General features: G+C 38.1%; 4 protein-coding genes and 4 long non-coding RNA genes across 8 annotated transcripts; 3 read left to right on the top strand and 5 right to left on the bottom strand.

Moving 5' to 3' along the window:
* Positions 1–82,819: 82,819 nt before the first annotated feature.
* Positions 82,820–93,009, bottom strand: LOC124297303 (leucine-rich repeat protein soc-2 homolog). The gene has a single exon (XM_046748205.1). The coding sequence runs from the start codon at positions 92,791–92,793 to the stop codon at positions 90,958–90,960; it is 1,836 nt and encodes a 611-aa protein (XP_046604161.1). The 5' UTR covers positions 92,794–93,009; the 3' UTR covers positions 82,820–90,957.
* Positions 93,010–94,691: 1,682 nt separating this feature from the next.
* Positions 94,692–96,629, bottom strand: LOC124297319 (uncharacterized). Its single transcript, XR_006906575.1, has 4 exons — positions 96,356–96,629; positions 96,103–96,214; positions 95,556–95,895; positions 94,692–95,478 (listed from the first exon to the last, which is right to left on the bottom strand). It is a non-coding gene; the product is annotated as an uncharacterized LOC124297319 (long non-coding RNA).
* A 3,086-nt stretch (positions 96,630–99,715) lies between these two features.
* On the top strand, positions 99,716–100,125 carry LOC124297326 (uncharacterized). Its single transcript, XR_006906576.1, has 2 exons — positions 99,716–99,845; positions 99,982–100,125. It is a non-coding gene; the product is annotated as an uncharacterized LOC124297326 (long non-coding RNA).
* Positions 100,126–104,239: 4,114 nt separating this feature from the next.
* LOC124310223 (uncharacterized protein K02A2.6-like) lies at positions 104,240–106,576 on the bottom strand. The gene has a single exon (XM_046774033.1). It carries the CDS (start codon positions 106,574–106,576, stop codon positions 104,240–104,242), a length of 2,337 nt encoding a protein of 778 aa, XP_046629989.1.
* Positions 106,577–107,089: 513 nt separating this feature from the next.
* On the bottom strand, positions 107,090–107,947 carry LOC124310222 (uncharacterized). Its single transcript, XM_046774032.1, has one exon. It carries the CDS (start codon positions 107,945–107,947, stop codon positions 107,090–107,092), a length of 858 nt encoding a protein of 285 aa, XP_046629988.1.
* A 566-nt stretch (positions 107,948–108,513) lies between these two features.
* LOC124297312 (THAP domain-containing protein 5-like) lies at positions 108,514–110,821 on the top strand. Its single transcript, XM_046748216.1, has 7 exons — positions 108,514–108,662; positions 108,841–108,922; positions 109,139–109,381; positions 109,449–109,624; positions 109,828–109,974; positions 110,067–110,228; positions 110,316–110,821. The coding sequence occupies exons 2-7, from the start codon at positions 108,861–108,863 to the stop codon at positions 110,714–110,716; spliced, it is 1,191 nt and encodes a 396-aa protein (XP_046604172.1). The 5' UTR covers positions 108,514–108,662; positions 108,841–108,860; the 3' UTR covers positions 110,717–110,821.
* A 2,406-nt stretch (positions 110,822–113,227) lies between these two features.
* On the bottom strand, positions 113,228–115,173 carry LOC124297316 (uncharacterized). Its single transcript, XR_006906574.1, has 5 exons — positions 115,152–115,173; positions 114,243–114,355; positions 113,853–114,065; positions 113,569–113,743; positions 113,228–113,507 (listed from the first exon to the last, which is right to left on the bottom strand). It is a non-coding gene; the product is annotated as an uncharacterized LOC124297316 (long non-coding RNA).
* Positions 114,052–114,922, top strand: LOC124297332 (uncharacterized). Its single transcript, XR_006906577.1, has 3 exons — positions 114,052–114,188; positions 114,296–114,357; positions 114,493–114,922. It is a non-coding gene; the product is annotated as an uncharacterized LOC124297332 (long non-coding RNA).
* Positions 115,174–144,179: the final 29,006 nt, after the last annotated feature.

The raw sequence follows: 144,179 nt of genomic DNA, 5'->3' as shown, positions 1-144,179 counted from the left end.
AAATTGAACGAAGTCGCTCGCCCGGAGACACTTCTGCCCTTGAAAAAGCTTTCGGACCTCGAAGTATACTTCGAATACCGAGTCGGTGGCGTTCGTCGGGTTAAAACGAAATTTGGTGATAAAATCGTTCTGGACTTGGAGGACTCTTTCACGATTTTTCTACCGAACCGACTGACCAAGGCCCTGCAAGAAAATGAAGATTTGTTCCAGAAGGTGACGACAGCCAGTAACGAGAGACGGTTACATCTACGCTATCTTGGCGTACAGTACGGTCAACTTGAATTCGTATACGTATAATCTGAGTATCACATTCAAATATTCAGTGTCCTGTGTGAGTCTTACGTTCAATAAACAAAAGAAAAAAAAAAAAAGATTGAAATTATGAATAGTTTTTCATTTATCGCCTAACCATCTTGTATACCTTTAATCCTACGTACGTTTTGTAACTTGTAATTGTATCTAGGATTTAGTCTTAAAATCTAAGAAAATGCTACTCCGACCACCACTAAGCAACGATGGAGGGTTTCGAGCTGCGTTTGCGTCTTGTAACTGTACTGTGAACTCTAGGATGAATTTTGGACGGGTTCAGTCAAGACCAGAGTGCAAGGTCGACCGACAGCTGCGGCAGTATATATTCGGAGCCAAGGATCTGCCGTGTTGGGTTACTATCGCTCTAGGAATGCAAAACATAATTCGGTTTGAGTACAGCTCGGTCAAGGATGGAGAGCAAGGTTGAATCTTACATAAGCTTCGTGTTGAAGAACATTCTCTCATAAGAGCTAAGGTGAAGGTGAAGGTGTAAAATTATTTCATAAATATTCTTTAAAAAACAGTTTTATTAAGTACAATTTTTAGAGTACGGTTGACAATTACTTCACAACGATAGTACAATAATTCTATTCAACAGTATCATAACCAGGGTGATACATTCGCCAGGAATGCGGGACCGTTCTTGTAGACGCTTCTGCGCAGTAACACGAATCGTACACCCTCGCCATCCGAACAGTATGATGATTTTGTAGCCAATTCTGAAGTATTAAAACGTTTTGTGCTACACAGATTGCGTTGGGTATTGTATGAACGTCGCATCTTAGAGACACAGCTGAAGTTTTTTGCAAGCTTTGAAGCGACGGACAGTCAAAGTCCAGCATATCGATGATTTGAACTTTCGGGACAATTTTGAGCAACCAATCTCGTTTTTCTTCTCCTTTTACGTACACGGTTTCAGCTTTGCTCAGCCTGTCTTCAATGGTCCACTCAACTTCCTCAAACGGTATGATTCCACAGCTCCAAGGTAAACCGTGAAAATCGCGTTCTAACCAAGAATTTTGGCTTTTGTATTTGACGTCCAAACAGTCCCATTCGTAAGGTGACTTGAAGAAACACATTAATGGAGATGCTTCCAAGTAGATTGAAATTATAGCCAATTCTTTCAATGTGAAGGTATTGTTGAAAGGTCTACGAGAGTCTTGTATGTCAACGATAAGCTCCATCTTTGAACTGTGCGAGATAGTGGAAACGGGTCAGCTTTTATACCAACTTTTTCACTCCACTACTGAGCGGGTTGTATTCGACAATACGATCGTGAACAATCAAGCAGTATGCCGATGTTTCAGCGGGAAAGTTGGCTTCAGCTTCAAATTCAAGACGGATGTCGACAGGTCCGTACTTCAAAGATTCGTTTTGTTTTGAACAGTCGATAACGATTAAGCGGACGTCTCGAAGAAATTCACTCTTTGCCAGCAACGGCTCGGGGTTCTTGTCGTAGTAGGTAGCTTGGAAGTTTGCGTACATCTCGTACAGGAGTGCGTACAGATTACGACTCATGTTGAGGTTCAGGTTACCGTACGGATAAGATTGAGAGTTTAAAAATAGCTTGACGTCCGTGATATTGCAATGATCGAAATGACTTGCGTTCTTGCCGGTCCTGTTCTTTCTACTTGTTTGGAAACCCAAAATGACGTACCGAGGTTTTTCAAGCTGAGTGGAAGTTTTCACAGTCCAAACGTGTTTCGATGTTGTGGGAAGTAAGGGATATTCGTACAATTCCCAACTGCGAAAGCTCATCGAAATAGGCGGATCTCTCTGAATGAAATTTAGTAGGTCAACTTTTTTCTGATCCGCGAGTTTCAAATACGGTACTAGCCATTCCACTGCATTGATCGTGATTTTGAATTCCTCCTCTTGAGTCTGCATGATTGCGTTGACGTCAGTTTTTGATCTCGTCAAAATTAACTCATGTTTAGCGTTGACAACGATCTTGCGGTAGTCTTCAGCGAAACCCAATATCATGCTGAGCGGTATCAGTACGTCAAAATTACCCTCGGCATCGGTTAATTTTTTCTTCTCTTCTACATCAAGCCATCCAGCGTTCTCCATCAGCCAAGTCTGACCAGGGTGCAGGGAAGCGTAACCCTTCATTAGACTTGTCAAGCCAACGTTCTTGCTTCTATCAACCTCAACTGCGTTAATTTCGTAGCGAATTTCTTCAAACAGATGACAAATCGCGTTGTTTACGAGCTGTGTGTTCACAGTAGCTGTACCATCAGGTTTAAGGAGTCGTCCATGGATATGTACCGAACTTTTGCTGGGTAATATGCATAAATCCTGATGCTGAACGGTGATTCGAATTTCATCGCTGTTGTTGAAAGTTGACGAGGCGTAAGGTTTGTGAGCGTGAATCTCGTAATGCGCAACGGATTCGTCAAAGACGACTGGTGTTTGAATGTTTAAGATTTCTTTCTCCATGGTACGTAGCAGATGATAAAAAAGCAAAATCGGATTTTTAGTTGTCGGAAATTCCTCTTCCAAAAGTGGTCAGTTTCAGACCCAGAGCTGTCAGGAACTCCACGTTTCGAGGTGTTGAAGGTTCGAGAATCGATCGATGACTGACTTGATCGGGGCATGCCGACTTACTGATATACCTACTCTTTGACAGTCTGTTATATACAATTCCCATCGTTTATTGCGACTTGATATGTAGTCTCACAGTAATAACTTCTCCACGAAAATTAACCAGGTCTCCGTCTTGATCCACTAACCGGAGCTGAACGTGATCTATGGTCCTGACGGTGATCGGAAGGTAAATGACGTGCGACGGTACTTCCACGATCTTATATCCTGGTGGGACAGTCGGGAAAAACTCGTGAATAGTGTCTACTTTGTGTCCATTGACGTAGGCGCCCGTTGTAATGCTACATTCGACTCGCAACGCGTTGACCTTGAGTATAGTGACAGGCACGTCTGATTCGTGAGTTTTATCAACCTCCAATACACGTGGTGTGAATCCCAAAAGTTGAGCAATGAAATCATTCGGCTCAAAGTTAATCGTGTGATTGCATGTGATTTCGCTGCGTAATGTATTATTGTTGGGTTTGATGGCGAGCCTGATATCTGTATTTCTTAGCACGTTTTGAAGATACTTCTCTATGTCCTCGATCTCGTAGCTGCCGATAGGTATGGTGATCACTTTATCAGCTACGTAAATTTTATTGTGACCAACATCAACGTTGAGAATCGAATTAAAGGTTATCAATTCTACCAAGCCAAGAGCATAACTTTTATCACGAGCAAGTTCGATCGGTGGGAAATATTGTGCCTCGATAATCGAAGAGGTTATCGAAATCGTTAACGTTAACGAATCATCCATGACTGCGAGTGGTAGACTGACTTTGATGAATCATGCACCATGTTTATATAGCTCACCACTTAGAAATTTCAGACACAAGTGTCCTCATTCAAATGTATCATAATCCTGGTACCTTTCATGATTGTATTTAACACTACCAACGCCGAGTTATTTCATGAGGTCAGAGGGTGGTTGAAGGTTGCCGAAACTGTCAAAGTAATCGATATTATTGTCGCGTTTCTTGTATGCAACCCAGTGTGTTCCCGGACCGGCTTTGTCGTCAAGGTTGATTATAGCTGATTCGGTTTTTCGTGGACCGTTTTCGGGCATTTCGTTTCGCGTGAAAACACCGCGCAAATGCGGAACCTTAATGATTTTTGCATATTTCAACAAGTCCCAATCAGTCAACGCTCGATGTGGTAGCATCGCATCTAGTTTTTTGAAAGATGGAGACCAAGACCTGTTTTGTACGGTTTCATATGAAGCCCTTTGCCCAACGCGACAGCCTTCATAGTTTTGTTGTGTCGTCCGCTCTCTCCCAGTTCTTGTCTAGCAGCACTTGCATCGTTTACAGCATTTGCTATACCTGCCGCACCACCGGCTTACGCGCCTGTAGCACTAAGGTAGTAGTCCGGTGTGACGACCGAAATTTAGACGTTTTTTCATGATTTTTTTTTAAAAAGTAAATAAAATGCTATCGTTTTAAAGTTTTTACATGTTTTTATTGGTGTTTTGAAGTATATAAAAAAATTTTTTTAAAGTTAATTTTACATTAATTTGTTTAAAATTTTTGACATCAATATGGAGTCCTCAAAGAAAAGATGAGTTGGTTCGGGGAAACACACAGCCTTCCAAAGTCATCTGAAATAAAAAATTCAAAGAGATTATTATTCTGTAGACTTCATTTTAGGTCCCGAACCTTAAATATACATAAAAATAAAAAAACAAAAACAAAATGGCGGACTTGTGAAAAAAGTTCTCAAAATCTAATTTTTTTTCTTCATAAATTGTTTAAATAAAATAGTTTATAATTAAAAAATTAAATGTTTTAAGGCTTCGGCATCTAGATATGTGTGTCTAGAATAACGGGTTAAATTTTTAGCTAAATCGGTTGAATAGTTTTGAGTCAGTGATTCCCCGAACTTTCAAAAACATGGTTTTGAGAAAAACGCTTTTAAAGTTTTGACAACAGATTTTTTTCAATAAAATTATACTTACATTAATCAGCTATGCCTGGTGCATAGAGCAGTCCTTCCGTTTCCTCAAAGTTGTTATTTTCAGCAGCTTTTAGAGCTCTACGTAAAGTTCTGGCTTCTTTGGAGTTGGCTTCTGCAGTTTTCTCTGCCCTCAAAATCCGTGCATTGTCAACATCGTCAGCGTAGTCTCTGGCTGTTTGTCCTAATGTAACGCCCATTGTCTCCATAATTTTGAGTACAGGTAGAGAACCCTCATTAAAGATGCAAGCGGCGGTATAGGTAGCAATTTCCAGAACGTTTTTCCCAGTAAAAGTATGCTTCGGAGCAAAATTCCATACACAGTGATCAAAACTTTCGTTGTTATTTTGCGTGTTCCCGCCCAAGCATCTTTTCAATAAATCGTCGGACGCCAAAGTCTCGTACACAGGTTTTATGAGATTTGTAACTTGTTCGTCAAACGTTACTGGGTGTTCATAAGTGCTCTCTTGATTTTCCGCTTTGAGCTGTTGATACTTGCACCAAGAATCTGAGCAGTAAGAGTGCTGAGAGTTTTCGTCTGTTGATGTCATGTGGTAGAATGTAGCCCACACGGCTTTCTTCATTTCTTCGAGAGAATGACAGTTTCTGGTGATTGCCAAACCGTAGTACATAGACATTTTTAACATAATCTTGTTAGTTAATTGCAACGGTTCAGGTTTTGGTGGCTCAGCGCTGGTCGACGAGTCTCTCTTTATCCTACGCTTTTTCGGAGCACTTTCCTCGGTACTCTTCACTTTTACGGCCATCTTCGTGTTCTTAGCTGCATCCAATTGTTTTTTCACTTTTGCGTACTCGGTAAGAGTTTTTTTTACACCTTGAAGTGCTCGGTACATTCTTTTCTTCACATGCAATACGCATTCTTGCTTCTCAACTTCTGGATCGCCACCGTAAAGTTTATCGTCTATCAAATTTTTATGGGTTTTACTGTCTCCATCTCCAATGTACCTCACATACTTAACATCATAACGCTGCAGAGAACGCTTGAACATTTCCGAAATCCCGTTGACCTCCATTTTACCACTACTGCCCTCGTGGTTTGCTGTGCATTCATCTTTGTGATCATCGTATAAACTCTCGGCTTCGATAGGATCTTTCGTTGCTAAATACTGGCATCCTTTACATATGCTTGACTTAACTGTGACGTCAACAATTTTATTAGAAAATTTTCCTATCAATGACACAATGCCCAAGAGAGGGGAAAAACCTCTCTTAGCCCACGAACCATCTCCTGAAACAGTCAAGTGATTTTCTGGGAAACCTTCTGCCACGTTCTTTGCGTTTTCTTCCTTTATTGCTTTTTTAAGCACAATATCAGCAACAGATTTGACAGCGACGCTTATTTGCTGTATCACTTGATAATAAAGAGACTTGTGAAAAATATTTAAATCCATCATCGAGCAAAAAAGATTAATTCCAGCGTGACCGATGCCAAGCAATCTCATTACATAAGTAAATCGTCGGTTAATTTCATACGCATTTTTTATCATTGGACACGAATCAATCAGATATTCTCGGCACGAACACTTCACACATAATTTAAATCCTAATCCTCTAGGTGAATTTTTCAAAAATTTAATATCACTGTTGCAAAGTTTACATTTTAACTGCGATTCTAACGCACCAAACACCAAAGCGAAACTGATTAAAACGTACTTGAAACTAGAGTCATGGTTTACTTCAAAGTCACTGTTATCTTTCAGTTTTTCTGCGCTTGTACTCACAAAATCAGTATCAGCTTCTGCAGTAAATTGATTACCCTTAAATGATCTCTTTCTTTCACCTTTATTCTGGTGCCAACTTCCACTAAAGCGCTTGTTTCCCATTTTAGAGCAGTGTGTATTCGTCGAGTGCAAAACGTTTACTGATGAACTGCTCAATAGTACAGATCGGTATATTGTACCAAATTCTTATATTTTGTCCATGTAAGTCGAAATTTTTGGCATTATACGTATACCTGGGTATACCTGGGTATACGTATTGTATACCGGACAATAAAAGAGGGGACGGTCAGAGCAGCTGCTGCTGGCGTGTCACACGCTTTCATACACACTACGGCGCGCTCTCTTATTTTAGCTCTAACTTTAAGAATAATTAAAATTTATGTCTGAAATTTTAATAGCATATTTTTAAGATGTTTTTCTTCCGAAAAATGTAAAAAAAAAAATCGATTTTTTGAACCCGTCACACCGGGCTACTACCCTAAGTCCAGCGAAAATAGGAATCAGAAACAGTAGAAAACCACCGACCTTCGAAGGTACTGGTAGGACGCGAGGTGTTCGCACGTTACATTTACCACCCGCTTTTTAACGGCGTTCTCAGCTCCCTTCAGCGCAGATTCGATAGCTACTTTTGCATCGTTGCTTGGAACCATAGAACGTTTTGCAGCATTTATAATTTTTCTCAAGGTCACATTTTTTTACTTTCGAATTCCCATTCCAAGTTTTGATTTTACTTTCATTGTATTAGCTATTGCCCAAGCGGCTGCCTTCTCACCCAAATTTGCGTTCTTTGCGAGAACCCGTTTCCAAGCTTTCTCAGCCAACAGCCTATCAGCCTCGTTTCTAACTTCAAGATTTTCACGATTCTGCAAGTAAGCAATGTCGTGATCCTTGCAAGCTGCGTCGAGAAGATTGATTCCCGGATCAACCCCGCGCGAGTCGCTTTGTTAATTTTGTACCAGGCCCACAGTACTGATAACCAGGTACATGCAATTCGACTGGAAGGCTGTTGATGATTTTATTCACCGGACCCTTGCCACGATGTTGCCGCCTGCTGCTTCGTTTGCCTCTATACGCGATCATGTTCGTGCGTTGACTGAAGAATAGTGCTTTAAAACGGGGTATTCATAGCAAATCCGATCAGTCATGTCCGAGATGCGGTTTGAGAAACAACCTACTAAGCTTCCCGTGATGAATTTTGACAAACTTTCGGAGCAAAATGTCAAAAGGCACAAACGGCACGGTGAATTACTCCCGAATAGTGTACGTGCAATATTCTGTGGACCGTCGAATTGTGGTAAAACTAATGCGTTGCTCACACTTCTAACCCATCCCAACGGACTCAGATTTGAAAATATCTACATCTACTCGAAATCTCTCAACCAACCTAAATACCAATTGTTGAAGCAATTGTTGGACCATGTTGAGAATACGGAGTATTTTACGTTTACCGAGCGTGAGCAAGTGATTACACCGGAAGAAGCACGGCCCAACTCAATAATCATATTTGCCGATGTAGCGTGCGAGAAGCAGGACAATATTAGAACCTACTTTTGCATGGGTAGACATCACGACGTTGACTGTTTCTATCTCTGTCAGGCGTACGCGCGTATTCCCAAACATCTCGTGCGCGACAACGTGAACTTACTCGTGTTATTCAAACAAGACGATATGAACCTGAGACACGTATACAACGACCATGTAAACACCGATATGTCTTACACAGAGTTTAAAAGTGTGTGCTCTGCATGCTGGAACGGTGAGTAGTACGGGTTTCTGGTGATCGACAAAGACAGTGAGCTCAACGAAGGACGATACAGGAGGGGATTCGATTCTTTTGTTAGCCTGGAAAAGGAATAAAATCTAACGTTTCCGAGCGAGAGACGCAGTAGCGTTGCAGGCTCAGTTGCGTCAACATGCGGAGCTCTGAAATTTCCAAGAAAAAAGATGTCCTACATCAGATCGCTCAAGCAAGTGCTGCGATCCGTCGAAAACACAGATTGCTCAAGTGGGGCAAGGAATCTACGACTCAGAAATTGAGTGACGTTTTCAAACCAGTAGTAACTCCGTTGCAAGAACTGGTGAATGTTACAAAAGATACCAAACCTGTCAGACAAGAGGTGGAAGAAATTAAAGAAGAAATGAAGCAGATGAAAAATGAAACGAAAAATGAAACTGTCACGGAAATGGACGATTCCTTTGCTTCGGCGGGGGATGAAACAATCGTAGAAACACCGGTCGAGAAAATCGAGGATGAGTATTTTGCACTGATGAGAGATGCGAAGACAAAAGGTGAATTGGACAACGTGTACGGTGTACGCAACCTCTCAAACGGACTAATGATTGGTGATTCGTCGATATCTTTTGAGAGTGACTACATTGGTATTGACGATACGCGTTACCCGAAAACGAAGGGTTTGCTGGAACTTTTGTTCAAAGAGAAGCCTGACGGTTCTTCTGTGAGCGCCGGAGATCGGGAAAATTTTAAAAACATAATCCTCGCAACGAACGCGCATAAAAAGTATTACTCATCCGTTGGAGCTGTTCGAAACGATAACAGTTACAAATTCAAAAATGTCATTGCCGAATTGATGGATTATTCCCCATCACCTCGCCGAAAGGGTAAAGGTCTACTTCCGCAAGCTATGATCACTCGACAAGGTGTTGAAACGGAATACATTTTATGGGATGATCCAAACGGGTTAGTGGAGCGTCTTCGTTTACTCCTGGCATCTCAGGCAGCAGGAAATCCGAGTCACAATAACGAAATAATCTCCATTATCGAAGAGCTACGCGAAGCAGGAATCATTTATTAAGCAGCTTCCATCATTTTTGCATTCATTACCGAGTTGAGCGTCGACGTGTTTGGACGGCGCGGCATCTGGATAAAAACACGGCCGCGAGCACTCGCGGTCCTCCGGGTGTCGGATTTCAAATAACAGCGGACGGGCATTACGATATACGGAACAAGAGACTGTGCAATGTCGCAGATCCCGCAGAGCCGAACAATACTGTTACTTTAAAAATCTTGGGACGAAAATTCAACGTGCTGCAAAAACAAATCGACAACCTCGATCAAAGGATGAAAGCTTAAGAGCTCACCACGGAGAAAGCCTTGGATACCTTCTACACAGACTTTAAAACAGGCAGAGACCTGTCGATTCGAAACGCTGATAACATTTCTCTATTGGACACCCAACTAAGAGCGTTGGAATATGAACGAGGAAAAGCAAACACTGGTGACGGAACCGCATAAGCCTGCACGCCGGAATTACCCTCGTCGACGTGTAGACGTGCGCGGCATCGACGCGAACTGGCAGGAGGATCTTGTTGATATGACGTCATACGCTGGACAAAACAAAGGCTACAAGTACTTGCTTACAGTCGTTGATATTTTTTCGAAGTATGCGTGGGCTCTACCGATAAAGAGCAAGTCTGGAGATGATGTTACGAAGGCAGTGTGTTGAATTAATAGCCAGTTTGGTTGTGCAAGTTTGTGTGAGGGATGGATTGGAGGACAATAAAATAGTCGGTTTTATTTTTCTTAAACAAGATGGCTGCTTAACACGCTTCTTTATTTTCTTTTTTAAGAGTACAGAGACTTGTTTACGTATAAGCGATCAGAGCGACACTAACACCTCGACCGTGTGCCTTCACGCAGACGCTTCGCTTCTCACGAACGGTTCCGATGTTGCACGAACGCTCATTCACATCAGCAAACTCTCGATGCTCGAAAAACATTCATACCAACACAATGGAATCTGTGCTTGTTCAAGGACGGGTGCCGAAAAATTTACACCTCGACAGAGGAACGGAATTTTACAACTCGGAATTTGAATCGCTTATGACACGTTACGGAATCAAACTTCACTCCACGTACAGTAATTTGAAGGCTTCGATCTGTGAATGTTACAATCGGACGCTGAAAGGTAAAATGTGGACAAGGTTCAGCATGCAAGGAAGCTACAAGTGGTTCGACATCTTATCTGATTTGGTTTCGGCTCACAACAACGTCAAATACCAAACCACAAGAATGAAACCGTCGGATGTCACCGTTGCAAACGAGAGGCTGTTATTAAGTCAGGCGTACGGAGGGCTTCGAGCGGTACCTACCGTATCGGCAAAGTTTAAATCCGGCGACAAAGTTTGGATCAGCAAATTCAAAAATGTCTTCGAGAAAGATTACACTCCCAAGTAGACGACTGAAATATTCACGATAAGTCGAGTGGAAAATACTCATCCTGTGACGTACAAGCTCAAAGACTACCGAGATCAACCCATCGCTGGTGGTTTCTACGAACAAGAGCTCTCCAAGGTTGAACATGCGGATATATATCTGGTGGAGAAGGTGCTCAAGAAGCGTGAAAGAAAAATATATGTCAAATGTTCAGGTTTTGACAATACTCACAACAATTGGATAAAGGAATCGGACATGTAACATTAAATAAATGAATTTTTGTGAAAACGTATGTGCCTCTTGATTTTATACCCGATACATAACAAGTATGCATCCCTATTTTTTAGACAATCGACAGACATATGTATCGTTGTACAATTTTCATACATCAGAGCGTTCTTACTCACTATCCCACATAATAATATTTTATACATCATGGTACAGTTATGAATTAAATCCTACATAAATTACGATACCTTAATTACAAAGCTAAGGTGCAGGCTTGTAGCCCCACGGAAGCGTGTCGGTTGTGTTTTGAAACTCGATCCGCTTGTCGTCATTCCAGCTCAGTGCTACTTTCTGCTGTTGAACAGTGTATACCTCGTGCTTTCGACTCAATATCAAATGCTGATCTGAGGACAAATGTTCACGTTTCAACGCACATTCCAAATAAGCGTTGAAAGTTATTTTTCTCAACGCTGATCCTCTGACACCTTTGGCACGTTTATTGTCTTTTTCATCTTCGAAGACTCGGAATGCGTACAATTTAGCTCGTAATCCCACAAATTCCAACATTATTTTCCCGTTATTTTCGTCTTTCATCAAGTCGAGAACTTTTTTGTTTGCTCGAAGCATTCTATAAACGTTGTCAAGCGGATAATCAGACGTGTCGAATTTATGCAAGTCCTCCTTCATATGTTCGTATATGTCGGGGACGGTAAAATTGTAAATCAAACTGTCGGTATCCGTATACATTATATTATAGTATTGGTGATCGGTCAATTAAGAAAATGTAATTTTTCTTTTGTTTGTTTTTTTGACAGTTTTTAAATAAATCGTTCTAAGGAGGGCCCATATCCGGGTCGAAACGTTAACTAAAATTACGTTTTCTTAATTGACCGATCACCAATACTATAATATATTACATACGAGGTCGAGAATTCTTATTCATCATATCTACAAATTGGATTACTTCAGAGAACTAAAATGGGTTTTATTCTAAACATCGAACGTATACATGGAAAAACTACAGCCGGTCACTTACGGCGCTGGATCAGGACAGCTGATAAATTGAATAGGATGAAGAACCATCGTATCTTTCTACTGCGCTGTAAGAATGAAAGAATAACACCCAAGCACCTAAAATTCTCTAATAATACCTTAGACAACATTTTTTTTAATTTGCCGAAATCAAGAACAAAAGCTATACAACTCGCAACTGAGTTCCAAATTTCTCTTTTGAAACTAGAAATCAATGATCTACACACACACATCATCAATTCCGAAAGAACTTTGATTTACCTCTCTGAAATAATTATTTTAAAACTTGGCAGTACTTTGGGAAACAAATTTTTTGAATCACAAAATCGGATGCTCAACAACAAATTTATTACCATAAAGAACAAGAATATCAAAAAATTCACAAACTTACTGGCTCAAAAAAAATCTTTGAACAAACAAAAAAAATCTTATTCAATTGGACAAACTACCAAAAAAAATTGGCTAATTAATCTAACTGATACCCCTATTCCAGAAAATGTCACGGAAATAGTACAATTAGGTCAAAATTTCGGTCGCACATATAACAAACGTGATCTTCCTGTCTTCAACCTTATTTCTAATTTTGAAGAAAAAATTATGAGTTTTCCAAATGAATCAAGAAATCAAGCCAGATCCGATTTTACCAATCGTGTACTTTGTTTCCCTAAGTACCCCAAAAACAACTTAAATAATTATGTCACCGATCAAAAAATCCGTGAGACCATGAATTTTAAAAAAAATAACCCGGAAATAATGTTTTTAAAAGCTGACAAAGGTAATACGTCCGTTGCTATGTACAAAGACATGTATAATGAAAAAATGAGACAACAGCTTTCTGACACCACTACGTATAGAGTTTCTAGATATGATTTCTGTAATTCCCTACAAAACAGGGTGAATAAGCTCAGCTTTAATTGGTTTACCTCTAAACTCATAACAAAAAATCTACATCGAAACATTTCTACGTACAATAGTGTCCCTCCACGCGCATATGGGCTTCCAAAAATCCACAAAGAAGATGTCCCTTTAAGGTTAATTGTCTCTTTTGTTAATAGCCCGACATATAACCTAGCCAAAACTATCAATTCATGGCTCACCACTAATATTAAACCTCCCATCTCGAGAGTTAAAGATAGTTTTTTATTAGTCGATAAAATTAAGACATTGATTATCCCGGACAATTACACGTTAATATCTTTAGATGTAATTTCTTTGTTTACGAATGTTCCTACAGTTCTCGCACTACGTGCAATAAACAATCGTTGGGCTACTCTAGAAAATAAAATCCCAATCCCTAGGATTGAACTAGAAAAAGCCTTAAAAATATGTTTTGACTCCGCAATTTTTAAATTTAATAACGAGACCTATGCACAACAATTTGGTTTACCTATGGGATCTCCCCTTTCCCCAATCTTGTCAGACCTCGTCATGGAAGACCTTGAAACCTCTTGCATAAACGATCTAGGTTTTAATTTGCCGTTCTACTTTCGATACGTGGATGATATTCTTACGGCCGTTCCAAATGAAAAAATACATCACATTCTTAATATTTTTAATGGGTATCATCCTAGAATACAATTCACTATCGAAACAGAAGAGAACAATACCATCAGTTTCTTAGACGTTTTGTTGATTCACAGCAATAATAATATAAAGACAGATTGGTTTCACAAAAAAACTTGGTCACAAAGATACTTGAATTTCAACTCTCACCATCCTTTGTCCTACAAAATAGGCACCATCATCAGCCTTGTTGATAGAGCTATAAAACTTGCTAGTACAGAGTTCCAAGAAAAAAACTTGGTGCTCATATACAATGTACTAAGATCTAATGATTACCCTCATGGCCTATTACAAAAACAAATTAATAAGAGACGCTCCTACATCAACAACATACTTGACCATAATATTGACTCTGCTCCTGTCGAAGATAACAATAGACCGGCTACTACATATATCCCGATTCCATATGTAGCCGGCCTATTCGAGTCACTCAATCGTTTATTCGATAAATATAATGTAAAGTTTGTTGGTAAAAATTCAAAAGACCTAAAACTTGTTTTTGATACCGGTAAGGATAAGATCCCCATAGGCAAACGTTCAAATGTAGTGTATAAAATACCTTGTAAGGACTGTAATCAAGTCTACATAGGTCAAACGGGTCGACATCTCAACACCAGAATTAGGGAACACCAACGTAATATACATGAGACAGATGAACGGCACACAGCTCTAACGAAACATAGGATTGATAAACAACACACTTTCAATTTTGACAACACAAACATCCTTTGTGAAGAACAAAATTATTACAGAAGATTGCTTTTAGAAATGTGCAACATTGTAGGTCATACCAATACGGTAAATCTCAGACAAGACGTTGAACATTTAAGCAATATTTACAAACCTCTAATTTCTGCCCACACAACAAATATTGTTTAACCTAAACTAATTTTTTTTATTTTTAAAAAAAAAAAAAAAAAAATTATTATTTAGTCTCCATTTACAGTTCAATCTACATAACCTTTCGTACCAAATATTCATTGTTTTTTCTGTATAATGTTTATAATATGTTCACCTTTACTCTGGATTATTGTGTTTTCCCCCATCAGTCGTTATTCACCTGTTGACCCAATTGGTTCAACCAACAATATTTCGTTAGACATGTAGAATTTAATTATAAAGAGCTTACCTCCACCTAATTGACACCTGTGAATTAATTTCATTGCTAATTGACCTTCTTCAATAAACTTTTAACACTATGACATATTGACTGTGAAAAAACATAGTTCTTTAATCTTTTTTTAATAAATGACTACCAACCTTTAACTCCTGCAAAAAAACAACTGGAAGAGTGACATTGTCTACCGTCACTAAAAAGAACACTGTTTCCGCCAATTGTAATTGTGAAATCGACTACATCTTATTACACTTACTTAACTCAAAAGGTAAATAACATCAAAAAACATCCTTATCACAATTATTCATAAGGTTCTTACTATCAACAATGTTTATTGTCTCTGAGAATGTTACATCTGCAATATTTGTGTCCGATTACTATTAGTACCATTGTTATTTTATTAAGTCCTATTTTCCTTTTGTTTGTTTTTTTGACAGTTTTTAAATAAATCGTTCTGAGGAGGGCCCATATCCGGGTCGAAACGTTAACTAAAATTACGTTTTCTTAATTGACCGATCACCAATACTATAATATATTACATACGAGGTCGAGAATTCTTATTCATCATCCGTATACATTAATTTTTCTCGGTTGCCAAATTTCTGCTTAATATAATTATAATGAAAATCATAGATGTACGTTTTAGACAGATCCAGGATGGAGGAACCTGCATACAATGGTTCACTCAACTTGACTTTCGTCTTACTCATTTCGACGATAATCATCTCTTTGTCGAAAACGGTGCAGCTGTGAAAATTAGGCTTGGCTATGGTAGCTTTAGCACCGTACCGTCCATCCCATTCGGTGATCAATCGAACATCTCTGTACTTTCGCACGTTTTCCATTGTTTTGCCAAAAACTGCGTTGTTCATCAGTTTGTAGAAATTTTTCTCGAATTCGTTGTGAGATTCTTTCCGCAAATCGGTATCCAAATCTATATATTTTTTGCGCCACGGGGTTTGCCCGAATTTGAGAACTCTGTGAATTTTGAGTAATTTCAAGCCTAATTGTAAGCATTGCTTCAAAACGCTGTGTGAACAACGTAGTTTTTTTTGGAAAATAGCGTCGGCGTCAATTTTGGGTGTTTATTGTTCGAAATCGGAGGTACATAGTGCTCCGGACACAATGGTAAATCTTTATGAGTTTCATGCAGTTTCGCAGGATATTCCAAATCTACCTCCAGCGTGTAACCAAACTCCGCATCGTCCGAGATAGTAAGAACGTCGCATTGTCTGAAGTCTGATACCCATTCGAAGGAACTGTATGGCAGAGCAAGGCTCATAGCAGCACCGTACAAATCATTAACGTCAAAGTACATAAGATAAGATTCTTCGACCTCAGGATCGAATTTCTCTCTCATATATCTGTTGTTGGCCTTTGCGTATCTGTTCGAACACTGTGTTACACCACCTCGAATACCCTTTTCGATAAACATAACCATGTCTATGTCGGTGAGAAGCTCGAGTTCGATGCCTGTACATTTTAACATTGCATCAAACGACAGACCGGGCGCTGTGTAGTAATGTAATGGATCCAGTTTGTACGTCGTCCAACAATTGTGTCGAAAATTTTGAAAAATGTCAGCCAATAAAAACACGTCTGTCTGTAAATACAAGTCCGAATACTTTCCCAAAGTTTGGACGTTAAAGGTTTGCCATACGTCGCACGCGTGTGCGTAATCGTCGTCTGATATATTCCAGTCATTCAATTTTGAATAAAACTGTTCTTTGGCTGGTAAATGTTTCTCCTCGAGCTCCTCCCAAATGTCTATGTATTCGTACGGGAAGACACCTTTCCTAGTCAATAACCGAAATTTGTTCAACCTTCTGCAGAATTTACGTGTTATTGTTTTTTGACCATCGTCCCGATACGATGATAATTTATCGAGGCTGCTAGGCATGAAACGGTACGAATCTATGGAACGGAACGTTACATCCGTTCCCTTAACGAATATAGTGAAGGAAATGTACTTTTCTTTGTTAACAGGTAATAGTTTAACAGTACCTTCGAATGACGTTGCCAGGGCTTTGATCAGAAAATGTGAATCGTAACCCGACAGATTGTGGAATACCACTGGGATAGTGTGCGAATTTTGGTAATTTAGATTACAGCTGCGGTCAGCAGCACCACGGTACTTTCCCGTGAAATGAAAGTGATCCCGATGTTTCACGTCTGTGGGTATAAACGGGTTTTCACAAATATGACAGACCGCCAATAAATCAAATTCGTTGATCTGATTGAAATTTAGCGGTTCCATCGGTACAACAGTCTTGTAGTATCCCTCTAACGAAAGTGCTAATTCCCTTAACTCATTCACAAACCATTGGATGCAAGTTTCTCCGCGATTAATTTTGAATTTTGACAGCGAATCGTCAAACGCACAATGTAGATAGTAAGCTATACTGTACGGAAGATGCTTCTGATAAATTGTTCTTGTACCCATCTTTTTGAGCGTAGGTTCCAGTAAACATTCTAGATCCGCGTAAATGCAGAATGGAACGGTTTCTTTGTGCTTGAAATTTTTGAATTTCAGTATCTTTTCCTCCTCTGTAGGTAGAATAACTTTGGTTTTGTTTGAATTCATGCAATCTACATTGTGTTTTGTCAAACATCTTTCAGATTGAAAGTGAGTCAAACATCTATCGCACAACCAAGTACGACCATTACGTTTAGAAATTTGAGAACTTGTTAATCGAGACAGATTTCGAATACAAGTGAAATGAAAGATTCCATTTTTTTCATAATTTTCCATGTCAACATCATCATCGTCATCGTCAGTGATTTCAGTTTCTATCGCTAAAAGATGAATTACAGGTTTGTCAGACTTGTTTCAGCTCAAATAAATGGTTACGATTTCACTGCGCTTTTGTTTTTCCGTACTATCTATACCATAAACGTTGATTAAAAGTTTGTTGAGTTTCTTAAATTTTCGAATCTGGTCTGAAGACATTGGAAAATGCAAACTTCCGTATTGTAGCACTAAGCTGAAATACGGATGTGAAGTAATTTTACTGGGATTGTTGTTGTCGGCTGGGAACAGAGCTGCGGTGACCGACCAAAGAAAGCAATACGAGTCACTGTTACGGATGTTGACGACAGCCTTCTTATCTTGAATATCTTTGGGTAGTGGTGTGTATGTGAAGACACCGCCTCGTAGTGGCACGTACTTGTTAATGTTGACGGTAAGATTTATAATTTCAAGTAACGACCAGCCTGAATCCTTTTCCTGGAAATCTTCCACCTTTTTCAACAAACGCCCCGTCGCGTTTTCGATGAACTATTCGTTGATATCCATTGTCTGGAGGATGATTTCATTTCTCGTATTAAAAAATTTGATCTCTTCCACCATGCAATCATCTTTTCTAACTTCAAATTTACAAGCCAGGATAACCTTGGCTGTCAAGCTCCCGTCTTTCTTCAAAGCGTTTTTTAGTCTCGTCACAGCTAGTACCTTAGCGTCTTCTAGAAATCTCTCCACATCTTGATGCTTAAAATTGACGATAGATTCAGTTTGAATTCTCCCCTCGAAAGCTGATTTTAAATCTTCCCAGTGAACTCGATCGCTTCTTCTTACTTTCCGCGTACCTCCACCCGTTTACTGAAAATGTATGAATTTTTCCGCAAGCGCTTTCAAGAGTCCGATCGTTGTGATAATTCTCGTCTCTTCTCCAATCGATGAAGCCTTTCGCAAAATTTTGTTCGGAAGCCGAATATTTTGACTTCCACATTTTATCCATTTCTGGATCTCTGCTGTTGATGATGATTTGTCCAAGATTTTGTACGCTGATTCCATAATATCGATCAATCTCAAACACTTCATGGATTCCATCTTGAGCTTTTTCCTCACGTATACTTGACAAGTTGAGACTTAATGATCGTTTGCATTGATGAGCGTTCTTTTTATAGGACAGCCGTACGTATGTTTGTGTATGCGCGCGCACCTTTTAGCATTCCCAGAGCGATAGTAACCCAACACCGCAGGTCCATGGCTCTGAATGTACCGCGGCTATCGGTCGACCTTGGATACCAAACCGACATCCGAGTAAGTGAAAAACAATTCTCAGAACTATTAATTTTGGAATGTCACGCGGTTGATAACGTGGAAAAGGAATGTGAAGTGGTTGATGTTACACATCAGCGACATCCGAGTGGATAAAAAACAATTCTTGGAACTATTAATTTTGGAATGTCACGTGGTTGATAACGTGGGAAAAGAATGTGGGGGTGGTTGATGTTACACATCAGCAGTCCTATCGTGGGAAAAAAATGCGGGACGGTAAAAAAGTTCTCGCTCCCGCCGCGCCCTCTACCGTTGGCAGGCGAGCACTGCAGACTTTGACCTTTGGTTGGTAAGATTGTCGGTAAAACAACGTCATTTCGACCCTCGACCGATAAGAATTGCCGGCAAAGCAGTACGATTCTTACCGTCGACCGATACAACTGTCGGTAAGGTTGCACATTTTTGACCTCAAGTCAGTGCGGCAGAGCACGTTTTATCTGACGAAAGTGGGGGTAACCTTCAAGGATTTGCGTCTGGGATGTGCGGAGCGGCTCGGTCGGTAAAGAAGGTATTTGTACTCACAACTCTCCTTGCTATACTACTGTTGGGGTTGTCGAATAAACGAGCCAGATTTTTTGTTTCTCTGTAAACAATTTGTTTCTCTGTAAATAAGAATTTTTTTGTTATGAACGATATTACTATTTAAAATATATATGCACGTGGCCAGTTACCTGTAAATAAGAGAAACGACAATTAAGGCCACTTATTCGTCTCTCTTTCACCGCTCTGTATGTTGTTCAACTCTTCTCTCTATCTGTCCCTCTCTATCTCTCCCTTTCTCTAACTCGACTCTGTTTACCTGTCCATTTCGTACTCGACGAGGCATCTAGCTGGTGTCATATAAGCGTGCGTGGAGACCATTAAGCGCGCTAAATTTAAAGAGAATATATTCTCTTTACATATACAGGGTGTCCCTAAATTGCCTTCCATGGACTAGCCAGCATGATACCTCGTCAAAATCCAACCGAGAATTTCTTTTCCGGAAGCTCGTCCGACGCATAGTTTTTGAATTATAAGCGATAGCGCTAGGCCAATCAGTGTACACCATTCCATCTAGATTTGCCGCCACGGAAATTGCTGTTTTGTTCGTCTGGATGAATTATTATTATTCGTTTACGAATTAAATATTGGCACATCCCCTCTCTAGCTGTAGTACCCCTTTTCGGGCGCTGACCTCGGTATTGTTACCGCGGCACACGCTGCCGGCCGCACATCCATGGGCGCACACTTGTGTGTGTAAACAGAAGCGCATCCTCAAGCATAAGGGGTACAGCAGCGAGAGAGGGGAGGTGCCGATATTTAATTCGTAAACGAATGATCATAATTCACCCAGACGAACAAAACAGCAATTTCCGTGGCGGCAAATCTGGATGAAATGGTGCACTCTAATTGGCCTAGCGCTATCGTTTATAATTCAAAAACTATGCGTCCGACGAGCTTCTGGAAAAGAAATTCTCGGTTGGATTTTAACGAGGTATTATGCTGGCTAGTCCGTGGGAGCCAATTTAGGGACACCCTGTATATTTATAGGATATATATATATGTATATATGTCAAGGATAATGAAACGAGCAACGAAGAGGATTATCACCGCCTTCTTCTATTCGGTCTCTAGAGAAACGACGGCAAAATCAATAACCGAACAAATATTGAACATTTTATCTCGTTATAAAAAAAGTTTTGTTAAATAAATAAAGTTCAGTTTCATCTTGTTAAATAAAGCGGTGGTTCAACATGCGTCCCATACGCAAAACTCAAAGTTCGCGAATGATATCTGGCCATTCTCCGACGTCAGAAGTAGGATACCGAAGGGACGCGGAACTATCCATTTCAGAATTACCGTCCGAGACTCCCCAACGCAATTCTAATACTTCGGAAGATCGTTGGCAAATTTTGTTTGCGAATCAAAATAAAAATATGATGAAAATAATTCGAACAATGCGAAGTCCAACTGCTGATTCTCATCATGAATTTACTTTTCCGCAATTAAATCCGGATGAGCAAAATATCAATGCACAAGCTTGGTGCTCGACAGCTAGATTGTGTATGCAAGAACAGGAACTTCAAGGGAGCAAGTTAGTAAATGCGTTGAGTAAAGCTATGAAAGGATCAGCTGCATCTTGGTTTCCTCAAATAAGCTTTAACGGAATGACTTGGGAACAATTTAAAAACATTTTTCTCGAGTGACATGAAATTATGGAAGCTCCCGCTCCCGCGGCGACGTTACCTTCGTTGTATTCTGGACAGCCAAATGGAGATGAAAATATCGCTGCATATTCAAGTAGAGTTTTAAGTGTTCTTATTTCACGACTACAACTGATGAATTCTGAAGAAATTGCTGTTTTGATTGTTCTTTCTCACGTGGCTCAGTTGGATCCACGTTTACAACGTTTGGCTCTTACTACGGAAATAAGTTCTCGAACGAAGTTACAACAAGAACTTATGGCAGTTGGTTGCCGAAAAAGAGCTTTTCCTTTTTCTCAAGCCAGATATTCACTGTGGAAAATTTGGACACAAAATATCGGAGTGTCGAAGTCGTTCATTGAGTACGATCCCGGACAACTTTGGAAATCTTTCAAAGAAAATGCCCTCCACCGCTGTGAAATCTTCTGTGACGTGCTTCAAATGTCGAGAAGGCGGACATGTTTCTACGAGCTGCAAGAAGTCTTCTGGGTCTGAACAAAATACCCTTGCTCAAGGTCAAATGGAGCGTCGCGTTAATTCGTGTTCTATTCAACCAACTTTTGGCGACTTAACACATTCCGGTGAAAAGTTTTCATTTTGTTTTGATACCGGTGCTGAATGCTCTCTGATTAAAGAAAGCATTGCTAAAAAATTTTCAAGAAAACGTCAGAACTTTGTAGTCATTCTTTGCGGTATCGGTCCTTCCAGTATTCAAAGAGTCACTCAAATTTTGGCACAAGTGACTATGAATAATCATTGCCTGGAAATTTTATTTCATGTGATTCATGATGATTTTCTTATAATTGAAATTCTTCTTGGAAGAGAAATATTAACTCTTGGTTACTCAATAAAAATGACAGTTGACAGTTTAGTTCTAAAAAGAATTCCGAGGATTAATGTTTGTGAAGTAGATTATCATTCATTTAATTTTGACGAAATAAAAACAGACGTTTCTGAACTTGACAAACGTCTCTTGGTTGATGTTTTAAACAAATTTCGTTCAACTTTCGTTAAAGGAACACCTAAATCTAGAGTAACAACCGGACAACTTGAAATTCGTTTGCTAGATCATAACCGAAGCGTGCAAAGACGACCTTATCGTCTTTCGACTGTTGAACGTCAAATAGTGCAATAAATCAAAGAATTACAAGAGGAGAATATCATCAGACCCAGTTGTTCTCCTTTTGCTAGTCCCATTATTTTAGTTAAAAAAAAGATGGATCTGATCTAATGTGTGTTGATTATCCGGAGCTTAACAATAATACGGTGGCTGATACATATCCGTTACCGCTTATTGCTGATCAGATAGATAGACTAGGAGGCGCTTATTATTTTACATCTCTTGATATGGCTAGCGGTTTTCACCAAATTCCTATTCACCCAGATTCTATTGAACGGACTGCTTTTGTTACTCCTGACGGGCAGTAGGAATATTTAGCAATGCCTTTTGGTTTGAAAAATGCACCTTCTGTTTTTCAGCGAGCAATTAACAAAGCTTTGGAAGACCTAGTGAATACGTCGATTATTTGTTATATGGATGATATTCTCATCCCGTCAGAAACAGTTATTGAGGGTATTCGAAAATTAGAAGTTGTTTTAGGGGCTTTGACTAAAACTGGATTTTCAGTCAATATGAAGAAATGTTCATTTTTAAAAACGAAAATAGAATTTCTTGGTTATCAAGTTTCGGCAGGAGAAATTCGACCAAATCCTCGCAAGGTTATCGCGTTAACTGCATTCCCGCCTCCTCAAACTGTTACTCAACTTAGACAATTTATTGGATTTGCCTCGTATTTTCGGCAATTCATAAAAGGGTTTTCTAAACTTGTTTGTCCTTTGTATAAACTTACTAATGGAAAGGGTACGATTGATTGGGAACCTGAATTTGAGGAAATTCGAACAAAAATTGTTTCTCACTTGACGAGTTCTCCTCTTTTAATGATTTTTGATCCAAATTTTACTACAGAATTACATACAGATGCTAGCTCAGTTGGTTACGGTGCAATTTTCATCCAAAAAGTTGGTGGAAAGGCCCATGTTGTAGCTTATTTTAGTAAAAGAACTACAGAAATAGAGTCGCGATATCATTCGTATGAATTCGAAACACTTGCTGTTGTGAATGCTATTAGACATTTTCGGCATTATTTACATGGAAGAAAATTTACAGTAGTTACAGATTCTAATTCTCTCAGGGCATCTCGTGCAAAACTTGACTTATCCCCAAGAGTTTATAGATGGTGGGCATTTTTACAGTCATTCGACTTTGATATTGTTTATCGAGAAGGAAAAAATCTGTCACATGCAGATTTCTTTTCTCGAAATCCTTTACCTGAGAATGACAAACTGAATGTTGAAACTGTTGAGCAAAAACGTATAAATTTTTCAAAAATTTCTCACGGTTGGTTACAAGCGGAGCAGCAGAAGGATGCCGAAATTCGTGATCTTATTTCTAAATTAGAAAACGATGAGCTTGACTCAAATGTTTCTAGCACATACGAACTTAAATCTGGAATTTTGTTCAGAAAAATACAGCGAAATAATGACACTCGTATTTTACCAATAATCCCTAAAGCTTTTCAGTGGTCTATAATAAATCATGTTCATGAATCGATTATTAATTTGGGATGGCATAAAACTTTAGAGAAGGCTTACCAACATTATTGGTTCTCTAATATGTCCAAATATGTCCGAAAATTTGTTGAAAATTGCATTACTTGCCAAATTTCCAAATCTACTTCTGGTAAAATTCAAGCTGAATTACATCCAATCCCAAAGAGTATTCCTTGGCATACTCTTCATATTGATGTTACTGGAAAACTTTGTGGCAAAAGTAATATTAAAGTTTTTGTGTTTATTGATGCCTTTACTAAGTTTGTTTTTCTTCACTATACTTTTTCTGTTGATGCTGTAAGTGCTATCAAAGCTTTAACATCAATCGTCACATTATTTCCACCACATATAAAGCACCGGTTCATGTGGTTGCTGATCACGGGAAATGTTTTGCAAACAAAAATTTTCGTGATTTTTGTGGTTCCCATTGCATTAATCTTCATTTAATTGCTACTGGTACTAGTCGAGGCAATGATCAAGTCGAACGTGTTATGAGCACACTTAAAAATATGCTCACTTCTGTTGAGGTTGATAATAATAGATCTTGGCAGGATTCTCTTGGAGATATTCAACTGGCACTGAATTGTTCCGTCAGTAGTGTGACTAAAGCTACTCCTCTTGAACCGGTGATCGGTCGCGTAGCCAGACCGTTGAATCTGTTACCGATTACTGATTGTGAAAAAGAAATTGGCTTATCGGAAATCAGAGAGTGAGCAGCCAATATGATTGAGATCAACTCGCAAATTGAAAAATCGCGATTTGTTGCCCGAAAGGCAAAATTTTAAAAAATTTTCTGTTGGGGATTATGTTTTAATTGAAAATCACGAAAGAAATCAAACAAAATTGAATTCAAAATTTAAAGGGCCATTTCGTGTTATTGAAGTGTTAGACGGAAATCGGTACATATTAAAATCTCTAAATTGTAATCGAACGTATAAATACGCTCATGACCGTCTCCGAGCAATGCCTGACTGTTCTGTACCTTCAGAATTGGATATTGATTTTGATAAATCTTCTGAAGAGTCATTGAGTATTCAAGGTATTAAGTTACAAATTTAATGTGTTATTTTTGGATTAATAGCCTATGACATCCTTGTTGGCGCACGTGTTATAAGAAATTCATCAGAATATTGGAGTAGGAAATGATTGTCATTCCCTTTGGTTTGAGCTTGATCCTAGTGCACACATTCATTACGCTTATTAGTTTCAAGTCAAAAAAAAAACCTTACTCATTTCGGTGAGCGGAGATGGCGCAATGTAACGGCTAATGGTGTGGTGCTGTCGCATGAGGCGACTGTGTGTGGAAATGTTGATGTATGGACGGCTTGGTGTTGTCATACAGTCACATATGTGAAGCCCAATTGATAATTGGCAATGTGTGTGGAAATTACATGTCTTTGGATAAAAATATAAGTCTCATGAGAGGAATGCAAGTCTTTTGGCAAGATTGTAGTTCTTACTCTTGTGGAAAGAAGATGATTTATATGAAATGGGGTTTTGTCGACGGTTTGTCACCGGACTTGTTATTTAGTACGGAATTTGTTAAAACTTATGGATTTGTTAAAGCACATCGTCTCTGATTTTGGAATGGTAATATGATCAGGTTGACCGAACGGTCTAAATATCTTTTAATTTTTTTATTACAGCACACGAGGACGTGTGATAGTCAGGATTAGCCGTGTCAAAGATAATGAAATGAGCAACGAAGAGGATTATCACCGCCTTCTTCTATTCGGTCTCTGGAGAAACGACGGCAAAATCAATAACCGAACAAATATTGAACATTTTATCTCGTTATAGAAAAAGTTTTGTTAAATAAGTAAAGTTCAGTTTCATCTTGTTAAATAAAACGGTGGTTCAACATGCGTCCCACACGCAAAACTCAAAGTTTGCGAGTGATATCTGGCCATTCTCCGACATATATATATATACGATATATCGCAGCGCATTACATGAACGTAAGCTCGCTTGCAAAATGACAGATGGTATGTTGTATGCAGGTGTCGGTGCAAGACCATTGCATACCAAGATGGCAACTGAATCTAGATCGATGTGGATCTTAAAGGCTATGGTATAAGCATGTGTGCTCTCTTATGGTAATTGCACATCGGTAGGTTACGGTACAGAGAGCGTACAACCATAATTATTGGCTGGCACGTAACATTGCGGTAGAACAATCAGACTGTTGATCGAGGTGAAGAAAAAAAAAGAAATAAAAAAAAATTGAATAAGTAGTCCAACAGGAAATAAAAGTCTTTGTTATTAGTTTTTGGCATGATTGGCTAAATAGTTTAATACACAAAATTCGCTTTTTTAATAAGTTTCGTAATGAAGAGCAGCATCTCTGCATTCTGTGGCAGCAAACGATTCCTATTTTTTGTGTAGATCCTCCCTGCTGCACTAGGAAGTCTTTCGGAATGAACGGAAGAAAGGGGAGCACTCAGATGCTCGCTGATGGCATTTTGAGTTTTGGAAATTCCTTGGCGTATAGTCTCCACCAAAGTAAGGGACTTTCTCATCTCAATAATAACGACTCAGCCACATATTTATCAATTTCTGTATTAATTGCTGTAACTTTCTTCGGATCCTATCGCTTGGTTGCTGCTCGAATTCAACATCCAACCTTTCGAAACTATTATTATCTATACAAATTTATAATTAAGTAAATTTGTCAGTGGGCGAGAAACGCGTCGTGATGAACGACGGCCGCCTCGAATTTCCGATAATTTATTATGGATGAAAAAAAAAAATTAACAAAACGGAGTACTAGTCGGCAATTCTTACAAGTCGAGCTAATTTGTTTATTGTTCTTTATTGCATAATACTATTGTATTTTCGGCAAAATCCGTGGAATAAAGTCCACTTATTGGCTACTTGGCGCTTCGTATGGCCTCTCTTGATGACTCTTAAGATGAGCGCAATAAAATTTTTGCTGCTGGATAGCCAAGAATTCGGCCGGTTACTCGATGCCCGGATATACAGCCGAGTATCCGGTATCCGGTAATGACCTAGAGCCGAATAAATTTACTATCCGGCACATCCCTAATATTAAGATGAGATTGATAAAATACTGTGAAAGGAGTGAAATATAAACAGCCTAATAATTATATATTAATAATAATTGTTTTCAAACAGTTAATATACAAATATGGTCATGAATACACTACATACGCTTCCTCGCGTCTGCTATTCTACCTTCACTACTCAACCGCTTTCACGAGCTCGTTCGTTTTCAGTTATGTTTGCAAGTACTTTTCATATACTTCACAGCATTTTAACGTAAAATGAGAATATACGTTTTGTAGTTGTACGTCTACTGTCAAAATCTGATAAGAAAATTGAAATTGGATCATTTTTGATGCAACCAGGTGATTATGGAAAAACTAATAATCCGAGAGCGCTTGGGTTGTGCACACATAAAGTACCTATCAATCACTACTATCTCGCAGAGCCTTCACCACAACTTAATAAATGGCGGCCTTGGGCATTTTTTAAAGAACCGTGGTTTTTCTGGTTTTCTCCATTAATAATAATCCAATCAAGTCGTTAGAGCGCTTATTTTCTTTGTCTCATGATTTTCTACGATTCACCTATTCGGAGTATCAAGATTGCTTTATTATAAAAGCTTACCGTATTTCATGTGATATCATCTGATTCTTCAGGATTTTTAAGTGATAAATTTGATTCCGAATAATTTAGGCTGACTTCATGCAAGTTTATATTGATTTGATTATGCGATGACTTTGAGGATGGTTTCTTCTCGTAATATTCTATGCTACGTTCTATGATATCATGTGATATAATCTTCTTGACACGGTTAACAATTATTGTTATCAATTGATATGATAACTGCTTGAGTAATTTTCTTTGACTTCGCATGATTTTATTCATCTGTAGTATGCTACGTTTTGATTTTAATTTGTGTGTTTCATAGTATTACAATTACGATGACTGCCATGGTAAGCTATACTATCATAGACTTTATTCAATTTTACGAAAGATTTTTCACATCAACTGAAAACCATTTCTCTTAAGGACGTTGCCTACTCCCGGCGGAACTGCTGCTTGCAGACGTTCACGCGATGCAAGTTTTCTCCGTCATTTATAAAGATATCGAACTTCTATTAGAAGAATTTTGAAGGCAAAGGAGCAATCTGTGTCGCGTATTTTCCGAATTTCAGTTTTTTTTTCAGAGTCGTAAAAAACAGCACTGAAAGTGAGCAAAGTTCTCGTTGTAATAATCAGGAACGAATTTTTTTTTCACAATTCTACAAAATACACGACACAGATAGATCCTTCACCTTTGATTTAGGATTAAGAGCAATAAAATCGAACTCAAGAGTTGCGAGAAAAGTTGCACGAGCTGAAGCATGAAACAGCGGATTTTCGCCGCGAAAAGCGATTGCTTGCTAGCGCCATCTCTTGCTTAAGCCGCCCGTCGTGCGAACTAACGGCCGTAGCAGCAGTCTGCATGTAACACGTGCAAACCCGTAATTAAACCCGCGAGCCGTGAGCGTTATTCGGTGCGTTCTTCGTGAATAAATATTAGTAAAGTATCTAAAACTCCTTGATAAGTGTTCCTCAGTCATTCGCTATGACTAGCAATAAGATAAGGAAAGTGTTACGGAAAAGTAAGAAAAAGGGCCAGGGTTGAAAAAAATTTGGCGGCTTATCAGCGGGAGTGGTTGAGGTTAATAGAATGGCATCAAGTTTGCCTACAGAGACTTGATTGTTTTCATTTTCAGACCGACTGACTAACATGCACATTTTATTAATTCAGAACACCGTATTTTCCTAACAATCTCTTCGAATTATTTTTTACCGTCCCTTTCTCAATGTGTGTTGTGTCAACCTATTCTTCCGAAAATCATTTTCCATCTTTCGTCCACTCACGATTACAAACTTACCGATGACTTTTCCCGCACACTGATCTACCTAACTGACTATTTGATTGTGATATTTGACATCTACTTGCCAAGGTCAATGCACAATACACTAATGAATTGAAAACCTGACGTGCTATCGAAGACATTATTGCAGCGTAAAGTTCTGCCTTTTGCCAGCAATGATAGACTCCAGACGTGCTCGACAACTTCCGATTCGCGACCCTCGTCATATAATTGAAGCTAGAAATTCTACGGTCAAATCAAAACACTCAACGACTGATGTTTCCACCCGTAAGAAAAAGAAAACGACAACCGACAGTACTAACGAGTAACTATACAGACGTTTTTACATATCTCCAAATTTTTCCTTTCATTTATAACTTTTTCACAATAATGTTACACACAGAAAACTGTTCTTGATTTAAGAATATTTCATTTCTTGGATCAAGAGTATGCTATTTTTTTAATAAAAATATCACATATTCTTGAATGAAGAATACTCAGCACTTGATTAAAGAATATTTTAATTCCTGATTCAAGGATTTTTTTCTTTGTGTGTAGGCCATTTTTTTATTTTTTGTCTTACAAATCAACCCTCGCATTTATATCCTGCTTGTTAAATTTTCATTTTTCAGTTACAGCCCATTCGAAATTTTGCACGGATACAACGTGTTTTCACATTATGTTTTCAAGTTCAGAAATGAATGAATTTCTGAATAATGACCTTTCATATTCGTTCACTGAATGTTTGCATCTTTCATTCCATAATATTCATTGAAACAGTTTATTTTGAGGAATCGTTTTATTTCTATAATAATTACTTGTTATACCAAAGAAACGTCATAACGGAAAGCGGAACGTATGGTATTCCACGCGATCGAATGTACATATTTTATTTATTGACGCGACATTACTTTTGATTATGTTCTGTACCATAGAATTTGCTGGTTTTTCAATACGCCTTTTCTATTAATTTCTAATATACTCCTGCATGTCTAACTCAATTTTTTTGATTTACTAATTTTCTTCTAAATATCTATCGATGTATGTAACACTTTTAATTTTTCCTGGCATGGTTAAGAGGTTGGGACGAGATAGGGTGGGTCTCTTCATCGCAGCGACCTCCACGTGGTGAGACCTAGGTCATTGATGGCAATGTATTTAGTAGAGATGCGCGACTCTAGATCGATCCACTCAAGAATCGAACTTTTGGGTCGAGAAAATAGATCTTTTGGATTGATACTTTACAAACCGATTTTTTCTAAAATCGATTTCAAGTCTACATGGATCGGATTAGGTTCTTAAATCTTCAATTAAAAAAAGTTTGAAAGTCTATTTTGGCGTTCTGTATTTTATGGATAATATAGGTTTGAGAATACAAAAGAATCGACCGATTTCTAGCGCTGAATAAATCTAATATCACAACCAATAAAAAAAGCTTCCCACCTAGTCGGCTGGATTTGTGGAATATGTATGTGAGAACTATTGCTGTGATAAACAAATACGACACAAAGCAAACTATTGTTAAATATCAAAGCTGTTGAATAAGTACTACGTTTCTGTGACACGACTTTGAATCTCCAATATAGCTACCGGTTTCCAGTTAAACTAAAAATTAAAAATAACGATCAATCTTCTGAAGATGAATCTTTTGTATCCGATTTTTTGGATGAATGGATTTTTCCAAAATCAATTCGAATCGATTCTGAGAATCGATCTTTTGCTTGATATAGTCCATCCTAGTATTTAGTCATGAATTAGCTAACTGCTGTTTCGGGTGATTTCTCATGTAATATTTTTCACTTTACAGCAACGAGTTATGCAATAGATCTCTTGAAAACTCGAAGATTATTCAATGATTTCTGTAACTTATTATTATTTGCATAAGCAATAAATATTTGAAATAATATGGATACGTGCTAACCTCTCCTTGGATAAACGTATCCTAATCTCATCAACCACGCGAAACTCATACGGGCTTCCAGTTATGTTCCTCGCACGTCAGAACTTCGGAACGTTCAGGTGCAAGCGGCCTGGTCCCAACGGAGTGCAAAGTGGAGGGCCATAGCACGCGAGGGGCATAGACTCAAGTCCCGCCCACTTTTCCCCTTGGCCGCCTGGCTTGAGTCGCGTGGGAAGCCAAAGTTCCCGCGCGAGCTTGGTAGGCAACGTCCTTAAGCACTGAAGACTGAAATTGGAAAAATATTCGTACGTCACAAAACATAAAAAAGGAATAGCGAACTCCAACGTGGACGCACTTTCCGGAAATCCACCTGTCGATTCTTTCCGAATTCTGCCCATTACCTCGAAACGGGCACAACCCGATATGGAATGCTCATCTACTGACGCCCACAAGTGCGCCAAAGTAGCTCACCAATACCCAACACGTGCTCGCAAACCAGATACGTTATCTTCGTCTACCGGTGTTCACAAATGCGCCAAAATAGCTCACCAACACACAACACGTGCTTGCGAACCAGATGCACTATCTCTTCGTCCACCGGTGCTCACAAAGGCATGAAACATATGGACCAGTACCCGACACGAGCGCGTGGGTCACACGAATCCACCAACCCTTCCCCACAGAGACGAAGCAAAACATTACAAGACACCTCCAATTCTGCTGTTACCTCCGACTCAAATGCCAGTATGACTGACAATAGTAGCGCAATGGAGCCACCGATACAACTTCGGTAAACTCCAGAGCCATAGTATTAAAAGACGTGTAAAACAGTTCAACACATTGAATCAGCCGACATCCGAAGCCACTACCAGCAAAGGACGATTACGCCCCTCGATTCACGGAATTCCTGATAGACCACAACCACCAACCATTAATGCATGTAAATTTATTCAAAAAATACGCGCCAATCTCCTCGACAGACAAGATAACCTAGCCCATTGCATCTCAGCAGACTGCAAAACATCACGAGGAGTCGCGGGACAAGTAATCAATAGGAAAATAATCACCCGAAATCCACTACAACAGCTAGATCCTGAAGTAACGAGCGTATTGACAATACCACATGGTAATCGACTGATTTACAATCCAGTAACCAAAAAGTACCACTACCAAAAACCAACTGAAGAAAAACTGTTCAACGACCTAGTAAACCTAAAGAACTGATTAGAGCAAGATAAAATCAAATCGCTCTCGATTACAAGACTAGGCTGCGGCTTAGGTAAGTTGGACTGGAATCTTGTCAATCGGATGATCCATTACATATTTGAAGACTCCGACATAACGATCATCACTTGTAACTATCAAAATCCGGCTTATGACTCGACATCTTCTGAATCGGAAGCAGCAGCATCAATACCCAGAATCCCTGCTTCTCCTCCGACTCGTCGGCCGACGCGTCGGACCGACTCTAGGTCGGCTCCAAGACATGCTCCCGTTTCTACTCCCGTGCGCTACCCAACTGATATCTCGGAGAGTGACTCCGTCACATGATCCGGAATCAGCTGTTGAAGACACGGATAGCGATGACTCCGTTGTACCTATGGCAACGCTACTACCTTGACGCTCGCAACGTTGCGACACTCCCGAAGAGCGAAATCCGGACCCCCCCATATTGACAATGATAACTTTTGTTGCTTAGATTACTTCGTACAAAATCAAAATGACATATTACCAACACTTAACGTAGCCGAAACTAATGACGGACTTCTCATGTTGTGCGACAATTACGCTTATTTCGTATCAGCTGATTGTCGTTGGGCAGAAGGACTAAAGAAACAGTTGATAGACGAAAATCTGATAAACATGGAATCCCTTGAAAACCAGAATCCAGAAAAATCTCATGTAATTCAAACCAAGTTGAAAAACAACAAACACATTTATACCCATGTAGTAAAATCACACCAATCAGACCCGAGCAGACTTGACAGTTTCTACACGTTAGTTAACTTGAGAATTATCTTGACCGGACTAGATATTCGATCCATATCTTTCCCTATGTCAGGACCAGGAGTAGATGATATTCTACGATCTATCTTCAAAAAACTCATTTATCACATTTGTGCTGATTCAGACATTCGAGTAACACTTTGTCGAAATACTACAATTATACCAGACGATCGATTACGCGAAGACATGATCAAGGAGTACCACGAGTCACTGATTTGTGGGCACCAAGGCGTTACAAATATTTTTGGCCAAATATGAAAAAGCAAATTCAAAATTTCATCAGATCTTGCGGCAGTTGCTAAAGAAAAATCTAGTCAGGATCAAAACGAGATTACCCATGTCAATCACTTACACGCCCACAGAGGCCTTTGACAAAGTAGCCCTAGATTTAGTTGGTCCACTCCCTATTACGAAATCGAATAACAGCTACCTTTTGACGGTCCAGTGCAATCGGACCAAGTTCTTAGACACCAATCCAATTCTTGATGCTACTGCAAAGACGATAGGGACAGCATTTGCTAAAGAATACATCACGCGCTATGGTTCTCCGCGAACTATACTCACTGACCTGGGACGAAACTTCATAAGTACCGCTTTCAAAAAAATATGCAGGCTCTTCAAGATCGAACAACTACGAACAACCGCCTATAGACCGCAATCAAACGGTTCATTAAAAAGAAGTCCCCTGTAATTACCGAATACATCAAACATTACACCAATGCAGGTAAAGATTGAGACAAATTCATACGTTTCGCTATTTTCTGCTATAATACAGCGAAACACGAGAATACGCGTTATTTACCTCACCAGCTAATCTTTGACTCGGAAGCTAAACTACCGACAAATGCGACACTAGGCAACACATCACGCATACATACGACACATTCCTGCTTGATCTAATAGCGAATCTCACAGACATCCGTAAACGCGCCGCGTCGAACCTGAACCAAGCAAAACAGAAAAGTAAAGAACACTATGACAGAACGATTAACCCACAACGGTTTAAAGTAGGCCCAGCGGTCTACCTATTGAACGAAACAAAATCAAAATTCCAAGATCACTATAAAGGCCCATATGTAATCAAGCGCATAATAGATGACGTTAACGCCGAAATATACCTCACGCTTAACAAAACTAAAATAGTCCATCTCAACAAACTCAAAATCGCACACTATAGTAAAATCTCACCAATTGCCGACGAGGTAAAGACTCGTGATGCTGTACCTTACACACCACCTTTAATTCCTTTAAACCAACCAGTACTTAAAACCTTGCGAAAACCGTATTACAAATAGGCAACTACCATATTTGCTACGAAGATCTGCTATTGCGCTACCAAAAACACATATATAAAATAAATATACACATGTAAGATGAGAGCTAATCGGCTGACCTATGCTTGTTTACACTACTGTATTAAAATAATTGCAATTATGATCCTATAACCTTAGTTTAGCCTAAAATATACCTCCACTTATAACCGATACGATTGTATGAATAGATCAGACTCTATATGTTCTATAAATCATAACCTCTTCAGAAAAAAAAAATTATAATAATACTTGCGACCTATCAAGTCAAAGAAAACATTGTAAATTAATATTAAGTATACTAACCCGCTTCCATGCGCATTAACCCTAGGCGGCTGACATTAAAAAATATTCCGTAACCATATTATTATAATTATATGCCTTACGCTCATACGCAATCGAGAACCTGAACCATACTATCCCAAATATAAACTTACTATTACCAACACTTTTCATCAAATATCCAAGTAATGTTGTTAAACACTTCGATTTATATTCAAACTACATTCACACTGCGACTACATACTTGTAAGCACGCACCCATTATTATATTCATATGTATCAATGACGAATTACTTGCCAATTACCTGTATTGTCATATTTCGAACTATGTTATTATAAACATATTTCCTTCATATTCACATATCAATAACCATGCAACTTTTATGTTGTATTCAGGGTCTCAACATATTATATTCAGATTATCGATACCGTATACTACATAGTCTAAGTAAAATTGTAAAACTAATTTTAAGCACATTTAAATTGAAATCATGTTTCACTTATGTTATATGACATCTTCACCTCCTTGCTTTCCATATTCAGGACCATATCTACCGCTATGCTCCCTCTGACGAGGCGGTTACTTTCGGCGTACCACGTCCCGTCTATTTTTTCTAGTCGCTAACTCTTCCACATTTCTTATATTAATACCATGGTCTCTGCCCTATCTTCTTACCTGTATCTAGCCTCACGCTACTCAGTATCGCCCTTACTCAGCTGATTCCATTGCCTTCCTTCAGCATTCTCACGCCTTTCCTGCATCCTTACGTTCTGTCTGTAAAGACACTCCTATTCTAACTATCAACAACGTCACATCTAGACCTCTTACATATCTTCGTACAGCACACTTCGTTCTTACCGCTATATCAGATTCTTCGCAATAAGTACATAATTAATATTTCAAACAAACCCTACGATATTCAACTCTCATACTGATTTCCGGTTGTCCTAGTACGTAAAAGTGAAGCCAAACCGGTTTATTTCTACCGCTCGGGAGTAAACCCCATTCACGGACGCAACACATTGAAAGAAATCGGAAAGTTAACATGGAATGGCTTGTATGCTATTAAAGAAATAAAAGTTAATTTTTAACGCAAAAGTACCAGAACAATTACATTTTATTTCAGCAATATTCTAATTTTATCTGCCTGTTGCGACGTATCATGCGAGACATACGAAAAAAATAAATTAGTTTTTCTGGTTGACTGGCCCGTAATAGCACATTCTCCACCGATCGAGAAAATGGTCGTCTGCCCGCCAGGTATGAAGTTGAGCACCAAGGCGAAGCCGAGGTGTTCTCAACTTCATACGAGGCAAACGACCGTTTTCCATACTATTTTTTACAACAGCGAAGCGAAACCAGCGAGTTTCCATCCGCAAACGAGGGTCGATGCAATCGGCTGGTTTCCATCCCCGTTTGCGGATGGTTTCGCTCCACTGTTGTAGAAAAAACATTAGAGGTCAATAAATTCAAATAGCTTGTCCCGACCACTCTCGCAGCTGTTTAAACTTGATCCTGAATTTCGGGCGGCCAGTCCAATAGATGCAGACATTATGTGCAGCCAAGCATCAATTTATATTATTCATTCCGACCTTGTAATTTTAGAATCATCACATAGTAGATGGCACAAAATTATAGAAATATGATATTGTTAGATTTATGAAACGAATACAATGACTGAGGGAAATCGGGATGTATTTTATTTTAATTAATCCGAACATGTCAGTTTAGCTCTAAGTCTATAGTCTAATTCTCTTTCTCTTTTTCCGGTCTGTTAATTTCTTCGCTATCCGTCGACCATCAAGTGTACATTATTGTACACCGATGAATACAAATCTCGACTTACTACGAGCTCTACAACATATTGAATTACAACAATAATCAGTTATTTGCTGTCACATAATTTCCGTATTCGGAGGAATATGCATTACATTACTCATTATAAGTACTGCAATAGTGGTAATCGTCGAAAAAATGATAAAAACATAAGGACTCCTTGCACCAGGAACAACGAATAATCGCAATATTATCGTATTCTGGAATTTCGCAATGTGAGTACCAAGTATCTCCGAAACCGAAGTCTACAGGATTTTCGAATCTTTCTGGCTTCACTTCTGTGTAACCACTTTTAAACCAACAATAGTTGAAAAGTTTGACACATCGTGGAGATAATAATTGATTGTGAATCAGGGATTGCAATTCAATAATGTTATTTCTTAGATGCCAATTTAGATCATAATTCATCAATAAAACTCTGTGAGACAAATGTCTAACAAAATTTTTCCACGCCCTAAAATCATAAACGTCAATGGGTTGAATCTTTCCGGTTCCTCCTATAGGGATAATTTTCAATGTAACGTCTCTATTCGGAGGTGTTACTTCACTTACAGCTGCAGGGCACTGGCCACTCCATGAATCAATCAATAGTACACTTTTTAACCAACGTTGCGGACAAAAACATTTTGCAACCAAGTTTTAAAATGTTCTGAAAATATAATAATATGACATTTACTACTGTACATACTACTTTTTCATTTCCATAACCAAATAATCAGGGAATTTATAACCCGCTTATACCTGAAGTAAGTTTACCGGACTTCGATACTTCTATGTACACATGATCTGGTCGAAACAATGGCTGTTGTACAATTGGACCGAACATACCACTTGGTTCTTTTAGGACCAAAAAAAGTGGCGACAGAACTATTCCTTCAGCTGATATAGTTGGCTGAATTGTGTAACTGTGTGTAGTAGAAGCAACTGACTGCACTAGACATTCCACGTTCTTTTCTCCTTCGACTACTAAAGTTCTTCCAGAATGCATCTCCAATTTAAAACCACTTTGATCTGAATTATACACATTCGATAAACCGCGTATTTTTATATTTTGCTTCCCACCTTGTAGAAATTGTTCAGCTTGTTCTCTTAAACTTTCAGCATTTTCAATCGTTTTTTTTGGTGATGAATTTTTTAATTTTCCTCGATACAATACTATGGACAATTTTGAATGAATTCACCCAATGTCCAGATGTTTTAAACCGAAAGTCTACATGGCCTATTTCTCTTTGGGTTATAGCGCCCACATTCGTAAATCATTATCGTGCATTGGTGATCCAGCATCTAAAGCGAATTTCAAGTTCCGCCATGTGTAGTCACAAATTCTAGCTATTTTTTCCTTGTATATTCCGCCCTTATTTGAATAGTGAGCCCAGCGACGTAATTGGCGAACAGATTTTATTTTTTTGAACTTCTGGCGGACACTTTCAATGTTCAAATTTTTTTTTTTCTTACCAGACCTCCAGTAACCAACTGCTCTTAACTTATATTGGTATGGCAAGTTTTCGTCATTGCTAGTGCATGCGTCTGGAGGCGAGTTTGGTTGATAAATTGCAGATGCTCATTCTTCATCCTCTACTATTTCCATTACAAATTTTTGTACGGTTCTGCAAAGTACAGGGAACTTTCTTCCTCCAGCTCAACGCCAATGTATTCTTTCATTGCATTTAACCATATAGTTTCAAAATGATTTTTTGACTGTATTTCCTCATTACTTATGGGTGTTTGAGCAATATTCATCACTTGAAATGTTGTCACAAGTAACTGTATAAAGTTGAAAGGATTCATCTTCGTCTTTGTTACGGAAAAGCATTAAGGTGCCGCTGACCTGGCATGTCCTATATATATTTCGTGACGTCAGAAGCGGGGAAATCGCCCGCACAAATCCTGATAAAACGGGGGTACGAATCTGACTGGGAAAATTTTCAAAACATAGCTTGAATAAAATTGTACGTCTGTATCTCAGTCACTACTATCGCAGATCACAGATAACGTCTAATAAAAATAATGATAAACTCAATAAAATCACGTCTCGTGAAACATGGCCGATCGGGCTAGCGACTTGTTGAATATTCACCGCTTGTACGATATCAGAATTTCTTTAACTTTTGCCAGGGAGATACCGACGTACAAAAACACACACGTAATCCGGGAAAACCTATAGCACCAGTCAGTTTTCCGTAAATATGGCACGATTTGTGCGGGCGATTTTCAGGTGATAGGAGCCCGTTCTGATGCACGAGAAGTCTGTAATTGAGTTCAACGTTGAACCTCCAGAAGCGCTGTAGTCGACCGAAGCGGTACCAGATGGTAACACCACATGGTAATACGTACACGTCCTATGTTTCTGCTAAAGCAACAATCTGCAGTGCCGACGAGAGCATAGGCTTTTAGGTGGATACGAAAAAATGTACAACTCACTCAGAATAACCGCTAGATTTTGAAATTCGTGCATATTATAAGGCATCGTTTGGAAATTGTAACATTAGTTCACAATCGCAGTAACTATTCGTAATTGCACGTAGCCCGACTGTATGTGGACGGGGCATTCCATGCGAAACCGACCAACCCGTGACCCCGACCAATTTCGATTCTATTGAAAAGTTTACACTTTCTTGTACCTGCCAAAAGCAGTCTTTCTGAAATATTTTAGACGTTTGTCTCAACCCATCCAAACACCTTAAATTGAGTCCGGTACAATCCTATAAGATTTCACAGAAATTTAGAACTCTCGAAGGAATCAACTTCTTCGGATTCGGAGTACTATCCCTCACACCCCACTGTCCCCACTATCCACGCGGCCGTCACCTCTGCGTTTCCTCGCGTACCGTCCACATCCACTTTTCGCGGCGAACGGAGCAAACGCGAGTGTTTTGGTAACTTGCCGTGTCACAAGTTCTAATCACGTGCAAATTTTCACGCGGCCAGTGTGTATACATATATTTGTTACAAACCACAATAATCTTGTGAGTGCAACAGTGGATAAGTTACGTCGCACGGCTGAACCGAAAAAAGGTTAAATTTGACGCGCCGATGAACGAATCGTTCGTTGTAATGGTAAGTGTTTTATACTGCAAATTTCTGTTATGCAATTATAGATATCATTTACAAGAATCCTGGCAAATCTGCACTTGCTATGCAGGGTGATTCGTAATTCACAGCAAACACTTGACAGGGCGAATCCTTGTCAAAATTGGAGTCGAAAGTTCCTAAGAAATTTTCGGGAAAACGCTTTTTTTCATTCAAAGAAATGAAAATTTAATTTTTTCGGAATACGGTTTCGATCAACCTTTTAATTTCTTGAGTCATCGTCAGAATTGATATCGAAATACCCCGGTTACTTTGTAAATAATTTGTACGAAAATTTTTTTTTCACAGCTGTCTCGGGGGGTCACTGGAAGTGTAAATTCAAAATGGCGACCAAATCATGTTTATGCGTATATTCGAAAAATGTTTTTTTTAGGTTAAAATGGTTTTTCTTGAATAACTCGACCGGTTTTGATTTTACAGAAAAACCGTAAAAACAAAAGTTGTATAAATTTTGATTCTCTACAAGTTTAGTTGCAACAGTTTTTCTTCTAGGATCAAGATTTTTGGAATTAAACCTGAAAAAAGCGACAAATTCGAAATATTTCCATTATCTCGTTTATTTTCAACTTAATGGCATAAATGAATGGAAACAAACTTGTTGAGAATCAAATTCTGAACAACTTCGGCTGCTATCTTTTTTTCCAAAAATCGATATTTTCGGAATTTAACCCGAAAAGGAACGATTCTCCGTCAACTCGGCCACTTTTTTTTCGACCATCTCAGATCTGCCCCATAGTTGGTTACATCAAAGTACTACTAAAAGGTACTCTGTGTGAATTTTTTCAGATTTTTCAATTCATTATTTGGGAAATTGCGGTTTTTTTTCGAATGAATATACACTACCGTTCAAAGTATGGAAACACTCGCCCCGGAGTGTTCTCACTGTACCCATGATGCTCATTGTATTTCTACGAAAATGTATACCGTTGAGGAGTAGGGAGGGACTTCCAGCATTTTCATTGTATAGAAAAAAAATGTAGAAAACGAATGGTCTTGTTCACGTTTGCTTCGAAAGATCGTCGTTTTGTTGACATTTGTTTCGATTGTCGTTCTGTTATACATTTTCCAAAATATTGAGTAACCAAATTGTATACGTGTTTCAATTTTTTATCTCTGTTCTCTTCATGTATAATCATTTTGATTTTTCGTTAGGAGTGTGCAGAACATGAGAATTGCTAAATGCTTCGTTGCGAATACCACAATTTTATCGAAGCCTAGAGTCGAATGCTCGGAGAGTTCAATTATTGTAATCGTACGGTAATTTTCTTTTCCGATAATTGGAGAAATTTACACGTGTTGACATATACCCTAAGTACGATGCAAATATGCGAGAAATTTCAAATCTTGAGAAAAATAAATATTACGACTGTTATTATTTCATCATATAAACCATAAAAAGTCGGTTGGGACGAAATTTAGTTTCTTGAGTCAGAAATATCATCCTGACAAAAAATGACCGCGTTTTTTCCAAAACAACGAAAACTTTTTCGAAGTGAAATGTGAGCATAAAAAGTAAAAACCTATTTCTACGATTTTTTTCCGGAAGCGACGAGTCATTCAGTTTTGTTGCAAAATGAGCCGCAGTAAACTTGAAGAATCAATATCTCATCTCCGGTTTTATTTGACGTAGAAAAATGATTCACAGCGCATTCGCGAGCAGAGAGGATAAGCTTTCGTAAAAACTTTGGTTTATCCGGAAACATTGAACATTGTAATTGTTATTAACAAACGAATTGTTTACTGGTATCATTTTTTGGCGAGGCTTCTACCATTTTATACATTCGGTAAAAAATCTTTCCGATTACAAATAATCCGTCGGGTTTGACGAGGAATTTCCCATTCATATTTATTCCGAATGACCTACATTAGATATCTGCTATCGGTAATAAAATATTGAACACGGTGAAATTTAGAGTGATTCGTAAAAAATGAATATCCTAATTTCAAAAGAATTGTCTCAACTTTTCGGATCATTCAAGATGATCAAAATTTTTAATCACACTATTCCATTTCGTCAGATTCGACCATTCACTTTTAACATTTTTGTGTATAGTGAGATGGCGCCGACACATGGTTGTAAGAGAACAGAAAAAAACCCATGTATTTGTATGAGTCCTTATATGATAGGGAGGGGAGGGCACGAATTGTGTGCCGAAGTATATTTTTATCGACAAGTACTAATCATGTTATGGATTCTGCGTTGGAAAGGCGAAACAACCAAATGAACACGCTTATATTTTACAGGATAATCCGTCGTAACCGTTGGACGGTCGCAATGTCACATGCCGCGAGGATATCTTCATGGAGTGGTGAACAATGTTCAAATTACGTTACTTCGCAATGGATATTAGAAACTCCCATCAACCGGGAGAAGGAATTGTTTCGCACAACCCGCAGCTTCATAGTTACCTCGAATCTCGGATACTATTTCCTTATATTTAATATTTCAGAGGGTATGAAAATAATCCTCAACGTCGATGTCAATAATTGTTTCATATATCCATAGTAACATGAATAAAGTGTTCCAATATTATATATAATCATTTTTTGAAACCATTTTCACTAGTAAAATAGCTTCGAACATAAAATTATTTCGTTATTGTCAGTAGAGTTGTGTGTAACAAGCGATGTACAATTTCAGAGTGATTTCGATACCTATGTCGAAGAATAGTCATGCAAGGTCGTAGCGATGCTTCATAAAACGAGACCACAACGATTCGTACCCGTTTTGTTTCAATCGTATTTTTTGAACATATTTCCAAATATCTACAAATGGTGAATGGTGATATTTATGAAATCATTTTGAAAATACTTCGTGCTGTGTAAAACTAATAGTGCGCGATATGTTTTAATGTATATGGGACATTCTTTTACAACCGAACACCTTTGTGACCGACACATTTTTGATTCAGCTGAAATTTTTTTTTGACGGGTTCTATACCGAAAAAATAGGGATACGTATTCGAGGATTTTTTATTTCACATATTTCGTAAAATAGAGGGGATCGAAAATTTGATAATTTGGTGTTGTTTGGCTTGGAAGACTCACTTTCAAAAATTCATAACGCCGGTTCCATTTGAGCTGGAAAGTTCGTTTTTTTCATCTCAAAGCTGATAAAATGAATTTTATTACAACAATTCTTTCATTAACGATTATTCCGAAATTTATACTGTTATAAACAATTAATATGTTTTAATCGATTTTTAACAATTGCCCCAACCTCGTACCGAGTTCTCAGCACAACCATCGTATTCTACGTCAAATTTTTTATCCATAACGTATTTTGAATTGATAGAGCAATTATTATTACTGGAGGAAAAGAATTAATTTATCTAGCGCGGCACGTCACATCGGCGCGCGAGTTCCATTGCACGCCTCATCATCTTGCCTCGTATCGTTTTCCCCTGTAATATAAATGATTACTCTATATTTTTAATTGAATAATATTATTCATTAGCATATAAGACTTTATAAAAAATTTAACAAAAAAATAATAAAATAAAAAATATTATTGTGGCAAATAAAAAATTAATTTACCAAGATTTTAATACATTATTATTATTTAACAAACACCTTGTTTTGCGTTACGTCTCACAATATTTACATTCACTTTTAATATGTATAGTATTTTTCGTTTAAAAATTTGTACAATCGTTTTTTTTTGACACAATGAGAATTGCTTTGCTTCCAATTCTTCAGGAGAGGTTGGAATCACACAAATTTTCAAGAATAAATGTAAATATTGTATGACGTACTGCAGGACGAGGTACTTATTAACTGAAAATAATGTATTGAAATCTTAATAAATTGATTTTTTATTTGACACAATAATATTAGTTTTCGAAATCACCAGTTTTTCAAATTTATATCTCCAACAATGAATTTTCTCGTAACTAATCATACTGCACATCCGGATATCATTTATTAGACGGCTTTGACCGTCTTGCGTGCTTCCCATCAGAAGCGTAAGACTCCAACATGTAAACATTCATCTACATACATTCTTACATCAGGTGATCCAGAGACGAAAACTTTCTATTCACACATAAAAAGCACAAGAAAACAAATTTGAACTTACTGGTGATGAAAGAAATTAACGACAACAGAGTCAGGGCGGCTAGGTGGTTTAGTGGAGTAAGGCTCCGGTCAAGCATCTCTAAATACCAGGTTCGATTCCTGGCTCTGTCGTTAATTTTTCGAAATCACCAGTTTTTCAAATTTATATCTCCCATAACATTTTGTATTTGATTATTTTTTTGTTACATTTTTTATAAAGTCTTATTTGCTATTAAATATTATTATCCAATTGAGAATGTACAGTAATCATTTATATTACAGAGGAAAACGATATGAGGCAAGATAATGAGGCGTGCAATGGAACCCACACGCCGACGTGACGTGCCGCGCTGGATAAATTAATTTTTTCCTACAGTAATAATAATTTCTCCATCAAATAAAGATGCGTCATTGATAGATAATTTGACGTAGAATACGATGTTTGTGCTGAGAACTCGCTACGAGGTGAAGGCAATTGTTAAAAATCGATTTAAACATATTAATTATTTATAACAATATAAATTTCGGAATAATCGTAAATGAAAGAATTGTTGTATTAAAATTCATTTTATTAGCTTTGGGTTGAAAAAACGAAGTTTTCAGCTCAAATAGAACCGGCGTTATGAATTTTTGAAAATGAGTCTCCATGCCAAAAAACATCAAATTATCAAATTTTCCATCCCCTCTATGTTAGGAAATATGTAAAATAAAAAAAATCCTCGAATACGTATCCCTATTTTTTCGATATAGAACCCGTGAAAAAATTTTAAGCTACATCAAAATTGGGTCGGTCGATTTTTATCTAAATCTGTCCGATTCGTCAAAGAATGTCCCATATTCAAGGGTGTTTCACGGAACACGAAATTGAATTTGCTATATTCACCGTAAAACTATCAAAATAATCAGTTCGGTCGTGATGCAGTCGCCACACGCATGACGTCATCATTTGCATGCAAAATTCGAGTCAGTCGTGTTGGTATGGTTACCGACTCAGATTCAGGCCTTTTACCGACCGCGTTTTGTCTAATATTGTGTTGCGCTACTCCCCGGTCGAGAGTACCACCTTTGAATGGTTTGGAACCGAGGAAACTTACGCAGAGGGCGCTTCGATCGATTACAACTTTTAGTTCCAGGTCAGCGGCACCTTAACGAATACGACACAGTATAGGGTCTGAGCGTATAGAGACAATTGCGAGCAGGGGGCTTGTCGACGGGGCCGCTAGGTGGCCGCGTCTCTCGTTAGACCGGCGCCGCCGATGGGGTATAGGACACGAGACTGCACGTGCCGCTGCACCTGGGGAATCGGGAAAAGGTACTACACATGTAAAGTTTTAGCACAGTAATTTCAGACAATGTATGACAAAAATATTCTCTAAAAAATATCATTAGAATCCGATTGCGGAACTCTCGATAACAATGGACTTCCGTACAAACCTGCGCGCGCTGTTTATAGCATTATTTCTTAGCGTATGAAAGACCGTGGTTCCGTCATAACGGCGCAACATGTTTATTCCATATTGAACGAAAACCGTAACAGATTTCGCAGTCTAGTTCAGAAGGCATATAATCTATCTAACAAGTCTCGAACCGCGTCTGATACGAACGAAAACTCGTTATCCAACGAAACAACTGTCGAGAATTTAGCAAACTTTTTCAACGTTGCGTTTTCAAAGAAACTCAATATCGTCGTAGGGGCTGATAAATATCAATTGATGAAACCGATGCAAAAAGTTTATAATGGTCGCGCATATTGGAAGTTCCGCGAAGGATGGACTGACGTTATCGCTGAGCGCATATGGCAGCAGCATCGGCTGAATTGTGCCATTTCGTTTAAAAATAACACAGTTCATCCTAGGGCAACTGCTAAACTTTATGCAAAGTTTCATGGTGTGTGTTTGGAATGTAAAGCCACATTTCATGGTACTTTGTTAAGAGAACCAGTCAAAGACATTGACGTGATCTTCGAAATTTGCGAGGAGAACATTATAGAAAAGTATCACACGGGTCGAAAGAAGCGACAGTTGAGAGGCAAACGGCGTCAACAAGCTGCTTGTCGTTTGATCGAACAAAAAAAAGCAGCGGTAACATATCGATATGAAGAAGCTAAACGGTTGAAGAAATTCGGCGAAAATGGTCCACCAATACTTCCAAGCAGTGAAGTTTTACGTAAGGCCAAAGAGCAACAGCTGCTACAGACACACGGTCTATCTTTTGGTAATCCGGCACTCACCTTGTACCATCATTGTAAAAATGGCAAGCATGCTCGTACAATACGCAAAATCGGTCTCGAAAAGTTCTATTGTATTCATTGGACACCGGAGCAACAACAGTTATACGAAGAGCGCTGCAAAAAAAATCCGAATGCAATTTTCACCATAGACGCCACTGGTGGGATTACCAAGCGGGAACATAAGCATGACTCCGCAATTTTTTTATACTAATGTATGATTATAACAGATGAAGGTAGTGTTCCTGTCTTTCAGATGATATCTGCAGACCAGACTGCATTGGCAATAGGATTTTTTTTGTGGTATATTCTGACCAAAGGCGTTCCTATTCCACCGATAGTCGTATCAGACTTCGGGTGGGCTTTACTAATTGCTGTTGCCAAGATCTTCGGTATGTGCAATAATCTGCGCGATTACCTGCAGAAATGCTACCACGTGGCAGTACGAGCAAACGGCACACTCCCAAGAACTTATATCAGACTCGATGTAAGTCACTTGGTCCGCATGGTTGCTCGCTGGAAATGTTTAAACGGAAAAGGCCGAGCTGTCCGTAATTTTTATAGACGATGCGTAGGTCAAGCTTATCAAATTTCGGATTTGCGAACCCTGACCGAATTTTTGGAATCAATTCTAGTCGCGTCGTTGAGTGAATTTATCGGCTACATAAAAGATAATATGGCAGTGCCTGCTGAATTGCGGATGCAATCAATAAATGAGGTTATACAGGATGTTACTGTTAGCGAAGACGATGAAAATCGTCAAAGAGAAATTGAATATCAGCACGAAAATGATCCTTCGCAGGAGCAAAGCGCATCTGATACCGACTGGAAAATGTGGGCAGATACTATTTATTCTACAGCACAGATTTGCGTTAAAAATTCAAATTAGGGAAGCGTTATCAACGGTTGCTATAATCCGGAATTTGCCCAACAGTTCAAGAAACAGCTCATGCCGTATGTCCCACTTTGGACCGGCGTAATGAGACCGCATTTCAAACGCGGTCCGAGTATCGCCACATCTTCTTTGGTAGAAGCAGAGTTTGCCGACCTTAAAAGGACCCTAAGAGATATCATACCGACACGCCCTGACAAATTCGTGCTTCAGCACATCGATAACCATCTTGACAGTAAAGTTAAACTTGTATCACACAAAGGCGACAAGAAGACTAGTGGTGATAAACAAGAGCAGTTACTTAAGACCCCAAAAATGGAGTTTGATAATTTTGATGGCACTGCATCTTTCCGAAATTTGACCGTATCGCCACTAAATCAGGAGAATGAAGAATGTACCTCAAGTCATTCGACAAAAAAGCTTGAAAGTCGCGTTTATTCAGAACTAGATTCGATCAATGACTCAGTTATGCCCGATTCTATCGGCATAATTGAGGATCTCAAAAATAGTCGAGTGCATTTAAGTACGCCCGTAGATTTTATGCAATGGAATACATGCGAGGACTAGGGTGGATTAGCGGAAAAATCGAGACTGCTACAGCACCTGACAATGAAATACGAAATAAGAAAAAAAGACGTGGACCACATGCCTTGATAAATGCCCCGACTGGGATTACATTAAAGATGTGAAAAACGCACATTTACCACTGCTACAGAATGGTCTCCTTACCGGTACAGTGTCTGTAATGAAGAAAAATTTCAATATAATCAATACCTGTGCTTTTGATTCGATATTACAGGTCATTCTCAGCGGTATGGCATGTAATAAAACGTACCGCGATTTAATGCTCATTACAGATCAATCTCCTTTGATCCAACTGGCTCGTGCAATATTGAATGACAAAAAGATAACGGCCAAACATTACACAGAGAGGGCTAGGATATTATGCGGGGCGAACTTATATAAAGACGCTATAGTGTATTACACCCGGACAATACGGCGTCTTGATGCTATGTGCAATGTAAGCCATTTAGCAGATTATTTGTTTGCGAAGCAACCAAGTTGCACAAAACACGTTGCGTGCACTTGTGGATATCAAATAAGCCACCCTTGTGTTACACTTTCCGTAAACTTCGACATTTTGCTGGGTGAAGGATTTCACTTGATACAGGAAGCGATAGATGATGCTTTGATCACGAAACGAACATGCAGGTCGTGCAAAACTGTGAAGGAAGATGTAATAGAATACGGTACTCATTTATTACTGGATTTGTCTGTAATTACGGATGAGAGCTATACCGTTACAAAAACGACGACGTCGCACACACTCGATGCAGTTTCATCGACAGTACGATTAGGTGGCAATACGTATATTATTGCCGGATTGGTGCATTACGCGTCTGAACATTACGTAGCGTATGCAAAGACTGGCTTGTACTGGTACAAGTACGATGACATGCGCCGGAAGCGAGAGACAGTGAAAGCAGATGAAAACATCAAACCCCACTTGTTCGTATACGTTATGTCAAATAACATAACATAGATAAGCCATCTATGACGGAATACGCGACTATTCTACTTTTGACTACTATCTACTCTACTAATCTAATACCTCGATTCATTTACTCGCATTATAAATTAACATTAACTATTTTCTGACGTACCGATAATGATGGAAAGCTTCTGACCAAAAAAGGCAACGATAAAATTTAATGTCAACCTAACGAGAGCTCGTGATTTAAGTAAATGGATCAGAAGAGAGAAGATATGAAAATATCCTAGGAAAATGGAGGTAGAAAAGAAAATACAAGAAATATACAAAAAAAAAAAAATTCAAGAAAATTTACAAAAGAAAAAAGAAAAATGGAGCCATCTTTCACTACGTCCACGTCGTTGGTTCTGGTGATACTAAAAGTGAGAACACACCCGCGCAACCAATTTACTGACTGTCCAACAAATTACTCTGGATACCAATTTCCACGTGAAACAAAAGAAAACATGAATACAAAAAATAAACAAAATTTAATTTTATCAATTACAAACAACTGGTCGGGACAATTTTCAATGGCGGAACTCTTCGTCACTCACTTGGAGAACTCGAGAACTGTCGGAATACTACTCGGACTTTTATTTTTCATGGTTCTGGAGGCCAGCATCCCACATCGGCAGGCTGTTTTGTTATAAATGATTAGTCGGAATAGTTTTGAATCGCGGAAGTCTTCGTCACTCACCTGGAGAACTCGAGAACTGTCGGAATACTACTCGGACTTTTATTTTTCATGGTTTTGAAGGCCAGCATCCCACATCGGCAGGCTGTTTTGTTATAAATGATCAGTCGAAATAGTTTTGAATCGCGGAACTCTTCGTCACTCACCTGGAAAACTCGAGAACTGTCGGAATATTACTAGTCCTACGATTGACCGTCGTATTCGACGCCATATTAAATCTTCGCTGCTGTATCGGACCATATCTTTGTCAACAATTGGCAATAAATATTCTGCATGCGAAGAACTCTTCGCCTAATATTCCGAATCACCGAGAACTTTCATAAAACTTTCAGTTCTTCTATTTCAGGTACGAAGAAAAACGAATTTCGTATAGCGGATGCTAACTTCCAGTCGTTAGCATCTCATTTCTTTGATTTCGTTTTTTGAGGGTGCATTTTGCAGAACTATTGATATGATTTATCAGGAACTGTAGAACTCGAGCGGATGCGATAAGAACTATCGTTTTTATGGGATGCTAGTGAATGAGATGCTAGTTTCACATCCATGAAGTCGAAAGTTTACTCCCAAGTCGAGGGTTTACTCCCAAGTTGAGGGTTTACTTTCAAGTTGAGGGTCTACGCCCAAGTCAAAGGCTTACTCCCAAGTTGAGGGTTTACTGTCAAGTCGAGGGTCTACTCCCAAGACGAGGATTTACTCCCAAGTTGAGGGCTTACTTCTTAAGTGAGGGTTAACCACCAAGTCAAGGGTTCACCTCCAAATTCAGGGTAAACCCCTCAATCGAGGATTCACTTTGAAAGAATTCTCGAGTCAAGAACTTATTATATCATTTTATTGGGATTATAGATGTAACGGTATTACAAAAGTGCATTACACACCATTAGTAAATACAATAGAAACTGACTAATCAAGAAGTTGTCTGGTTATTTCTCATTTAATATCTTGAGGCAATCATATACATATATTATATATGCATTTGGATATTCATTTTTATCATGAAATGCCACGAAAATTACATATTAATCTAAGTTTGACGGCCTCCAAACTTATTGTTGGTCGTTTACATGCGTGAGTCCTAGGACTGATCGGCTTAGCGCGGACGTTACGAACGACTGGACTCGAAAGGAGCAGTCGTGGATAAACTATTCTGCGTCATAGTCGTACTCATTTCTAACTTATAGAATACCAACAATTTGTGTTGATTTAGGTAAGATCCGTATAGTGGTATAAGTTAGTCATAGTTATATATATATATATATATTGTGACGTGGATTTTTCCCGCTCCTCGGTCACTCGGAGAAAATGACCGAGAACTTACCGCGTGCACAATAATTTGGCGTCCACGATGTACCCTGGACCTGAAACAATATCGCGAAATTTGTTGGGCGCCTGGCGTGGTCAACACGCCTCGAAATCGGTAATACGATATACCGCGACCATATGCTCGGTAGCTCAGTACCGCGGAGAGGGGAGGGGTAATTTTTGGGTAGAGAGAATTGCAACACAAGTAAGCCAACGCGTGACGTGGCCAGATCACTATAAAATTACAATGATATATTTCTCGTCAGCGATATTACAAAAAAAAATAAAAATAAAAGTAAAAATAAAAATAATAATAAGGCGACTGCGCAAGTCGTCCTTCGCGATTCCAAATACAATTTTAAATTTAATCCAAACGAAATAAGAAAGGGAGAAACAACCCAAATTAAGAAAAGAAAAAAAAGTGAATAAATCTAGGAGACCTCTACGGCCTACGTGCGCTAGTCGCCGCCTTAATAATACCCTACCTTGCCAAAAACCAAAAACAAAATCGGACTCGAGGCGCTGCTCGCGAACGTCCTTCACAAAATGGCGCTGATCGCCAACTTAATACTAACTGATTATGCAAAAAAAAAGAAAACTAAACTGAGGCGAGGCTCGTTGCGACACCCACGACCCTCCTCTAAGAACGCATCTTTTTATCAGCGCGCACCCGAGCTTCACTTTCTCTGCGACGGCGGGACGCAGTCGCGAATTCGAATGCTCCCCGTGAGACTGCTCGCGACCTACACGAGAATGGAGGGTGTACCGGACGAAGTAAAATGACCCCGTGTAACGGACTTCGGTTACACTCAAACTCGAGGCAATAATGTCTCGGCTCAACCCGTGACTCGACTCGATTTCCTGGATTCCCCGAAATTAACGCTACTCCCTTACGCGCAACTCAGGCTACGGTCACCAAGCAAATGTATCGGCTAAAGAATCTCGAGTACAGTGGTTAACGCCACTTCTCACTGGCTATCCGTCCTCGGCAAGCCTTTACTAATGATCTCTCGAGATTCTCTCGGAAGAAGGTTAACAGCGCTTACCGCTCCACATCCAATGCACGAATTCACCCACACCCTCGTGACGGTTCATCGCCATCGTCCTCGCAACGAAACAATCCTTCCCCGGCGCTAAACTAACTCAAACTCGACCTCAAAAAAAAACTCAGCTACCTTGTTCAATCGCCAGAACTAGAGTGATCTCGGATGGCCGCGACGCCGATCTCGTCACGCTAATTTTTCGTGACGTCATCAACCTAAGAATGCGCAACAATCGATCGGTCATCGATTTTTGGGGATTGCGCAACTTGCCGCGCACCTGTCGTCTCTACGCGGCGCAGAACTTAAGGCTAGATCGCGATGTCGTCTCCCGCGCAGCTCTACGTAGTCCTGGGGATGGGCGGGGTGGTGCTCCCTCGTCGCTAGCTAGTATCTCGCGGTTGCCTTGGTTGGGCGTAGGCGGGTGAGCGGAGAGGCTGCGGCGCGCCGGCCGCCAGCGGGAATCGCGTCCGCCTTGGATTCCCGCGCTGCAGGGATCTGCGTTGCCTCCCCCTCCGCAGCCTCGGTGTCCTTCCCGCGAGATCTTCGTGGTTTCGCCTTGCCTCGAAAGATGTTCGGCGTCGGAGTTGGTCGCTGGAGGGTAGCCGGTACACTCAAAAAAAAAATAAAAAAAAAGCCTGAAATATCTTGGTCGCAATGCGCTATTTCGTCCCTGTCGAAGCTCGGGTGCGTGACTCCAGTTCTGGCGCTCTCTAGGATCATTTCGCGACTCGATTTTCTAAACCCTGATTTCGGGATCTCGCCCAGGGTTCAGGGAGTTTCTTGTAACGGGCAGGCCTAACCGAACTGCCACGTTACAATATATATATATATATATATTGTACTGAATATTCCTTTAATTATAGCGATTATTCACTGCAACAACACGTGTTGGTTATCTCAACCTGCCCAACAATCATTATTGTTAAGTTTCTACAATAGAAACTTACAAATCAACACAAATCATGGATGACCTCAAAGCAACATTTCACTTCGTATCAGAAGCATTAAACTCCAAAACAACAGTGGTCAAGGTAAAAACGATTTAACTGACGGACCAGCCAGAAGTTTTCAAATTCCCGGCCGATCAACAAACGAGCGCCCATCACACAAAACTTTTTGAACATTCAGTGGTAAAAGGAGTAGTCAAAAGTCTGAAGGAACGAAACAAATTTCGAAATGTGGTCATTACTCTATCGCAGGACGGACTCCGAGACGAATATGTGGACGACGAGGGTAACGTTGTTTTTAACGATTACTATTTGGAAGTCGACATGGATGTCTCTTTTCCCCCATCCCTCCCATTACAAAATTTTTCATCTGAAAAACCTACGCATTCCGTAGCGAAAAATATGGTCTTGGAAAGATTTAATGGAAAAAACTTTAACGCGGGAGCTTGGCTGGAAACATTTATAAGTGAATGTAATCGTCTTAATATACACGAAGGAAAATACGCGGAAATTATGAGATTATTTTTGGAAGATAGTGCACTAGAGTGGCATGCGATATTTAGGAAAACAAACTCATTAACACAGTCATGGGAGTTTTGGAATAATCCTTTTATTGAAACTTTCGGTCAAAAATCATGGTCTGAGATTGAATATGCATACACGTACAAATATTTGAATGGGGCATATTTTGAATTTGCACTGAAAAAACAGAATTCATTGATCGATGTAGATCCTGAATTAACAATAAATTCTCAAATAAATTTAATAGTAATAGCTTTGCCGTATTATGTGAGAGCAAGATCAAATGGTAAAATAGAAACAATCGAAAATTTAATGGCACAGTTAAAGAAAATGGAGCCTATGGTCAATAAGCTCAAGAATCCAGGAATTGGAGACAACGAAAAATCAAAACAAAACAAATCAACTGAACGATGGGTAAACAATAACTCTCCTTGCGCGTATTGTGAAAGCATAGGTTATCCAAATAGATACCATCCCGAAAATTTATGTCGAACGAAATTAAATAACAAAAACAAACAGAAAAATGAAAAAATTAAAATAGTGAATAACACCGAACTGCAGGATTTAATCTCTTCCACCGAAGAGGCAAAAAACTAAATGTTACCCCACTTATAAAAGTAAAAATACTAATAAATAATAACCCAGCTATTGCGATTTATGACTGGAGCGAATGTATCACTAATTAATTATGATTTTTGGAAGAGGCGGGATATAGAGAAAAAAATAGGTGGGGGGAATATAAAAACATTATCGGGAACTTCGACATCGGAAGGTACGGTCTCGGTAGAAATGAAAATTCTTCACATAACGAAACATTTTGATCTCTTCATTATAAAAAGCGAATCATTTAAAGATGATGTATTATTAGGACTGAATAGTATCAAAGAATTTGAATTACGTCAAGACGAAAATTTGAAAATAAGCCAGAAATATCAAAAACCGAAAATAGATTGCACCCAAGACACACCAACATCAAATTTCAATACATTAAAAAGAATTGATCCTATAATCAAAATAAAAAATAAATACGATCAGATATTTGCAAAAGGTAAATTTGATGTTGGCACAGTAAAAAATTACGAAGCCACAGTAAAACTCACAGAAAACAAATATATAGCCAGGAAGCCATATAGATGTTCGTTACAAGATAAAGCCGAAATAGAAAAACAAATCGCAGAATTATTGAAAACAGGCTTAATCGAGGAGTCGAGCAGCCCTAATGCAGCACCTGTAACATTAGCCTTTAAAAAAGAGGAAGGAAAAAAATCCAGATTATGTATTGATTATCGAGAATTAAACAAAATAGTCGTGCCAGAGAGTCAACCTTTCCCACGAATTGATGAGTTAGTGTTACGAGCAAGAAATTGTAGATATTTCACGAAACTTGACGTAAACTCAGCCTTCTAGTCGATCCCGCTACGGAGCAAAGATAAATACAAAACAGCCTTTGTGACACATCACGGTCACTGGCAATGGTGCTGTTTACCGTTTGGGCTTAAAATTTCACCGGCGATATTTCAGCGGAGCCTATCTAGTATGATAAGAAGAAACAACTTAGAGACATTCGCTGTAAACTACATAGATGATATTTTGATTTATTCAGAAAATTACGAAGATCATCTGAGGCATATTGAATTGGTTTTGAAAATGTTATTAAATAATGGTTTCAAGTTAAATTTACCCAAATGTTTGTTCGCACAAGATATAATTATATATTTAGGACACGAAATAGGGTTTAATTGTATAAAGCCCCTGAACAATAACGTGATCGCGATAAAAAAAACTTTCCTACACCTGAGAAAAAAAAACATCAGACAATTTTTGGGGAAAGTAAACTTTTATTTACAATATATCCCTAAAGCTTCAATAGTAGTAGAACCATTCCATAATCTACTGAGAAAAAACGTGGAATTTAAATGGTCAGAAACTTGCCAGGAAAATTTTGAGAAAGTAAAAAACTGGTTGTGCTCGGAACCAATTTTAGCTATATTTGATCCGGATAGTCAGATTTATATGTATTTACACTGATGCTAGCTTACAAGGTGTAGGTGCAATTTTGAAACAACCGCAAGCAGACAAAACATTAAAACCTGTATTCTATTTCTCTCGAAAATTAACAGAACGACACAAAACGAAAAAAGCTATCTACATAGAATGCTTAGCAATCAAAGAAGCCATCTTGTACTGGCAATATTACCTAATGGGTCATAAATTTATCATTTATACGGACCACAAACCATTAGAACACTTTAATATTAATAATTGTAAAGATCCGGAATTACGAGAAATCTTGAATTACATATCACAATTTGATTTTGAAATAATATATTACCCAGGTAAAGAAAATCTGGAAGCAGACTGCCTATCTACAAATCCAGTATTACAGGAACGGGAAAGCAGCCGTGAACATTCGATAATCAAACTTGTAAATCTTATTAACGTAACCGATATAATCAATAACCAAATGCAACTGAAAATAGACAGAAAGTGTAATATTCAGAATAACATAATTTACAGAACTTTAAATAATAAGATGAAAATTTGGATAACCAAAGAATTCGGCATTGAGTTAATAAAAACCATGCATGAAAAACAGGGTCATGTGGGAGTAAAACAATTAACACTAACAATAACAAGAAAATTTTATTTTAAGAATACGCATAAACATATAAAAATAACATGTCGCACATGTGAGAGATGTACAAAAAATAAATCCAGAATTGCGAATTACAAAGCTCCGCTTTCACAATTAGGACCCGCGAAAAAACCATTAGAAATAATTTCTCTGGACACAGTAGGAGGTTTTGCAGGAAATAGAAGTACAAAAAAATACTTACATCTAATTGTTGATCACTTCACAAGGTATGCGTTCATTGAAACTTCGAAAACGCAAAGTGCCAGAGATTTCATAAAATTGGTAAAATCGATAAAAAATAAACACGATGTAGGAACGCTGTTAACAGACCAATATGGAGGTATAAACTCGAGAGAATTCAAACAATATTTAAAATCAGAAAACATAAATTTGATTTTCACCGCAGTTGATTGTGCTTTCTCTAATGGTTTGAATGAGAGATCAAACCAAACTTTGATAAATAGAATAAGATGTAAAATTTATAACGAAAGAAACCGACCATGGTCCGTATTAGCACAAGAAAGTGTAAAGGAATACAATAACACAATTCACAGCTCGACGGGTTTTACTCCAAAATACCTACTAACCGGGATAGACGATTTTATGCTACCGAAAGAACTAAACGAAAATAATAAAAACAATCTAGAAAATAATAGAAAAATAGCATATGAAAATTCGAAAAAAATACATGAACAAAATAAAAAATACTATGATAAAAATTCAGTAGCAATGAAATATGAGGAAGGAGATTTAGTATATATACAGAATAGCAACAAATGAAATAGAGGGAAATTAGATCCCATTAGAATAGGTCCATACGAAATCAAAAAGAAAATATCAGATCGGATATTTATCATTGATAGTGGAAAAAAAAAGGAATCCAACATTTTCCACACTAGTAAACTAATCCCTTACTTCCCATCCTCCACACCTGCATGTGTATCTTGAGAGGGGGGATGTAAGTTTGACGGCCTCCAAACTTATTGTTGGTTGTTTACATGCGTGAGTCCTAGGACTGATCGACTTAGCGTGGAGGTTACGAACGACTGGACTCGAAAGGAGCAGTCGTGGATAAACTATGCTGCGTCATAGTCGTACTCATTTCTAACTTATAGAATACCAACAATTTGTGTTGATTTAGGTAAGATCCGTATAGTGGTATAAGTTAGTCATAGTTATATATATATATATATATATATATATTGTACTGAATATTCCTTTAATTATAGCGATTATTCACTGCAACAACACGTGTTGGTTATCTCAACCTGCCCAACAATCATTATTGTTAAGTTTCTACAATAGAAACTTACATTAACATTATTGAATTCTTGTATATCTATACGAATTCGCGTTTAATATAGAAGGAAGCTATGATGTATCCCCACGCAGAAAAATAATCGTAAATAAAATTTAATGTACGTATGGATAATTCATATAACCATGAAGAATTATCTATACCCAATACATTCAATTCATTATTATATTATAATGAAGATGTATGCGTACATGTCCAATACATGTACGTACACTATATAAAAATACTAGCAGCCCATCCTGGCTTCGCACGGGCATATAATAATATTAAGTAATAATATAAATGTTATTTTTCTAGAAACTCACTGTAAACATTGTGTATTTTCTTTTATTATATTATTATATGCCCGTGCGAAGCCGGGATGGGTTGCTAGTTATGCTGTTAAAATGTAGCTTATATGACACGTTCGTAGATTTACCATAGCAGCGCCATCTATTGATTACTTACTCAACCCAGTCGAAAGGTATCGACATCTGTTAGAATCATTCGGAGTTAACAGATAATTGTGACTGTCAAATAATAACAGACAAATAATTAGCAATATATTATAATTGCGACTATAATTTGAGATTTAAACTATCCTATCTCTCAAGTTGGATCGAACTGCACATGGTGTGCGTATTTTATTATAATCGGTTAAGTGGTTTAGGAGTCCATTGAGGACAAACATCGTGACACGAGATTTATATATATTAAGATATAAAATATTCAGATTCGATAATTTCCAAGAACTATCATATAAAAAATCACTGAGAAAATCGAAGAGGGTGTGTGATGATGTTTTTTTGATTCACCGAGTTGAAGTGGGAATCCCCATATATAATGTAGTTTATGATTTCTAATTTCAGCCCTGAAAAAACTAAGTAGTATTCTTTTGGAGCGTTGCATAATGGCATGCACGGTAAGTAAAATGCAATATCAATAGTGATCCTTATACTATATGATGCGATGGCTTAATTCCAGCGAGCTGCTCGAAAGTTGAATTCAAATTGAATCATTGGTTTTGCTATACATAATATATAGATAGATCATTCAGATGTTATTGAGAATAATAAAACATCAACGAATATCATAAGAATTACCTTGGAAATTCCACGGGTTATGTTACCCTGCAATGGAATCAAGAGTTCACCACCAATCTTTTACATATTATGTTTCGCGTTGACACCCAAATTTTAGAGTTTACCCTCCAGAAGAATTAGGTGTATCCCTTGGGGTTGCAGGGGACGATCCCCGCAATGTTGGTAGTTCAACCTCACATTTACCATCAGTTAAATTTCGGGGATATGAATTACCCTCATCGTTGAAGGTGTACCTTGAACGTTGAGGCTTCAGCTTCAACGGTGAGGGTTCACCTTCAACTCTTGGCGATGAACCTTCAATTGTTGAGGTTAATCTCCAACTGTTGGAGATAAACCCTCCATTAATGATGGTTTACCTTAAATTTTTGGGGGTAAACCCCTAAATTTAAGCGTTTATCCTCATCTTTCAGGGTAAAGCCCTAAATTTTGAGGCTCACTCCCAAAAATTGAGGGTTTTTTTCCGTGAGGGATACTTATTTTTTATTTGAACAGATGCTCAAATCATAAAAAAAAACACCATTTCCAGCTGCTTTGATAACATTTACAGCAAATTTACATTTTTACTCACCTAAAACATATAATATTGTAAGAAACACTTTACCAAAAGTTAAACACATCCCAAAAGAATAAGGAAATAGAGTAGAAGAGTAGGCATTTCATCCAGAGTTAACACAGTTTGTATGAGAGCTATTGCAACAAAAGTTGAAATGGAAACAGCATTGAATCACAATAAAATTGTTTGACAATGGGACGATTTCGTCAAAGTTAGGTCATTGTTAGAAGAAAAATTTCATTGTAGCGACGTTTCGCTAAGACTGCAGCCTAACATCATCAGGCTGCAAAATAACAATTTTACATAGAGAAATTGCTTTTTCACAATTTTTTTTTTTGAAGTTATACTTCTTTAGGCGCGTTATGAAAAACTGATGAGAGTGAAATTTCAAGATGCGCGCGCATCACTGTAACACAAAATTGTAACACAAAATTAACAGGATGAAGTTGCCCACTCAACCGAATTCATTAAATCTCGAAACAAGATCCGCGCGCATCACTGTAACACAAAATTAACAGGATGAAGTTGCCCACTCAACCGAATTCATTAAATCTCGAAACAAGATGCGCGCGCATCACTGTAACACAAAATTAACAGGATGAAGTTGCCCACTCAACCGAATTCATTAAGTCTCGAAAAATTTGTGAACATTAGTGAAAAAATTGTGCTAAAATACTTTTTCAAGTGCTCCAATATAATTGAGGTTAGTTATCCGTATGTATTATTTATTGATATAAATTAAAATATCATTATTTAATATAATTAATACTAAATATTATTAAATTATCAATGGTGAATATTTATTATTGGTTTTTTTTATATTTACAAAATAAAGAAATAAATTTAATAGAACATTTAATAAAAAGTTCGTGACAAAAATTTAATAGATTATTTGAATATAATGTAAGACATCCGTTATTTGTTTTATTGTTTTTTAATGATGACAAAGAAGTTTAACTTCTCACGCGCGTACATAAGTACACGCACCCATTTTTTTTACACCATCTGTTTCAATAATAACTAACATTGTTTCAGATGCGAATGCAATTATTGTCTTACATTATATGGTACCTCATTCGAGGTTATGTTTATATGGTACTAAATTAAAGACTCTAATACTAAAAATATCAAGAGAATAACATATGCGAAGTTGTACAGAAGAAGCTAAATTAACAATACAGGAATGTTTAATAAAATTAAGACAGACTCAATCAGATAACTTACTTATAATGTGACATCCTTCAGGCTAAGATGTTGTTACAGTCGCCTTCATGGAAGAAGTGATGTTTTTCGAAAGTGATACGTTAATCTAAAATTAGGGTTGGAATTTTGACTAGATAGGTGGGAAATTACAAATCAGAGATGATGTCGTGATAAAGGTGACTTAAATTTTGAATGTCTCTTCTGCGATTACAAGTTTTTTTTTTTTTATGTTTAGTTATATGAATCATTTCTTTTATATATCTAACCAATCATGTTCAGTGGCTAGAATTGCGGGATTGTCAAAATTGAACTGATGACCTAGGTCGAGAGCATGCATTGCCAAGGCGCATGATTCTTAATGTTGGATTTATGTTATGATATACGGTTTTTTAGACGTTGACTAGATTGTCCAATGTAAATGTTGTCGCAATCCAAACAATCAATACGGTAAACAGTTTTAATCTTGTCCATAATGGACGTTCTTGATTCAAGCTGTATACACAAGAAGTTGGTGTTATTGTTGATCTTATAGGTAACATTAATGCCTACTTCTCTAAGGATACATTTATGTTAGGCGAGATCCTCTAACATAAGGAATGGCACATGTAATTTTTTCCCTATCTTTACTAATGTTGGTATTCCACTTGATACTATTGTAAAATTTATGTATACGATCGTCTCTAATGTCATTGATCAATTTCTTAGGATAACCATTTTGTAGAAGAGTTGATTCTACTGATTTTAAATTGTTTGCTCTAAATTTAAGATGAGAAAAATTCTAACATCTATCAAATAACCATATCGCCAAAGATTTTTTAAATTGCAGAGGATGCTCAGACTCAAATTAAATATACCTTCGTGACCAAGTGTCCTTGTGAAACCAGTTTAAAATTATCTTATTTTGATCATTAATTATTGAGACGCCTAGAAAGTTGATCTGTTTGTTATGTTCTATTTCATGGGTGAATTGCAAACGTGGATGAAAGCTATTAAACTTCTCCAAAAATAGGTTGATGTTCTCTTTAAGTGTTCAAGGAATTATGTCATCAATATATCTGTAGAAAAAAAATAAGTTAAAAGGTAAACTACCGATTACATTGTTTTCTAAATGTTCCATAACTAAATCAGCTGCCACAGGTCTGATAGGAGAACCCATGGCAACCCCAAATTTGTATTTATGAGTAACGTCATCCTGGACAAAGTAGATTGATTCTAAACAAAGTCTGAGGGCTTCTATGAATTCTTTTTTGGAGATGGTGGTGTATGGTTTTATCTCAGCCCACTTTTTTGTTACTAATGCGATGACCAATTTAGTGGGAACGTTAGTGAACAAAGATTTAACATCAAGAGATAATAATACATGGTCTGCAGGTATAGTTATACCTTTGATGTGTTCGGCAAAGGACCAAGTGTCTTTTACGTGCTTGTCTGATTTACCAGTTACGTTGGATAAGATATTCGCTAGAATCTTTGCAAGTTTATACGTTAGGGCATTAATATTAGAGACAATAGGTCAAAGGGGAATTTTCACTTCGTGAATTTTAGGTAAGAAATAAATCTTAGGTGGAAGTGAATTGTGTGTGTTAAGGTTTCTGGCAGAGGATAATATATTATTTGGAAATTATAATAAAATTGTTTTGGAAAATCTTGTAATGGATGAAATGAAAGTGAAGCAAGGCATTGAAATCATGGATGATAAAGAATACGGTTTTATTGATATCGTTAAAGGTATTAAAGAAAAGGATCTTCCAAAAGCAGAAAACGTGTTGCCTGTGAAAATGGAAATTGGAAGATTCCAGTTTCCTATTCTTTTGTGAATTCTCTGACTGGGAAGAAAAAGTTGATATTGTGAAGGAAACATATAGGAAGAATAGCTCTTGATGATACTGGAATTATAATCAAAAATTTAACTTTCGATGAGTTACACTCGAATATGTGCAAAAATTTAGGTGCATCTATGGATGTAACTCAATCATATTCTCAATGGATTGAATATCCCTTTACAGGAATAAAATTTTCTATTATTTACGATGGCTGTCGTATTCTAAAATTGATTAGGAATGCGCTAAGAGAATTAGATTTATTCAACGCCGATAGAAATACAATATCTTGATCAGACATGCAAGCTAAACAGACATGGGGCGGCTAAACCTAGGGTTATGATTGAATATTTTTTCACGTTTTATTGAACAACCATTATATAGCTTTTAAAGTATGACATTTTATCTATATAGTGTAAAAATTTGATTGGAAAATTTCAAACAGGAAAAAAGTTACAGTCGTTTTTCTGGAACGTGTTTTTGTTGATAGCGTTTACAGTACCAGACATGTCTTCCCCATTTTTTATCTGAAAAAACAAATTATAAATAGATAGATAAAACTGGTACTAGTAGCCCGAATTTAAAAATTCAATTTTTTCTGATCATAGCAGTCTCTGGAACACAACAGGCGATTTTTGACCAGACAATTGTTCAGTACTTATAATGAAAAAAAAGAACCATGCAAGATACCGAAAAAATGGCTCGATAAGTACTAGATTATTGTGTGAAACAAACCGTCGATTTCATAATAAAAATCCTGCTCAAAATGGTATATCTAAGGAAAATATCGATGAAATTCGAGCGAAAGTTGCATAAATCATTTTGTACATTGAAAATCTAAGAGATTCTGATGGTAATCTCATGATTAAATATCGCAAAATTTTTAGTTTTATTGGTACGATTATAACGTTGCAGAGTATCTTGGATATATGTGTTAATTATTATGAAGTTGCGAATAGATGTTTATTAACATATAAATTATCGCAAGACCATATATAGATCTTTTTTAGTAGTATTCCAAGTAGAGGCGGATATAGCAACAATACGACATGCTATCAGTTCGAACCAATATTCCGATCACTCTTGATATATGCCGATATTGAAGGATCGGATTATGGAAATTGTACTTGCTTGGATGAAACCCAACTTCTTCATGTACCTTCTTAGAACTTTTCTAGTCAATTGAACGATGAAACTAATTTACAATGCAATACTACAGGTATCATTAGAAGTAAGAACTACAATCCATCATTAAATAAAAACTTTTATAATGCATAGTAGATGTTGTAACGTGGCATTTACGATGCGCGTTCCAAACGGCTCCCCGAAACCTAGGTGAGGCTCGAAATTAGGGATCCCGCGGATCGGACCGCTAATCATTTAAAAAAAAAGAGCGCCAGGACAAAGGTCACGCATCAGAGACTCTGAGAGGGGACCATTTTCGGTTTAGCGAATACTACTTTTTCAGGATTTTTGTTCATTTTTTTTTGGTTCGAGTAAATGCGACATCGTACACGGGATCAGCGGCAAATTCGAAAAGCCTTATCGGATCACGGTCGCGACGGATCGCGACGAAAGGAGGGCCTCTCACGAGGCTACGGAGAGAGCGTCAACGTAGAGCTCTGCCGCGAGGGAACCCAAGGCGGACGAGATTCCCGTTGGTGGCCGGCGAGCCGTAGCCTCCCCTCACCACGCTGACGTCAGGCAACCTCGCGAAGTCGTCACCACGCCACTGTCAAACTACGGAATATCGGAGACTGAACAGCCAATCAGCACCCCGCCACAGCGGGCACCAACTATAACGATAAGTTAGGCTATAAGAATTTCGGAAAGAAAACACCAATGAGAGCAGGAGAGTTTTCCACGACGGATAGCGCCTATGTTCGAGGCATGTTCGAATCGCGGCTCCGATCAGCGGAGCTCGACACTTGAGTCCTGGCGACAGTTCGAGGTGGTTGAATTTCGAAAAAGCAAAGAAAAGTTGCCTAATTCTGAGTGTCATGGCCGAAAAGGGAGTAGGCGAATTCTTGGTAGGGTTGCGAAGCGATAAGCGCTATTAATTCTTTGCGAACGCATTTCGCAACGTCAACGGTTGGTCAATCCCTTGTTGAGTTAGAGTAGCAGTCGAAATTTGTTTGCCGATCTCCTTGTTGATGGCCGTAGGCTAAGTTCTCGCGATAACGCGTAGAGTCGTTTGTGTTTCAAATTGAGTGCAGCCGAACTCCGCTGCCTAGGTTCCAGTGGAATCAGCTTAGGTGAAAGGGTCACCTCTCGTGTAAGCCGCGTATGATCGTGCGTCGACGCTCGGATTAGCGGGGCGGTTTGTGAACTTTTCGGTAATTGCGCGTACGAATTGAGTTCGGATGCGTTTCGATAATAGCCGTACGAGTACCGTGGGTACCGGCTAATTAAAACTAGCCGCTAGAGATGCGATTAGCGTGTCGAATCACGATTGGTCTTAGTTATTGTTCTTGTGGATGCGCATTGCAGCCTAACGATTAACGCTGTCTTTCGTAGAGGACGATAGCGAATAGCGCATCGAGTATTATTATGGTCCTATTGTTTTTGATCTAGTGGTTTATTGTTACGTGGCGATTAGCGCTGTGGATAGTAGAGGACGGTCGCGGTCAGCGCGTCGAGTCAAATTTTGTTTCTTTTTTTTTATTATTGTTCATCGTTAAGGCAGCGACTAGCGCACACGGGTATTAGAAGCCGTCTATATTCAGTCATTTCGTTTTTCTTCCTGTTTTATTATTGTTTTTTTTTTGTTGTTGAATCTAAGTATTTGATTTTGAACTGCGAAGAGCGAACTGTGAATTATTATTTCTATTGTTTTGTCTTTTGATTCGCGAAGAGCGACGTGTGGATTATTATTTTTTTTTGTATTACCGCTGGCTGGAAATATATTATTTTGATTTGATGTTAACTTGGTAAAATAACGTGTTGGTGTTGCATACTTCGCATCTCTCTCTCTAGCCAAAAATTACCCCTCCCCTCTCCGCGGTACTGAGCCACCGAGTATATTGTCGCGGCATAGCGCGTTGACGATTTGGAGGCGTGTTTATCACGCCAGGCGCCCAACAAACTTCGCGGTATTGTTTTTAGATCCATGGTACATTGTGGACGCCGAATTGTTGTGCACGCGGTATGAACAGCATATCTTTCAATATTAGCCTGCACACAAAATGTGTAGTCTCAGATTTGGAATAATAGACTCTTGCAACAGATTTGAGACACAATAAGACAAATAAGGTAAACCTGCAATATAAAATGAGAAACGCGTGATACAGGAAATTCATATGCATTTCACGCATCCTTTATTTCTGGATACACGAATAAACAAGATGTCCTGTCAGCACACAGCGATTGACCCTCATAGACCAATCGTCTTGTGCCCACTTACTAAAGCACCTAGCTCACAAATGAGGAGCTCCTTCTCAAACTCCTACTTCCATCTTTTCAGTAATATCGTAAGACAGAAAACAAAATAATTAGACATCTGACAAACAACGATATTTAACATCTAAGAGTACAGAACACAATTAGAACCTATTCCAAATTCACGTTCAGATCAAAGAAGTCAAAATAGTAAATAACTCTTAGATTCAGAAACTCCGAACCTAACTATTGCTACTGCAACCATAATTAAATAATTTTACAAGTGTATAAGACTTTGTTAAAACTTAATGCTAAGAATTGATCGAGAAAAACTTGTTATTTGTTAATAAATGGGCATTTGAAATCAAAGTGTTGCATAAAAAGAAATATTATCATCACGCATTTAGTGGTAGTTGGCACGACCCAAAATAGCCGAATTTGCAGATACGACGCGCTGAACGAGAATCCAGAACGAATCGAATATCAGAATTCGCACGCATGGAAATCGCATTGTTTGTGAATCCAATTTAAGTACAGTAGAACTCCCATATAGTCAAAGCTACGGGGTTAAGAATTCTAAGAATTAAAATGTTCTCCATCAAAATAGTCATCCAATACATACTCTGTCGCTGTCTGCGCATGCTCTACGTATTGCGCAGTAAAGCAGGCGAACTGAAAAGAGAAAAGAGTAGCAGAAGCAACTTCTCCTCCAAAGTAGGGGAAATCGAATTTAAGTGGTTCGAATTTATAGGAGTTCTACTATAAATCTGACAATGAATCATGGAGTGAATCGAAGATCTCTCACAGTGCTCTTCTCCGAACGCAACAGCCATTGCGCAAACTGCCCCTTGACTAGAACCCCAATGGCCAGTCCCGACTCTCTTCACCTATAAGCCCTCCACCATATCAGTAATCAACTATATTTTATTATGCTTATATGTCAAATATTCTTTCATTGCTTTATTCTTCTGTAGTAATTTACAGCCATAATATGAATTATCTGCACATTACATCACTATTCTCTAAAAACGGTATTCTGTGCTTTCTCGACTATTCCTCATTACATTAACCAACCCCATAGTATGACACATTTATTGCTATTGTTGGTTATGAAATACTCAATAAATTGTATTCAAATGCATATAGTATTGTGAAAAAAACTATGCGTATAAACTAAGCTATAAGATCCGATGTCATAATTTTTTCAATATCTCCATGCAATTACCCACAACTACTGTCTCAACTACCTGTAATATGAGCGGACAGATAACATAATCACCGTAATAATACTTATAATATCGATTTAAAATATAGCCAATCACACTCGTATACTTACTACATACACCGTGTAATTGCATAATCGGCTACGTATTCACAATGTACTGTCATTATATATATATATATATATATATATATATATATATATATATATATATATATATATATATATATATTGTGACGTGGTATTTCGTACCCCGTCACTTTATTTAATTATCGCATTCCCCTAGGTACAAATATCGCTAAAAATAACGAAAGCACGTCTGAGGCCAATACTCCAAAAATGAACGACTAATTATCTTTAAGTTGATTTCTCTTTACTAAGCTAATTGTATGCTATTTTCTAATTCTGTAATGCTCTTCGAGAACCATCCGCGAGACCTTCACGTCAAGATACCAGGACACTACCTGACAGGGGTCACGTACCAGCTCAACATCAACACCACCGACTACAGACGAACGAATACCGCTGAAACCACTCCCGATGGATGCCTATCTAGTTGTCGAAAAGGGTCGTGCGTGATGCACAACAGCACCTCCAACTATTTGAGACTTATCGGCCAGGAGCCGAACCACGAACGAATGCTTCTACCGCTCGGATGCATCGTCAGGCGGCGTACAGGGCTGTGCGTCAAAAACACAACGAAGCCTCCCGTCGACGATACTTATCAGCCTGGAGCTGAACCGACCCTAACATCTACTAAGTCGTTGACTATCCAATAGAAGACGGTTTTCTCTTAACGAACCGTCTTATCGAAGGACTGCGGCGTGGAATAGGCTAATGATATGCTGACCACGTGGATCTGGTGGATCTAGTGTGGGGATCCGGGTTGAGGGCCATCACCACCAGATCGTTCCGGCATGAGGGCTTCGATGAGCGAGGGCCGGGATGCAGCGCCGACGAAATAGCTACAACGGGGAGTACCAGTAAAGTAAGGAGTGAGTTACAGTCTGTCGCAAGTCCAGGAGACCGGTGACGTAACATTGCCGCACACCTCAATATCGCAATACCTGAGCAGTACGACCCCACCCCCTTCTCACCAACGATACCGCATAGCTGCAGGAAAACATCTCTAACCACCTTCCGACGCCCTGATACCTCGATATCCGTCGTCGAGGGAAAAGAACATCAAACGGCGAGGGATTATCGCCGCCTATCCGTGGACCAGGCCACGAGACCAGCTGGTCCAATTAAGATACCGCAAATTTTGGGAAGAATCACGTGACACCAGCTCGATGAAAATCAGGATCATCGCTCATCTCATTACTCTACGTTCAGTTGTCAATTAAGAAAGACGTGTTCTCGATATCTGTAATAGAGTTTCTTGCTATCATTGTAGTTAGTTTCTCGCTAGTGTACCGCATTCTGTAGTATCTACTATATCTTCTTTTACGTAAGTGAGGTTCCTTTTCTATTTTGTGAAGCCACGAGATTACTTGCAATATATCGTACCTTTACCTTTATCTCTTTCTCTCTTTACCTTGCAGTTGGTCTGCTTGAGCCAATTGGGCTCGTATCTTTTCTCTTTACCTTGCAGTTGGTCTGCTTGAGCCACCTGGGCTCGTACCTTATTATCTCTTATTATCTCTTATCCCTTTCTCTGTCTTATTGCAAGTAACTTCGCGACTGGTTGATTATTACTTACGCATTGTAGTGACTATCGCTTTATCTCATTATCGCTCTCTTTTAGAATATTTGAATGTCGAATATCGCTGTCTAGCAGCGCGGTCCGTTAAAGGATCAATTTTTATCTTAGCTATTGAGCATTGCTATTTTGTTATATTTTCTCTGATTAGTTTCTATCTGTCTCTTTACCTATTATCGTTGATTATCGTATCTTAGTGAGAGTACCGCGGGAGCGATCTTATATCGCTACGCGGTCCCGTTCGTCGTTCATTTGACATTGGAGTATTGTGCCATATCGCATAACATCTTTTTCACTATTTTCTTCGCTTATATCGCTGATCGTAGTTGTCCGTAGTCTATTTGGTTTGCCGTACGTTGCATATTAATTATCTTGAATATTGTTTGCCGTATCTTGAATTACCTTTTATCGTACCGAATATTATCTCTCTTTCTCTCGCACTTACCGCAAACTATAGACTACGTATTATCTTTTATTCTCTATATTTTATGATAATTTTCTATTTGACCTGTCGCTTGCATTTACCTTGTAATTCATAATTCCCTGTCTGCCTATTTCTGATCATTCTGGTAATGTGATAACTATTTCAATTGTTGTATTTCGTATGTGTTATAATCGCTTCTCACATTTTATGATTTATTTGCTTACCGCTTAATTTAAGTACAGTGTATCTCTTCTGTTCTGCCTACCTGTCATAAAACCGTGTTAATCATTACCTTTAATATCGCGAGCTTGCTCATATTTCCCGCTTATTCGGAAAACGTTCCGTTAATTGTTAACTCTCTCGTTTAACCTTTCTCTGGCTGTAACTATTGTTAATTATCGCATATATCATACTTGTATCGCAAACTCTTCAGCTACTTGCTTGTCAGTAAACTTATCGCTTCTTGTTTAATATATTTGATATTATCCCTGCTTCACCTGTTTCTTATTTTATCTATTGGATTCGACTCCGCCCCTCTACCATTATCTTGTCTCTCTGAGCGAACTGTGCAAAACCGTCGTAGAACCTGACCTTACCTTTATCTATTACCTTTATCTTTATCGTTGTCTTTTTCTCTAATTATCTATTTTTGACGCATGTGCGTCTGGCGCCCAACAATTGTATCTTTCTCCCTTAGTATCTCTCTCTATCTAATTATTTAGGTTAGCGACTGCGCCGTAGGGTAACCAATTATCGTTATACCGTTTTACCCTCAAAATTATATTGGTTACAAAATGGCGCCCAACGTGGGGCCACGCCAATAAAGAGGGATTATCTTATTCAGTGGTGAAAGCAAAGTTTATCGTATACTGTCAAAGCACCAGAGAAAAGTAAGAGACCGAACACGAACCCCAGAAACCCCAAAAATTAATAAAATTGCGAGGAACTCAGACAATTGAACAACATATTTAAATTAATTGATTACTGTGACCAAAATTGGATATAAACCAGGGTTTGAATATTAGAATTCCATATTGCGACCGAATACAGCATAGATATCGCAAAATTAAAATATCGATAATTGAAAACTATTTAAATATCACACGGTTTAACCGCCAACAATAACGCAAATTTAAAGATTATCTAAATATCGCACGGCCTAACCGCTATTAATAACGCAAATTCAAAAATTATCTAAATACCGCACGGCTTAACCGCCGCTAATAACGCAAATTTGAAAATTATCTAAATATCGCACGGCTTAACCGCCATCCATAACGCAAGGTCGAAAAATATTTAAATATCGCACAACATAACTGCCGTAACTATCGGGAACATAAAAACACGTGGATACCGCACAGATTAACCGACGTACCTCTCGAATAATATCAACAGAAAAACTCAGGGATAATTCGATACGACCTAAACATCCTGACCTTATAATCTGCTCAGTCTAGTGTGTGGCAGGGGTGATCCCTTGTTGTAATCAAACTTGTTATCGATTCGCTAGATCGCGGTGTTTTGGTTTCTTCAGCGAGGTCACCATATTAATCTTCTTGCACAACAAAATCTATTGTGAAACCTTTGGCTTGGGTAGGATAATATAATCTTCCGTTGTTTATATCGCAGTTTCCGGCTTTACAGGGTCGCGCTAGTTAACCGATTAAATAATCCATCAATACCGCAATTTCTTTCTCTTCGGGTCACCTATCGCTAGTCAATACTTCTTATGTCAATACACACGTCCGCTAAGGCGTGGGTAGACTCCTTGACCGACGCCGAGCTAAACACCGAGCTAGAAGGACGTTCGTTGTCAACAGCAGGAATATTACCGGTCCGTCGTCAGCGGTTGACGAATTTTTGTAAGCAACACGGCCTAAGCATGGACGACCCCCCTGCTCTCGACGACGATTGTATGGCTACACCGACAGACGACAGCGATAGCATAACGTTACCCACACCGACGCAACCAATCAATCCCGCGCCTCATACCGACGATGAGATTCGTGACGTGACGCGACCGTCGAACCGTAACCCCGATACGTCAGCAACCGGCGCGATTCGGAAGCAGCCACCGGAACCGCAACCTAGCCGAATTAGCCCGCGTAATATACCGCCAGAATTCCTTCCCGGCAATGATGCACCGGCTAAGCCGGCGCCCGTTCAGCAACCGCCGTTGAGATCACGGGAGTATCATCCGATGAATCCGCCACCATTTGACTACCGCACAGGGAATTCTCCCCCTTACGAATATCGCGACGCACCGCCGCTGCGGAGACCTGCCTTCCGCAACCAGGGTTTCGAGGACGGCCAATATAACTTCCCGCGACCGAGCATGAACAGCAACGTCGCATCACCGTCCAGACCGACCGCGTTAGCCGCGTATGAGGTTATGAGGAAATGGAATCTCAAGTTTTCGGGAACGCGTAACGAGGACGCCGAAGCTTTTCTCGCACGTATAGACGAGGGCCGATCGCTCATTAATATTCGCGACGAGGATATTTTGAATAGTATCCCCTTCTTCTTATCAGGTGTCGCAATTTATTGGTTCCGCAACAAACGCGAAACGTGGCGTTCTTTTGCAGAATTTAAGGCCGCGTGGCGCCGTAGATTTGTCAATCCGGAATTGCAGTTCGCATTGAGGGAGGAAATTCGTAGACGAACCCAGGGCGAATTCGAGTCAGTCGCCGATTATTTAACATATATGAGAGCGTATTTCGACAGACTGAGGCCCGCGTGGTCGGACGATGAACAGCTAGATTACGCATACCGCAACTTATTACCGCGATTACAGGTTACAATTCGACGAGACGAATTACAAGACCTTGATCAATTAGAAGACATTGCGAGTCGGATAGAAATCAGCTTCCGCGTAGCAAATAATTATCAAGCGCCGCCAACCCCGGAACGATCGGTACTACCCGAATTAGCTTACCGCGGGCAAAGAAATCCCAGGCCTTATCGCAACAATTTCGCAGCAATTAACTTTTTCGAGGAAGGCCCGGAACCCGAGACGGAACTGGCCAACGCGACTCAATTCGCTCAATCAACACCTAATCGTGGGACACAGGGTAACCGACCCAGCGGTCGAAGTGCACCACCGCGTGCTAAGGCCCCGCGATTCAATAGTCGAGACGATACCAGTGCGCCAACCACTCCTACCGCTACCACGGCTCAGACGGATACCGCGGACATCGCGAACAACCCTCCTAAGTTCGCCGGTAACCCCTTTCTGCCGAGCCCGAAAGGTACGCTGATCTGCTACAGGTGTAGAAAACCCGGTCACCGATATGCGAATTGTCCCGAACCCGCAACCGGTCTGTACTGTTTCCGATGTGGCAAAGTCGGATTTACTAAGGCGACGTGTCCGAATCGGTGTGCGGGAAACCAGTGATGGAGCCGCACGAACGGGGAACCGCGGAAACCCCTCCGTCACCCGAATCGTTAGATTTTTGTAATCCGATCCAAGCGCCTGCTAGAATTCCGCTATTGTTTCTCAACTTTGAACTTTTATCGCAACCCGTCGCAGCATTATTTGATTGTGGCTCTTCTCGCACCTTTCTTGGCCCAGAGGCTATATCGCTAGTTACCGCGTTAAGTCTCCCAATTTTGCCGTCTCGCTTAGGTCCGGTCAAAATGGCCGCCGGACAGGAGGCACAGATTACCGGTGAAGTGGACTTACCGGTCATGCTACAAGTGCGGAGTGTACGGTTACCTGCACCCCGAGTGCCCGGAGTGCCACCCGCCAGCCGAAGTGCCCAGCAGGCTACGAGGCACCTCCCCAGCACCACCGGGGGAACCGGACACCTATTGGACCCGGCGCGACGGCGGCCCCGTCTACCGCGATTTCCGCTTATTTTAAGGCCATTTTTTTTTCCTTTTATCTTTCACAAATTTTTTTTATTTTTTATTACCGCAATCTACTTTAATTTTTTTTTACCGCCAAAAATTCTTTATTTTTTTTTACCGCAATTGCCGCAACCACTCGCCAAGGTTACCGTTTTTTTTCTTTTTCGCAAATGTTTTTTTTTATCGCAATTTTTTTTATCGCAATTTTTGTTATCGCATATATATTTTTTTTTCTTTCGCAAAATTGTTCTCGTTCTTTTTTTTTTGTTGCCATTAGGCTATTATAAATAAACTGTCTTATTACCGCTACACAATTATTTTCTCGTTGCTATAGTAACAGTGAACCGTCTTATCACCTATACCCAATCACTCACGGTGCGCCCACGATCCACTCTGGAAGTCTGTCATATTCATCGTTACGGGATCAATTAACCCCCTCTCGTAAATTGGTTACAAAATGACGTCCAACAATTAAAACCCCACTCGACCTTGATATCATCAACAACATCGTCGCAACGCCTAGTCACCTAACGCAGTAACAACTTGAGGTCAAAACTCCTTTTATCGCAATTATCTTAAAAATAACGCTTAACAATTTTTTTTCGCTTCACCCAGAATAACACCTTACATAAGGCCAATATTTCAATATCGCTCTATACCGCATAAATTGTCTGGACTCCTCTGCAACAGCACTCTTCAACCAAGCAATCGAATCAATTAACTTTCTACCTTCTCGCAAAAATTTAGCTCATCCTTTCGCTTCCTTCACTCACAACCGATCAGGTCAACCGTAGAACTTGGAAAACTATGTTTCGCCAAGAACCAGCAGGCCGTACTCCAAAGTCTCTCAACTAAGTCAAGTATCGCATGGATTTTCAATTCAATCCTATCTATCGCAACTATCTCTAACATCTCTAACGATCGTCTAGTCACACGCAAGAGTAAGTAGTCAACATAATGGTTTCCTAATGGCAAAGGACCTCCTCGGTCCTCCGTAAGGAGGGGGGAGTTGTGACGTGGTATTTCGTACCCCGTCACTTTATTTAATTATCGCATTCCCCTAGGTACAAATATCGCTAAAAATAACGAAAGCACGTCTGAGGCCAATACTCCAAAAATGAACGACTAATTATCTTTAAGTTGATTTCTCTTTACTAAGCTAATTGTATGCTATTTTCTAATTCTGTAATGCTCTTCGAGAACCATCCGCGAGACCTTCACGTCAAGATACCAGGACACTACCTGACAGGGGTCACGTACCAGCTCAACATCAACACCACCGACTACAGACGAACGAATACCGCTGAAACCACTCCCGATGGATGCCTATCTAGTTGTCGAAAAGGGTCGTGCGTGATGCACAACAGCACCTCCAACTATTTGAGACTTATCGGCCAGGAGCCGAACCACGAACGAATGCTTCTACCGCTCGGATGCATCGTCAGGCGGCGTACAGGGCTGTGCGTCAAAAACACAACGAAGCCTCCCGTCGACGATACTTATCAGCCTGGAGCTGAACCGACCCTAACATCTACTAAGTCGTTGACTATCCAATAGAAGACGGTTTTCTCTTAACGAACCGTCTTATCGAAGGACTGCGGCGTGGAATAGGCTAATGATATGCTGACCACGTGGATCTGGTGGATCTAGTGTGGGGATCCGGGTTGAGGGCCATCACCACCAGATCGTTCCGGCATGAGGGCTTCGATGAGCGAGGGCCGGGATGCAGCGCCGACGAAATAGCTACAACGGGGAGTACCAGTAAAGTAAGGAGTGAGTTACAGTCTGTCGCAAGTCCAGGAGACCGGTGACGTAACATTGCCGCACACCTCAATATCGCAATACCTGAGCAGTACGACCCCACCCCCTTCTCACCAACGATACCGCATAGCTGCAGGAAAACATCTCTAACCACCTTCCGACGCCCTGATACCTCGATATCCGTCGTCGAGGGAAAAGAACATCAAACGGCGAGGGATTATCGCCGCCTATCCGTGGACCAGGCCACGAGACCAGCTGGTCCAATTAAGATACCGCAAATTTTGGGAAGAATCACGTGACACCAGCTCGATGAAAATCAGGATCATCGCTCATCTCATTACTCTACGTTCAGTTGTCAATTAAGAAAGACGTGTTCTCGATATCTGTAATAGAGTTTCTTGCTATCATTGTAGTTAGTTTCTCGCTAGTGTACCGCATTCTGTAGTATCTACTATATCTTCTTTTACGTAAGTGAGGTTCCTTTTCTATTTTGTGAAGCCACGAGATTACTTGCAATATATCGTACCTTTACCTTTATCTCTTTCTCTCTTTACCTTGCAGTTGGTCTGCTTGAGCCAATTGGGCTCGTATCTTTTCTCTTTACCTTGCAGTTGGTCTGCTTGAGCCACCTGGGCTCGTACCTTATTATCTCTTATTATCTCTTATCCCTTTCTCTGTCTTATTGCAAGTAACTTCGCGACTGGTTGATTATTACTTACGCATTGTAGTGACTATCGCTTTATCTCATTATCGCTCTCTTTTAGAATATTTGAATGTCGAATATCGCTGTCTAGCAGCGCGGTCCGTTAAAGGATCAATTTTTATCTTAGCTATTGAGCATTGCTATTTTGTTATATTTTCTCTGATTAGTTTCTATCTGTCTCTTTACCTATTATCGTTGATTATCGTATCTTAGTGAGAGTACCGCGGGAGCGATCTTATATCGCTACGCGGTCCCGTTCGTCGTTCATTTGACATTGGAGTATTGTGCCATATCGCATAACATCTTTTTCACTATTTTCTTCGCTTATATCGCTGATCGTAGTTGTCCGTAGTCTATTTGGTTTGCCGTACGTTGCATATTAATTATCTTGAATATTGTTTGCCGTATCTTGAATTACCTTTTATCGTACCGAATATTATCTCTCTTTCTCTCGCACTTACCGCAAACTATAGACTACGTATTATCTTTTATTCTCTATATTTTATGATAATTTTCTATTTGACCTGTCGCTTGCATTTACCTTGTAATTCATAATTCCCTGTCTGCCTATTTCTGATCATTCTGGTAATGTGATAACTATTTCAATTGTTGTATTTCGTATGTGTTATAATCGCTTCTCACATTTTATGATTTATTTGCTTACCGCTTAATTTAAGTACAGTGTATCTCTTCTGTTCTGCCTACCTGTCATAAAACCGTGTTAATCATTACCTTTAATATCGCGAGCTTGCTCATATTTCCCGCTTATTCGGAAAACGTTCCGTTAATTGTTAACTCTCTCGTTTAACCTTTCTCTGGCTGTAACTATTGTTAATTATCGCATATATCATACTTGTATCGCAAACTCTTCAGCTACTTGCTTGTCAGTAAACTTATCGCTTCTTGTTTAATATATTTGATATTATCCCTGCTTCACCTGTTTCTTATTTTATCTATTGGATTCGACTCCGCCCCTCTACCATTATCTTGTCTCTCTGAGCGAACTGTGCAAAACCGTCGTAGAACCTGACCTTACCTTTATCTATTACCTTTATCTTTATCGTTGTCTTTTTCTCTAATTATCTATTTTTGACGCATGTGCGTCTGGCGCCCAACAATTGTATCTTTCTCCCTTAGTATCTCTCTCTATCTAATTATTTAGGTTAGCGACTGCGCCGTAGGGTAACCAATTATCGTTATATCGTTCTTACCCTCAAATATATAAAAATATCTGGTTACAATATATATATATATATATATATATATATATATATATATATATATATATATATATATATATATATATATATATATATATATATATATATATATATATATGTATATATATATATTGAAACGTTTCGAGTTTGCACGCTGTCGCCAATGAAACGTTCAGGTCCTGTCACGGTCGCCAATTGAAACGTTTCGAGTTTGTTCGCGGGCTTTGTTTCGCCAGAACTTCATACGCGATGTGTGATATTTAGCGCATACTCGAATGATATATTTATTTTGAGAATTTCCTGTCTCTTGGATAGAGCTGCAGGATTCGGTCTCTGGACTCGGAAGGAAGGTGGAGAATGATTACTTGTTGATTGTGTGATTAACTCTTGGAAAAGCTTGAATAGTTTGACCGCTTCAACTTTGTTTTTCGAGATAGCCTCAGAATTTGTTTCCTCACCCTCATGTGCAAAGGCACGAGTGGAATAAACCCATCATCATAGGCCGTGTAAAACGGTTGAGGGTCAAACTTGATCTGCGAGTGTGAAGCACGCACAGATCGATCGCTCTGAGAGGTTGACTCATGATGCGAAATATTTATTTCCGGAAAGGAAATATTGCAATGATACGTGAATGTTTTGTTCCCGTGAGGCGGGATAAGAGACAGGATGAAAGGTTTTGAATTTATTCTTCTGGTGATCTTTAAGAGATTTTTGATAATTTAGGAAGGAATAGTTCTTCCTTATTTACTCTGATATTAATTAGGTTTGCCTGCGGCAAGACTGACTATTAATTGCGTGATAGCATGTTGGTCAGAAGGACGGTATTTGATTGTGCTGGATCGTCGTTGAATAGTCGGTTTTGTGATTGATAATGATTCGTTTAGTGGGAACTAAGACAGAATATTGTTTGTGTGATAGCATGGTAGTCGGAAGGACTTAGATGATAGTTCGGTTCACCTATGGCTAGACTGAATATTATTTATGTGATAGCCTGGTCGTCAGAGGGACGGTATTCGATAATGAGGAATCGTCGCTGACAGTTGATTTCGATATTATAATTATTCGTTTAGATAGTACTAAAACAGAATATTACTTGTGTGATAGCATAGTAGTCAGAAGGACTTTGATAGTAGTTCAGTTTGCGTATGGCAAGAGTGAATATTACTAGCGTGGTAGTTAAAGGCAAGGGAATTCTACGCAAACGTACCTTCACCTGTATTAAGACATCCTGTCGCAATGCAGGAGGCTCCTTATAGGTTCAGGGGCCCTACCTATGGGTCAGAGGATTCTATTATATACTCGTTGATACTGTTCTTTCAAAAATTTTGATTTCACCCGCCAGAGTTCTTTTTGTTCTAACATAGCATTAATAGCGTTAGCTGTTGGTGTTGTTTCTTTCAATCGAATTGGGTTAAATTCTACTGAACTTTCGCGATGTTTATCCCAATAATTGTGAAGATCTTGATCTTTACTACCGATAGGTGTTATCAACTTACGTGTACGTTGCAAATACTCCTTTGCTCTTTCGTATTTGTCTTTTTCAGGTATGTACATAAAGAACCTGAAGGGGTATGTTTTAATGTCAATATTTTTAAAGACTTTCAAGACATGTTCGATTGGTCTTTCCCATAAACCTGTACATAATGCAGGCATATTAATGATAAGGGGTGTAGAAGTCAGTTTAGGTAATTTAGGTAAAATCGTTTTCAAGTCCGAAATACAATTGGCTTTGTTAGAAACAACATTTATAACACAAGGGAATTTATTTCCTTTTGTAATACAAACCTTTCCTAATGATAAATCATTAGATTGTTTACGCTTATAAACATCTTCAACATAATTACCAATATGATCTCTCATGATCATAGCTGCGAAGCCTTTATAACCAAGGAGCTTCGAGTTCTTATCTGTTGTTCCGTCATGTATCATGTGAAGTACGATCTTAGAATTTTCGGGTATATCCGAGTTAATAAGCGAAACAATAGGTGTATTAGGTTGTGAAAAGCTAGTAAACGGTAATTTATTAAGTTGTTTCTGATCTTCCAAACAAATTCTTTCCGGTTGTGATAATATTTTGTTCTTTCCGGAACGTGCAATGCCAACCGGTTTTTGAACTTGTTGTTGTTGTTGTTGCTGTTTTTGTCGGGGTTTTTCTTGACGCGCTATATCCAAAAGAGCTTGGTCAATCTCATCTAATTTAGTTGTTTTTACTGGTCTCTTCCGTAATGGTCTTGGAACAGGAATAGAAGGCAAGGGTAAACGGGGTGTTTCAAATTTAATACAGTTAGTATTAATTACAGTACCAACGGCTTGATTGGTTGCTTCTTCATAACTGAACAAGAAATTATCCATTTTTCTGGTCACATTGCACACTCTACTCATATCGTCGGTTTTTCCCATACTTGATCTTACGAGGAAGCGACCACCAGCGATTTGCTTTCTCAAGAATTGAGCGTCAGCTTCAGGAGAATCAATCTCCAAGGGTTCGGCTGGTTTCTTAGCGAAGAAATTTTTAATTTTCTGAACAATTGTTTTCTTTTCAGGTGGTTGTTTAAGTTCTTCGCGATCTTGAATACATTACTCACATTCGGAATTAGACGACTGACTGATGGAAGTTGTATCGCTAGAACTCATCTGGTCTTCACATTCTAAAATAATATTCGACTTCTGTCGAGTATCTTTAGCCTGTGAACACGATGATTTTTCTACAGTCCTTTCCTTGTCTTGTGAAGAAGTCATATTTATATGACTACTACCAAGTACAGAAGAATCTGATTGCTGCAACTGTTCATAGTCAATGTCCAATACGGCAGCACTCCCACATGATAAATCGCCCGCTGGTATATTACGGTATTCATCAATCATATCATCAGCAGTAGTATGTGCAAAGAAAGCATTCGTTAGTTCGTGTTTTTCAGGATTATACGAATGAATCTCATCTCTTTCAGAGATAATATCACAGTCTTTATGGATTTCGTCAACAACTCGAGCAATATGCATTTGCTCCATGAAATTTTCGGTGGTAATAGACTCGGAATCAGGTGTTTCAACGAATGGTTGTAGTTCTGAGACTAAGGAAGATGTCATTCCAATATGAGCGTCTTGTATAGAACTTGCTGAATCAGATTCCTGCTCAATTTCGATTGCGGGATTAAGATTATATATACTTGAATGGTCAATTTCGAGGTGTGCAGCAATTTCCTCATATATAATTTCACAATTGTCAATTGTAATACCATTTTCTTGCATATCAGGTTCAGTAACTAATCTTTTACCCACAACTGGTAAATCGATCGAAATTAATTCCTTCTCTATAGAGAAGTGCGGATTATTAGCTGTCTGATTTAGCAATCTTAACGCAGCAAGTTGTTGTTCTGTGCGTTGTCGTAATGCCATGTACGTTTCTGTAGCATCGTAATCAAAGTTTTCAAAACTCAGCATATTCAAACAGACTATATATTTTTCGGCAGATGTCAAGCGAGTACTCTTCGGTGTAAAAACATGCACCTTCTTAAAGTTCGAAAGAAGAGAATCAATTAGATCTTGCGATTCTACTTCAAAAGTATCAAAGAATTTTATCACAAAATTTCCACCAATTCGCAAGGTTTTAAGCGCGATATTAATTTCCGGACGTATTAGCGGATAGTTACGTGTTTCTTGCTCTTCATAAGCATCATCACTTGGAATAGCCCCATCAGTTACGATTAGCTCAGGACTCCCCAAGAAGTTAATCGTAGATACAAACTCGTTAACAACATCGCTGTCAAGTAAATTTCCGTCCCGTGGAAATTCAATACGAATAACAGATGTATCTTGTGAAATTCCTCTCAATTGATAAGAAGGTCCTGTTTTTAAGGTGGAAGATAGTATCACCGGAATTTGTTTACTCGCCAACACATGAAGAAAGCCGCCTGGAGCTCCGCATAAATCTACGGCAAAAGAAGCTTTACTTAAGATCGGAAAGTTCTTCATGACTTCTAGTAATTTTATAAAAGAACGAGATGGATATTCATTCTTTGGAAGTATGTACTTCTCACTTCTGTCACGAGCAGACTTAAACTGGATCTGATCATAGCTATCAATTTTCTCTTTTTCTGTAAGTATCTCAAGTTTAAGACGCTCCATTTCTGAAACATCATCGGCATGTTGTAGATAGTATTGTTCATTTGGAAGCGATGTTACACTTCTCTGAATGGGAAGCAGTGCATCATAGTGACCACCATTTTCGTTAGAAAAGGCCAGATGTATAGTTGGTGAATCATCACACCCACTCTTTATTTTTTGAATTTGCTGCGTTTTTCCAGAATGTACGCAGACGTCGTGTTCATAAGTCCATGCGAATAGTTGAATTACATCAGCATCGCCTCTATCACCTGATCTCAAGATGTTAGCAGTATCTTCGGGTTGGACTAATTTTTCAAGTAGTGAGTCGTTATCAAGCACGACACGCAACTGAGACTGATCTAAGTTGAGATTAGCAGCTTTAATTAAAGAATTATAAAGACCATTTCCATCCGGAGAGATCTCAACCAAATCCAAGGGGGTATTACAAGCGTAAGAATCATCTTTGATAGGTATTAATGATTCAGAAGAACCATTGAGATTGACTCCAACAACTCGGTCAATTAATTCTTCGGCAACGTCTGTAAAAACCCCAGGAGCGAAAATGTCTTCTTCCGTTAAGTTCATATTTTCGAGAACTTCGTTTATGTTACTGTCATATGTGATCAAAGGACTTATTGTTAGATCTAAAGTATCAATATAATCCTAAAATTTTACCATGTCTTCTATGGCAATTGGAAATTTTTCTGGAACTTCTAACCATGTATGTAATTTAATCAAAAAAGAATCGTTAGGGATAATACTCCCTTCGGAATCCTTACGAGGATTACCGTGAACCAACCATCGAACAAATTTTGAAAAAAGACTACGAGATTCCTTGTCTCTCTTATATCCTCTACTAAAGCAGAAAGAATTTTCCCTTCTTCCCATCTACGCTTGTAAGCATGGATATATAAAGCAGTTGCTAATCGCATGAGATCGTCAGCATCTGTAGTGTCACCAGTCTTGACAATGGATTGTCCATTGACAGTAATTGTGCCGTTTACCGATCTCAAATACTCAAGTATTGTTTGAACCGTGAATTTTGTGCCATTTTGGGAAAAAGCAAAAAGTTTTCCCTTCTCTATCATAAGTCTAGGCGCAAGGAACTTATTTGGAATCATACATACAGAAGGATTATCCAAATTTCCACGCAATTTTCAGGTGTAGTATTTGACACACTGTTGGTTTTTGTTCTCAAACCAAATCCGATGAGATATCAGAGATTTAGGAATTGTAGGTGCCATGTTTTTAATTATCTCAAAGAAAACACAACCTACTCGTTGAGATTTGAAGTCAATGAAATAAACCTGACCTTTAGAGCTCATTATCAAATTAGTTGAAATTAATGATAGATAGGTTTTTAAATCGTGAGTATAGTGCCAGGAAGAGTCGTTCTGAAAAGAAAATTTTATCTTCTCCTTCCTAGTGGCAGGATCTACGGTTATATCCCACACACTATTTTGAAAAGGGATCATACCAGATTTCTTTCCCATAATAACTTCACTAGAAAAAGCGAAACAACCATATCCTCGATAAGCTCCGGCTGAATCCATAGCGTCAGCAATTCCAACAGGTGATATGTCATAAGTCGAGTGAACAAACATCAGACTTGAAGCTGTTATAGGACATTCCTCCGCTTTTCTGTGACATAAAATTCTTCTATGTTCTTTTGGATCTGAACAGATCGCTCGAGCTTCACATTGCGATTTTGAATTAAGATTCATTATAGAAATATTTCGAGAGGAATATCTCTGAGCATCTCTAGCATCTAGAATCGGAGAACATGTGTGGATGTTAGTTCTTCCTCTTTCCAAGTATCTAACGAAATTTCCTCCCACGTCTTTCACAAGAGCGACGTAACCAGTGGGAGGTTTCTTTCTAGAATCATAATTCAAATTTTGAAGACAAATTTTATGCTGACATTTACGCGATGCAGTAGAAAAAGCATGAGGATGACTCTGTGAGTTTTTGAAATCCAACATTAATTCTGGAAAAGCATTTTCCAGTTCCGTCTGTTCCAAGGGATTAAGAGAATAAGGTATTATTTCTCTAGGACGGCGTTCACTAAGACCGTCACGCAATTTCCCTTCAACCATTCCGATCAAATTAGGTCGGGCACTCGATTCAGGTTTCTTTCATTCCGAAATAATTACATCCCCTGTAGCTTGCTTAATATCCAAACCAAGCATATTATACATAGCACTACAGAGATCGCGATTGTTAGAGGCTAAGGTCTTATCGCCTCCAACACGCCAGTCAAGCATGGTGAAATGTTGAAGTAGGGTAATATAATTAGTTCTAGGATACATCCTAGAAACATGAAGAACAAAACCGGGTTTAACAACATACCCGCTTAATGGAATATTTGAATTATGAACATAGTTATATAAATGTCCCAAGGCATTCTTGACCAAGGGAAAACGCCCGAGGCGTCGAGCAATAGGTAGTAAAGCTGAGCGTGGTACACCCACGTCAGCAAACCACTGCAAATAGCAAAAACCGTTGGCAAATTGGTAAAAAGGAGGCATTTTGGCATAAAAGAGGCAAAAGTGTGTGGATAAAACCACAAAACACTATGGCAAATAATATATATATATAGAAGTTGAATTCTACATATATAATTATTGGGGATTTCCCAATTTATACTACAAATATATATATATGTGTGTGTGCGTGTGCGTCACCACATTTATAAGATGTTACTTTTAAAACTGTATATTGAAAATGTATACTAATCCGTTTAAACGCGCATCAACATCTATGTGCTAGATTTTTAAGACACCATCCATTGTAAAATTTTGTAAGTGAATCGGTATATTTCCCTAACTTCCAGCCTCTTTGCAAACATTCGATTCCGTACCCTCACCGAATGTTCTTCCCCAAGAGCGTATTATGTCCTACTGATCTTATATTTCTTTCCCACAGTCTGCGTCACTTTACACCCTGCATCCTCTCGTTATATTCACCCAGCTGCCTCGGTTCCCACACCAAGTCAGCAGGTTGATCTCGATCTGTACTACAACTAGCGAGTCTCCTACATTCCCTAAGCTATTCACTTTCATCCTAGCTTTCGCACAAGTCACTTCTAATCATGTCTCTCCGTGCCAATCCAAGCCTTTGCCTCAAGCCGATTCCATTACATTGACCACTGTTATAAATCAATTACTTGATCATTGATAATAAATAAACTGTATCAACTATCGTCTACTTCCCTTTGATCCGATCCCTTCCTTCTTCTATCATTTCCTGCATTGGGACTGGCACGTAAGTGTGTAATCGACGTGTACGGACCCTAAAATAGCCAAATAACACTTTGGCTGGGCGTAGAGTGTATTCCGATAGTCGCTCATCGAGGATTACACCATCTATCCCTTTGAAATCTTCACTATTTTAACACTTGCGGTAGATTGTTAAGGTATAGCTCTTTTTGTCTTGATCCTGGGTGGCTGATCCATCTTTTCAGTTTTTGTTTTTCTTCTACGACCTTCTTTAAAATTTAAGCATCACATAATGTAACCCAAGATAAAGATTTTTGAGGTTACTTTTAAAGCAGTTGCATTTAATTTTGATTTTGTATTTAGTTTTTTTTTTACGTCTATATTGTTCTATTTTTGTGTGGCAGATGTAAATTAATTCAAAAAATACACTCGTTCTAAGCAGGGCCCCTACTCGGGCTGGAAAGTCACAATTAACTCACATTACACGACGTTTATGTCCACGAATTCCTCTTTCATGATAACCAAGGTGAAGAAATATAACTTCAAAAAAAATTCAACATTTTAATTATTCTTAAACACAACAAAACTACATTTCGTCAGAATTTGCAAATTTTTCTCGAAAAGTGTCTTTCATTACCTTCAAAATGTGTTTTTGAACATTCTCTACGGTAGATAGGACCCGAGATATTAATTCTCACAGCGGCCCACACTCTACTTTCACAATAAAATGCAATAATTCATAACTAGAGTACACAGATTTTTTGGACCATCGAAAAATATGGATCTCCTTTTGCTACGTACATTTCACGTTAAAAAAGATTATATTGATTTAAAAAATGCAAGGTCAAAAAACACCCAAAATCAACCGATTTGAGGTGGAAATGCCCGTATGCGTCTTTCGTTCGGTGAAGTGCGACAGATTTGTGTGAAGCTTTGATTGAATTTTCTGCATGCTAGGATGATCATTTTAATAGTATTTTCAAAGTGATACACCTAAAATCACAGGAAAAATAGCTAATCCGATGGCCCCTAATAAAATTCACTCAACGTCAGAGGTTGATTATAAAAGGCCTAACTTTGGTGTGACGATTATAATCCACGTAACTCTACGGACCCCGATGATAAAACAATTATTTTTTGTGCTTATACACAGGAGTTGACTGTTTTATGATAGGTGTCTGTAGAGTTACTTGGATTATACAAAAATCTTTCTATCACTAATGAGATAAGGGTGAGAAAAATTTCAACATTACTCGGATTCTAATCGTCACGCCAAAGTCAGATCATCTATAATAATCAGCCTCATTAAAATTGAATGAATTTTATTAGGCGCCATCGATTTAAGCATACGACAATTCACGAAACGTGCTTTCAATGCTTGAGATAATTACCTAAGCTAATTAAGGCACTATAATAAGGATTCGGTACAAACAACATATTGAGTTTCAAAATTTTTTTTACTGGGATATTAAAAAAACAAGGTCGGATTTTCATAGAGAGTTAGTACAAGCTTTTCTGAAGTTGCAGTTTATTTTTAATTGAAAAATATTATTTGACAACAGATTTATTTTTAATACAGATAAGATTTTCGGCCACGGTGTAGTCCAACGGCTTAGATCAAATCTCGAAATATGTTCACCCAATGGACTTAAAATTTCTACAGATTCTTGATTATAAGATTTTCTATAGGGTGATCGAATAGTTTTAAAAAATGTTCCTAATAACCAACGATTAAGGTCGTTTTTACGCCGAAATTTTTCACTAGGTCACCATTTTCCCAATTTTAATGTTATCATCAATGATCTGTCCAATTTTTAAGTCGTTCGGACAAATATATTTTGAGATTTGATCCACGCCATTCGATCACACCGCGACCGAATATCGTTTTTGTATTAATATTAAGTACGTATTATTTTTCAATAAAAAAAAAAAGAAAGTTTATGAAATATTATATTGCGTATAAAAATCGGATTTTGTACTTCTAATACCCACGTACAAAAAAGTAAAAAAATTACCTGTTTTTTAACCAAATCCTTATGATATTGCCTTGACGGAGTTCTCATGCATGAATATTGTTGCCATATTGTTGGATTGCCACATAATACCTGTATATACTTACAGTGTATGTGCAGTTTACACACAATTATACATTATATACAGTAAATACAACATAAATTATAATAACAGTATAACAACAATATTAATGAATAATTCTAATATGTATTAGACATATTAATACTAATTAATCCAATCAAAGAATTCGAGTTATTCAGTAATTATCAAGTATTTTAAAAATATTCATAAATATTATGTTTTATGTGAAAGCACACAATTATATAAATAAAAACTGCAATATTTCAAAAACTCATAGCTCAACAATTTATTGAAAAAATCTAGAATTATTTGCGAGTGGTTCTCTTACGTTGATCTACTTAAGAAGGGACCGAGAACAAAATCATTAAGTGTAATTCCTAAAGCTCGGTTGAAAATGTAAGTGTTACTATTTACCACAATATAAACGTAAGATGAGTTTTACATCTTGCATAGTTCGCATATTTACGTAAAAACTTTTTCAAGTCCTATTCTAATATCGTACAAATTTGATTTTGAAACATTGGCTTTATATGGACAACGCGGCAACATCTATTAATGATTAAGCAATAATAACGACGCACAAAAAAAAATTCAGATTAAAACAAATAAATATTACATGTGGTTGTGTCTCCAATGTTTAGTGCATAAAAATAGGACGTAAGCGTTTACTTAATTTAAAGAGTCTTTTTTTTTTACACAATTGGCTTCATTACTTTTGATTCAAACTTTTACCCGGGCATTCCACCCTGATTTTTTTTTATACGTGAAGTTGGCATTCAAACAATGGAATTCGGGATTTGTTCTTTTCGTAATCATTTACAATTTGTTTAGGAAAGTATGCGTTCATTATACAGCTTATCATTGCAAACAATAATCTAAAATATTTTTGTAAGCGTGCCAACTTCTTATACACGATGTAGTACAGAGTTTGGGATGTCGTCAAAAATAGAGAAAGCTAAAACATATTACAGAGACACAGATAAAGATAACAAATAGGCTGAAACGATATACATATATATTCTTTCAAGGGATGTTTCACCGAAGCAAACACGACACCATGATTACGTATTTGGTGATTATGTACTTACTTTATACAGTGATTACGAGAGATTACTTAAGAAATAAATTTTACTTTGATTACATGATTTCTTGAGGTTACAAAGAAATTGTTGTAATCCTAAATAATTTCTCATGACTACCAATGATTACCTCGACGATTACTAATGCAGAATTTTGTTTTAATATTACTGATTTCAGTGCGATTTCAGAGGTTGCGAAGTGATTTCGGAAATACGATATGATTTCGAATGATACATACGTCAATCGCTTGGTTGAAACACTCCTTGTATTCCTGATAAATACTGGCATATGACGATATTGAAAATAACTACACATAAGTAGGATTATTACGTTAAGTTGATTACGTAAGAATGAATCGGTTTAAGATGGGGAAAAACATCAACTCAAGTGATGGGATGTAACATTAAAATTTGAATAATACATAAATCACGTAAAATTCTCATACATTTTACGATTGGACGTTATAATATACATTATTCCGTAGGTACATGAATACCTTCAATAATTCTCTTATTTTTACACATGCAGTCAATTGCAGCGACAATTTTTCTACGAATTTCAAGCCTTCATTTTCAACTCGTTATTCCAATTAAGGGTCCAGTTGAAGATGATAATAAAGCTAATACATTACATCCGCTATATATCCGTATAATGTATAATGATCCTAGCAGTATAACATGGAATAAAATTTAACAGTATATCGTATCATACGTACATCATACATATACGTTCATAATGCATATGCAAGTACAAATGTGGAACACTTCGGTAGTAAACATTTAATATGTCCATCTTGATTTCATATTTTATCATACCCGTATATATTATTTATATAAGCTGGTCGCGACATGTAGGCCAGCTGGCTAATACACAGTATTGAACATAAGTTCAGACCAAACGGTAATAGTCAATATTTTCAATATTTTTATACCATCTTTCGAAGAGTATTAACATACCTTAATACTCGTCAATTTGATATAATTTCATAATCTCTACACTCGCATTCATGTCGACTTGCTCGCTACAGTTGACGCGAGAGGGTTTCAGTCAATACGAGGGATTTAATACATATTCAATATAGCAAATTTGGTAACATTCAACACACTTCTTCTTTTTCTATTATCATGTTCAACGCTATAAACGACACATAAATCTCGTACAATAAAGTTCTCAAATAAGGGTGATACTTTACTTGGTCTTTTGAACATCACGTTGTATTTTTTCGTTTTTTTGATTCATTTATCCCCCTGTCGATTAACGTATTTCAGACATCGTATGCGTCAAATTCGATTTTATGCGCTGTTATTAGTGAGTCAAATGGCACTATTCGACTAAATGGGTGAACTTGAATTTTACGCACTAATAACAGTGCTAAAAATCGAATTATTTTACGCATACTATATCAAAAAAATATCGAATGAAATACGTGCGTAAAATTGCATGTTTCACACTTGTTGCATAATATACTATTTCGTTGTTCAATAATCAGTATAATTAGAAAGACGGGTGGATAAAAAATGACGTCTTTATTTTTTCTTGGGTATTACGTGCCTGTTACAGGTTATTACAAAGTGTAACAAACAGAAAACAAAAACAGAACGAACTGACTGCAGCTATTTAAAAGCGAGTAATTTAAATACCCGTAAATATTCCAGCAACGAAGATAATTGTCACAGAGAAAAGTTGTTTATAACTATAATTTTTCAATACGGAAATGACAAGTCAGGAAATAATAAAAAAAATATCAACATATTTATACGACATATAAAATACGAACGAGATGTGTACTCATGGTGTATCGGTCAAGAATAGTAATATACAATTTCATATTTATATTTCATATTATAGATAACATATATACATCTACATATTTACCTATATCTATAAATATAATGCATGAAGAATTTATGGTGAAATCAAACAAGATTTTGTGATCAAATTTTTTGACTTGTTTTATTTGGTTTATTCCATTCTTCCCATCGAAAAGAATACTTGTGATTTTGCGAAATTTTCATCTCAGTTTATTCTTCAATTGCAAACTTTCAAAAGACGACTTGCTGCAAGTTTTCAAATGAATGCAACTCGAAAACGAAGAAATTTAAAGCAGTCTTCAACCATAGATTCAAAAAAAAAACATATGAATAAGTAATATCTCCTCAAAATCATCAAATTTTGAATTATAAACAAAAAAAATCGTTTTTTATCATGATGCTCTGTTTTCATTTTTTGGCGAAAAATATCCTGAAAATGTGTGTTTTTCTCGAATTTCAAGACAAACGTTATTATGGGCCGATCATTTGTTTTCATTTTATTACTTACTTAAATACAAATATTACAGAGTTTAAGGAAATTTTTTTCGATTAAAAAAAAATTTAACTGTGCAATCAGTCATTTCCAAATCTTTATTGCATGTTGATTTATATTTGTGGTGTCCAAAAAAAACATTGTCAATAGTTTTTTTGAAAACCTCAAACGTCACTGAAGGTTTGGATGTAATTGGTTGCAGTTCCAAATTTTTTATATTAGAAAAAAAAATCATTTTGGCAAACAAAAATTGGACACCACTTTTAAACTTTTCGTAGAATCGATTAAATTCAAATTTAAACAAATAATGAATGTGTAACGACCATTATTCGACTCATAATGATACGTGGCTTAAAATTCACGAAAAACCAAATACTTTTCAGGTTGTTTTTCGCAAAAAAATAAAACGAGACCATCGTGGTGAAACAATTTTTTCGTACATAATTGGAAAAAGTTGGTAATTTTGAGGAAATATACTATTTAATTTTTCATATTTTTTATGAATTTATGATTAATCCTTAGCTGGCACGGCGGGATACTAAACGCCCCACTCTTGCTCATACTTGTTTTAAATCAATGAAAATGGACAAAAAAATATTTCAAAAATATTAAAACCAAATTTGTTTCTATTTCTTTGGAGTTTTGAATTCTTTTCTCCAAAATAACCTGTATTATCTTTTGAAAAATAGTTTAAGGACACTCTGATCATTTTTGCAATTAAAAATAACCAATAGTTTAGTCGCGATATGAATTTTAGTGGTTGGGCGTCCCACGTATGCCAGCTGTCTTATACTGGGGAAATGTGTCAACTAATGGTCAAGACGAAAAAAAGAATATCTTGACTTTCTGCAATATCCCTTCGTTTTCGAGTTATATTCGTTTGAACAGTTGAAAAAGGTGAATTTATGAAAATGAATCACTGTATAAGAAAGTAAGGCAAAAAATTCGAATACATCATGAATGCTCCTTTTGAAAGGCAAAATAGCAGTAAAGTAAAGTGAAAAATAATAATAATAATAAGAAGAAGAAGAAGAAGAAGAAGAAGAAGATCAACATCAACAACAACAACAACAACAACAACAGCAACAACAACAACAAACCTCAAAGTCTTGTCTGATTTCACAAAAAATGCCCCACGCATAATAACTGAAATTAATTGTAGAAATCATTCGATAATAGCATTTTGCGCAATAAATAGATAGGTATTGCGATTTTATAATTATATGAAAAATCGATTTACAAGACAAACAACTTGAGTATAAGGAAAATTAATAACTGAGGGAGTCAAATCTGACTGGATAGTCACGGATTGAAGAATTAGACTATTCTCGTGCGCAACCACGTGTTTGTATACAGAGAAAATGGGGAATCCTACGTAACGTACCTTTATTAATAAGTCATTAACAGCAGCCCCAATAACCTGACCTAACTTCCTTTTACAATATTGTAAATCGTGGACAACAGTTCAAGAATTTCTAATTACACGACCTGTTTGTAAAATAACAAAAAATTAAATTTGGCCAGTTCGCCTTGACAATTGAAAGATTGTGCTACAGAATATGACTGATTTGAATACTCGCCTTACAATGAAACACATTTGCTATTGTATTCGCGGAAAAGGATGTCGTCTCTATTCTGTATTGGGCCTTTCAGCGTTTTTTTTTTTTTTTGTTTTGTTTGTGCTTAGTATGCAGATAATAATAAAACGACAGTTTTCATTCATATGAATGTTCTATTTATTGTCTTTCAAGGTAAGGCATTGACATTTGAAAATAGGGAAACAGCCGTGCATGAGAATAGTACGTAAAGTTTCAATTGATTATTTTAGCTTGGTCAAGAATTTAAATCGGCAATATAAAGTTGCAATGTAAATCTATAACATAGGTCCAAAATAGTCCCAAATTTTTTTTAACTATATCAAAATTAGGGGCACTTGAGTTTTCGATCAAACTCGATTAATCCAAATTTCAGGAACATGCATGCAATGTCTGAAATGGCTACTGTTTGTTTGATTTGTACCCTCTCATTTGTCATTGTTCATTTTTCCAAAAGTGGAAAAACTGATCTTAAATTATTTCGATTTTTGGCTACTTCATTGGTATTTTCATACATACATTTTTGCTGAATTCTTCCTAAGATTTTTTTGTTTCTTATTATAGCTTGATCGTTACAATATAGAAAGTTGATGAAGTTTAGCAATGATAACATTGGCACATTTTGGAAAATCCACATATATACCTTAGATGTATGTACATTTTTATGGCGGCAAGTGTTTTCAAACAGATTCAAAAAGCCGTACAGATTTATTTGTACATCAATTCTTTTACGTAAAACTATGTACGAATTTTCAAGAAATATTTGTAGCGAAATTTCGTCAAATCTTTGGCGTAAGCAAGTTTTATATCAATATGTTTACGTGAATTTCTGACGAGGTCGAAGTTAGTAAAGTTATCGCAACGAAACATTGGGGCAAAGGTCACTATTTTTTGAATATTATAACGATTTTGGAGGAAGTAAGATTTCGAAATATAGTATGTTTTGTTTTATTACGGTTTACTGAGTTTCACACTATTTCAAAATCGTGAAATAACGGTTTTTACTCAGCATGAACCGTTACAATAACATTACTAACTTGGATATGATAATTTCTTATCGACCTTCACCTTTTTTATGGGATAAATTAAAGTCCGCCTGAACCGCCAAAAATAAATTGATGTGAAATTTACAGACTTTCCATTAGCAACTGTTGCAAAATATGATCTGGAAAAATAATTATAATACACCATTGCATATAGAAGTGTTTAGTCTTTCTTTTGAAAAACCTGCACAATTTTTAACCATGTTTAATTTTCCTAACTTTCCCTAGCTTTAGTCAGTAGATACCTTTAGAAAATGTGAATAAATTATGATTTTACGAGAAAAAGAAATCACAAGTTACAGGAAGTGAACAATGCTGCAAGCGTGTCGTTACATCATAGTTAGAAGTAAATAATAAAATATCTTTATATCCACAGATTTATATTGTAGCTGGTGATAGAAAATAATTTACAAAGTAATTGTCCAATTTAATCGGCACGTTACGTAGGACAATCAATACAAATTCATACAAAGTAACTTTTTCCGTGATGGAAAAAATTAATTTCACCCATTGGAACAATATGTGATACATCAGATAACACAATCATCAATATGCATACCTAAGTCTTGTTACATTGATCTGTATGGTCCTTGCATTTTTAGAAATTGTATAACTAGCGACGGACCTCCGGCAACAATTTCGGCTGGAATTTGTGAAAGTGGACAATTCTCAATTGACATAATACTGAGGTTTGTGCACAGCGCCAGTTCGAATGGTAAATTATGTAAATTGGCATTGTCATTAACATACAAGGAATCCAAATTCTCCAAGGTTCCAATTTCTTCCGGAAGGTAATTTAAATTATTTTCCCCTACACTCAAATGAGTCAGATTAGTTAGATGTCCGATAGCTCTAGGCAAGCAAGTTACCTGATTAGACTGTAATATTAATTTCTGAAGATCTCGAAGAAACCCAATTTCATTAGGAAGAGATTCTATTTTATTCTCCTCAAGATCCAGTATACGAAGTTTCCGTAGGTTGGCTATACTCGCAGGAATTCGCTTCAGCAAATTATTCGACAGGATAAGAATTTCCAAGCTCTGCAAACACTGGATGTCGTCAGGAATTTTTGTAAGTTGATTTGTCCCCAGGTTCAACTCGACCATATTAGTCCAAGTACCAATATCCAAGGGCAGAGCAGTCAACTGATTTTCCTTCATGTTCAGTTTGGTAAGATTCTTAGCCCTGGAAAAAATACCGTACGGTATTTTGTCGATCTGATTGTGCTCCAAGTTGATCGAATGAACGTTTGTGAACTGGGACGGACCTCCAGAAGGATAAGCAGTGAACGCATTCCGAGACAGCGTGATCGTAGTCAAGTCTGACAGGCTTGACAGCAGGCCTTCGGGCAGTTGTGATACTTGGTTACCTTCGACGCTGAATTCGTCCATCAGTTTGCAGTTGGCAAGTGACTTTGGTATGCTAGACAATCTGTTGTACCTCAACCCGAGTCTGGTAACAGCGGTAAGATTCCCAATGGTTTCTGGTATGTCAAGTAGTTCATTGTGCTGCAAATCCAATGTAGACAACTGAACGCAATTACCTATTTCTTCAGGTAAATGCTCCAAGTGATTGTGCGATACGTCAAAGGTGATCAAATGAACTAATTTACCAATACCAGCTGGGAGTTCCCTGATTTTGTTCTCTCGCAAACTTAGCATCGTTAAATTGGTCAGGTTCCTGATGCTCTCACTGACAAACCTGACACGATTAAATCGCAAAAATAAGGTAGTCAATGACGTCAACTCGTACACAACGTCCGGTATTTCACTGAGCTTGTTATGCCTCAAATCCAGAACTTTAAGAGACTTTAGATTCGCCAATGTGTCTGGTAAGCTTGTAAGCGAGTTCTCACTCAGCGCCAGTGTCTTGATATTGGTAAGGCAACCAATCTCTGGCGGCAAAGTGACCAATTTATTACCATAGAGATAAAACTCGACGAGATGCGTAAGGTCACGCACAGTGTTTGGAAGATTTGTAATGCTCGATTTGCTGAGATCCAAACGAGTGACGCACTCGTCTCTGCATCTGATGAACTCCTTAGAAACATCCAGGTCGGCTTGTATGGGTTTACCTTTCTTGGCTGTTGGTTTTGGTTTATTCGACTCCGGGTGTTTCACTGTAACGGTTTTCTTTGTATCTGTACCAGATATGGAGGCTGTTGAAAGCTTCTTCTCCTTAGAATGTTCCTTGGTATCTCGGGACAATGGCTCGATAGTATCTGGCGTGTCACCCGCCGAGCATGTGTTCAAACCACAGCCCTCCAAATATTCAGGGATATCTTGTTCCTTCGTATAAGAAGTTGTTAGTTGCTCTTGTATGTCAGCAACGTCACTTTTTCCTTCGGCCAAACAAACCGAGGAAATGTTACTCACGCCCGATCGATGTTTATTTGACTTTTTCATTTTGCGGTGACAGCGTGCCGACTTATTAGTGTTTTTATTAGGGGCCAACTTTAACACGAAACTTTCTTCACTCTTTTTTTTTACCACATCACATATTTTTGAAATTCTTTTTCTTCACAAGTATTGACATTTTCGACAATGCTTGCACTTTTGTGCGCAAGCGCATCAGTCGCCTTACATATAGGCTGTCTTCACCAGTAGTCTTCACAGATTCATGGACGCTCCGCAAGCTATATTTATTACCGAGCGGTATAAAGCTTGGGGGGAGTACGAGAGGTAGTGCGCCAACCATAGGTGCGTTCCGATATTAGCTTCCAGTGCTGTCAACTATCTTTTATCTTATTTGCACTGCTGAGTTCGTAGTTAGCTCTGCCTCTGTCCTAGGGAGTTTTTAGCGCTGCCAGCCAATTTTGGCACGTGTTCCATGCTTATGCGTTCCGAAACTAGCTGGCAACGCTAAAAACTCCCTAGGACAGAGGCGAAGCCAGCCCCCTGACACTCGCCACTGCTCGTATACTAAAAAATTGTACGTGTCTTGTCCCCGTTTTTTACTTCCTATACTTGGTGCTAGTAGACTTCTGACACGCTCGCTGCCCTCGCTGACAGTTCCGTATAGTTAGCAGATAAATTTAACAATTGGGTATTTGCATGATTTTTATATTTCTTAACTTTTGATGTTTTTCGATTCTATAAAGTTTTTTAGAATTTTTGAAAAAAAAAATATTTTGTTTTTGTTTATAAATATTTAAATAATTTAATAAATAAAAGTGGTCCTAAATCACATAAAAGTCACGTGACATAAAACGGAATGTGATTGGTTTGACGTCATTGTGCTGCTACTGGCGCGTTTATTTGAATCCACAAAGAGTAATGTACAATATTTTCTAGCGCTAAAAAAATTTTAAGTAAGTTTTTTAAACTTTAAGTTTGATACATTGTATAATTAATGTCAGACTTCGGTGAAAATAATTAAAATAGAAATCAATTTTTGTGTGGTGTTTTTTTTTTTTTAACTCACACGGATAATTGTGTGGAGGTTATGATCACGTCAATGTTATTATACTGAGAATGTTAAGCAAGCATTAGTTTGAGTATTTTTACAAGTTGGTACTATACACCAACAAAAATCGTTTTTTAATGACATATTAAATAATTTAATAACTTTAGTTTATAATAAACAGCACTATCAGACGTTCTTTTCATCAATCACAACACAGAGCAACAGCTTTCATACACGTACGGCGTGCTTACAGAAGAACTTGGCGCTAAAAATTTCAAAAAAATTCAGCATTGCGACGTGACATACGCGAGATGGAGCTACTTATTCATTTAAATATTGCCTTTTTTTTATTTATTAAATTATTTAAATACTTATAAACAAAAACAAAATATTTTTTTTTCAAAAATTCTAAAAAAATTTATAGAATCGAAAAACATCAAAAGTTAAGAAATATAAAAATCATGCAAATACCCAATTATTATTTTTTATAGTTGTTATATTTAGGGAATTATTTACGCAATTTAATGCCACTATTATTATAATTTATGACATTATATTTTGTTAATAACAATTAAAAATCTGTTCAGCATATAGTTAGCAGAAAATGATTGGATATTAGATTTTTTTTCCCCCGAATCAACTGGAAATCATTTGGGAAACGCGTATATAAGGTTGGAATAATTTGCGAAATAATTGTTTTATCACAAAAACACGATAAATAAGTCGATCAATTTTTCTGGTATACCCAGTCTCTCAGTCGATATCGCATACCCGATGCGCGCAATATTGTGGGATGTGATTTGGCTATGTTGACGCCGCTCCGTGAACGCCGTGAAAACAATGATTCTGGCTGATGAATGCCTTTGCCAAGAATTTCGCAAATTGCCACGAACAGACACTTTTGGCGTCTGTTTCGTCGAGTCCAAGATTTTTTCGTGGCCGTTAACTAGATAATATTTTTGGGCATAATTCAAAGTCGAGTTGACCTACGCCCTAGAAATATTTATTGATAAAAATTAATTTTATACAATACGCGTCAAATCCAAACGAATTAAAAAACAACAAAAAGTGCGAATATTTATTATTTAGTGCACAATAGGAATGTGTTTTTTCGTATAGATAGGAAACATAGACATTTTCAGTCAGTAAAACAAACATTTTTAACAATAAATAATATTAATAATGCGATAAACTGCGTGTGGAAATAAATCGATTTTTACCTAAATCGAAGGTCATCCGAGAGCAAAATTTTCATCGCAGACCCTCGACAATTACCGCATTATCATAAATTATCCAACTCCGGATGGCCCGACGAACTCAAATGTTCTTCTAGCCGACACGATGAAACTAATGTTTCCTCGGTGAATAATTTATATGGAGCATTCCACCCGAATTCGACCAGGCTCCGACTCTCACCCTTTTCGATTCGACTCGAAATTTTGTATGTCGTTCACTCACATTAGTAAAGGCTACCATATTTTTTTTACATTTTGTTTTTCCATCCCGTTATCGAGTGACAATTCTTTGAAAAAATCTATGAAACCCAATTCAATCAATGATATGTTCTAATTGAAAAGCGGCTTTCCGGCTCCAAGTGTATTGTCTAACGATGTCTTCGATCCACTCGCTTCCGGGCTCGAATTTCGTCTTGTCCTCGTATGGACGACGTTTTTTTCGAATATACGCTGGAAACATTGTAACATCACGTTACGATTGTACAAGCTTGTGAAGAATCCCTAAAAATTCTCAACTATCAACTTACACTTTGGAAATAACAGTCGAGGGCACGAATTTTCCGTTCCGAGTTGTAAGTGATATTAGGTGTCAAAAAGCGTCCGAAGGTTCATCTGGACCAATTGGTTGCATCACAGAATGTACAGATGATTAGTTGATTTCCATACACTCGGTATACTGCTCGAGACGACATTCCGATCAGTTAAGCTTTCAAACAACTGCGACATGCTCTCGAAAACATCCCGTTCGACCACCGCTGATCGATAAGAAACTCGCCCATCTTAGTCATTGGAAAAGTGAAGTTCGCACAGAAAATCAGTGTGAGAGAGACACTGTCCAAGGAATTCGCTCCATCGCTGTTGCATATTCTACAGACAAAACAAAAATTTTATTGTAATTAATACGAAGATATAGGTAAAAACAAAGCGGGTCAAAATTTTACATAAGTCAAGTCATTGAACAAACATATTTTTGTCTATCGACAAAAATTGGTATGCAATAACTTAATATTTCGTCAACAAATTATCCGCGTTGACCCATTTAACAAAGAGAAAAAATTGTGACCGGAGATTTACCTTTGGCACCTTGAAGACAGACAGCTGCCGTCGTCCTAAGCGCTTGCAGTTTTTTCGGCAGCCTGGGTAAGAACAATATTTCTCCATTGTGCACTGTGCTACCAGAAATAAACTCAAAATGAAAATTTGTGATTACACATGACAATATATGAATTTTAACCTCACTTTCATGCTCGTTTTATTCAATCCGTAAATTACAGTTTAATAAAGTATTGAAAATAGCATATGTATTTAAAAAATACCATTTTCTCACCTGCTTAGATGTAATGTGGGGCAATCAGTCACTACACCTTACGATGCTGATTTTTATCACAATAAAAAAATCTTTAGAAAACCCGTTTATACGCGCAAAGACGAAAAGCCAAGAATGTCGTGTAAATGCAAACCCATCTCCTATCTTTGGAGCACTAGCGCTTCCCGTGGCTGCATTTCGAACCCAACCTTTCCTCACTTTCAGGGTCCACGTTTATAATACTTTTCCTGCAGGCGTTCGGGCTCGTTTACTGTAGGCTCCATGGTCAGATGCATGGACCTAGGCCGGTATTCATGGTCAGTGCTTAAAGACCGGACTCGAATAAGACGGTCTTATACGAGGCCTTAAGATGGCGTTTGGTTTCATAGACATCAAACAAGACGGTCTTCATCAAGTCGGTCTTATTCGAAGCGTAACTTACAAGGTTGCACAGTCCAGTCTTATTTGAAATAAGCATTGTCTGGAGCACGCAACATTTCATAGCATCTCAAGACGGTCTTGAACGAACAAGACGATCTTCGCCAAGACGGTCTTAAGCACCGCCTTGAGACCTGACTATGAATACGGGCCCTAGTATTATCGGAACTGTAACATCCGACCGGAACGTCCGAATGTTTTATCGACTATTATTACTGGATGTTACTTTTATCAACTAACCAAACTCGAAGTACGAGAACCTTGTAACCATAAGGAAATAAAACAACTGTCTAATTATTTGGAATATCCCTAGATGGAAATAACCATGACATTCACTAACAAAAGCTTAAAAACCATGTTACGAGATCTTCGCACTACAAAGAGCTATAATATTATTATACATTATTATATACCACTATCATATTAACACCATAATTAACTAACACGATTATATCCAATTATTATATAACACTCGACAATGCCATTTGTGCATTCGGAGCTGAGAGCTATACTATAAGCAACTTACGCTATACCATATAGCCTGGAGTATAGAAGACTGTAAAACCATAGATAAATGTATAACCAATATAATGTAAAGATAGCACTGCTGCAATAATCCATAAAACCAGAGAGTGCAAAACCTTCAAAACCGGGAATACTAATTATCCAGCATGAATTATACTCTCCTCCGTAACTCCGTATTGTAGGCAACACGCGCAACGTTTGGAAGGCAATATAGATCTCCAATGTGAAGCCATACAGAGCTTCATCTAGAGAACACATTAGGAAACTTACCGACGAAACGATCGAAGGTAAATCAACTCGCAATAAACTCAAAGATACATACGTGGCAACGCCCAGTAACAGGCAACCAACAAACATAAGAAAAACATTCTAGAAGCTTCCAAGCCGACTTAAATCAATATAAGAATTAATAATTGCAGAAGAGAATTATATACGAAAGCACACATGCAAACCTGCTCTAAAACTATGAATTATCAAATTGTTAAATACCCTAAATCTGTTAAGATAGTTATAACACAAACACCTAAGAATATTCGCAGCAGCGCGATTCTAATAATGTTAAGCAAATAGCAACTATGTCTCATAAACAATCGCTATTGTACTCCAGGTGAATAACGACAGTAATCAATTATAATACATACGCAATTTTATACAGTTACACGCTATAAAACTAACAAAACGACGAGTAACCAATATGACAATCTTAATATATAGACTTTGTAACGAACACGATAGTAGGAATATTTAAGAAGTAAACAGGAACTAGAATTCAGCGCATCGTGACCCCGAAAATGCACACGGCACTAACATACACCACGAAACATGGGTCACCACTAGCGCATACGCACTGCGATTACCATATTAGGAAGTAGCTGCTGAAAGCACGCCACAGGGGGGAAGAAGCACGGTAGCCGAGGGGCCAAGAGGGGCTTGCGCCCCAACAACAAAGCCCACGCAGAATGGAAAATTACAGAACAACGACCCCGCACCTACACCACCGCACCAGCGCAGCGTTATACCATATGTAAAAGCTTGCAATATAGTAATAGCTAAAGAACTAAGATCACAGGCGTGCATGCGGCGAAGATGTCGTGCTGCGATCGTTCTGCGCAACGATCGACACCTATAAAAACGGCGACCGATCATCGGATCGTCCTCTTGGTTTCTACTACCAGATTCCTCATCTTGTTCCGGTACAATCTCGCGGTAAAATCCTTTTGCCTTTTGCATTTAAACTTTTCATACAACGTTACTCTGCCCAAAAGTCCAGCGAGCTTTCAGCTCCATTTTGTCATATTAATTTAAGATCTTACACTAAGTACCTCCGTTTTTGTGACTTGAAATATTGAACTTATAAAATAAATCCAAGTTAATCAAAGTATCCAAATATATTAAAATTAATCATTCCGTTAAATCCTCTCACCAATCTACGCTGCAAGTCATCATATCCAGATTATTCTCAAAAGGTAAGCCAATTAATTAAATCTTTTATCCAATAATTACTCCTTCCTCGGTTCGTTCGATTAGAGCGACAGAATGCCCGTTGTCCGGTGTATTTCAATACTTTATCGGTAATTGGTGACCCAAACTACTGATGTGAGTGTAACTGTAGCTGTGTGAACGATTGCGGTGTCTAGCATCTGGAAATTTCCACCGGGTACCGTTCCGACGTCACAGGGACCACGGTCTTAACCATGGAAACATAAAGATAGACTGAGCGCTCCTATAAGAGGCACTGACAATTACATATAAGGGACAGAAATATACCGGGAGTACTACTCTCTCTTTTCAATCGGCGTCATGGTGGAAGACAACGAAGCAGTGGAAGTGGAACAGCTATAGATATAGGCGCATGATTTCACCTCATTCTCCTCTACCGCCTCGATCCCCGCCACAAATATCGTCAGAGGGAGAAAGGAGTACTCCCGGCATATTTCTGTCCTTTAAATGTTTGTTTCAAGCGGCTCATAATAGCGCTCAGTCTATCTTTATAAGTCTATGGTCTTAACGGGACGGAGCATACATGCCGTGACCCCCGTGAAGTTGGCCCCCTGAAGTTGTTATTTTTAAATCTAATTAATGCAATTCGTTTGAGAATCGTTTGAGAGGGTTTGAGAGTAAAGAAGAATCGTTTGAGAGTTAGTAGTTTTTCCGGAAAATTGAGTTCAATTTTGGGTGTGAAGTTGGCCCCCATGTTTTCTATCTCCTCAAAAAATGGACTTGGACGTTTAATTTTTTTTTAATCGTTTGAGAATCGTTTAAGAGGATTTGAGAGTAGAAAAAAACTGTTAGAGATTTAATATTTTAATTGATATTAAATAATTATTCAATGTGCGATTTCCCCTAGGATTAGAGTACTTCCGGTGTGCGCATTGTGTGTGCGCACTGTATAGGCGCAACATGTCTGCACAGTGCGTCTGAAATCAGCTGTAGCGACCGAGATTGACGAAGAAATACGAGTTTCGAGGATGCGGATTACCGTAAATCGAACGGGTACGAGATGGACATGGAGACGAAGCTGAGCAATTTTCTCTCAATGACACCAATGGTAAGAGAAGAATTGGATGAAACTATTGGAAAAAGACACGAGCGTCTAAAACGGGAAACTTGACGAAATATTTTTAACGCAGTGCAACAGAAAGTGAAATCTTTTATAGAACGCCAAAATTGATATTTACTTGCAGATAAGGAATAATGCACTCATAATTGGAAGAAACGTAGAATGTCGATGGGCTTATAATATATGTCAGCGATGTTCCTGTTCGTCTATCCCAAGATTTCTGTGTTCTCAGATCTTGTAAATCTTGGACCGTGCTTGCAACGATCTTGCGAACGATTCATGTTACTCGGCTAGGCGTAATATCCCTTGTCGCATTTACAAGGTAAATAAACTGTGTAGCTTTTGCGCAGCGAAAAAAATTGTGGGACAAATACCATGACTAAAAATTTCACAACAAAGCTATAAAATAAATGTCATTTTTTTTAGTTCTCACTATATCACGTATCGTTTCCCTGTATTTATAACCCCTGAATTCCCACAAGCTTCAATATTTGTTCACAACTCGACGATGTTTGGCAAGATCATTGAAAAAACGTCGGATAAATTTATTATACGACTTTATTCCAAAAGTTCTTTCGCTCTTTGAACATTATTGCTCTCGTTGGAATGTTGCTCAATTTTTTGAAGGATTAATTAATTTTGTTACTGGAGAACACACGATGAAACAGAAACACCAGTTTCTTCGACGCAGAACACTCACGACCAGCCTCCAGCTGATTTTAGATACACTGCGCATGTACACCGCGCATATCCATTGCGCAGGCCGGAAGTGCTCGGAAACTAGGGGAAATCATGGGGAAATCAATCACTCAATAATTATGGAATATCAATTAAAATATTGACTCTCTAACAGTTTTTTTCTACTCTTAAATCCTCTCAAACGATTCTCAAAGGATTAAAAAAAAAATTGAACGTCCAAGTCCATTTTTTGAGGAGATAGAAAATATGGGGGCCAACTTCACACCCAAAATTGAAATTAATTTTCCGGAAAAACTACTAACTCTCAAACGATTTTTCTTTACTCTCAAACCCTCTCAAACGATTCTCAAACGAATTGCATTAATTAGAATTAAAAATAATAACTTCGGGGGGCCAACTTCACGGAGGTCATGCCGTGCGGGGCCGAGCCGTAAGACCATGGAGACTAGAGTAAAGGAGTCCGAACGCATATGGCGGAATCGTCGAAAAGTGGTTCGTGAAAGTGATGAAAGATCTTGTAGTTTGGGATGTATTCGCAAGCGATACCCGCGCTTGGTTACGAATAGGATACGCTGACGGAGCCCGTAGTAGTAGCGCTGCCAGGCGGATACAATCCGCGGATCGTTCATCACTTTCACTGACTATTTGGCTAGCATTGCGTTCGGACTCCTTACTTCTAGTCACCATGCGTAAGACGGAAAGGGGTTACAGGGTTTGTAATGATTCAAATATAACCGCTCATTGTACACGGCACGATCGGATGAGGTTAGACCCAGGGAGTGGGGCACCTGGTCGCAAATTTAAGGAGAAAATTATGAGGCTTGGTCTACGTCTCTCTAGGAGGAAGGAGGTGCGGAGGTTTTCCTCTCTGAAAAGAACTCGTAATCGATCCAAAATCGACCATTTAAAAATAATAAAGTAAATCTAAACTACGAGGACATACCTATTAAATTAAAAATTAAACACTCCAAAACCCAAGCCCAAATTTAAAACGAGACGATATAGAACGAGAAATAATAAAAGTGCAATAAACAAATATAGTGCCTTGACGAAAGACGCTTATTGACAATTATTTATAATCTCAAGCATATCCACCAGTTTTAACCATATACACTGTTTTAAACCATATACACCTGGAATGAATGAATTGTGGAATGGATGAATGAATGAATTTTAAACCTAATGACGGCTCATGTGTGGATATATTTATAAATAAATTAAAATTTTCACTCTACTACTCATAGTTTATAAAAGATTTTTAATATTGATTTCGAATAATTTTTAATTTTCAAATAATCTTATAGGTTCCGCCATCTTGACCACCCCACTCACAGTGCCATCTGTCGAACAAAATTTGAAGTTTTAATGGAATACGAGACAATAATCGATTGCTCTAACTTATGAAATTTATCGATTATAATATATACAATTTCAATTGGGAAAGGGACAGTCATTAGGATCACGAATAAAAATACGTACTAATTTTTATTACTTGAGTTTACAAAGTCATTGCCCTTTGAAAAGCAAAAGTTTATTAAAGTTCTGCCTATCACTAACATTAGTTATCATATTTTTACCAATATAAAATAATTGGGTTTTAACATATTTTTGAACAATTGCCCGAATTAAATACACTCGATGATTATATCGTGCGTCCATGAGGAAAGTGCGCACCTTATGCGCGTGCGTCAAGTCGTTTGAATTTTATTGGCTGACAGTTACCACCTGATTGAGCAGCCAACGCGATACCAATCGCAACTGTCAGAAAGTGGTCAGAGCCCACAGGTAGCGGTGGGCTCCTAGGAACATTTTCTGATTTTTTTTTAGAATTTAAAAAAAATCATAGCTTAGAAACTAGATCACGGCCCATGATGAAGTTTATACAAGTTTTTGAACAGTAAGAAAGAAACATCCTCTGAAATTTTTGTTGAAAAAAATTATGCCGCTTTTGAGAAATCTCAAAATCTAACATTCTTTGAGCTTTCACGGGTTTCCAGCAGCTCCGATAACTTTTTGCATAATTTACAACTTTTTTCATGGAATCAATAGTTTTTGAGTAATACTTAATTACAATTCGAACGTTTCCAATTTCCGCACATATTATACCAAATGCTAACGTCTAAGCGTCGTCGAGTAAGAATCTTTAAAAAATCACAAACACTCTCGACAAGTAACAGAAAGTTTTCACGAAGTTTAAACAAATTCAAAGAGGGTCAGTCTTATGGGCAGGTCGATCTGACGTGGAAAGCCCCCTATACAGTTGCAGGCAATCTAGTTCTACGACGTTATGATGTGTGTGAGGAATGTCGGAATGTTCTCCAAAATAATATCGAATACTCGTCTTCAACATCAAAGTTAGTCGACGTGAAGTCCCGAGGGCGACTAATACACGCTAATACACATTTCGTAAAGCTAATAACGTTTGTTGAGTCTTGCTTCGCTAAACACGCTCGCGATAAAAATGTCTTTAATTTAACACTAGCTGAAATACTTTCTAATTATAATTTTACGTTTCCCTGCATGAAGCATGCTTCTAAAGTATTCTCCGTCTCTATATTTTATTATATTATACGGCTAAGAATGCGTCAACTCACGTATCAAGAGAATCAAAAGAAACAAAAATGTTTCGTTGTACAGAATAAACTGGCTAAATTGAGAAAAGAATAAAATATTTTGTACATATGTAATGCGTCCATTACTTTTTGTATTCCTATCTATCCTCTGTTCCTCTACTTTCACATTCACATAATAAAACAATTGTTAAAAAATACAAATTTACAGACGAAACATTACGCCAGAAAAATTAACAGTACTATTAAAACAAAACGGTATTGGGTTACCTGCGTCGACCACGAGCGAGACAAGCACTCTTCCACTGCACTACTAGTCGATACTATATAAATTCATGTATTAGTGTCTCAAATGTCGTGTACCCCAGCTTAGGATTCACAGTTTGTCTGACAATTAATAAACTCTGTTTTGTGTTTCGCTGGGTTCTCTGGGGGTAGAATAAAGGAGGCGACACGTGCGTGCGGTTCGAGTGTGCTCGATGGGAATGCCGTGGGCCGGCGAACGCCCTAGCGCCTAGTGACCCTTTTGTTTACCAGGTGGCGCTCGAGCTCCGGTCCCACAACATCTCCCCTTTATTATAATAGCAGTACAATGAGGTTTTTTTTTTTTTTTTTTTTTTTTTTTTTTTTTTTTTTTTTTTTTTTTTTTTTTTTTTTTTTTTCACATCGATGAATACAATTTTGGCGGACTTAACATTAAACTTACATGACACGCTTTTTTATTTCTAAATACTAGGACGGGGTCCAATAATCTTTCCACCACGACGGTCTATTCGTTTGCCTCTGAGGTCTAGACGTGGTTTCCGATCGGGTTATTTCGCTTGGTGGCTCGGTTACGGTTTCGACGGGATTGTCGTCCTCCGTCGCGCTACTCGCCTCGGATTCGTCGTTGAGCCTTATCCGAGGTCGCTGTTTTGGGAGGCATTTTTTCTACCTTAGGGCGAATACTGTTTTGTTCTGCTTCCTCTACCCTTCTACCCTTATTGACTAAAGATGGACCGGAGCTTGGATCGTCGACTACCCCAGGACTGTAGTTACTTGAACTCGGATCAAATTTTTTATATGGCGCCGGTACGAGGTGAAAACGGTTACGTCGGATCCTTCCGTTGCTTGTTAGTACCCAATAGGATCTAGGCTCGCCTGAAGGGCTTTGTATTTTTCCATACGTCCTGAGATCGATACTGGGTCTATGGGATCGATCCAAACTGGGTCTCCTGCTTTGAGTGGAGATAATTCAACGGCGCGGTGTCTAGAGTTAAAATTACGAGCTTGCCGCATTTTTCGAGCTGCCTCGTCGCCTTTGAGCTTTTTTGTAACGCTGACAGCTGGTAGAAGCCTGCTTGGCAGCGTTGGAATGCTCGATTTAATCCGTCTTGACAAAAATAATTCTGCGGGGCTGAAACCGTTTTCCAGGGGTGTGCTTCTATATGCAAGCAGGGCTAGGTGGATATCGTCGTCCTTGGACTTTTTTATTAAGTTTTTTGCTGTTTTTACCGCTGCTTCTACCGCTCCGTTGCTTTGCGGGAAGTGAGGTGAGCTTGTCACCGATAGAAATCCGTATTGGTCGGCGAACAGCTTAAATTCGGACGTGAACTGTGGACCGTTGTCCGAACGAACGATATCCGGCAAACCATACCTTGAAAACGCTTCCTTACAAACCTCTATGATCGCTTTCGAACTTAACGATCCGAGACGGAAAAACTCGAAGTACCGCGAGTAGTAGTCGGTGATAATAACGTACCAATAGTCTAGTTTAAAGAGATCTATGCCTATTTTCTGCCACGGTCTGGTCGGGAAATCTTCCTGTATGAAGGGTTGGCTCGGGTTAACTCGATGCTCTACACAATTTGGGCAGTTGAGTATTAGGTTTTTTAGTTGCGTCGATAGACCCAGCCACCAAATGGCTTGTTTTGCTCTGTCTCTGCACCTCGTGATACCTAAATGGCCCTCGTGTAGGCGAAGTAATAATTCTTTTTGGAGCCTGCGCGGAACTACCAAACGGCTGTTGTACAGTAGGAGATCGTCGCCGATCGAGAAGTGGTGTTTGAGTGGCGCGTACTCTTTCAACTCGGTCGGGATCTGATTTTTCGACGGCCATTTGGTTGCGCAGAACTTTTTTAGTAACTGACAAATTGCGTCTTTTCCTTGTTCGTCGCGGACTTTATGCAACATGTCATTTGAGGCTGGAAGGCTCTTGATAGTGGCCAATACAAAATCAGAAGTGTCCTGTTCGATTACATTGGTATTCGCGTTTCTTTTTTCTGGGTTGCGAGATAGAGCATCGGCCAGTACCAAGGATTTTCCGGGGGTGTATTTTACGGTATAGCTGTAACGCATAAGGCGAAGACGGAAACGTTGCAAACGCGGCGTTAAATCGTCCAGAGGCGTTGTTTGAAGAATTTGAAGGAGGGGCTTGTGATCCGTTTCGAAGGTTATCGTGATTCCAACTATATAATCCGCGAATTTTTCGGCTGCGTACGTCAAGGCTAGAGCCTCTTTCTCGATTTGGGAATAACGTTGTTCGGTAGGTGTTAAAGTGTACGAACCGTAGGCGACAATCTGCCGCTCCTCGCTATTCCCCTGCAAAAGAACAAAACCGATACCGTAGCTTGAAGCATCTGCTTGAATCCATATAGGTTTTGAATAGTCGTACAGAGCCAGGATGGGAGCTGCTGCTAAAAGTTCTTTTATTTTCCGAAACGCGTTTTTTTGAGCTGAGTCCCACACGAACGCTGAATTTTTCTTTAAGAGAGAATTGAGGGGTTCAAGGATGGTAGACCTGTTCGGAAGGAACTTTGCGGCAAAATTGACCATCCCGAGGAATTGCATTAAGGACGTTTTGTTTGTAGGCTCCGGAAAATTTTGTATGGCCGAAACTCTTTCTGGCAAAATTTTTATGCCCTGAGCTGAGACTAAGTGCCCAAGGAACTGCACCTCTTGCACGCCGATTATACATTTTGACTGATTTAGCGTTATTCCTTCCTTACTGATACGTTTCAGAGCCTCTCTCAAGGTCGCGTCATGCTGCTCCATGGATTCCCCATAGATCAGTATATCGTCCATGTGAACAATTACGTTTGTCATGTCGTCAAAAATTCTCGAAAAGACCTCCGCGAACAAGTCTGGCGCTGAATTTATTCCGAACGGTAGTCTTTTAAACGCATATCTCCCTAACGGGGTAATGAAAGTCGTTAGTTCTTGGCTCTCGCGATCCAACTTTATCTGGTAAAATCCCGATTTAGCGTCTAGTTTGCTGAAGAATTTAGCCCGTCTCATACGTGCCAGAGAAATATCGACATTTAAAATTGGGAAGACAGGCCTTAGTATGTTCTTATTGACCTGAGTGTAATCTCCGCAAACTCGAACCATTTCGCCTTTCGGAATGCAAACTATAGGGCTACACCACTTTGTCGGCTCTTTTACGCGCTCTATTACATCGTCTTTTTCCATCTTGGCTAATTCGATCTTTAACTTAGGAAGCAGCGGTATCGGTACTGATCGAGGGACTGACTGGCTGAACGGAATAATATCGCGCTTTAGATGAATTTTAAATTCTTGCTTGAAATTTCCGAGGCCCTTAAAAATTTTCGGAAATTCTTGCTCGATGCGCACCGACGAATTTTCACTAGCCTGGAGCGGGCCCATTATTCGCACCAGGTTAAAGATTTTAATCGCGTCTTTTCCGAAAAGGTTCTTCCGAAGGTTTTTTATTATGCAACATCGCACCTGTTTAGCATGACTGTTGATTCTTATCGTTACGGGCAGCACTTCGACTACATCTAAATATTTCCCATCGGGACCCTGCACATTCATTTTTTTTTGAATTATCTTACCGAGCTCGCTTACTGGGACGTCGCAATATTTCACACAGGTTATGTCTGCCCCCGTATCTATGTGGAATTTTCTGCTCTGCTGAAAATCGACGATGAAGGCATTCACGTCGAAGTCGTTGTTGCTTCCGCTTTACGAGACGTTCCCCAGGAAATAAACCTTGCTGGTCTCTTCTTCTTCTTTGTCTGTAACCTCGCTTGTTGCGGCATGTGCGAGATTCACCGATTTTGATCGGCAGGCTTTGTCCCAATGACCGATTTTTCCGCAGCTGCGACACTTTGAGGTTAGCGCCGGACATTTGTTGTTTCTGTGGAATTTCAGGCCGCATCTCGAACAATCCGTATTTTGTCCTTTCGGCGCGGAGCGTTGGCCACCGCCGGTGGCGACTTTCACTCTATCGATGTCGATGACTTCGGGAGCTGCCGGTAGAGATTTTACTTGCCGACGCTGATCTTCGGTTTGGCGAGCGATAGTCACGGCGGAATCTAGGGTTAGGTCGGACTTGAGTTGCAAGCGCTCTTTTGTTCGCGTATCTGTTAGCCCCATGACGATGCGGTCTCTAATTAACTCGTCCCTTAGCTGACCATAATTGCACTTTTCTGCCATGACGTGCAGCGCTGTGACGTATTGGTCGACTGTTTCTCCGGCGAGCTGAGATCGAGAGTTGAAACGAGACCTCTCGAAGACAACGTTTTTCTTTGGCTCGAAATAGTCCGTGAGGGCTCGCATCACGTCTTCAAAACTCTTACCGTCGGGCTCTGGCATCACTTGCATAAAGATCTCCTCACTTTTTTCTCCCATCGCGTACAGCACGAGGTCGATCTTCTCCACTGCTGGTTTCGCCGACAGGGCTGCTACGTTTAAATATCTCATGAAACGTTTTTTCCAGGTGGGCCACGTTTCTGGTTTTGAGAAGTCGAAGTTGTTCGGGAGTTGCAGAAAGTTGGCTGCGCTGGCGTTAACTTGGATTACGGGGGCAGGATCACCCATCTTGCTTTGTGTATTTCAACCGTGCCGAGGCTTAGTTCGCGGCTACTATGCGATGGGACTGTTGTTTCCCCTTGATCCCGAGAAGTGTTTGTTTAATTCGACACTTCTGACACCATGTTTTGTGTTTCGCTGGGTTCTCTGGGGGTAGAATAAAGGAGGCGACACGTGCGTGCGGTTCGAGTGTGCTCGATGGGAATGCCGTGGGCCGGCCAACGCCCTAGCGCCTAGTGGCCCTTTTGTTTACCAGGTGGCGCTCGAGCTCCGGTCCCACACAAACTCAACTTCTTTTGACGATAAAAAATAATTATTCTTGCCAAAAATTGAGCTATAAAAAAATTATGACATCTGAAAATGTCATGATATTTATTACTGCAAAAGATCGTGTACATATATCAAATACATATTCATTATAATCCTACGCATATTTCGTTCGTAAAGAGAAATATTAGGATTTTATGAGCATTGCACTCATTTTTGATTGATTAAAAATATAATATTGTTAACGTTCTGTTATAACACAGCTATTTAAAACCATCTCTTGACTCTTCCCATTCTAATTGAGTGGCTTACCACAAGGTTGCACTGCTCCAAGTGGCGGAAATAAGCATACGCTTTGCCATACTATTTGAGTCACCTCCACCCTACAAGTTACCAGGCCTGTATGTAAGACCACACTGGATTGGATTAAGCGTGGTGCCGTCACGCCAATTGAACGGTGGCCATTTTCTACAGATTCTTGTCACTTCAGATATATATATATATATATATATATATATATATATATATATATATATATATATATCTACACGTGATATATGTATGCGTATATATATATATATATATACACGTGATATATGCATGTGTATATAATCGATTGCGATAGAAAATTACAGTAACAATTATTGAGGTAACAATGAGTACCTGCGTTTTTTGCAAAACAAAGCAATCAAAATATTGTGGGCGATCATTTCACAAGTGAGTATACAACGCTGAAGCGTTCTGCAAATGATAACTTGCAGAGGTTATGTCAGCATACGAAGTATTTACTAATTATATTTAACGAGTATTATAACGTACGAATCGTGTCAGTAAAAATTCACAATATTTGAATTATGAACCGATCTTATTATAATTGAAATTGAAAACTCGGGTATTATTGACTCAGGGATTAAATTATAATTCGATATGTAGATTTCCCGTGAAAGATGTGTTGCGCCTTCAGCAGTGGTTAAAAGAAATGAAGAGGAAGGACTGGAAGCCAAACCGAAATAGCACATTGTGTTCAGCTCATTTTACAAATGACTGCTTTGATAGGACAGGATTCCTAATTACATTGAAAAAGAACAGTGTACCAACTATATTTGACAACCCAAAATCAGAGTGTTCATCTTGTCACCGATTAAGGGAATATGGACGTGGCTATTCATTCTTCAAGTAAGTACCGTTACTCAATGCAACATAACGTGTTAATTTATAAATTTAAACTTTGCTTGTTATGTAGGTTCCCATTGGATGAACCTGATATTATGAAACAGTGGATCGCAAATATAAACATTGGACCGTGGTCTCCATCAAGTGATAGCCTTCTGTGTTCCGACCACTTTGAACCCTCTTGCTTTCAGAAGAAAAGTAAAAATTATATAACTTTACGAAAAGGCAGTATCCCAACGTTATTTGGTAAGATCTGAAACTATTAATCCCTATTAGGTCAGATAAAACTCAGTATGCATAAAGACACGTTGATGTGATGCACTATTGCGTCAATGCCGTCGAAGCGATTAATTACCTACAGATTATAAAGTGCTCTGTTACAGAAAAATCGTATCTGACACATTTCTGTGTATTTCCATTGTCGTTATTTATTAGTAACTTATCTGTAGGTGAAAACTTGCAGCAGACCGAATTTCAGGATGAATCCGATCGGCCCACCACAGTGAATGTAACCAAATTACATGATCTTGATGAGCCATTGTCTACCACAGTAAATACAACCGAAGTACATGATGTTAATAACCTATTGTTTTCAGGTAATTGTATTATTCTTAAATGTTGTTAGGTTTACCGATGTTTTTGTCTTCTGTTCAGTAAAATTGAATCCAAGATTTTGTTGTCTCCGTAGATGTAACAGACCAGAATGCCAACGCCATTGTCTCCGTAGATGTAACAGAGCAGAACGCCAACGCCATTGTCTCCGTAGATGTAACAGAGCAGAACGCCAACGCCATAGAAACTGATAGTGATCGTCTTAGTTTGAGTACTAACCTCCTCAGCTCAAGTAATAGTATGTGAAAATATTACTTAGTATACCACTTGTTACAGAATCATGTAGGATATACGAATCTTAATTCAATTCAAAAATTATTTTTAGGTGACTCTAGGGATAACCTGAGTACTAAGTTGACACCAACAAGCGTATGCATTGATACGCCGAGAAGTTCGAAGGCAGTCTCACATGATCATCGCTACACACATAGTCCGAGGACCACTATAAAGAAACTGTTTCAAACCAGGGCCATTCTGCATGTGAAAAAAAAACTTATAAAATCACAAAGAGAATACATAGGTCGCTTAAAAAGACGAGTAACATCTTTGCAAGATATCATTACCGAACTTCGAAATGAAAGGTTGGTATCTGAAAATGCATTGAGTTCCTTGGAATCAATACCGGACGAAGGTGTTTCGGAACTAATTGAACGTGCTGCTAAAAATGGTAAAGTACGTATTACAAGAAAAAAGTATCCGCCTGCACTTCGTTCTTTTGAAGGGTAAGAATTCTCGACCTCGTGGATAATATATTATTGAATCTTGGTGAGCGGTCAATTATATGTATAACGTATTTTTTGTTAACGTTTCAATATACTTCGTTCTTTTGCTTTGACACTCCATTTCTATTCGGCAAAAGCTTATAATTTTGTGAGAAAAAAATTTAATCTAGCTCTGTCTGATCCTCGTGTGTTACGATACTGGTATCAAAGCATTGACTGTGAACCTGGCTTTACTGCAGAAAGTTTTGCTACTTTAAAAATAAGAGTAGAGAGTGAAAGAACTAATAACAAAGACGTATTCTGTGGTCTGATACTCAATGAAATGGGAATAAAAAAAGGAATTCAGCGAAACAGAGGTGGGACTATTAGAGGTCATGTTGATTTTGGTACTACTTTGGAGTCGAATGATGATCTGATAAAAGAAGCCAAAAATGTCCTTGTTTTGTTGGTAGTTGCTATTAATAATCGTTGGAAATTACCAATTGGATATTTTCTCCTGAATGGTATCGGATTAGAAGCATTGTACACTTTGGTCACTAATGAATTGATAAAATTGCATGAAATTAACGTTCACGTTGTATCCCTAACTTTAGATGGGCCTAGTGAACACTTTGCCTTGGTGCGATTGTTAGGTGCTAATTTCAAAATGGCTGATCCACAGCCTTCCTTTCCACACCCCATAACTAAACATCGGATACACGTAATTTTTGACGCTTGTCATATGCTTAAGTTAATCAGAAATTGCTTGGGTGACTTTAAAATTCTATACGATGAAGCTGGGAATAAAATCGAGTGGAGATTTATCGCAGAGCTTGCGCATTTATAAGAGATTGAGGGCTTGAGAGCAGGTAACAAATTGCGACTCAGTCATATACAGTACTTTAAAATGAAAATGAAAGTAAGATTAGCTGCTCAAACGCTAAGTCAAAGTGTAGCTGATTCCCTCCAGTAGAGCTTCAGTCTCCAGATATTTTGTGTTTGCAGATTTTAAAAAGTCTTTTACAGAATCCGTTAGAAAATTTAATATTTAGTGAGCTAGATGCTCACATTTTCGACGATGCGCCGGATGAGCTTTCTAATCACGTATATCAACTCACAAAATCTGTCATCAAAGAGTATATCGAATTACGAATGTTTGCTTTAACCAAGATTGCTACTTTGCTACAAACAGGATTGAATGTACGGCATTACACAAATCGGCAACTCGTATATTATCAATAACCATTTATATCCCCTGACGAGATCCAATATGTGCTTCATGGTTTCTAGTTTATTTTGCATCCTTAGACTGAGACGTTGAATATGCAAAATTTTTAATTTTCACTTCTAACTCATTTGTAATAAATATTATTTATGGATTATTATTGAAGTTATACTTCTTTAGGCGCGTTATGAAAAACTGATGAAAGTGAAATTTCAAGATGCGCGCGCATCATTGTAACACAAAATTAACAGGATGAAGTTGCCCACTCAACCGAATTCGAGAGTGAAATTTCAAGATGCGCGCGCATCACTGCCCAGGTAGCATTCTGTCGCAAGTTCACGTTATGGTCGTCACGTGGCGCGTGCATGGCTCTGGCGGCAGACCACTATCTGCCTGTTTCCGCAGTTGTAAGATGACGTGCGCTTGTGTGCTTTCGACAGAAGCTTGCTGCCGATCATGCATGATTCTCGAAGGGTCTGTCGGTATTCACGAAGAGCAGAATGCACAGGTTCTCATTGGCAAAAAAAAAAAACTATACATTGTAAGATTTTCTCATTTATTTCAAATATAATGTTCAAAATCACAGAACATGGCAGGTCATTCGTTGACTATAATCGTTACACTATATAATTATAATAATATTTATATTTTATATTATTAATATGCGGCTATAGTAAAATATATGATATATTACACCCATATACATCTATAGGTATAATATAAGTTTGCATATATTTTACTTTTACTTAAAGATAATTAGTTATAAAAGTATTACAGTTACTCGCGAGCAAAAATGAACAAAAAAAACACTGACTTACAAATCTATGTCTGCAACAAGACTAGAAGAGAGGGTCTCTTCTACCGTTGTACAGTTATTAATATAAATATGTCTTTAGTTACTTTTTTATACGTTGTAGCTTAAAATTATTAACTACAGTTTAAAATAGTATTGATAAACTGATATCAAATGAGTAGAATAGTAGATAATAATGAAGTATTTGAAATCAAAAAATAAAAATTAATACTTTATATAAATGTTAGAGGACTAAAATTTATACCAGATACCAAAAGCGTCTACAGTATCTAAATGTTAGCTATTTGATAGCTATGTTAGTACAAACCCGCCACATTTGTTGATATAGGTATAATGTTTCATTGGAAAACATATAGTTACATACCACTTGTGGATATCACAGCTGCAGTACCAATTATAAAAACTATGCTTGAGCATAAACATAAAAACTAACATCACAGCTATGTGTACTAAAATATTTCTTAGTCAAACAAAGTACGTAGGGGTACGTACGTTGGAATACGCGTAGGATCTTTAATAGGCAAATTGTGGGTCTCTTATTCCGCAGTGTCATTGTCCTGGGTGTTCAACCTTGTAACGATGAGCCATTTCAGTCATATATTTTTGTCTGCGACCCTCCACATGGACAGAGCGATTGGCCCGTCATTTTGCATCCCGCAATGTTTTTTGTGCGCCCCGAATTGCCTCTTGCATCAGTCTCGCAAATTCTGTACAATCATGTGGCTGTGGTATTGTTCGATACTCACGTAAGGGATCTGCGCAAACAATCATCGAAACCTTGCATTGAATATAGGGTAACGTATTGTCAGTCAATAACGATAATCTTAGTCATACACACCAAAAAATACCTTTCCGATACAGGTATTAAATAACGGTCGGAGATTCTCTTTATCTGAAACAGACTTTCCAGTCCAAGAGAATTTTTGTGTCAGGCTATCCGTCATGGCTTCCTTCAGAAATTGGTTGAGAGCATCTCTAGCTGTGACACCACCAACGTTAATAAGATAGTATCTCTGAAATCCATATCACTCGTTTTTAAACTTGCAATAAACGTCACTGAAATTAGTTACCACCCGAGAAAAAATACAGTATCAGGTGCTATGATAAAACTACAATGCTTACTAAAAATCGTTGTCTTTCAGGATCTTCTTCAAACTCTTGGAATACCTCCAAGGAATCAATCCGGAGCATCAGCTATGAAGCATCTGAACTTTATTTTTACTAAATGATTCTTGAAGTGGATACCACCGTTGGCGAAAACCTCTTGGACTTCATTTGTGAACATTTTAAAGAAATTGTTCGGATCTTTCGGCTTACCCTTCCCATAATAGACACCTGCGATAAGTATAGAGCTATCAGGAATATTTATTATTCAGAACTGGATAGGCCAATACTGAGTTGAACAGTCTTTTGCACCAGCAGCTCCACCAGTACTAACATCGATTTCTAAGATATTAGGTATGGCATATGTGTGTTTGGAAAGTTCTTTTAAAATTCCAGCAACAAACTTACATGCCAATATTTTCCGGGTTCAACATCAATCAATTCAACGCGACGATTGCAAGTCCCAATCAATATTCTTACATCTTCTGGACGAGAAGCCAAACAGCAATGTGATCTGAGAACTGTAAGTATTGAGTTCGACTGAGCATTGTCCGTGTTATTCTCAATAAAATAATCAGCTAACTGTATTCGAAAGCAATTTTTTAATCGAGTACTGCTTTCTTCACCCATAGACTGACTGTTACTATCGTCTTCACAGATAGCATCTGAATTTGAACACCCATGTTCGGAAGAATTATCTTTCGCCTCGCGAGCTAAGTTATTCCACGTAACTGAACTTTGCGGTTCGTAAGGAGGACTGTCATTTGGTAAAATAGATGCTACAACGTTTCCATTATTCAAAGATATTTCCTCAGAACTATCATTATTGACGATATTGCAACGTAAATAAGGATTAGCATCGGCATGCCTCGCCATTCTAGTCATTCAAACGATTACGCCGTTGCCTTTGTATGAGTTGACTAAAGGGGTTTCGTTTCAGCCTAATCATGATTCAAGCATGTATATAGACAAGCTACAGAAATTATTAATAATATTGCATATAGTTATAGTAGAGGCAACAAATACGAATCTCTGAGAATTACGTGACTTTAAATTAGACGAAATATCACTTTTGTACGTAAAAGTAATAGCAATGGCCAAAAATTTAGCTTAAAAAGTGAGCTAATACAGGTAATATTGTATTATATGACAACATTTGGACACGACATACAGGTCTCCATATGTGCATTAATTTTGAAAGATAATTTGAAACAACACTTACCCTGTGAAATGAGGTACATAATGTATTTCTTTATGTTTTCCTTCCAGCACGTGTATGTCTTACGGCTGATAAAATATCGTCGACTATACATTTACACGTTTTCCTGGGAAGCCCAAGCTTCCCCGGTTCCCGCTGTTATTGTATGTAATGTAGGTATAGGGTATAAGCATCCTGCGTGCACGTGCGGGAAGCTTGCGAAGTACGAAGAATATAATTGCGGCAGACGTCACGTGAATGCTGCAGCAAGCTCTGTTTGACAGTCCCATAGGGACCGTGCACTAAATATAGAGGCAGCACTTCAGCCGAAAGTAGCGCGCCCTGGTGTTTAAGAAAAGCAAATGCTCACTTGTTTTGCGTCGCCATACAGAAATCATGCATTATTCTGCCGCATGGCGCTGCCGATCAAGATCTTGCATGATCTGACGGCGCATGAGATACTACCAGAGATGAGTAGGGAGATCTCCAACGCTCGGCTTTTCGTGATACCAGCTAAGTTGGAGCGTCGACGTGACACCTAGGCGGCCACGCACCGAAGGTGGCCCATTTCCGACCTGACACCAGGCGGCCATGCACCGAAGGTGGCCCACAATCGTGTATATATAGATACACTCGGTTGCTCGAGCAAGTGGTTGCCAATCGCATCCTTGTCCCCGCTCGCACAAATGTTTCCAGGAATGCAAGAATTGGAATTTTTTTTGTTTCAGTTATGAATGTCAGCGAATAAAAGTATCTCCAGATTTGATAAATCTTGGATTCAATTAGCGGGCGCTGAACCAAATTAATTAACTACTCCCAGTCCGAATACTTTTTTTTTTTTTTAATATATATTATTTTTTTATTGATATGAAAATAGGTGACGCCTGGTGTTCTCGAATATTTGTACACGCAGTTTATGGAAAAATATACGACGCCAGCTCGATAACATTTATGCAAAATGTGCAATGGGCAAGTGGTTGGGGGAAATTTTTTTTTTCTCGAACTGAATCTTCCAGAGAAGCATCAGCGAATTCCAAGCAAGCTCCATAAACATACCGAGCAAACGCGCGCTCACGGACGTAGCTGTGGTGTGGCTGAGTGGATACCACATGAGGATGAGTTTTCAATCACAGGTTTTTGCGCGAAGTTTTCCTGTATTTAAGTTAATTACTGCTGCCTTTGCTATGATACTGCATTCAAGTCTTAAACAAAACACTAAAAAATAAGTTAACCACTTAATGTAAAACAAAATGTTAGATTGAGCTTAAAATTTCAGCCGGAGTTACATAAACTAAGATAATTACAAGCGCAACATTGTAAATATTGTACATTTATTGTTCATCTAAATAAATATGGTTTCCTCCTCAAAAAAAACAAACAACATGAGGATGGAGTGATGCGGGACACGGGTTCGATCGCAGTTCACTCTTTATTTATTTATTTTTTTTAAATTCAATCCCGGCTTTTGATTTTGTATTTTCGGAGAAAAAAAAATAAATGAAAGAAAGAAAATTTCCAGAGCCGGTCGATTTTTTCCTTCTTTCCTTTTGCTTTTTTTTTACTGAACCCACCCTTTTTGTAGTGGGGGTAACCCAGAAGAGAACAAATAATTGAAACAATAAAATTCCGAGAGTGAATCGATTTGTTCCCCGTTTTTGGCGCCTCTTTTTTTAATAAGGAAAAGTTTTGACAGTAATGAAAAATAGAGATTACTAAAAACAAATGTATTGTTTTTTTAATAACACTGGCCCACTAAAAAAAAAAAAGTGGTCTGTACTTTTGACCGGACCTACCTATCTTTATGTATTTTGACGCACTGAATCCGAATCTGAAGTTAGTTTTGCCCGTACATCCTCAAAATTTTGAGTAAATTGCAAAAAACCATAAAAATAGCCAAAAATTAGCAGTTTTGGTAAGAAAAAAATTTGTGGAACTATAGACCAAGTATGATTTTTATGCATTTTGGTCCGCTAAACCCAAATCTGAAGTTTATTCAACCATAAGCCTTTTAAAATTTAATTGAGCCGGTGTTATTAAAAAACAATACATTTGTTTTTAGTAATCTCTATTTTCCATTACTGTCAAAACTTTTCCTTATTAAAAAAAGAGGCGCCAAAAACGGGGAACAAATCGATTCACTCTCGGAATTTTATTGTTTCAATTATTTGTTCTCTTCTGGGTTACCCCCACTACAAAAAGGGTGGGTTCAGTAAAAAAAAAGCAAAAGGAAAGAAGGAAAAAATCGACCGGCTCTGGAAATTTTCTTTCTTTCATTTATTTTTTTTTCTCCGAAAATACAAAATCAAAAGCCGGGATTGAATTTAAAAAAAATAAATAAATAAAGAGTGAACTGCGATCGAACCCGTGTCCCGCATCACTCCATCCTCATGTTGTTTGTTTTTTTTGAGGAGGAAACCATATTTATTTAGATGAACAATAAATGTACAATATTTACAATGTTGCGCTTGTAATTATCTTAGTTTATGTAACTCCGGCTGAAATTTTAAGCTCAATCTAACATTTTGTTTTACATTAAGTGGTTAACTTATTTTTTAGTGTTTTGTTTAAGACTTGAATGCAGTATCATAGCAAAGGCAGCAGTAATTAACTTAAATACAGGAAAACTTCGCGCAAAAACCTGTGATTGAAAACTCATCCTCATGTGGTATCCACTCAGCCACACCACAGCTACGTCCGTGAGCGCGCGTTTGCTCGGTATGTTTATGGAGCTTGCTTGGAATTCGCTGATGCTTCTCTGGAAGATTCAGTTCGAGAAAAAAAAAATTTCCCCCAACCACTTGCCCATTGCACATTTTGCATAAATGTTATCGAGCTGGCGTCGTATATTTTTCCATAAACTGCGTGTACAAATATTCGAGAACACCAGGCGTCACCTATTTTCATATCAATAAAAAAATAATATATATTAAAAAAAAAAAAAAGTATTCGGACTGGGAGTAGTTAATTAATTTGGTTCAGCGCCCGCTAATTGAATCCAAGATTTATCAAATCTGGAGATACTTTTATTCGCTGACATTCATAACTGAAACAAAAAAAATTCCAATTCTTGCATTCCTGGAAACATTTGTGCGAGCGGGGACAAGGATGCGATTGGCAACCACTTGCTCGAGCAACCGAGTGTATCTATATATACACGATTGTGGGCCACCTTCGGTGCATGGCCGCCTGGTGTCAGGTCGGAAATGGGCCACCTTCGGTGCGTGGCCGCCTAGGTGTCACGTCGACGCTCCAACTTAGCTGGTATCACGAAAAGCCGAGCGTTGGAGATCTCCCTACTCATCTCTGATACTACCTGGGTGTAACACAAAATTAACAGGATGAAGTTGCCCACTCAACCGAATTCATTAAGTCTCGAAAAAAAGCTAATGTTGGTACGCTTGTCGCCTCTGATCACTGTTTTCATATTTATTTATAATATTTATCCACATGGTTTTAGTTTTTACAGTCACAACACGTGTTTTATTTTCATACAAGTGCGAATTATATATGTGGCAATAAAATATATTCAGTAGTGATTTAAATTGAATATTTGGATTAATATTATTTACTATTTGTGAATATTAGTGAAAAAATTGTGCTAAAATACTTTTTCAAGTGCTCCAATATAATTGAGGTTAGTTATCCGTATGTATTATTTATCGATATAAATTAAAATATCATTATTTAATATAATTAATACTAAATATTATTAAATTATCAATGTTGAATATTTATTATTGGTTTTTTAATATTTACAAAATAAAGAAATAAATTTAATAGAACATTTAATAAAAAGTTCGTGACAAAAATTTAATAGATTATTTAAATATAATGTAAGACATTCGTTATTTGTTTTATTGTTTTTTAATGATGCCAAAGAAGTATAACTTCTCACGCGCGTACATAAGTACACGCACCCATTTTTTTTTTATGACATCTAATCTGTATAACCATGTATGTAGTACATATCTTGACAGGTGCCAATATGTCACCTACACATTTGTACCTGATTTACATGCTCAGATATGTACATCTTTTTTATTTTCTTTTGATTGTGGTTGTAACTTTTTCTTCATGTGAATGGATTGTGGATTGATACTACTAATTATATTACGGTTGTGGTTTATCGCACGCAACTCTATAAAAATGCCTTAACGTTTGCAAGGAATGTTTTATTCTCCATATTTTTGAATAAAGTTTTTACTCACCCAATTCGATATAATTTAATTCAAAACTTTTTTTACATGTCTTAAGCTCCACTTTGATGATCAATGGATGGTAAATGGATTCCCTAACGGTTGAATTAGTGTTATACAAATTTTTGAATAATCCGTATGGAATTCAGCCCACCATAGGATAAAGGATAATGGACGGAAACTTCTCAGAATTGACGACTTCTTTTGAACATAAAGAAAAATCATGCTTAAATACAAGTTTTTCGTCATATTATTTAATGATCTTTTACATCATATAATTGTAAATAATAATATACTTTCGAAAAAATGATTTGTTCTTCATTCAATGTATCAAACTTTATTTTACTCGTCAAAAACTTTTTTGTGTGACGAATATATCGTAAGATCTAAATAGCATACATTACGCAGTTCAAATCTAGCGCGCATTTTGTGACAACTTTCTGTACAAGATGGCGGAAATTCAATTGTTCAATTGGACGCACAAGCTTACACGTAGAGTATACGGTAAAATCAATCCAGTGTATACATATATGGTATATCAGTGAGTGACAGCTATAGATATAGGAGCGTGATTTCGGCTTATTCTCCTCTACTGTCTCGATCCCCGCTACAAATATCGTCACAGAGAGAAAGGAGTACTCCCAGCATATTTCTGTCCTTCAAATATTTGCTTCAAGCGGCTCATAAGAGCGCTCAGTCTATCTTTATAAGTCTATGTCACAGACATATGAGTGACATCACAACGTAAGGTTATCTACGTATGAGTATCAAAAAGATTGGTTAGGGTTCCGCTCAGACTCCTGACACTCACCAATGCTCGTATACTAAAAAACTGTACGCGTTTTGTCCCCGTTTTTAATTCCTCTACGTGGCGCTAGTAGATTTTTGACACGCTCGCTGCCCTCGCTGACCACGCGCAAGCTTGTCATATAGCGAGCGTCGCTACAATTTTCAATATCTTTAAGGAATGGGAAATAATCCACTAATATTTACTGTTGATTTATCACGCTATTTATTAAATGACGCAGATCACGTTTTGCCGGTTAGGCGGGAGAGAAAAACCAAAGGGAGAATCAAGGTTACCAGAAATAATAATAATGATAATAAAGATAATAAAATAATTTCACTGATCCCCATTGGGGCGCCTCGAGCGCGAGCAAGAAATGGAGTGGGAGTTCCGAGACCGCCACAGTCAGACAACTACTAGCCCCACTAGTGGTGGAGATTGGCGGCAGAATCGAGGGACATTTTGCGAACCACTTTTAGCAGCGTGTGTCAGGGGGCTGGTTTTGCCAAATAATACCAAAAGCTTATGAATAACTCGTAGCGCCGCTCTTGTGGCCATAAGTTGTACTTTTGTTTCGGACGTGAACTGATAACCCCTCACCACGTTCGTTGCAAGACCTGTATGTAAGGCCGTGGGTAAGACCGTGGCGTTAATGACTCCATATCCGTTAATAGATTCTAGCCAATCACTTTTAGAGTCTCAGCGTCTCGTTTCCATGGACATCGTACGGACACTACCGTATGTATATTGCCCCTACCAATCTTAAGAGTTCGGGGGCTCCAAGTACCCCTGTTGCCGTTGTCTTTTACCCAAATCAGCCCTAAAACATAATATATACTTTGCAAAAACAATATGTATTTATAAAAATGGTGAAAAAGTGCGAATAAAATCATGCAATCGTGAATGTCAACTGAACGGGTGTGTTTCGTGCCACAGGTGCGCCAGTATTGATATTTTAAAAGTTATGCGCCAATTCAATACACCGATCGTAAAAGACCATTGGTACTGTGATGCTGATTTTTACTGCACCACGCCCACCCGGAGAAGTGACCGAGAACTTATAGCGCGCACAATAATTTGGCGGCCTGCGATGTCAGCTGAAAACAAATTTGATCTTACAAAAGATATCGCGAGATTCTGTTGGGCGCCTGGCGTGGTCAACGCGCCTCGAAATCTTTATCTTCGCTAAGCCTCGGGTAATATTCTCTGTAGTTCAGTACCACGGAGAGGGGAGGGGTAATTTTGGAGAGAGAGAGTGACACTCCTCAACAACACGCTATTTAACAAAAAATAAAATAAAATAATGCATTTTACAATAGCGGTGATACAAAAACAAAAAATTAATTTAAAATTGGCTCTTCGCGATCCAAAATCACACAGAAGAAAATTATTCGTAACCCACGCTATTTCTCAATCTATTGAGCTCGTATCTCCCTAAATAAAATCTACCTCAATATTTACAAAACCTTAACACGCAACTCTCAATTCAAAACCTAAAAACGTTAACGTAACAATAATTGCTCGGAACCGAAACTATAACTAATTTCTCGACGGTACCCCGCCGGGCTACTGAACAGACGGGGTTCTCAATATTACCCGACTCCACAGAACTCAAGTTTATATGAAACTCAAATAAACAAATTCTTAAGCGCCATCATATTTCAGACGCAACTAAAACTCGATAACACAAACTTCTCATCTCAATCGCTACCTGAATATACTCAACAAAAACGCAATCTCAACTATACGCAATCTCAATTAAAGGCAATCTGAACTATACGCAATCTCAATTAAAGGCAATCTCTGTTCTACGTAATCTCAACTAAACGTAATCTCAATTTAGCGCAACTCAACTAAACACAATCCTAACTAAACGTAAACTTAACTAATCGTAAGCGCGACTAAACGTAACCTCAACTAAACGCCATCGCGGGGCATCCGAATTGAAACTTTCTCGAAGTCCTCAAAAACGTTGTTCGCTAATTCCAATAGCCCATTTCGGCAATTCTCGACCTACTCGAGAGGCGACACTGAAAAACACGATAACTCGACTCGACCCGGTACAGCAGAATTCGGGCTGTACGTAATTTCAAAAACGAGAAAGACGCAACTCAAAACCGTAACTCTATTCAACATTCTCAATTACTCAAAATTTACTCTATTCCATCACGCGCAACTCCGGCTACGGTCACCAAGCAAAAGAATCGGCAAAAGAATTTCGAGTACTTTTCGACAAGGCAAATTCAAAATGGCCATCCGTTATTCGGCAAGCCTTTACTCAATGACTCTCGAAATTCAGTCGTCAGGATATAAGCAGCGCTTGCCGTTCTACACCCACGCAACAAATTCTCCAATCCCCTCGTGATTTTTAGGCGGCTCCATTGCTTCGCGAAACTCCAAAAGGCGACTACCTCGCACGATCGCCAGAACTGGAGTGATTACCAAAATCGACGATCTGCCGCAACATCCTATCATCAAAATCGTTGCTATTCCCTCACTCTGCATTTTCCTCGAATTCGTTGCTGACCTCCTGCTTGATGCCGTTGAAACTCGAAAAAAAAGAAACAAAAAACCTGAAATATCCTATTCGCTATTCGCTACAGTGTCCCCTCTCGGAATTTCGGATGCGTGACTCCAGTTCTGGCGCTCTTTTATAAATGTTGTGGTGGATCTTAGAAATGTAGGTCTTTTATTAACAACAGATTTTGCCGTCAACGTTTCGACTCTGATTAGAGTCATCCTCAGGCCATATTTAATGCATCTATTGGAAACAATTATTTACAATACATTGTTGGTGCCGAATCGGAACAACCTTAATAATATATAATAAAAGTAGAAATGATAATAAAAAAATAAAACATAAACTATGTATATAAAAACAAAGGAAACTAACCTTATACAACGTAATCAAATGTTAAAAATGGTAAGAAGTAAATCGATAAAATAAGACGGTTATGATGTTGGTTGTCACTTTTTTTATTTTCTTTATCTCCCATCGCTCCATTAGGTTTATTGATGGTTAAAATAGCGAACTAGTCAAAAAAGTTTTTTTCTTCAAACACAACCACTTTGTCTAAAGATCGTTATATGTATAAAGAGAGTTGGAGAGGATGGGTGTGTTACGCCCCGACGTACCGCCTTGGCGTACCTTTTTCAAAATTCCATTTCATTTCATTTCTTTAATTTCTTCAATGCACAGATATCATTTCATCAAAATCTCATATTCTAATAACGGCGAGTTCCACCCCTCCTGGCAAAAGTCACGTAGAGACCAACAATGATCCCTAGTATAAGGTTCAACTTTCTTCTATTTAACTGGTACCAAGAACTGAGATAGGAGACTGCTGAATTAGCATCAGTAGCGCTCAGCCTGGAAATATCCCTCTTTTTAAGTTAAAACTATAATCAATAACTAGGATAAACCACTACCTTTGGAACCACCAAATTAAAATAGATTACTTATTAGGATATATGAATGAATGTGTGAACATCGCATGTAAATATCTTTTGTTCACATCTTCAATGTGTCACCGACGAGATTGAGAATCGTCGGAACACCGTCGAAGAGCGTGAAGTAACGCTGACCATGTGGATTTGGGCACCAGGAGGTCGCCCTCGCACCTCATTGGCTAATTACCGTTGTAACTTATTACAACTGCAGCTCCTTGGACCCTCGGGCCCAAGAAGCCGCGTCTTTCGTCTGTCAAGTCGCGAGGTGCGTGGACGTCAACCCTTATTAGCCCTTCTCGAGCAATAGTAGCGTTCGGAAAATCTTAGTTGTGACCTGCCTAAAGTCTCGCGCTAATTCGTCAAATTCGAGAATTCAGTTATTCTGTTAGCTGCAAGAGACTCACTATCTTCTACGTTTACATCTTTTCTGTGCTTTACTAAATCTCATCATTTCGCGAATAGACATTTTTATGCCATTCCATTTTCCATAATTAAATTGAGTTCGGCCCTGATTCAATCGAATCAGGTAATTTTAAGTGATAATAATAATAACTACACTATCATTTTGAATAAATAATCGTTGGAATCATTTTTAACATACATCAAAATCAGGAAATTGACACTTACAAGCTTGCGATAATAAGATATCATTCTAAATTCACAAAGACCAAGTGACCGACGTTCAACATCGTTCGATTGATCAACTCTTCCAAACTAGAGGTGAGGCCCCTGGTCCAGAATTCTACCGACGCAGACCGACACGATCCGACGGCTCTCAATCTCGTCGACCGATTCACCTAAAGCTAAGTCAATCCGAGTGTTAATCTTCGAAATTGAACGAATTCTTGTTTCACCTTTTTGATCCAAATTTACTTCAGTAATATTCATTCAAAAGCAAGTCTAGAATTGGTGGCTAGCTTCACTACCCCCAATTAAATCATACTTATTGTTTCCAAGAATTAACCAATAAGACTTACCAATAGTATATATAATTGATTTAAGATAATCTAAAAAGAGAGATACTATATCGAATAATCACGACCAGGTAGTTATAACCATCGTTCAGAGTAGATGTTCCTGGTACCAAACAATAATATCCTTTAGAATAGAATAACACACGATTTTTTATAAACTTGAACACTTTATAAATTGTTACTTTCGGCTCTTATATCATTATCACCATTGATTGTTACCAGACATTTCAATCACCAAATCGAAACAGAATATACTTCATCTTTTACCAGTTAAATCATATTAAACCATTTATTTTGAACGACCTTTTTCCCATTTTCATCATTATAAAATTGCCTCAACAATTTAAACAAACCTCACAGACCTGTACAGGACTATAGCAACACGATCCTACAAATTACCGGCTTATCGAAAGGTAGGTCTTTTCTTAGTTTTCATAATTATTCATTGTCGTTACGTGGGAGCTTGATTATTCAATTAATCATTAACTACCACCGCTCAGTACACCCTCACCCCCACGTAACACAAGAATTGGTGGCAGCGCTGGGATGTTTTGCTAAAAGTGAGATTTGTTTAAATAAAAATCAAAAGAAAAAAAAAAAAAATAATTTTAGTTTTTGTGTTAAAATTGAAAAACTGGTCAAACGCATGAAAAAACAAGGCATCTTTCTTTCTAGATAATAATTATATAATCAACGACAAATTGTGCATGAAACTCTGCGATTCATTACTTGTGTATTTGTATGTATATATCATAATATCCTGATATCGTATACATATTGCCGAATTTTCCACTGGTCATTTGTGTATTAACTGTGTTCCCAATATTTGCCTAAAATTGGCCTGAATTATTTTGTGTGCATAAACAACCTTTTTCGATTTTGAAATGCCTAACGAAACGGGAAACCATAGCGCGGACCGAACCAATGTATCCTCCCTAGACGCGAGTAACGCTATGATGACGTCAATGGCGGAGTGCTTTGCGTTGCAGTATAGCACATTAAATATTCCATATTTTGACGGGAAAAACATTCGTTTGAAAGATTTCTTACAAGACGTGCAAAACGGTTCAGTGTATGTTCCGCCGAATTCGGAAGGCGCATACGTAAGGTGCGTTCTGGGAAAATTGCAAGGAGCAGCTCGCGATAGTACATATGGCGAAACTTTCAATACGGTCAACGAATTAATAAAACATCTGAAAAGTCGATTTGCAGCTGAAAGGACTTATCCGTATCATCAACAAGAGATCGCGAATATACGGATGAAACGTGATGAAAACGTGAGCGATTTCTACGATCGATTAAAAATCTTGGTCAGTGCAGCTCGCGCAGCTTTAGAAGACGAGTACGGAAAAACTGACGTCGACGCGGTAATGAAAGTACTACAAGTGAACGCGTTGGATGCTTATATTCGAGGACTACTTGAAGCTATCGAAAGATATGTTGAAGGACGTGTAAAGACATTGGAAGAAGCGTTTAAGTTCGCGCGAAAAACAGAAAATCGTATGCGTCAGGGAATAATATCTTACGGAGAAACACAGAGAGTACAAATTCCGCGACCGAACTCTCCAATGACCTATAACCAAAATAATGCGCCGCGATTGTATTCGAATTATGGCATCTCAGACGGAGCGGAGACACGCGCGAGAAGCCCGTCACCGAACGCGGCGATGTACAGACACCCGACGGCAAACGTCACCGATCGACGATCACCCGAACCGAGGGGTTATTACCCATACGGCATGCCCGCTCACCCACAGTTTCAGCACCAGCAACCGCGTGGTTATCAATATCCGCCTTATTTTCCAGAACACCCGTATTATCATCCGCCGATGACATATCCGTATTTACCACCTTATGTATATCCGCCCACAATAAATCCTGCATCGATTCCACAGAGATCGGGATCGCCGGGAGCAAATTTAAATACGGGCAGATCGAATTCGCCAAATTCAAACACCCGTTCATACAACCCGAATCAGCAGTCCGGTTTTAACCAAGCAAGGTTTGATAATTCGAACGTCAGAACACGGTCACCATCTCCGCGTAGAACCTCCGAAACAGCTGAATCTTTAAACTTGAACGCGACTCGTCGTCCGGACGCAACGGCGAGGTACGCGACGCCCGAGCGTCAACCGACGGTCCGTTTCGCGGAACCGCCGGCCGGTGCATCGATACGTGCGGACCAGATCGAGAATCGCCACTGATCAGGATGACAGCTCCTGAATTAAAAGAACACTCAGCTATTTTTCTAATAGACACCGGCGCAGACATCAGTCTCATTAAAGCTAATGTTTTACATCCTGACGTTTTAATCAGTGTAGACGAAATTTCTACGATAACGGGAATAACAATCGATAAAGTTAAAACTTTGGGAATAACAAATTTGACTTTACAAAACGAACCAAGTAAATTTCACGTCGTACGTTCAACCTTTTTGCTAAATTGCGACGGTATATTAGGTAAAGATTATTTGCGCGAGCGTAAGGCTGAGATCTTTTTTACACATAACACCTTGGTATAACGAAAACTGACCCGATTAGACCGATACGATTTATCGGATACGAAGAACATTCCGATACCGAAACAAAACCGCAAAAACGATTCTGTAAAATTCGTGCGCGCACAAAGCAAGCCATTGGCATAGACGTAATCAGTTGTGGCACAAAAGAAGCATATTTACCACGCGTAGAAACCATAGACAGCGTATACATTGGTGAGGCTGCAGTCTCGGTACAAGATGGCGTATGCCATGTTCTTGCAATTAATACCTTGGATAGAGATATTGAGATAGAGATTCCACCACAGGAAGTGATACCTTTTGAATATCACAACTTTCCGGAGGAGCATGAATATCACGATTCAAGTTCAGAAGACTTAAATTTAGAACCTGTAGTGACTGATCGATTTACAGAAATTAAATCAAAATTGCATTTAGATCATTTGAATTTAGAGGAACGCGACCACGTATTAGATATCATTGAGGAATTTCCAGAATTATTTCATTTACCTGGAGATAAATTAAAATCTACACCCGGCATTCAGCATCGTATACCATCCGAGGATGATATGCCGATTAATACGCGACAATACCGGTTCCCTCCAATTCACAAAACCGAGATTGAAAAGCAAATCAAAATTAAAATTGACAACGGAATAATAGTTCCTTCAAATTCACCGTATAATTCACCCGTGTGGATTGTACCCAAAAAACCCGATTCTGCGGGTAGAAAACGATGGCGCATGGTAATCGATTTTCGGAAATTGAATGAAAAGACAATTGGGGACGCGTATCCATTACCTAACATTACAGACATTCTTGATCATCTCGGTGAAGCGCGATATTTTTCAACTTTCGATCTTGCCAGCGGTTTCCAACAAATTGAAATGGACCCCCAAGATAGAGCAAAAACCGCATTCACAACACCAAACGGTCATTACGAATATCTCAGAATGCCTGAAGGGCTTAAAAACGCGCTCGCTACATTTCAAAGATTAATGGATCAAACATTACGCGGACTACAAGGTGTCGAAGTTTTCGTTTATTTAGACGACATCGTAGTTTATGCAAAGAATTTAGAAGAACACGGCAAAAAAATCCGCCGGTTATTTAACAAATTAAAAGACGCTAGATTAACGTTACAACCAGACAAATGTGAATTTCTAAAAACAGAAGTGGCTTATTTAGGCCATATTATTGGCAGATCAGGAGTTAGACCGGACCCGAAGAAAATTACCGCGGTTCGACATTTACCACAACCTAAAAATCCTAAGAACATTAGATAATTTCTGGGACTAGCCGGTTACTACAGGCGTTTTATTAAAGATTTTGCGGGGAAGGCTAGGCCTCCTACAGACTTATTAAAGAAGGAATCACCATTCATTTGGGGAAAAGATCAAAAGAAAAGTTTCAAAATTTTAAGGAAGTATCTATGCCAATATCCTATCTTGCAGTATCCAAATTTCAAGAAGCAATTCACGTTAACTACCGACGCATCCGACTATGCAATCGGAGCCGTTTTGAGCCAGGAAGTGGACGGTTATGACATGCCCGTCGCCTACCTGTCTCGTGCTCTGAGCAAAGCGGAACAAAATTATTTCACAACTGAGAAAGAGTGTTTAGCAGCTCTATATGCCGTACTACATTTTAGACCTTACCTTTATGGCCGGAAATTCACACTGGTTAGTGATCATGAGCCATTACGCTGGATCGACTCGATTAAAGATCCCGGGCAGCGACTGATACGATGGAGGCTCAAGTTACGAGATTACGAGTATGAATTCAAACACAAGGCTGGACGACTGAACATTAACGCAGATGCATTGTCGCGCAATCCACCCCCTGTTACCGACGGCATTAACCAATCGTCGGAGTCATCTGATAGTGGAAACGATAGTGACAATCTAATAATTAAATCTGTAGACCCATTTCGAAAATATTCAGACTATTTGAAAATAACTAGAACAGCTGATATTGAAAATCCAAATATTATTGAAGTACACGAAAGCGTTTTCGATAGATTTGACAATTATGCGCATACCGTTTCTGTAGATCTTGAAATGAGTTCCGGTATAGCAAGCGATTTTAGAAAAAAATATGGGGTACCGGAACACCTTCGCAGTCAAGCCGATATGCATTCAGTAGCTAAATTAAAACTGCCAAATCAGAAAATTTATTATATTATGACAAAATTAAACTTTTGGGACAAACCAGAGTATGAAGACGTGTACCTCATTCTGGTCAATTTTCGGAAAATTTTAGAGGATGACTCAGTTAAAACAGTTAGAATACCTAGAATGGGATGTGGTCTAGATAAATTAGCATGGAACAAAGTAAGAACCATGTTACAATTTGTTTTTGGAGGAACGGGAATCAAAATTTTTGCTTGTACAAATTTAAAACTAATAGAAAATCAAAAACTCCAAACGACATTTGCTATTATGAACCCTTGGTCAAACTTGAAGGTCAGGACTAAACGCAACCAATGGAAGATATTACCCATTGTTCAAAAATTTCAAAATTACCTGTTCCAAAAATAAATCGACCATTAGCTAGATCAGACTCAGTTCCAACAAGAAAATCAGCTGACGAAACGTTCCGTCCAAAAACAAAGATTACCGTAGAGCCAGATGAGAACGCGATCTCAACAAGAACTCGATCGAGAGCTAGGACAACAACAGGAAGTAGGCAAGCTCTTTCTGAAGACTCATCCGACGATGAATCTTCCGAACCGCCGGCCTACCGGAGGCAAAGAAGCGTATTGCCGAATTTAGGTCTTGAACAACCCACTACATCCCAGGGAACACGACAACCTGAACAATCAGACTTACAGACTGACGCACGAACCGACGACGACAATGAATCTGATTCTGAGCCTGAAAATATAACTGTGAAATTAAAATCACCGCGTGATAGAGATAGCGATTCGGATGATGATGTATTTTTGCAAGCAGAAGCGAGTCGTAAAGCTAAATTATCTATAGATCCTAAAGAACTAAGGAAATCATTTGACCTTTTTAATAAATCTTTGCGCGAAAGAAGTAATCTGAATCCGAAGGAGTTGCAAGATTCATTTGAACGCTTTGACAAGACCTTGCACGAGAGGAGTCTTCTAGACAACTCCAGTAACTCGGATGAAGATGAAATAGAGATACCAGGTCATATATCAGAGGGTGAAGAATTAGACGAAACCATTCGTGAGGTACTCGACGAAAATGATGAGACGGATGACGATGAACTAAATAATAAAATTGAAAGATTTTCAGAAAAGGTTAAGAGAAATCAAGGAAATAATAGCGAGGCTGGACAGACTAATACCAATCAAACTAATTTGAATGAGTCAGTAGTTAGTCGACCTTTGCAGAAATCGGCATTACCAACACCTATAGTCGCACCCAGACCAATAGCACTCTCAACCCCGTATCCTTTGAATATGATACCTGAGTTGAATGAGGCGGGAGATGTTTCAGTAAAAAGCAAAGTCAGCAAAACGCCAAGGCGTTTACAGCCGCAACTAGAAGTCCGAGATTTACCAACCCGAAGTGAAATCACGGAAGGTATACCACCAGATTTAGAAACAGTATCGCCATTAAAATTTCCAAGAACGGGTTACCATTCACGGAATAGAATTTCATTCAGTCGAGAAAATTTAACATACAGAAAAGACAATTATGTTCATTTCATATCAATAGATTCAGAATTTTCTACACCAGTCAGCAGATTATTAAACGATTTAGAATTAATAAGTGCAGACGATCATCGTGATGCAAAACCAAAACTAGGCCAAGTCATTATTACAAAAAGGGGAAAATATAGCATATTTAGCCTCGTAGTTAAACGAAAACACTTTGACAAAATTGAATTACATAACGTCAAGGTAGCCTTGGAAAATTTGAAAACGACTTTACTAGATTTGAAAATAAAAACATTTAGAATTTCAAAATTAGGGAACACGACAACCTGAACAATCAGACTTACAGACTGACGCACTATGATATGACTGGGATATGACTGACGAACTATCAATAGATATCTCAAATTTATTAATAGATATTTTTGAGGACGAAGACATAGACATTACCATCTGTTCAGGTATAACCGAGATACCACCATCAGAAATACGACTGGGCATAATTTCGGAAATGCATAGTGGACTAATAGGAGGACACAAAGTGGTGACCAAAACATATCGAAGAATCCGCGAAAGATTTTATTGGCCACGAACGAGAGAAGATATCAGTAATTTCATTCGAAGATGCGAAAGCTGTCAAAAACAAAAGCTAATTCGCGTAAAGACTAGAGAGCCAATGCTAATAACGGACACTCCATCTGAGCCGTTTGAGAAAATTTCGCTAGACACAGTAGGTCCACTTCCGCAGACCCCTAGTGGCAATAAACATATCTTAACTGTGCAGGATAATTTGACGAAATTTTGTATTGCTGTGCCTATTCCCAATATAAGAGCTGAAACTGTGGCTCACGCAATGGTAAAACATCTGATTTTGCAATTTGGATCGCATAAAACCATTCTAACAGATCGAGGAACAAGTTTCGTAAATAAGCTATTACAAGAATTAGCAAAACTTTTCAAAATTAAACATATTACCACTTCCAGTTATCGACCGCAATCAAATGGCGCTTTAGAACGTAGTCATATAGTTTTAACAGAATACATTAAACATTATATTGATGAGTTTCACGATTGGGATGAACTAGTTCAATTTACTATGTTTTCATACAATACGGCAGTTCATGAAGCCACAAACTTCACGCCGTATGAGCTAGTTTTCGGAAGAATAGCGCGTTGTCCAACTTCGTTTGATATTGATGAGAACCGTTTAACGTATAACTCGTATCTTGAAGACCTAATGATTAGATTAAACGAAATGCAGGCCTTGGCTGCGACCAACTTAGTGCAGGCGAAGGAGAGGTCGAAAATGTATTACGATCGGACAGTACATCCGTTCAAAGGCAAAGCAGGAGACATGGTACGCGTACAAATAGAAGTTAGAAAGGGAAAATTTAGCAAGCGATACCAGGGTCCATATAGAATTGTTAAAGTCTTGGAAAATAATAATGTAGTATTAGAAGGTAACAACCGTGAAAGATTCGTTAAACACGTAGACAAACTCGAATTGGCTTACTGATGGAACGCATTGTAGACTGATTGATGCGACTACAAATATGAGATTGGGAGTAATGAACATTCATTTTCGAGGAAATAAGGAGGAAGAATATGGATTCATTAGGGAAATTTACCTTATTAATTATCGGATTTTGGATATTGAGGGAAACGAACTTGAAGGACTACATGATCACATCATTTACCAACAATCCTGGGATATACTATGAAAAGTTACATAACATCAGACTTAGGGAAGCAGATTGGTTGCTCAGGAGCAAGTGCAGTACGAAAAGTACTACGGAAACGATTCTTTATTTCTAAGTAATTTTAAGCTTAACGCCAACGGATGGGGCGTGACCAACCGCAACGAGGGATATCCAACTGTAACTAGCTCTAAGTTTGAAGTCTAACACCTAAGATGGAAGTTAAGCAATGAACTTGATCTGCCCTTAGAGTTTATTCAGAAGCTTCTGAATGGATCAACTCAGTGTGATGTTAACCTTGAAACCTTTCCTTTCTTTCAAATTTCTTTCATTCTAAATTAACGTTAAAAATGCTACAGTATATTAGAAAAAAAATGACCATTGGAACTTCGGCAATTATTTAAGGCAAATGGCAATTTGGTGAAAACTTTTACAAAACCTAACAGGAGAAAAAGCGAGTTCGAGTGACTGAATGCAGTCGACGAGCTGTTTGGGTCCAGAATGCACTACTCCAGAGTAACCCAGATGCCAAAAAAAGGCAGCACTTAAAAAGTACTGCCAGGATTCCTGTTCGTCAACCTATTAACGAGTATCCGCTACGAGGGTACACATACGACTACGACTCTCAGTGGGTCACATGATACTGGGCCCACCACAAAGATCTAAATGCACGGAATCCGGCCTCTACCAAGGCGTAAGGCTCTCCAGCTAGCCGAGCATGCAGATCTCGTTCACCAATCAGAGGACACGGTACACCTGATGCCCAGCAGCGCCAAAGCCAAATGTCAACCAACGCAGAACATACTAGCCGTTCCACCAACGTTTCGCATAAGTCATTTTCGCTATGAAGAACTCGGCTGACCAGTCTCACTGATCACAGAGAGTTATTCTCCCGCCGACCTTACATCCTAGATTGCGGTAGCAACGATTGTCACAATGTTCTAAGATATTCCCCCTCTAATCATGATATTACTCCCTTACGTTAACCTGAGTTATAGTTGTCCTTAATGTGAAGGCCGGCTGACCAGTTTACTGATCACAGAGAGTTATTCTCCCGCCGACCTTACATCCTAAATTGCGGTAGCAACGATTGTCACAATGTTCTAAGATATTCCACCTCTAATCATGATATTACTCCCTTACGTTAACCTGAGTTATAGTTGTCCTTAATGTGAAGGCCGGCTGACCAGTTTACTGATCACAGAGAGTTATTCTCCCGCCGACCTTACATCCTAGATTGCGGTAGCAACGATTGTCACCATGTTATAAGATATACCACCTTTAATCATGTTATTACTCCCTTACGTTAACCTGAGTTATAGTTGTCCTTAATGTGAAGGCCGGCTGACCAGTTTACTGATCACAGAGAGTTATTCTCCCGCCGACCTTACATCCTAGATTGCGGTAGCAACGATTGTCACAATGTTCTAAGATATTCCCCCTCTAATCATGTTATTACTCCCTTACGTTAACCTGAGTTATAGTTGTCCTTAATGTGAAGGCCGGCTGACCAGTTTACTGATCACAGAGAGTTATTCTCCCGCCGACCTTACATCCTAGATTGCGGTAGCAACGATTGTCACAATATTCTAAGATATTCCACCTCTAATCATGATATTACTCCCTTACGTTAACCTGAGTTATAGTTGTCCTTAATGTGAAGGCCGGCTGACCAGTTTACTGATCACAGAGAGTTATTCTCCCGCCGACCTTACATCCTAGATTGCGGTAGCAACGATTGTCACCATGTTATAAGATATACCACCTTTAATCATGTTATTACTCCCTTACGTTAACCTGAGTTATAGTTGTCCTTAATGTGAAGGCCGGCTGACCAGTTTTACTGATCACAGAGAGCTACTCTCCCGCCGACCTGAAATTTGTTTTTATATCTATATAATACCTTAATTCATCATTATCATTGTCACACACACACATATATTATCATTTTGATTACTCTCAATTTTCATATACCTACTAGCCTTTAATTATTCATCAACGGGGACGTTGATGGTTTCTAAGTGGGGAGGGATGTTACGCCCCGACGTACCGCCTTGGTGTACCTTTTTCAAAATTCCATTTCATTTCATTGCTTTAATTTCTTCAATGCACAGATATCATTTCATCAAAATCTCATATTCTAATAACGGCGAGTTCCACCCCTCCTGGCAAAAGTCACGTAGAGACCAACGATGATCACTAGTATAAGGTTCAACTTTCTTCTATTTAACTGGTACCAAGAACTGAGATAGGAGACTGCTGAATTAGCATCAGTAGCGCTCAGCCTGGAAATATCCCTCTTTTTAAGTTAAAACTATAATCAATAACTAGGATAAACCACTACCTTTAGAACCACCAAATTAAAATAAATTACTTATTGGAATGTATGAATGAATGTGTGAACATCGCATGTAAATATCTTTTGTTCATATCTTCAATGTGTCACCGACGAGATTGAGAATCGTCGGAACACCGTCGAAGAGCGAGAAGTAACGCTGACCATGTGGATTTGGGCACCAGGAGGTCGCCCTCGCACCTCATTGGCTAATTACTGTTGTAACTAATTACAACTGCAGCTCCTTGGACCCTCGGGCCCAAGAAGCCGCGTCTTTCGTCTGTCAAGTCGCGAGGTGCGTGGACGCAACCCGTATTAGCCCTTCTCGAGCCCTTCTAGTAGCGTTTGGAAAATCTTAGTTGTGACCGACCTAAAGTCTCGCGCTAATTCGTCAAATTCGAGCATTCAGTTATTCTGTTAGCTGCAAGAGACTCACTATCTTCTACGTTTCAATCTTTTCTGTGCTTTACTAAATCTCATCATTTCGCGAATAGACATTTTTACGCCATTCCATTTTCCATAATCAAATTGAGTTCGGCCCTGATTCAACCGAATCAGGTAATTTTAAGTGATAATAATAATAATTACTATATCATTTTTAATAAATAATCGTTGGAATCACTTTTAACACACATCAAAATCAGAAAATTGACACTTTCAACTATAACTTTCGATAACAAGATATCATTCCAAATCTAAAAAGACTAAGTAACCGACGTTCAACATCGTTCGATTGATCAACTCTTCCAAACTTGAGGTGAGGCCCTGGTCCAGAATTCTACCGACGCAGACCGACACGATCCGACGGCTCTCAATCTCGTCGACCGATTCACCTAAAGATAAGTCAATCCGAGTGTTAATCTTCGAAATTGAAGGAATTCTTGTTTCACCTTTTTAATCAAAATTTACTTCAGTAATATTCATTCAAAAGCAAGTCTAGAATTGGTGGCTAGCTTCACTACCCCCAATTAAATCGTACTTATTGTTTCCAAGAATTAACGAATAAGACTTAACAATAGTATATATAATTGATTTAAGATAATCTAAAAAGAGAGATACAATACAATAATCACGACCAGCTAGTTAACCATCGTTCAGAGTAGATGTTCCTGGTACCGAAGAATAATATCCTTTAGAATAGTATAACACACGATTTGTATAAACTTGAACACTTTATAAATTGTTACTTTCGGCTCTTATATCATTATCACTATTGATTGTTACCAGACATTTCAATCACCAAATCGAAACAGAATATACTTCATCTTTTACCAGTTAAATCATATTAAACCATTTATTTTGAACGACCTTTTTCCCACTTTCTTTACTATAAAATTGCCTCAACAATTTAAACAAACCTCACAGACCTGTACAGGACTATAGCAACACGATCCTACAAATTACCGGCTTATCGAAAGGTAGGTCTTTTCTTAGTTTTAATAATTATTCATTGTCGTTACGTGGGAGATTGATTATTCAATTAATCATTAACTACCACCGCTCAGTACACTCTCACCCCCACGTAACACATGTATATCCTGCTTGTTAATTTTTCATTTTTCAGTTACAGCCCATTCGAAATTTTGCATGGATACAACGTGTTTTCACATTATGTTTTCAAGTTCAGAAATTAATGAATTTCTGAATAATGATCTTTCATATTCGTTTGCTGAATGTTTGCATCTTTCATTCCATAATATTCATTGAAACACTTTATTTTGAGGAATCGTTTTATTTCTATAATAATTACTTGTTATTCCAAAGAAACGTCATAATGGAAAGCGAAAGGTATGGTACTCCACGCGATCGAATGTACATATTTTATTTATAGACGCGCCATTACTTTTGATTATGTTTTGTACCATAGAATTTGCTGATTTTTCAATACGCCTTATCTATCAATTTCTAATATACTCCTGCATGTCCAACTTAATTTTTTTGATTTAATAATTTTCTTTTGAATATCTATTGATGTATGTAACACTTTTAATTTTTCCTGGCATGGTTGACAGGTTGGGACGGGATAGGGTGGGTCTCTTCATCGCAGCGACCTCCACGTGGTGAGACCTGGGTCATTGATGGCAATGTATTTAGTAGGGATGCGCGATTCTAGATCGATCCACTGAAGAATCGAACTTTTGGGTCGAGAAAATAGATCTTTTGAATTGATACTTTAATAATCGATTTTTTCTAGAATCGATTCCAAGACTGCAAGGATCGGATTAGGTTCTTCAATTAAAAAAAGTTTTGAAAGTCTATTTTGGTGTTCTGTATTTTATGAATAATATAGGTTTGAGAATACAAAAGAATCGACCAATTTCTAGCGCTGAATAAATCTAATATCACAACTAATAAAAAAAGCTTCCAACCTAGTCGGCTGGATTTGTGTAATATGTATATGAGAACTATTGCTGTGATAAACAAATATGACACAAAGCAAACTATTGTTAAATATCAAAACTGTTGAATAAGTACTACGTTTCTGTGACACGATTTTGAATCTCCAATATAGCTACCGGTTTCCAGTTAAACTAAAAATTAAAAATAACGATCAATCTTCTGAAGATCAATCTTTTGTATCCGATTTTTTGGATGAATCGATTTTTCCAAAATCAATTCGAATCGATTCTGAGAATCGATCTTTTGCTTGATATCGCCCATCCTAGTATTTAGTCATGAATTAGCTAACTGCTGTTTCGGGTAATTTCTCTTGTAATATTTTTCACTTTACTGCAACGAGTTATGCAACAGATCTCTTGAAAACTCGAAGTTTATTCAATGATTTCTGTAACTTATTATTATTTGCATAAGCAATAAATATTTGAAATAATATATATATATACGTGCGAACCTCTCCTTCTAACGTATCCTAACGTATAAACGTATAAACGTATCCTAATCTCATCAACCACGCGAAACTCATACGGGCTTCCAGTTATATTCCTCGCACGTCAGAACTTCAGAACGTTCAAATGCAAGCGGCCTGGTCCCAACGGAGTGCAGAGTGAGGGGCCATAGCACGCGAGGGGCATAGACTTAAGGGAGTTTATCTGATGATCGAATTAACAGATAGATTTCAATGAAAAAATTCGAGTCAACTTGAAAGTATGTAAAAAGTCACCTGTTTAAATTTCAATCTCTCCGGATATCTTGTTCGCGAGCAATTAATAAATAAAAATTGTCTGAATTAACATGGTCTCTTATGGATAGTCTTGTTTTTTTTGCCTATAAACGTGAAATTTACAATCATTGACAGACAGTTTCGAACCAAACTTTTGTAATAGATAAAAAAATATGTAAAGAACATTTAGACTGCTTTCTAAAATCCATTGGATACTTACGAACTTCAGAATAAATTAATTTGTCGCGAGCTCGGTAGGCAACGTCCTTAATATGTCATCCACATATCTAAAATAAAAAGGTAACAAGAAAGGCAGTTTTTTTATGCAATAGCCTCAAGGCCATCCATAACCATGTCTGCTAGTATTGGAGATAAGGAAGATCCCATTGCTAATCCAAAGATTTGGGAAAATATCTTATCATCGAATTTGAATATAGAAGCATCAAAGCACATGTTTAAAGCTACTAAAAATTGTTCCAGTGGTACGTGGATGTTTAGTCCAGTCATCCTAGTCAAAATAAGATAAGAATTATGGAATTCGAGCTACCCAGCTGTATACTTGTACAAACTTTTATTTTGAAATTTACCGGTTGACCTTAAATGATACGCTACATAGTTGAACACTGCGCGCTCAGTGCCCTCTATCTCGAAAACGATTCAACGTATAAAAAAACTTTTGAGACAAAACTTGTAGAGAATTTTATCTTCTATAATATTGATAATAAATACAAATAGCGCAAACCCCAAAGGAAACGAGATATTTCCAAAAAATCGATTTTTGTGACCTTTGACCTTAATTTTTGTCAGACGCGGACACCTCACAATATCTAGGTTTTGAGTCAAGTTTTAGGATGTCAAAATAAAAGTTTATACAAGTATACAGCTGGGTAGCTCGAATTCCATATTGAAACTACTAAAATGACTGGACTAGTTCGGTGATAGTTCACGCCAACGATTTTTTATCAAATCAATAGCCAAGAAGCTGGTCTTGTCAAACCCAATTTTATCCATGAATTTAAGATTTTGGCTAATTTATTAGTTGGACGATCTAAAAATGACACAATAACTTTCACAGGACATCAGTTTTATGAATCTTGGGTAAGCTATAAGCTCTAGGTGGCACACTATTATTAGTGTAGATGCTACGTTTGAATTGTCTGGTAATGAAGGTTTTTTTGTGCCAACCTTTAATTAGTGCATTAACAAGTTGTTGTAAGGTGTAAGTAAGATCATGTCTGACAATTTTATACGTGTTTCGCTCTGATAGCTGCTGTGACATTTTCATTCTATAGTCATTGAGAATAATACAAACGGTTGCGTTACCTTCGTCTGCAGCTTTTAAGAACAACAATCCAGGGTGAGAAGCCCGGAAGTCTTTAATAGCGTTGAGTGCTCTTGTGTTGAATTCACCTGTTATTCGTGGATTGTGTTTAAAGTTGGTAATTTTATTAGAAAAATCAATTCTAGCTCGATTGCGTGACTCGAAAGAAATTTTATGAGCGCTAGATTCAGAATCAGCTATGAGATTGGATGTAGGTATTGCCTTGTTTTTTATCAAAATTCCATGTTTTGGTCCCAAACTTACAGTTTCAATAACTTGTGGGGGTATAGCGACATTCGTTAAGTTTACAAACCATTTCGATTTGTCAGAGCCGTTTAATTTTCTTTCCGAGTTTGATTTTGAATGTAAAAGATTATCAACCTTTTTAATGTTAGAAGATTTCATTTTCAGAAATTGTTTCTCTTAACTGCGATTTTGTGAACTATAAAACTCATTAATCATGTTTACAGGTAATTTTTCTCTAATTGCATTATCTAGGTTGTTTAGTAGTCTTTGTGTTTTAATAATAGTAGAGTGAGTTTCGCTTATTTCCAAATTTAAAATACTTAGTTGAAATATACGCAAATTGCGTTTGAATTTATGTTTACAAATAGATGAAATGAAACCTAACCTAGTAGGATTAGATTTTGAGAATTTTAAGTGTGTAGGCAAAAGGCCTTTTTTCTTACACGTCAATAAAAAGATCCTTCTATTCTTCATTTTTGTCAATTTCTTTGAAACAGACATCCATCTTCTGAGTAATTTCGTCGTGGTAACGCCATAAATCAAAGAAATGTTATGAAAAAAGCCCATCTTTCTCCGTGGTTATTCTCAATTATATTTGAAAATGATCTTGACCTTGTAGTATAAGTGTTGTGGTGGATCTTGGAAATGTAGGTCTTTTATTAACAACAAATTTTACCGTCAACGTTTCGACTCTGATTAGAGCTCTTTTATAAATGTTTCGCTACTCAATCTCGGAAACCCTTTAATTTTGGTTCCGCTCAGGGTTCCGGGAGCCACCAAATATGTCACGTTACAGTACATACTTGATTATTTTACATACTGAATTTTTAATGAACATCTTTCGTTTTTAAAAAATTGATAACGATACCATCACATTATGCTTAGTAGCATTTGTTACTTATTGTTAAGGTAACAAGCGAAGAGACGTGGCGTCGGGTGATTTTCACATTGTCTTAAGTAAAAATAATTAACCATTCGTTTTTTGTTCATTCTGTGATATTTTTCTGAGAGGATATTTGTGAAGAAAACAGTTGTTGACCTGATGATTTAGAGTAATGAAAATAAAAAGTTCTCGTATCCGCTTATTATTTTCGTGTCTTCAACTCTTTTTTGAGGTATGTTATTAGTGTTTAAAATTGGATGCACTCACGAAAATTTGTCATTTTTGTCAAGGAAAATTAGGCATATTTCAGGAGCCCGACACTATATTTGCTATCTCTCTCGGCTTGTGCGTATCCATTGCAGTGCGCGTTCCATCCTTGGTATAGTTCAGTGGGGAGGTTCGCAAAGCTGGCACCAGAAGTCGGTATAATCGACTAAAAATAGTTTAGATCGTTTGCGCGTGGCTTGAATATGACGAATATCACTCGCTCTCGTTTGCGCGTTCACTCATTTTTGAGAAAAATGCAAATAAAGTTAGGGTGCTGAATATCAGCACCCAGTAAATAGCTGAAATAATGCGTTCCAATCACTTTGGATCGTTCACGTAGTTTGCGCGTCGCCCAAAACCACGGACTTTCGTACGGCGTTGACTGAGGATATATATCCCAAAAATTCCCAAAAACTAAAATAAAAATGATATATTGTGAACGGCTGAACAGATTCGAATGTAAATTGGTATCGTAGGATTCTTGGGGTCGCTGACCACAAATTTTTCTTGGCAATGCATTGAATCTTACAGTACTTTTACTGTTTTGTGATGTGAGTGTTTTAGCCGTTTCATCATATTTCGTAAATGCACTTTTGTAGGGAAATTGTGAAATGCAAATTTTCATGTCCATGTAGCTTTATCAGCATAAAATTTAGCAGTATCATTTAATTTTCGTTGGGTGAAACAGTCAATGATGACAAGATGCAATTCACAAAGGATGATGCTTTTATTTCGACGTTTCAGCAGGACCCCGCCTGCCATCATCAGGCTTCTTAAATTTAAAAAATTAACAAATTTTACAAATTGAACTGTCAATTGCATTATTATACACAAATTCCACAATTAAATATTATTAATAGGTTGTCGTATGAAAATAAAATATTACAAACTTACATTTTTAGACATTCCTTAGCTTTAACGATGTCGCTTACATGATGTTTCAAAAGGAAGTGACTATCTGTCATTTTGACACTCCTAATGTTAATTATAACAACAATGTTTGAATGTCATACATTTGTTTATGTGATTATTGATGTACTGGCACTTTGTTTATATGACCTTTAACACATATGCTTTTTGCGATTTATAAAATGTCTGCGTAAAGGTGACTTAGATTATCGATATCAGTTCTTTTGTTTACAGTATTATTTCTCGATATGTGTATCATTTCTTTTACAATCCTTTTGTGCCAGTTTGCCTCTTTTTCTAAGATTTTTACATTTTCTAAATTGAACTTATGTCCTTCAACTAATGCGTGATACGCTAATGCCGATCTGTCTGGATCATGTGTGTTGATATCATATTTATGATTAGCGATCCTTTTTTTGAAATGTTGAGAAAATTGGCCTAAGTAGCATTTATCACAATCTATACAGTTAATCTTGTAGATAATAATAGTTTGTTTAAGCGCGGGTGTTTTTTATTTCAAACATGTAAATAAATTATTTAACGTGTTGGTGATTTTATATGACACATTGATGTTTTCTTTGCGCAGTGTGTTTTTTATGTTCTGCGACAAGCCTTCAATAAAGGGAATTGATCCTAAACATTTTTCCTTGTTGTTATCACAATTACCAATCATTACAACTATTGTAATGTTTATATATTCTTTGTTCCTGTAAATGTCTAATCAATTTTTCAGGATAGCCGTTTTTCTTTAATGTATCACGTACTAGTTTTAGATTTCTTTTTCTAAACTGCCCATTCGAGAGTGTAATTCTCCTATCAAATAAACCGATCGCAACACTTTTTTTATATTGTAGCGGATGGTATGAGTTGAAATTTGTATATCTAGCAGACCAGGTTTGTTTATGATATCAATCCGTTTGCAATATTCCCTCATGATTAATTACCCACATATCAAGAAAGCTAATTCTATTATTTTCTTCTAATTCATGCGTGAATTTGATACGTGGATGATACAAATTAAATGCATACACTAATTGCTGAATATTATCATTGTGTACGCATGTAATTATGTTATCCACATATGAGGGATTCTCCGTCAACTCGGCCACTTTTTTTTGACCATTTCAGATCTGTCCCATAATTGGTTATATCAAAGTACTACTAAAAGGTACTCTATGTGAATTTTTTCAGATTTTTTAATTCATTATTTGAAAAATTGCCGTTTTTTTCAAATGAATGTATCTCGGAAACTTGAAGTAACTGAAAAAAAATGACTCTACATAAAAGTTGTAGGTTTTTGTTCGCATTCGAGAGGAATTTTTAAAAAAATTTTTACGTTCCGGTAACGCTGATTTTTTACCAATGTTACGTCCTCCAGACTTCATATTCCTTTCCCACGCTCTTAGTTCTACCCTTATCGTTCGCGAGTCAGCAGGTTCTCCTGTAACTCGCGGCTAGCTCGCCTGCTACATCCGGCAGAAGCGGGCAGATCCATCCCAGCACTCAAGCAAGACACCTATCCCTCTAAATCAAGACCGTACCCTTTTTCCCTTGACCGACTCCGTTGCATTGACCACGAATAAACAATCATATACTGTAAATCGTTTACCTTCCCTTAATACCGATCCCTTTCTATTCCATTCCCTTCCTGCATTGGGAGTAGTAGCACGCGAGTGCATAGTCGACGTGAACGGACCCTACAATAGCCAAATAACACCTTGGCTGGGCGTGGAGTAAGCTCCGATTACCGCTCATCGGAGCCTACGCAATCTACCCCGTAACACCAAAAAAGGAAGAAATTATTTTTTTTATTCAAAAAGACCCTTTTTTTCCTGCAAAAATTACAGAGTCTTCCAATATGTGTGATAATATCGCCAAAAAATCGCCAGAGTGGCACGGATCGAGGTTCTAGGGTAAAAAGCAAAAAATGAGGGCCCTTGATTTGATGATTCAATATTAAATTAAAATTTTTATAATTTATACCCCTGGATAATTCTGATGCCAGAGTTGAATTTTGCATCCCCAAAAACCCCCGAGTAACGATTTTTGTCTGTTTTCATGGACGCTGCAATTTTCCCCTCAATCACCCCCCGGGCGCCCCCGCAGAGCCACCACCGAACACCCCCGGATAATTCTAACGCCAGAATTGAATTCAGCATCCCTAAAAACCCCCGATTAACGATTTCCGAGCAATTTTTCCGAGTTTCCAGTCGTTCTCATAATATTGCAATAATTATGCAATTGCAAAATGCATTTATTGGCTCAGAATGCATTTTTCGAAAAATGGCCCCACCAGACGATATAGGCTTTTTTCCTGGAACCTTCCTGAACACAATGCAGAAAACCGCATCTCGATATCTGCTGTCTCTAAAAATTTCCGATTTATTTCCGATCTTCCCTGGACTATTGGATACAGAATGGCGAACTACAGCTTGTCTACTCATACTGTCAACGGAAAAACATTTCTTGCACAATTCACAGCGTGCCTGGTACGGGTTTTTTGCTGTGGGGTGTACCCACAAAAATTCGCTATTCCATGCAGGCTGGAATTTTGTCACCCCTCTCTTTAGCATGACTGCAATATCCTGGAAAAACGAAGTATTATTTTTGAAAGTAAGATTGCATTAAAAACTCTGATTACCGACTAATTAATGGAAAAACGCAAATTCAGAATTACATCAAAACCACGTAGTTAGAGACAGATCTGAGATGCCTGGAGATTTAGAGTATAAAAAGAAATGCTCGGGAAGATGTGGTAAGATTAGATACATTTGATGTCAGCAACTCTCACTCGATTATAAAATAACGTTGATTTTGAAATTTATTTATTACA

Source organism: Neodiprion virginianus, chromosome 1 (assembly GCF_021901495.1).
Source record: "Neodiprion virginianus isolate iyNeoVirg1 chromosome 1, iyNeoVirg1.1, whole genome shotgun sequence".
Taxonomy (NCBI): Eukaryota; Metazoa; Arthropoda; class Insecta; order Hymenoptera; family Diprionidae; genus Neodiprion; species Neodiprion virginianus.
Note: the sequence above shows the minus strand (reverse complement) of the source record. Positions and strands in the feature narration are given on the sequence as shown.

Bases quoted from the DNA above. Each gene is read 5' to 3' on its own strand.
- LOC124297303 (XM_046748205.1), bottom strand. From the start codon at position 92,793: ATGAAAAAGTCAAATAAACATCGATCGGGCGTGAGTAACATTTCCTCG.
- LOC124310223 (XM_046774033.1), bottom strand. From the start codon at position 106,576: ATGGAAAAAGACGATGTAATAGAGCGCGTAAAAGAGCCGACAAAGTGG.
- LOC124310222 (XM_046774032.1), bottom strand. From the start codon at position 107,947: ATGGGTGATCCTGCCCCCGTAATCCAAGTTAACGCCAGCGCAGCCAAC.
- LOC124297312 (XM_046748216.1), top strand. From the start codon at position 108,861: ATGAGTACCTGCGTTTTTTGCAAAACAAAGCAATCAAAATATTGTGGG. The intron at 109,625-109,827 runs GTAAGATCTGAA...ACTTATCTGTAG, and splicing joins CAGTATCCCAACGTTATTTG to GTGAAAACTTGCAGCAGACC. The intron at 110,229-110,315 runs GTATGTGAAAAT...AATTATTTTTAG, and splicing joins CCTCCTCAGCTCAAGTAATA to GTGACTCTAGGGATAACCTG.